We start from the raw sequence: 140,347 nt of genomic DNA, 5'->3' as shown, positions 1-140,347 counted from the left end.
CCGGAGAAGGGGCCTGAGGCCGAGCACCAGCAGGCTCTGAATGCCAAGCCGGGACTCGGGACTCACCCGACAGGCAATAGGGAGCTATCGAAGGCTTCTGAGCAAGGGAGCCACCCACCTGAGCCGTGTCTCTAGCACAGACGTTAGGATGGTTCATAAAAAGGGAAAGTTGGAAATGTCCAAATAAATAAAAGCAAAAATAAAAACCAACAGAAACCATGTGTCGTCTGTCATCTCGGTAAAGAGAATATTCCAGCCTCAGGCAAATGAACTTACGTGATTACAGACCCTGAAAGGCATGACTGGGACCTGGGACATTGGGGCCAGGTGCTGTGGGACCTCCCACCACTGACAAATCCACCTCCCATAGGTGGCCCCCCCAAAAAAGTCAGCTCCCGTGGGGGAGGGCGTCAGACCCCATGCACCTGACATTCTGGCGAATAACAAAGCCTAATTAGCATGGCTTTTAAGCATCCATTACATTAATTTTGCGCAAAAAATCTAATGAAGCTTTATTGGAATTTCTTTCAGCAAAATTAGCCATGCGGGTTTCTTACACATGTTCCCATCAGGAGCCGTGAGCCGCGGAGGTCGCCGGAGAGTTAGAACGGGCCCTCGTGGTCTGCAGTCCAAGCCGTTCCTCCGCTCCCAAGCCCCCAGATGTGTACGTCTGTCTTTAGCGGAGCTCCCAACCCCCACACAAAACGGTTCCCATCAAAGACCATCGTGATGGTGGGAGATTCGAGCCCTAAGACGTGAGCGGGTGCCTCTCTGATTCAAACACATCCCATCCCGCCCCAAAGGCTGCGATTCTGGGACCCTGAAGGATCTCAGGATACCAGGGCCGGATCCCCAGACAGAAAGGCATTCGCTGTAAGATGCTTGGAACCAAGGCCTTTCTGCTGGCTATGTTACAGCCAGGAGCGGCCACGAACCCAGTTACGGCCTAAACAGACAGGCAGAGGCCTCAGGGGAGGGCATTCTTTCTCGAATAAAAAGGAAGAGCTAACTAGAAAAATACCCTCTGCCCATTTATCATTCATCCTTCCCTCTTCTTCCCACCTGGAACGTGGATGTAAGGTATAGAGCAGCAGCAGCCATATTCTGCTGTGAGGATGCTTTAAAACCCCAGCTTTTTGACTGGGGTGGGGAGATAAGGGGGATGACAAAATAGAAAACAGGAAGAGCCTGGGCCACTGATGCATCGCAGGGATGAACATGGTGCCAGTCCTCAGAGGTCTGTACCTGAGCTTCTTATTTCTTGAAATAAGCTCTTTATTTGCATAAGTTTCTGTTAGTCAACTTCGCTGCCACTGGCAGCCAAAAACATTCCCAACTGATAGAGTTCAATCCTGGTCCCATATTCCGTGTGACTTTGGGTAGGCCTCTGTCTCTCTGAGTATCAGTTTCGTCGCATAAAAAGGAAGGATGGAACAAAACACATTTAAAAAAATAGTTTGAGTCAACACACCCTAACGATCCACCCCTCCCCAGGGAAATTGGGTTCCAGGAGAAGTCCATAAAGCTAACCCAAGGGGAGGTGTTCAAGACAGCACAGGTGTCCTGGAGTCCCAGCTGCCGGCGGTTTCCCCAGCCCACTCCGGGGAAGCCACGAGGACGCCCCCGGGAACCCCGGAGCTCCAGAGCGCGCGTCACACAACCGCCAGCCTTCACAACCGCCGAGGCTTCTCCGGCTCTGCTGCCATGCGGTGCTGCCTCCGGAAAGCACCGGAAGAAGGCTCTGGAGCCCGGCAGCCAGCGCGACCGGAGTACCCTAGAGCAGCGCTTCTAGAAGTGCCCCAGTGTGCGCACACTCTCCCGGGGACCCCGGCGAGCGCACATGCGGACTCAGTGGGTGTGATTTCTCACAAGCTCCCAGCGATGCCCATGCCTCTGAGTCGTGAACCTCGTCTCCATCAGCACCATCACCACGTCCGGCCAGGCCGCTGGAGTGCCCTGTCGCACGTCACCACAGAGGCAAACAGCCGGCCCCAGCAAGGAGAGCACAGTCTCAGAGCCAGGCGGGCTCCGCCACTTCTCTGTGGGATTGGGGGCAGCTCGCCCAGCCTCTCTGAGCTGAGCAGGAGGGCCACGCTGCACAGCTCTGGGTCTACCGTGGACGCCACCAGGCCGAGCCACACGGTAAAGACAAGCAGGGGCTGGACCTAAGGGACGGCCGTCTGGACCAACTCGGTCATCTTTCTGGAGCAAGGCAACCGGGCAAGACAGGGTCAGGGCTGATGGGAGTAGGGGGAGGGGGCAGGAAGCAGGTGGTGGGAGAGGGAGGGAGAAATTGGGGTGGGTGTGTCAGAGCATTTCACTATTAAAAGGAAAGTGCCAATTATATGCAAATGACATCTCTCTCTAACAATAACGTGATTGGATAAAAAGGCCTCTTCCCTGACCTTAACTTCCCACTTCCCACCATCCTCTCAAGGCCTGTCATCAACACAGGAAGGAAATCGCCACAGAAACGTCACGACCTTCTCATCCAACCTCTACCCCCACTTTGCACGTGGGGAAACGGAGACCCAGAGGGGGTTAAGCAACTTGCTCACGACCACACAGCTAGTCGGGAGCTCGCTGGGCCGTGCCCCAGGTCTCCTGCCTGTGACCCTGTCTGAGACGGTGACAGGGAGACCGGGGAAGTGCCAGCAGCGCTGAGAAGGAGCCAGGCTGCACGAGGCCAGAGAGCACGACAACTGTCACTGCGCCAGCCAAGACAAAGGCCTTTGTCAGGCCAAGCGGCTGAGGCAGGAAGCAAAGTGCCAGGCGGGGCTCTTGCTCCCCAATTAGTGTCAGCGCCTCTCTTACTTACCCCAGCCCCCCAGCAGGTGGCAAATCTGGCTGCCTTGGGGGCCCCCCGCCCCTCACCAGCTCCTTGAGGTTCTCGGCAAGGCGGACAGCTGCAGAGCTTGGGGGTGAGGGGTGGGGCCCCGCCTGCCTGTGTAGCACGTAGGAAAAGCACCCAGACATAGGCGCCCCCCAAGCCCGGCTTCCAAAGAGGTCACACCTCTGCCGGACACTGGCTGTGCGGCTTGAGGGAAGCGCCTCCCCTCTCTGGTCTGCAGGCTCCTTGGCTGTAAACGGGAGACAGGGATTCCACCACGCCAGCACCATTCAACCCCAGACGGAGGAGTGACGTGCCCGGCACAGACAGGCCCTGGACGCGTGTGACTTCCTGCCCCGGTCCCTGCCATCGGGTGGCCCAGACGCACCCCCTGCCCCGAAGTGAATAATCCAGAAACCCCTTTCCCCTCGGGTACCTGGGATATGTTCTTGGCACTAACAGATTTTTTTTAAAAATTGGGATTAAGCTTGACTCAAGCCAAAATCAAAATGGGTTTGCCTCTCCGAGCTCACGGTGGAGGACGGTTTGGGGGGGGGAAGGGCCCAAGACGAGGACTTGGAGGGCCCCTCTCCACGCGAGTGTCTCCGGGCGGCCAAGCCCACCCACCCCGGGAACAAGGACCTTGTCACCACGTCACCGCCCCCTGGTGGACGGTGTCTCTCCCAGGGGTGTCCTAGCCGGGGGGAGTTGCCCAGCCAAACTGGCCAGGGGTGGGCTGGCGTCATTTGCCCCGTGGGGCGACATGGCGGGGGTCAAAGACTCAGGAAGGCCACCCTACAGGACAGCAGAAGCTGAGGACACGTTGGCCACAGACCACAGGGCTGGCTGGGGACCCAGGCCGGGGAGAAGCAGTGCCCTCGGTTCTACCGTGGGGACCGGGGCTGCCCACAGCCAGGCGGGAGCGGCAGCCGCCAGCCCACGGAGTAGTTCCCTGCCTGCTGGCCTCCTCCTGGCCTGGCCCATTTCCGAGTCCAGCAGGCTAGGAGCTCACCCCCCCTTTTCACAGAAGCCTCGCAGATTTCAGCCAATATTCAGGGTCTTCCGAGGCCCCCAGGTCCTCTCTGGCGAGGTCGTTCTGCACTGGCTGCTCTGGTGCTTCTCCACCGAGTGTGTCTTCGGTGGTTTGGTCCACCTCCTGCTCTTCTCTTGTACGGATACACTCCCTGCCTGGCGCCGGGTCTGGCTGGCCCATGCGGACGGCACTCTCGCTCCGTACCACCCGGCACCTACCCTGCCTCTCCCAGGGGGGTGGGGTGCCAGAGCCACGGTGGCCCAGGGCCCATCCAGAATAACAAGTCAAAGCACCTCCCGGGGGTGCCCCACAGTGAGACCAGAAAGGAGTCTGCCTCGGACTCTCGGCCTCGTGTTGCTGCCAACTTGCTGTGTGACCCTGGGTTCTCCGTGTCCCTCTCTGAGTCTTATCTGTCAAACGCAGTGGTTGCATGAGATGTCCCCAAGGTCCCTTCTGCTTCTGCCACCCTGAGTCCCTCACCACCAAGCTCTCGGCCCTCACCTCTCACCACAAAGACAAGCTGAGAAGACTGGCTGGTCCTGGGCCCTGGGCTCTGGCCGCATGGACACCTGGGGGTAGGTGGTGAGAGGGACGTGAGCAGACCAAACACAGAACCCAGCCACCCAGGGAAGCCACTGTGTGGCCATGGGAGCAGAAAAGGGAGGCCCTGAAGTCAGCTGGAGATTAGGAGCTGAGAGCTAGTTTAAAGGAAGGAATAGTGCTTATTGGAGTGATTATGCAAATTAGTTGCTGCAAAGACTTCTGGAAAGAATGGATTATCTGACTGTGCGAAGAAACGGGACTAAGCATGAGAAGAGGGAAGACTCCACCTTCTGCCATTCGCATCCATCCTTCAGAAACCGGACCCCGGGCCTTCCCAGCCCGGCAGAGCGGGACAAGCTCCTCCCCCGTCACAGAGAGGCTGGCCAGCGGCGGCTGGTGGCCTGGAACACCGCTCGGAGTCGCACAGCAAGTTGGAGGCAGAGCCCACCGGCACCTGCCTTGTCCTGGTGACCCAGGGAGTCCCCTCCCTCCTTCTCCGGGGAGAGCCACCTCCGCTCGCCAGCCTGGCATCCCCAGTCCTGCGACAGGAGCTGCCGCCGGCTCTCCCTGCAGGCTCTCCCTGCGGAGCACGGCCCCCAAGGCGGCCCCCAGGGGTGCTGTCTCCTGGGTCGGGCCCTGGTGCAGTCCCTCCCGTGATGTGTGACCAAGGGGACGTGGCCACACTGCCACTTCCACCTTGTTCTCTCTTACATGCTCGGGGCACAGCCGGCCACCATGCTGTGAGGACACCCATGAAGCTCAGTGGAGAGGCGCCGGGGGTGGGGAGCTGAGGCCTCCTGACCACCCAGCACGGGCCAGGCCTGCAAATGAGCCCTGCGGGGGGGCGGGGGGCACCTTCTGGAGGACTCTCCAGCCCCGACCCAGCCCTCAGTGACCTCGGCCTGGGCCGGCATCTTGGACCCCAACTTCAGGACAAACCTGGGACCAGCGGATCCCTCCCAGCTGGCTGTTCCCGGATGTCTAACCCGGAGACGCCGCGAGAGATGATAGCTGTTCGGTGCTGTTTTAAGCCGACGCATTTGGGGTGACTTGTTACGCATCCGTAGGTAGCTGACAGAAGGACCCCGGCAAAGCAGCGAGGTGTCTCCACACCAAGGCCTGGCTCTCTGCTTCTGGGCCCCCATGACCTGAGGGGGCTCAGGGGGCTGGGACGGAGGCCGGGCTCTTGGGGTTGGTTTCCGGTAAAGAGACGGCAGTTCTTGTGGCCATGGGGCCATCTATGTCCCTCCAGCACCTCCTCAGCCACTCCTAGGGGCCCGTGGCCTGAAGATCCAGTCCACGTGTCCCAGCAAGGCACGTGGGCCCTGGCTCGTGGTCTCATCCCTCCCCCACCAAGCATTTCAGCCTCAACACCCACGCCTGGCCCCGCCCACCAGCCCCACCGTCCTCTCACATGGGGCCTGTCACTGTTCCCGGCACGGCACACCTTCACAAAAGCTGTCCCCTCAGCCAGGAATACCCTCCTCCCTTCCGTCACCTGGCCAGCTTGAGCCCTCAGGCCCTCCTGGAAGCGTCCAAGGGCCACAGGCAAACAGCGCGGCCCCGGGCCCGGCACCCACGGGACGTTGAATGGATGAGTGAACAAACATGGCTTTGAGAAACTCACTGTTGCTCCCTGGGGCTCAGTTACTCAGCTCCAAAACAGAAATCACGGCCACCACCACCACCATGGTCAGCCTCCTCCTCCTCCTCCTCCCTTCTCCCGCTTACGTCACAGCCTGTGCTGGCGACCTGGGGGTCAAAGGCGGCGAGAGGGCGCACCTGACCTCTGCTGGGACCCGACATCCGCCGCCACCCCGTGTGGCTGCGCTGTGCCCTGGCCCGGGGTTGCGGGGAGCTTCCCAGGACCTTCTGGCAGAATACCGTCCCCTCCCTGCTCCCTGCCTCCTGCAGCAATCCTGCCCCGTGCCGCCACCCTCAGCTTCCCTGGGAGCGCGAAGAGGCCCCTCCAGCCACGATCTTCTCCCTCCCTTTCTTTTTCACCCCTCTTTCCAACCAGCAAACTTGAGAAATGGTAGAAGTTCTTCCTATTATTCAAATAGCATGGAAATTACCTACTTGGAATGCCTGTTTGACACGGAGCCCTTAATTAGCCACGGGCTCCCATTTCTCTGGGCTCTGCGGCTCCCGCACTTCCTCGCCCCTCCCCCTCCCTCCATTAGCATCCTAATCAGGGACTCCCGGGTGCGGTGGTGGTGGTGGTGGTGGTGGTGGTGGTGGTGCGTAGGCAAGAGAGAGAGAAGGGTGGTTTCTGGAAAGAGTCCATCCCTGGCAAAAGCACAGGAGCCTGGGTTCTGGTCTCTGTGGCAGTCACCAGGGACTTGAGATCTCTGTGGGGTCACAGACAAGTTGGGGGCAGAGCGAGACCCCCAAAATTGGGGCTTTGGCCCCAATCCAGATCTCAGTCCTCGGTTCCACAGAGTGTCGTCGGCCCACTCCGCAGCCACCGCTCCCAGACCTGCCTCGCCTCGGCCCCTGTTCCGTGCAGCCCTCCCCACTCCTGGAGACTGGCCCCACTGTCCCCTTCCCGACTGCCTGAGGTCCAGGGAGGTGGCGGGGGGGGGGGGGTGCGGCCCCTGGTCGTGGGGCCGGTGCCCAGCCTGGCCTCGTAGGTCAGCACCGTGGGTTGGGTGGGAGGCGACCAGGGGTGCCAGATGCCCCAGGCCTGCGGGAGCGGGAGCCGCTGTCCCGGCTCTCCAGGAACCGGCCGGCCGCTGGTTGAGAAAGCCGACCGTCACACGGGGTGCCGCCAGGAGTCAGCAAGGAGGCATCGACGCTGGGCAGGCCATTCGACCCCTTGGGCGTGTCCATCAGGGCAACACTGGCGGCCACCACAGGCGCGCCCTGAGGTCTCGTGCAGGGCTGTATCTCGCTCTCGGAACGGCCACGGGGAGAGAGGGGAACGCAGGGGGCTCTGGGTGTGGTTTGCGGGCCCTGGCGAGAAGGCTCTGCCACGTTCAACAGCAGCGACAAGGCCGCCCTGGGCATGGACCCTCGGTCGGCAGCGGGGGAAGAGCAGGTGGGAAAGACGCATCTGGGCCGTAGCCCCCCCGCACCCCGGGGCCGGAACACGTTCCCCAGCCCACGTTCCGTCGGTGAGAAACAGGCTGAGCTGCGCAGCCCCGCGGGGGCAGCCGCTCCCCCAGGCACTGTGGGCGAGGAGGCCCGCCACCCCCTCGCCCAGCTCAGAGAGGGCTGGGGTGGAGCGACGGGGGCCCCATGGAGGAGTGCTGGTGTAAGGACCTCTGACCCCTTGTGACAAAGCCACGGTGCTCTGAAGGCCCTTGGAGGAGCTCAAGTGCTCCCGTCTGCCCCCCTCGGAGGGAACACCCGGGAGACGGGGCTCTGGTCCTGCTCCCGCCTCCACTTGGACGTGAGCCCCGGGTCCCAGGGAGCAGGGACCAGACGACCTTCACGGTCCCGTCCCACCTGACTGTTCAGCGTGCAGGCGGCAGGCACACGGCCTCTCGGGCGCATCGGCACCCTCGTCTCCTTCCCTTTGGCACCCAGCCTTCCTGCTCACAAACCCCAGCGGTGCGCTCTGGGGGACCGAGGCGGAGGGTCACCTCTGGGGGGGACGAGCTGGCTGGGCCGGCCTTCGGTGGCCAGCTCCGCGTCCTCTGCCCGCTCCACGGGAGCCCTGGGGTTCCTGCTGCCCCCCGAGACGAGCCTCGGCACCTCGTACAGACCAGGGCAGCTCATGAGAACCTGACACCGAGTCCCTTCCTGTTGAGTCACCCAGAGTCGGTTTCCACGGCGGCACACAGGCACCCGGGCGGACACTCACGCGTGCCCTGACACACGAGCCCCGCTCCTTAGGCTGGCCCACTTGCCCTGTCGCCCGCCCTCGGGCTTTTCTGTCCCGCCCCTTTTCAGGGTCCGTGATTGACATCTCTTCCCTCTCTTCCTTCTTTTAAGGACGGGAAAGAAGAGGCAGCGATTCCGGGAGGAACAAAACGGTTGCGTGTGACTATTTAAGGATAGCCTTAAAGAGATCGCCCCTCCTGGAAGGAGAGCACCACCAGCCGCACGCACCGCATGGCTTTGAACTAGGCCATGCTCACTTGCCAGCCTTGGCCGAGCACCTGCTGGGCGCCCCTGGGCTCTGCGTGGGCCCGGGGACCCACGTGAGTACGGAGGTGCCTTTCCCGGAGCAGCCCGCAGCCCAGCCCCGCCCCGCAGATGAAAATCCGAGTTGCTCACCAGCCTAGCGTCCTCATGGTTTATGAGGTTTTGCATTATGTGAATTCGACACTGCGATACTAAGATATTAATAAAGTCTCACTTTATATGCAAGATTTGAAGTCCTGTGCATCCCACACGTCCTCTTTAAGCGTGAAGGATGTCGAAGCCGGCAGCCCCGGTGAGTTGTAGGCGTGCTGCGTCCGCGTGGGTGCCGCCCAGCCGCGCCACACTCTGTGTAGGTGATACACAGAGACACCTACCAGCCTTTGTCGGGTTTGTGTTGCGTTATGCACGTTTCCGAATTATACACGGCCTGCCGGAGTGTGCGTGTCACACGTGAGGTGGCAGGTCTGGCGTTGAGAGTCCTGGCTGTGGGATCGGAGGGCAGGGGTTTTAGTCCTGACCCCGCCACCGCCGTGTGACCTCGGACGGGGCCCTGAGCCGCTCGTGCCTCAGTTTCCTCGCACGTACAGTCGAGGTAACACAGCGCCTACCTCTCGTTTCTCTCCCTCTCTTTCTCCCTCCCCTTTCTTCTCTCTAAAAATAAATAGGTTCACTCTTTTTTTTAAAAAAAAAAGCAACTGTAAAATATGGAAATGCCTGTGGTTTCTGTCGGTGGCAAAGCCGAAGGGCTGCTCGTTCTACGAGGGTGTTTCCCACGTTCACAGACAGGCAATGCTCCACTGCAGCAGTCAAAGGTCAGTGAAACTACAGCTGGCACTTTCTCACGTCCAAGTTCACGGACTCCCCAGGATCCTCTCCGCGTCGTCCTGGAAGCTGAGGGGGGGCCAGGAGCCTCAGAGCCGGCTCGGTCAGCATGCAGGGCCTCGGGCAGGAACCCCAGCTTGCAGGGCCTCGGCTCCCGCGCGGCTGTGGGGGTCCAGTGAGGGGACGCCTGCCACGGTCGGGGTGGCACCCGGCACAGGGTAGACGGTCAGCACGGGGGTCGGCCGTGTCCGTCCTCACGGTCAGCTCCCAGAGACGGTGGGGGAGGAACTCCCAGGGGGTGATGGGGACCCGGGCATCACGGGCTCACTGGAGTCACGTCCAGAAGCCCCATTAGCAGAGTGGCCTCCGTTCCGAGGTTCGCTCGACTGTAACCGCCCCTCCTGGGTCCTCCCTGCTGCCCCTGCTCTGCCTGCTGCCGTGCATCCCAGCCGCGCTGAAGAGCAGCCGTTGGGGCGGCAGGACGATGCGTGCTCACCGGCCCTCGTAACCAGAATGAACGGAGCCAGGCCTCGGAGGCTGGCCAGGACCCGGCCCTCGGACCCCGAACTGCATGGCCCCGGGGAGCTCTGGGTCCCCACCTGCCCTCCCAAGCGTCCCCTGAGGGCCAGGCCACAAGAGGGGGTCGGGACAGATGTGCTGAAGCAGGAGGCCCTGGGAACCCCTGGCTGGGGCCACCCTGCCTGCCAAGTCACTGTGTGACTTGGCGCCTGACATGTCTCTGGGCCGCACTGTTATTATCTACAGAATGAGGGCGGGGGGGCCGAGGTGCTCACTAGGCCCTTCCAGCTCCTGCCCACCCTGCTGTGCTCTGACGAGTCTCCTCTGGCGGGTTCCCCTCGGAGGGCCCAGGCAGCCCTGCCCCCGCTCCCCGGGGGCATCAGAGGGGGTACAGAAGGGCGCTCCCCGAACACTCCATCTGGAAGCTCACACTTCCACGCAGCTAGACGAAGCCCTGTGACTAACTCCGGCCAACAGGCTGTGGGCAGAGTGACGCGGGTGACTCCCAGGGCAGAGCACAGAAGAGCCACAGCCTGTGACCACCCGGCCGTGTCTCCCTGGGTGGGGACTGAGAACCCCACCTCGTAGCGGGGAGACGGCGGAACCGACACAGACGGGAGCGGCCCAGGCGGCCAGACTGCCCCCTGGAGGCCACGGCCCGTGGGCCTTGCAGGGGCGAGAGGTGAACCTCGGTTGTCCTGGGCCATTAAGATTTTCAGGCTACGGCTACCACCGCATAACCTGGCCTCTCCTGCCTCGTGTAGTTATTTCCCCAAAAGCATTCAAATGAAGCAATCACAGATGGGTTTTTTAAAAAAGGATGTAGGAGGTAGCTGCTTCATAGCAGTAAATAAGAAAAGAGTTAAAGAGGTGTCCTAGACGGCTCAACGAGGCGAGTGGTCTTCCCAAAGCCCCCCCCCCCCCCCCGCCCCGGCACTCCCACGACCCCTCACCACGGGTTAACGCCACAGATCCCCGTAGGCGGTCCCAGCAGCAGGAACCAGGGTGGGGAGTGAGTGACCAGCCATTCCCGGTGCCCAGAGGGGCGTTCCCGCTTGGAAAGCTACGAAGAAGAAGCTGGGGACTCTGTCTGGGGATGGGAGAGCCACGCCCCAAACTTCAGAAATGAGGGGGCGGGGTTTTGGCGTGCGAGTCCGGATCTGGGGCCCGCCTGTCAGGAGGATACTGAAGGAGAACCAAGAACTTCGGGGTCCGCCTCCTTCCCGGCAGCAGGTCTGCACCCCGAGGTTTCCCCTTCCCTTCTGGGGGGCACTGCAGGCGGCGAGAAAGGTGTCACACGGACACCTGGGCACCATGCTTTCTCTCGACGGGGCCCAGGGGCCCCACAGAACTCCTGATGCATTTAAGGCACACGCACACACACACACACACACACACACACACGATCACAGACCCCGTGCGTTAGGAAACAGCTCTGTGTTGTCCCAACCCTCAGCCACAGCCCCCAGCGTCGACCTGAGTCTGCAGCAGCCGCGAACTCCAGAGCCACAGGAATCTTGAAGCCACAAAAAGCAGTCCTGGGGCGGGGGCAGGGAGGGTTGAGCCAGAGAGTGGGGTCACCCGTCTGCTGGGCCGGCCACCAAGGCCTGACCCACCAGGGCAGCCAGTGGCTGCCGACCCTCAGGACGCAGATGAGCAGGTCGCCAGCCTCCACCTCCCGGTGCCTGAGCTTCCCGCCCCCACGGCAGAGTGCGCCAGCCGGCTCTCCCCACGCCGCGAGTAAGCGAATAAATAAACAGCGCGACTCTGTGTTTGAAGGACAAATGGCACGTTCCCTCCCGGGGCCTCTCCCAACCCTCCGTACATCACCTCCATGCAGCCAGGCTGTCGGCCTGCCACTCTGCGCTCTGCTGGGCTGTGACAAACACAGAACCGCCTTTCCTGCACCCTCTGGCCGGCAGTCGGTGTGGGGGGCGGGAAAACCCATCCAAGCCTTTCCAGGATTCATGTTTGATGCTGCTCTCCCTTGTCAGGGGCGAGAACCAGCAGATGCTCCTGAAGGTGACCCTGCACAAGAGCAGGTGTGTCGCCGCACGGCACCCTCTGTGTCAGCTCAGCAGGACGCGGTTTGCACTGACACCTGGGCGTGCACCCTGGCAGACACCCCTCTGACCACCTCCTTTTGACCTCCCTCTACCTTACGTTGCTTGGGATCCACCTCAACCCTTCCTCCAGGAAGTCTTCCCAGATTGCACTCACCTGTTTCCCAGCCCTTCAACTCAAGCTCCGGCCTTTTCTCAGGCACCAATGCATTTAGCTCCTTCCATAACTGTCTGCTTCTCTGCATGCCATGAGCACTGGCCCAGGAACCCCCGGACTGCTGGTTGCCTGCCTCCCCCATCAGACCAGGAGCTTCCCACCCACACCTCCGCCATACCCTCCCCCCCTGCCCCCCCGCACTGCAGGACGCCCCTCCCCCACCAGCCCAGGCACTCCTGGAAACAGAACTCTTTAGCTGGTCTATCCACCCTGCTCTGGAGAGCAGGGGAAGCCATGTGACTCAACCCTCTGGACTTCTAAAAGCAAGGGCTCTGAACAAGGCGGACATCATGAAGTCTGCAAGTACACACAAGAAGTTTATATGTACTTGTGGTTTTCCACAAGGAGAGTCTCGAGCTTTCGAGTGATCCTCAAATGCATCTGTTTAGAGGCAGAGCGAGACCTTTGAAAGTGCCGAGCAAGCACTGAGAAGATTACGGCAGGGCCCTCCCCACACCCATCACACGCGATTCAGAATAGAAACGGCACTGAACTCCAAAACACAAAGCTGCCGTGACGCCGGAGCTCATCGGAGCTAAACGTCTGGTTTTTTGCTGATGTCCTCAGTGCCAGCTAAGTCTCTTTATAGGGTACCCCCTGCACGGAGCCTGCAGCGGAGGAGAGGCTAATGCTGCTGGGTCCCAGGGTGCAGAAGGAGAAATAAAGCACAGCACGCCCCTGCAGGGAGGGAGGCGGCGGGGGGGGGGGGACCAGGCTAGGTCTATGCCTTGGAAACCCCTGCTTCTCCTGCCACCTGAGCAGGGGCAGAGGAGGTGGGGCCACTGGTCACGGTTTCTGAACTGGAATGAGATGCAGGACGAGACCCTGTGACATCAGCCAGGCCCCGCTGGACTTGGGATCTGCTGAACCCCCCTCCCCATACTCCTGCCCTTCCCTCCCCTGCCCTTGCTGAACCTACAAAGCACCTGATGTGCTCAGGTTAGGGAAGGACTTGGGACTCCCAAGAAATCCTCTATGCTCTTTGAAAAGCCATCAGGCCCTGGCTGGTGTGGCTCAGTGGATTGAGTGCCAGCCTGCGAACCAAAGGGTCACCGATTTGAGTCCCAGTCAGGGCACATGCCTGGGTCAGGTCCCTGGTGGGGGGCCATGTGAGAGGCAACCACACATGGATGCTTCTCTCCCCCTCTTCCTCTCTCCCTTCCCCTCTCTCTCCCTCCCCTCCCCTCTCTCTGAAAATAAGTGAATAAATTTTTTTTTTAAAGAAAAGCCACCAGGCCCGAATCCGGGGGCCCCCGTAGAACCCAAACCCACTTCATTCCACAGCCCCCTCCCCGACCAGACCCTAGATCCTAGGCACAACCCTGGACACCAAAACCCCTGAAACCAGGGGCTCAGGGTTAGGGCTGCGGGCCCACCTCCCAGCGCCCCCAGGAGACGCACACCGGACACTAGACAGAGACGCAGCGGGGGCTGCGGACTGGGAGCCGGGAAAACCAGCCCCAGGTCCCAGCTCAGCCGCCTCCCAACTATGTGACCCCGGGCAGGTCACTGCCTCTCGGGCCCCCACTCTTTCCATCTATGAAGGGAGGGGCTTGGCTCCGTGACCCCGTGCGAGCACCTTGTTTGGGGTCTATGCCACAGAGAGGAACGGGGCTGCTAGGACTCGCCCCAGAGCGCCTTCTCCAGCACAGGACAATCGTCTGCTCTGCCCGAGGCCCCAGATGGGAGCCCACACACCCTCCCCACCCTGGGCATTCGCCGCGGGGAGGAACCTTTGATTCCGTGGGAGAATGAGCAAGGAGACAGCAGCCAGGCCCCTGAAGGGAGCGCAGGCCGAGAGCAGGAGCAAAGGGGGCTGAACCCAGGCACCCGGGTCTGGCTGCGGGCGGGGCATCTGGGGAAGCCTCGCTGGACAGGCGTGGGCGGGCCTGAGGGCCTGGCAGTCACGATCCCCTCTGGGCCGTCTGTGGAGAAGGAGGGGAAGTGCCAAAGACTGGACAGGATGTGGGGGGAACACTAAGGTCTGCTGAGATGTTGCTGGGCACAGAAATAACCACGCTCAATTCCCCAAGGCCGTATCTATGCAACACGTACTGTTTTATCCCCATTTCACAGATGAGAAAACTGAGGCTCAGAGAGGCCAGATGACCTGCCCAAGGTCACACTGCAGAAAAATGGTGGGGCCGAAGGGCCAAGACTCAAATTCCAAAGCACAGATTCTTTCCATGGGATTATTCCACTGACAGGGGACCCCCGGCACCAGGGCCAAAACCCCAGAAACAGCCTGTCTGGGAACCCCCTTCATGGCACTGGAGGAGCAGCCACTGCCCATGGAGCACTGAGACAGGTCCCGTCACACGCCACCCCCACCCCCCCCTCCCGGGAGGCGCTCAGAGCCCAGCCACCCCCTCCTCCCCTCCTCTGCACCGGGTACCTGGGAGGCCGGCAGTCGGACACCCCTCTGCTCCTTGCTAAGCTCAGGCACCTCTGGGTGAGGCAGCGGCATCTCTTGGCTACCCAGCTCTGCCCTGCCGTGCTGTGCCCGAGCCTGCTGGGCTCCCGGCCCCCAGATGCCTGATTCACGCCCACCCTGGGTAATGGAGTGTGCGGCCTGACTGCACCCCCTGATGATAGCCCTCGGCCGCCAGGAGACAGGTGCAGAGGCGGAGGGGAGTGCCGGGAGCTGGAGCGGGAGGAAGGGCCGAGGGCTCCCTCCCACGCCCATGCTTGCGGGGGGGGTGGCTGGAGGGAGAGGGGGGCTGGAGGGTTAAGGGTCAGGGGAACAGGGGAATGCTGGGGTGGGGAGGGGCACCTAGCCTCCTGAGACCACAGAGTCGGGCACTTGGAAGGAGCGCTCTGGCCACCAGATCCTGCAGAGAGAAAATTCTTAAATAGCTGTAGCCAGCTAAGGACCGCTGGAAGGAAACAGGGTTTCTCAGAGCAGAGGCCAGCCCGGTGGAGGAGATGCCGCGGAAGGGCCAGGGGCCCGGAAGGCTGGACCGCTGGGCCTCACCACCGCCTTGCTGCGCGACCCCGGTAAGCCATGGACCCTCTCTGGATGTCAGTGTCCTCGTCTACAGATTGGGATTTGGGTCTGGACTCATTCAAGCCATGAGTGGTGCACGCTGACTGGGAGCCAGGCCCTGCGTTAGGTCCTGGGCATGGAGCGCCGGCGAGACCAGCGGATGACTGAGGAAGACACAGGTTCTGCTCTCGGGGAGCTTGTAGTCCAGCAGGGAAGTTAGGACTTGTGACAATACCAACAAGCAATAGTTACAAAGCGCCGACTGTTTACCAGGCAAAACCCTATGAGATAGATACTAGTATTGTCGCCAGTTCATGGATAGACCGAGACTCAGAGAGACTCTGCAACGTGCCCAAGGCCGCACAGTGAGTGTGCAGGAGCAGAGCCAGGGTAACAGCCCAGACCCCACAGGGGGGCTTGCAAGGGAGGGGGGTCCTGCTGCAGGAGGCGGCTTCTGGCCTGAGCCTCTGAAACACAGGGCAATTCGGACTTGCAAGCATTTAGGGAAGGGGAAATGAGAAATCCCAATAACCGAGAATTCCAGTAGCGCTCGACCCCCACTCTCTGCCCAAACACCCCCACGGCCCCCCCGGGAGCCACGGAGCCCAGGCCGGCCCCTGAACAGTAGCACGGATACAGGTGTGGGAAGGACGAGTGGCAAAGTCTATATTTCGCGTGAAAAGGCAGGTTGCAAAATATATGTATGGCATGATGCCATTTTTGTAGAGAAGTGGGGAAATATCTTTATATATAAATCTGGAGCGCTACACATCCAAAGAAGGAGGCAAGAGGTGAGAAGAATAAACATATTTCCCAAGCCAAGTCCTGGCTGAGCTTCTAGAAGCTCAGAGGGAAATCCCAGGGGGCAGCAGAGCAGCTGCCAACAGACCAGGCCGGAGCGCATCCTGCATGCGTGGGGGAGGGAGTGGCAAGCTCCACGCTGGCCCCCCCTCCACCGCACCCTGAGAGTTAAAACCCCAGTGGCAGCCCAGGCACACGCAGAACAGCGTGTGGCCATAAACCTGCAACACTGGGGGATATTTATTGACACGGGGAAATGCTCGCTTACATTTCAGGTGCAAAGGCAGGTTGCAGAATAATGGGTATGGTACGGTGCCATTTTTGTAGGGTGGGGGGGCACCTGTATATAAGTCTGGGAGGATATACACCCACAATTCCAACGGTGGGACGTCTGTAGGGAGGAGGGTGTCGATGAATTTTTGTTTTGAATCCTTGCCCAAGGCTGTGTTTCTATGACTTAACAGCCAGTGGAAGGAGGGAGGGAGAGAGAGAAAATTCAATGTGAGTGAGAAACATCGGTCAGGTGCCTCCCGTATGTGCCCTGACTGGGGATTGAACCCACAACCTTTTGGTGTACGTGCTGATGCTCCAACCAATGGAGCCATCCAGCCGGGGCTGCGGATGACTTTTATATTCTTTATACGTATCCATATTTTCTAATTCTTCCGCAGTAACAGGCATTATCTGTGCTGTTTTTTAAAGGTTATTTTTTTTAAATAAAGCAATAAATCAAGGATTTTGGCAGAATGGTGTGGACAGGAGAAGAGACGGGCCAGCCACCCACCGTCTGTCTGTCTGTACAGGGCGCAGAGAGGGCGGCGGTTGGGAGGGCTCAGCCCGGACGGGGAGGGAGAGGATGGGGGAGCTCCGACGGGACGGGGGGGAGGGGGGGGAGCGCAAGGAGAGGGGGATTCCCTGGCAGGACCAAGGACCTGTCGTGAAGACGAGCTGGTGAGGTCCTGTGCCCTCCGTCTTCTGTGCCCCCGCCCCCCGCCTCCTCCTCGGTGTCCAGAGGTCTTACCAGCCCCGAGCAGGGAGGGGTCCAGCCTGGAAGCCCACGGCTGCCTAACAGAGGGCGGAAGGGAAGGGCTTTGGGGGGGTGGGGGACACTGAGCATGGATGTTTTGGGAGGAAGGCGGGCCTGAGAGACAGAAGTGGTCCCGACACAGAGCAGGGGCCCAGGGTGATGATGAGAGGGCAGCCTGGGGGCGGGGGGGCTCCTCCAGGTGCCCACCAGATGCTGCACCCCAGTCGCAGCTCCAGAGCTTGCTGCGGTGGGGAGCCCCTGGTCGGAGGGGAAGACGGGAAATCTGGGCCGCCTCAAGCCGGGAGGACGTGGGAGGCGCACTGGGTTTTCCTGCCGGCCCGCCGGTTCCCCCGCGGCCTTCCAGCGCACAGCCAGGACTCCCCTGCCGGGACAGCCAGCAGAACCTCTGGCTGCCTTGAAAGGCGGCGAGGCTGCTGTCCTGGAGGTATTCCAGCAGAAGCCAGGCCACCACCCTGGCCTGCTCTCCAGGGTTACGCGCCAGAAAGAGACCCAGACCAAGAAGGTCCCTCCCATCCCTGGGATCCTGAGTCCATGGAAGCAGGGTCTTTGGGGCTGTGGCTGGGAAGAAGGTGCCTAGCTTAAAAAGAAACGGGTGAAGGCGTTCGCCACACCTTTCCCCCCCACCCGTCCTCCCGGACTAGTGTCTGAAGGACACTTTGTCTGCAGGTGCGCCCAGCAGGGACGCCAGGCTCTGGGAAAGGTCCCCTTCCCCGCGCTGCGCCCCCTGCCGCGGCGGAAGCGGGTGCCCAGCCCCCGGCCGCGCTGGGCGTGCCCCTTGGGCGGAGGGCCCGGGGGAGGAGGCGCAGGGGGCAGCGGACGACGTGCGCGAGCCCGCGGGAGCCCCGCCCACTGAAATCGCGGGGCCCCGCCTGTGAGTCTCTCCAGGAGCTCAGCGAGGTGACAGCGCGGGGGTTCCGTGAGCATTGGGCGGTGCATGGAATTAGCGGGAACATTGCTGCTGTTCGGGGTTCAGGGGAGTCAACGGAGATCAAGCTCCAGAAGCCACGGAAACAGGGGTGTGCGGGGCAAAGGGAACCACCGCGGCTACCTGCAGCCACGTGACTGTCCCTGTTCGCCTCTGAGACGTGCAGAGCGGTAACTCTCGTGTTGGTTGTGAAGCAGCGAGGATGGACAGGGAAGCGGACGTCGGCTTGCTCGAAGAAAGAAGTCCCCGCTGGGCTGGTGGGGCTGCCCAACAGTGGGACCCATCATCGCTCTGGGAGGCCACCAGCTCCCAGTCCTGAAATCCTGAAATATCCCAGCAGAGAGGGGCCATGGGGTGGGGGGGGAGAGCTGGCTGGGTCCCTTTGTTTGCTGTTCAGATCCACCTGCCACCCTCACCCTGCTCTCGCCCTGGGGAGGCTGGGCAGCATGGACCGACACGGGCCTCAACTCTCCCCCGCCCGCTGGCTGGGTTGGCCAATCAGAGCCCCAGCAGGACACAGGAGAGAGCAGAGTCCCTATCTCCCAGGGCCACCCTGGGCCTCAGGACATGAGGACGGAAGGTCACAGCCTCCCTGGGAGCAGCCTGCACCACCGACTCCTGGTTCCCCCCCCCACCCTCCCCCTCGCAGCCAGAGGAGGGGCTTAGCCTGGGAACAGCTATTACCAACCCTGAGGTTCCACACCCCTCCCTGTGGTTTCCCTACCTTTCCCGCACCTTTGTAAATTGTTCCTTTATTAAAACCCTCCTGGAATTATCCTAATGTGCGTGTGCCATCTGTTTCCTGCTGGGGCCCTGGCTGATGCACGGGGCTTCCTAATCAGACAAAAAATTAAACTGTATGGCCCCTCTCTCTACATCGTACAATTAATTCGGCAGCTCCACGACATGTGAGCCAGACTCCACGGGTCTCTGGCTCTGTTTCATTGCAGCACTACCCTTCACGTTATCAGCCGCGTTAGAGGTGGCTGTGGCTCACAGCTTCCAAACCCACGGCTGCCCGTGTGCACGTGCCTACAGACGGGGAAACTGAGGCCTCCCAGAACCTTGCTCGAGGTCCCAGCCAAACCCAGGAGGCCAGCAACCCCAGGACCCCACCGCAGGGCGCCTCCCCTGAGCAGGGCATTCCAGCCGGCCCCCCCACAGCCGAGACAGCTGCCCCTTCTCCCCGTCTCCTTCCCCCACCCCGTTCCCTGGTGGGGGAGGCCCCTGGGGAAAATGATGAGGTTTTTATAGCATTTTGTGGTAAGCACTTAATAACTCTCCAGGCTATAGATCTAGCTTTGCTTGGGCTGGGGATAATTCACAGTAAAATATGACTTTTCATTTATCACACTGACATGTAATAAATACTTCCCAGGGAAGCCTGGGCACAGAGGGGGGTGAGTAACCATCAGACGAGGCTCCGTGACTGGGTACTGGGGTTTGGGTCCGCGGCAGGTGACCTCGGGGGGCCGGGCAAACCTGAGTCTGGGGGTGTCCAGAACCCCGGGGCCAGGGGTGCTCACAGTGTCATGGGAAACTTCTTAGGGATGACCAGCCCGTGGGGCACCTGGCTGTCCCACCAGCCTCCCCGGCATTTCTGGGAAATCGGGAACCTGCCTCCCACAGCCAACATCCCCCTGGGCCCAAACGTCCCAGCAGATGTCCTCTTCCTGCACCCTCACTTCTCGCTCGCTCGGACCTGTCTTAGAGAGCTTCCTACCCTCATGCCTCCCTCCCCGCCACCTCCTTCCCATCACCACTGACCCTGAGCCCATAACTGGACATGTGGGTGGTTTTCTGGTCCTTTCACAGTTCGATCACGGGCACAGCTCCCATTCATCCTGTGTCTCATCCTGTGAGTCAGCAGCACTGCTCATGGAGTGCCCCAGACCCCCGTGGCATTACCCCTCCCCCGGCTCACTGGGGCCGGTGAGGGGCAGACCCCCAGAGGGCCGAGCGGTTTGCCCGAGATCGCACGGCGATTACACGGTGGCATCCGACTCCAACCCGGGTCTGGCTGTCCGTAAGTCCCGTGGCCTCCGTGGCCGTGTGTCTTAGGCTGGGCCCCCCCAGACGCAGACCCCGAGACCAGGATCGGCGTGCACGATGTCTGTTCAGGACGTGAGCCCAGGAAGCGTCAGCAGGAGAACGGGAAAGGTGCAACGCCAGTACAGGATGTGTTACGAAAGTCCCCCACGGAGGACAACCTAGGGACTCTGGGGACGATGGTACAGAGCACACTTCAGGGCCCTGGCTGGTGTGGCCCAGTGGGCGGAGTGCTGGCCTGTGAACCCAGGTCAGGTCAGTTCAGTTCCCGGTCAGAGCACGGGCCTGGGTCGGTTGCAGGCCAGGCCCCCGACTGGGGGCGTGCGAGAGGCAGCCGACTGATGTTTCTCTCTTGCACTGATGTTTGTCACCCTCCCTTTCTCCCTCCCTTTCCCTGTCTCTGAAAATAAATCAATAAATAATCTTTAAAGAAAAACAGTGAGGGAACTGAGGTTTACAACCACCAGTCCTGTCAGTCACTACAGGAGGTCGTCCCTTCTCCCTGCTGAGACGCCTGGGTGGGCTCCGGCAGCCAGGGGCAGTGTTGGGACCGAGTCTGCCAGGGTCGCCAGGGGCAGCTGGCAGCCCCTGGGTCCCTGTGCGTGGAAAGGATGAGTGGGGGGATGGGGGGCATGGGCGGAGCACCGACACTGTCTGCCTGCCTGCTTCCACCCCCGCCTGACCCCCTGTCACCCCTGGCCTGGACAAAGGCAGCAGTCACCTAACTGGCCTCCCTCTGTTGGTCTGGCCTCGTCTGACAGACCCCCCCCCCAGCTGCAGTGGCCACATGCATCCAGAAGTCCCCCAGGCCGGGAGAGGAGCAGGAGTGGCGGAGGTGTCCGCGACGGCCGGGAAGCTGCGAGGTGCGCGTACACCGCCCCTCGGGGCCTCTAGGGGGAGCTCCTCCCTCCTCTTAGAGCTCCGACTCCACGACCAGCGACCCGCCCGGTGGCCACCTGCAGAGACAAGGGACCCAGACGCAGCCGGCCGCCAGCTGACTCTGGCAGGGCTGCGTCCACGCGGAGGGCCGGGGCCCTGGGAGGCCGTGTAAGCCGTTTCCAGCTGCAGCGCTGACACTCCCGCCGATGCCCCGCGGTGTGACGGGAAAGGGCCCTGGGGCCCACACGTGCTTCAGTTCAGTTCACGGCCTCGCTCGGCCACCTGCCACTGTGCGACCCCGTGCAGGCGACCCTTCGTGACACTTCTGCTAAACCTCAGGGTGTTTTTTTAATCTGTAGAGCGGACGAAATACTCCACGCCACACAAAGTGGCAGGAAGAGGGTAGGGGAGTCTCCAGCCTGGTGAGCAACATGTAGTGAGCACCCATGTCCCTCCTCGCTGCTGTCTGGCCTGGAGCGTCGATGGCGAATTCCTGCCATTTTGACCCAAAGACCCCAGGAGCCCACACGAGAAGAAATCTCAGAAATCCTGGGAGAGACGGCTGAGCGTCCTGCTCCCCGGAAAACTCCTGAGACAAGGGATCCCTGCCCACTCCCCTGCCGCTCTCTCCGCTCCCCGCCCTGCCTGGCCGCCAGGTCCGCGACGGGGCCAGAAGAATCCCCACGCCGCCGTTATTTTTACCTCTGTGAATTCTGGAACGCTCTCGGGCCCTGAGTGGCCCTCACGGCCGCAGTGTTCGTACGGAACACGGTGTCTGGGGACCCATTTTCCGGATGAGAAGGCGGAGGCCCGCAGGGATGGCAACGCTCCACAAGCCGCTCAGCGGGTTCACGAGAGAACGGGGACCTGGGCCGTGGGGCTGCTCCCCCTGCCCTTGGCCCAGGGGCTCCCCTGCCCCTAGCGCAGCCTTTACCCCCCAAAGTGAACAGGGACTTGGGCTCCAGGAGCATGCGATGCCTCCCAAACCCTGCTCCCCGCGTCCAATTCTAAGCAGAGAGCAAAAAACAATTTGTGGCATTTCTCGCCTGTCGAAGTGGATTTCTTGCTTACAGAGGAGGTGTGCGTCTCTGAATAATTAAGGGGGACCCTCAGCTCCCGGGGCCCAAGACTCTGAAAGGCCCAGCAAAGCTGAGGCAGGAATTTTCCATCAGCTGCTGAGCCAGAGAGAGTTCGAGAAGTTGTCCTCCTACCCGAGGACCAGCCAGACCTGGGCTCCACCCGGGACACGGAGCCGGGCCGTCAGGGCCCTCGGGGCTGGTCTGGGCCCAGCGCCTCGTTTCCAGGCCAGAGAACTGGGGGCCGGGGAGGGGGCTCGCCCAGGGTCGCCTGGAGCCCGAAGCCCTGGGACCGTGGCGACGGTCCCAGACAGGAGGCCGAGCAGCAGGATTTGGATTCCGCTCTGCTTTCCAGCTGTGCGACCCTGGGCAAGTCACTCCATCTCTCTGCGCCTCAGTTTTTCTCTTTGTCAAGTGAGAATAACACCCTCCGCAGGCTGGTGACCCCGTTCTACAGATGGGGGAGGGAAGGAGGGGACGAAAATGAGAACCACTGGTGGGTTATAAACAGACAGGCGGAGGTGGGCTTCAGAAGCCTGTCCCCCACCCCCCTCCGGGTTCCAGCGTGCACTCTCTTCTCCCCCCCCCCTCCTCTGCTGCCACAGGACACAGCCCAGAAGCAGCAGGAGAGCAAGGTCGAATTGGAACCGAAGTGCCACCTTCAGGGGAGTGACAGCACCCGCCAGAGAGGCAGCTGGTGACGCAAAGAGGCAGAGGCAAAGGTCAGCAGGCGGCAGGCTCGTCACCTCTCCAGACGCAGAGGGTCGCTGACACTTGGTGGCCGCTCCCCGTGCGCCAGCGCCATGCCAACGCCTCACTCCCTCTGCCGCACTCCGTGCTTGTGCAGAAACTGAGGCTCAGGGAGGCCTGCTCGAGTCGCACACTGCTCGCAAGCGCTGGGGCCAGGGCTCAGACGACAGCCAGCGGCTGGCCTCCGAGCCTGCGCGCTTCCGCCCTCAGCATTTCTGCCTCCTTAGAGCGTCCGAAGAGGCGTCTTCCGAGCCCCAGGGACTCTGTGCGGCTCAAAGACGGCAGAGGAGCCGGGGTGGGCACCCGCGGCCGTGATCCATGGCGATGGGGAAACACCCCTCTTGCCCTCGCCCCTTGCCCGGACATGGAGAAGCGCCAGGGAAGAAGAGGAAGAAGAAGTTGAATAACTCTTCCGTGTTAGCCCCCCCCAGCCCGCCCGTGCCACTGCATAGATCACCACGGCCAGGGACTGAAGGAGGAGGACACCCGTTTGCCACACCCCTGCGCATAGGAAATGCCCCCCCACCGGAAGCCCAGTGAGTTGGCACCTTCCACACACATGCATGGTCCCGCTACCCTGCCCCCTGCTCTGGGAACAAAGCCCCCGCTCCAAGGGCTTCCCCGCACCCCAAGGTCACTGAAGGACCCCAGGAAGTGGTCCTGAGAGAGGAATTTCAGTGCCCGAGGCAGGACTCCTGCCAGGAACTCGGGTCACAGCAGCCCCCTCCCCAGAGGCAAACAGAGCAGCTTCCCACAGCCTCTGTCTGGCCCTCAAGCCCACCCCGGAGCTGGGCGTGCCCCAAATGGGTGTCCTGCACCCAGAGGACCCACCTCTATGTCAGAAGAGCCACGTGGGAATGAACTTTAACGACATTCTCATCCTCCAACCCCACGGACGCACAGAGAAGAGAGGAAGGCCTGTCCCTTGTCACAAAGTTCACCCAGACAAAGTTCAGATGAAAACTGCATCTCCTGGCTCCTGGTCCAGTGCTCTCCAACCAACCATCCCTCCAGGCCGAGCTATCTCACTGTCCCCTGAACCCCGCCCCCGCAGCATAATGCCCCACTCCTGGATCTGGACGCTGAGGGGCTACAGGGCCAGCTCCTGCCAATAGCTCCTCCCCACCGGGGCCAGTGGGCAAGGGTAGAGAGGGGCAGCCTGGGACAGCGGAATGAACCCAGAGCCTGGGCACCCGACAGACCCCGCACCTTGCTCCCCGGCCCAGCTGGGCCGCACGTCAGTTATCTGTCGCTGCACAGCAATGCCCGAAAGCCAGCAGCTCCGAACAACACGTATTTACGATCTCGCAGCTCCTGGGGGCCAGGCCCGTGGGCGCAGCCCAGCTGGGTCCTCTGCAAGCCGTGGTCCCCCACGAGGCCGCCGCCGAGGTGTCAGCCCGGGGTCCGCCGTCTCATCTGATGCTCCGACTGGGGGAGAATCTACTTCCGAGCTCACGCACGCGTGCGGCTGCTGGCAGGACTCCGGCTCCCACCGGCTGTGACGGTGAAGAGCCTCCACGCCTCACTCCGTGGGCCCCTTCCGCACGGCTGCCCGCAGCATCCACGGGCGCAAGCCGAGAGCACGGCGAGGCGCGGCTAGCGGGGAGGAAGCCACGAGCTCTGGAAACATAACCCCACCAGTGACACTCTATCACCTGGGCCATGCTCGGCTGGTTAGAATCCAGTCACCGAGTCCAGCCCGCAGGGAAGGGGAGAGGACTCCACGGGCCGTGTGGTAAGTCTGCCGACCACAGACAGTGCACACTGTGTTTCCTTGACCACGCTCCTCACCCTCTCCAAGTATCAGTTTCCTCCTCTGTACCGCAGGGCCGGCGACACCACACTCAGCACCGAGCATGGAGAAGGCACTCAGGAAAGGACGGTTATCATTCCTCTGCGAGCTCTCAGGAGACCGGGAGGCCAGGAGACAGGTGCCGGGCTGCTGAGTAGCCAGGCCAACACGGGAGATGGGGGGACCAAGACACAGTGTGGGGATGAAGGACAAGGTCCATGGGCCTCCGCAGTCTAGGGGGAGAAAAGATTAGCTCGTGAAGTGGAGGGAATTCTTTACTGAGTTGGATTCCAGAGGAGGAGTAACAGGGAGAGTTTGGGGCCAGGGATAACCAGGGAACCTGCTGAGAATGGACCGGGGATGCAAGAGTGAGCCGCACCGAGCTCCCCGCCACCATGCAGCCCCGGGAGGAAGGCCAGGCCTCTCCGCTCAGAGGAGGGGCGTGGGCTCTGTGGAGCTGGTCTCCTCCGAGCGGGTCTGACGGGAACAAGCGCTGGCCCGCTGACTGGCCGCGTTTGCGAGTCGGGGCAGCGGGCCTGACCGCCAGCACGTGCCTGATGGAAGGGGGGCCCTGGGGAGGGGAGGGCGTTCTCGAGGAGCTCTGGTTCACCCGGCTGGAACGACTGTCCGGCTAACACCAGATGTCGGAGGCTGGAAGTCAGAGGGCAGGAAAAGAATAGAACCCCAGGGTTTCCAAGGAACAGTGGCTCAGACTCTAGGGAGTGTCCAACCTGCAGCCTGTGGGCTGCAGGCGACCCAGGATGGCTGTGAATGCAGCCCCGCACAGAACCGTAAATCTACTTGAAACATAATGAGATCTTTTTGTGATTACATGCTGCAATGTATTTTTTTTTAAGATATTATTTTTAGAGAGAGGAGAAAGGAAGGAGAAAGAGAGGGAGAGAAACATCAATGTGTGGTTTGCCTATTGCCCACCCCCCTACTGGGGACCTGGCCCGCAACCCAGGCGTGTGTCCTGGCTGGGAATTGAACTGGCAACCCTTTGCTTCACAGGCCCATGCTCAGTCCACTGAGCTACACCAGCCAGGGTGGTGCAGTGTATTTAATAGGTGACCCAAGACAACTCTTCTTCGTGTGGTTTGGCCTGGAGATGCCAAAAGTTTGGACACCCCCCGAGGAGGAACGCAGGCAGGTGTCAGAGAGCCACGAGCCCTCTGAATCACACACGAACTGTATGTGTGGCTGTGCATTTCGTGGAAGGAGAGAAATCTGTCCGCCGCCCCAGACAGATTAGGATCGCAGGTCCAGCCCAGTTCTCCCCTTTCACAGATGAGGAGACTGAGACCAAGGGGGCAGCAGGGGCTGCCCCAGACGGTACAGCCACCCAGCAGGGGAGCTGGAATGAGGACCCAGGCCAGCCCGCTCGCCACCTTTCTCGGGCAGACTCGAAACCCACCCCTCGCCCACGAAGCCTGGGTGCTGCGTGCACCCTAATAAAGCAGTGACGACTCTGAACGGTGTTTAATTACTCTGCGGGAGAATCACGTTAATGGGCTGCGTAAAACAAAGAGCTTTCATAAAATCTCACGAGCTCTGGGGGCCCCAAGCCCCTCCCTGAGCTCCCTTTGTTACTCCTCCTGATCTCGTGAAGATACAGCATTTGTCACTGTTCCATCAGGAGCCACGGTGCCCCGCATTATTTATGAGCTTGCTATTTATCGAAAATTGTGTTTCTGAGGAGGAAGAAGGGGAGGGATGAAGTTTATCACAGAGAAGACCTGGCAAGAATTGGTGACATTCCAAAGTTCCCAAACCCCTGCTCCTATGGAGATGGAATGAGTTCCGTCCCCGGTGTCCAAGTCCTGACCCAGCGTGGGGCTGCCCCAGGGCTCCTGGGAGCCTTGACTGGCCTCCGGAAACTGACCTGTGTCTGTCTTCTTTAAAACAATATGTTTTGTTTTGTTTTGTTTTAAATAAGAGTGCTCTTTTTTAAAAGATTTTATTTATTTATTTTTAGAGAGGGAAGGGAGGGAGAAAGAGAGAGAGAGAGAAACATCAGTGTGCGGTTGCTGGGGGCCGTGGCCTGCAACCCAGGCATGTGCCCTGACTGGGAATCGAACCTGCGATGCTTTGGTTTGCAGCCTGCGCTCAATCCACTGAGTTACGCCAGCCAGGGCTAAAAATATGGGGTTTTTTATTCGAAGGAATACAAGCACAAGGTGGAATGCAGTATCCTGCTGCACCGCTCCCGACTCCCAGTCCCGTCCCCCCAGGCAGCCCTGTCTAACTTCTTAAAACGTCTCTCCGTATGTTTACCCCCATTTTTCTAAATAACATGTTTCTGCTGATATTTCTTGTTTCATCAGTTTTAGACACAATCTATTGACTTCCTACTGTGACAGATGAGAATGCATCGCCCTCACACCACCTGCACCCCTTCCTGCCGTGTTGCTATTTTTAGTTCTTGCATCGGTTACCTCTGGGGTCTCCCACCCTCCCAAGCTGCGCTTTGGAGAAAGCGGACATTGATGCTCCTTCTTTCTCTTTCCCTCACTTCTCACCTCCTAACTTCCGCCATCCGTGCTTTTATGTCGGTAAAGCTGATAACATTCACACTTATTCTGCAACCACCAAGGGCCTTTCAGATTGAATCTAAGAACTGAAAATCACTGAAAAGCATTTACATTGTTGTGCCTCGGTGAAGACTCTCCACCACTATGATTACAGCTAAGTTTCAAGTCGCCTTTCTTTAGTCTTTTGTCTTAGTCGCCTTTGTTACATTCCCAGTTCTTTCTCTTTCAAAGTCTTTGTAAAGCACATCTCGCCCAGCCTCCCTTTCCGTGGGGACCAGCACGCAGCCCTCGCCTGCTGGGGCCTCCGTGCTCTCGGTCCAGCCTGAGCAGCTGCTCCCCAGGCCAGTGTGTGGCTCTCGCCCTGGAACTCAGCGCGGCCCTTCTGAGTACATTCCTGGCCTTCCCCTTTCCCAGTTTACTCTCTCACACATTGTAACTAATCCCCAGGTGGCTTCCTTAAAAAGGATTTCCAGGAGGTAAATGTTCTGAGTCCTTGCAACTTGAATGACAGTTTGGCTGGATATAGAAATTCTAGATGGAAAATCCTTTTGGAGTTCTGAAGGTATCCTATGTGTCTGGTAAGAGCCGGCTGCCAGTGGGATTCTTGTTGCTTTGGAAGGGGCCCGACCTCCCTCTTGAAACCTTTAGCATACTCTTTTCTCGAGTTGCTCTTCCGACTCGCGATGGTGTATACAATTGGTGTGGCCTCTTTTTCATTTATTGTTCTGGGCACTGAATGGGCCCCTCCTTGTTTTGTTTATGTTGGAACTTACCTGTCAGTTTGTAACTTCCATGTTGTAAGCTACACAGATCCTCTCACTATAGGCTACGTTTGCCTTTTTCGAGTTTCCTATAAATGAGCTTTTACAGTATGTACCTTCTGTGTCTGGCTTCCTTTGCTTAGGATGGTGTCTCTGACCGTCACTGATGGTATTTCACGTAGACGTTGCTGGTTCTTTTTCACTCCTTAGTAACATTCCACTGTGCACCTGTACCACAATTTATACGAAAAGTGATGGGCATGTGGAATAGTCCCAGTTCTGAACTACTATGAACGATGCTTCTGTGACACTCGTGTATATGTCTTTCGGTGGAAACGAGTACTCACGGTCCTTCGGGCTACATTTGGGGATAGAATCGCTGGCCCACCGGGGAGACGTGTATTTAGCATCTGTGGATTCTGGCAAAGAGCTTCCCAAAGTGGCTGCGCAAATGTCAACGAGCAGCGGCAACATCTAGGGGTCCAGTCGCTCCACGTGCTCACCTGACCCCTTATCTCGGGCATTCAAATAGGGGTGCAGTGGGACTTCACCGTGGTTTTAATTAGCATTTCCCTGATGGCTAATAGTAATGACCACCTTCAAATGTGTTTACTGACCATTTGTACTTTTTCACTGACTTACTTTATTGACTTATTTTGTACCTCTTTTGCTCATTCTTAAAAGCAAAAGTTTCTTACTTTATGGATCTGTAGGATTGCTACACGCATTCTAGATGTACCTTCTCAGCTGGTATATGTATTACAAACACTTCTCTACGTCTCCGACTTGTCTTCCCACTCTCTGAATACTTCTGAAGAGGAGTTTTTAACTTAAACTTAGCAATGCTTTCTTTTATACTTACTCATTTTTGTGTTCTATTTAAGAAGTCTCTGCCCATCAGAAGGACATGAAGCTATACTTTGAGGAAATTTTTCCTTGAAATTTTATTGTTCCACTTTCCACATGGAGATCTACAGTACATCTTAAATTATTTTTTGCGTACAGGATGTGATCACTCCTCTCTCATACAGCTGTCCAATTGCCTAGCATGAGTAGGCCCTTCCATTGGGTAGCTTCTGGGCTGAGGAAATTATCTTGCTTTGTTTCTCGATCATCTTCCCCCCTCTGTTTTCTCTGTCCTGAAATTTCAGACGTTAGACTTCCTGGAATGCTTCTCTGGCTGTCTTGTTTTTCTCTCTCATTTTTCTTGCCCGTTTCCTTTTTCGCTTTAACTCTCTGGGAATTTTCCTTCACTTCGCTTTCCAATCCTTGTATTGGATTTTATTTCAACAATAATCTTTTTTATTTCCAGGTATTCTAGGTGGCTTCCCCATCATTCTTCCTCCCCAGCTCTGCCCGCTTCTGGTTGTTAAGCCGCACCTGCCCTTTTATGAGGGTCGTTCCCGCTCCCCACAGAGCCTTCCACGCTGAGATGGGCAGATGAATCACCTGGCGTCCGTTGGAGTTCCAGAAACAGACCTGTATCTTCGAAGAGTCCATCTTTTTTTTTCCTCCATGATTCCTGCTTTTCCCATCTTCTTTCTCCTCGTTCTCTTTCTCGTTACCTGTGGTCTGATTCTCTGGGGAGACAAGCTCCGAAACAGAAGCTTCCGCTCTGGAAACGTATAGGGGCTCCCCCAGGTCAACCCTGAGAAGAGGGTGCAGGAAGGAGAATGGGGCAGAGGGAGGAGGTGAATTGTGTTGCAACTGCAACCAAGACTTCACCTGGTCCCAGAGACAGCTCTGGAGCTGGAATGGCCCCCCGGTCACTGATGTTGAGTGGGCTGCCCCGCTCTGCGGAAGGGGCTCCCTCCCCACGGCGAGCCGTCATTGGATGCAGGGGGATCTGGGAGGAGGCGAGGCGGTGGGTGAGGCAGCTCCTTGGTAGCTGGAGCAATCCCGGAGGACGACTCAGCTGAGAGTCCTGCGCTGGGGGGACAGATGACTCAGCACAGAAGGGGAATCTTGGTGGCACAGCACATGCCGCAGAATCCACTGTACTCAATCTCCCAGTCTCTCAGTCTCTCTCTCTCTCTCTCTCCATACACAGACACACGCCCCCAGCGAAACAAGGACCCTGAAACCCCCCCTCTGTCCCAGCAGACTTCACTACGGAGAAGTCAAGGATCCCACGGAGCGCTGCTCCCCCTGAGCCCCGCCAGCCCCTCCGGCCGCACCCACACCCACCATTCAGAACTGAAGAATGGGAGGAGGGCGAACGACAGGGCTCTGTCTGTCCTCTACCAGAGGTCGGCGGTAGAACTAAAACCACTAAAACTGGCGCTACTGCTCCAACGTCTCCCACCACAACCCCCAGCTTAGCTCTGTCTCCCCCACCCCCCACCCCGCTCCTGGGAGCGAAATCATGTAAACATATCCTTCCAAGTAGCTACCCTGCACTACAAGGACAAACTGGGAGGGGAGACTTAGGCCATAGGGAAGGATTCCAATGGAAAATGCTCGGGGGGGGGGGGCATTAATAAAAACAATAATCCATCTCCTCACTGAGCAATCCCAGAACCAAGAGGAGAACTTGCTGAGTCCCCATCTGAGTGAGGGGAGGGGACAGTGAAGCAGTGACCGTTTGACGGACGGGCTGGGAAGGAACCACAAATGCCCCTTTGAGTTTCTCCAGAGAAACGTAAAGGCCTGTGGTTTTAACAGACCCAGTGACGGAGCCGAGACCCCACGTTGGCCAGGGTTCCCTCCCGCCCGAGTCTCCCGCCTGGGGCTGCAAGGAGCCCTTCCCGCCGGCGGGGCCATCCCTCCAGAGCCCCCGGCTCAGGGCGGCCTCACCGCGCCTCTCGGGTTCGCCAGGAAAGGACTGGGACGGGCACTCCCATGGCTGCCACCGGTTCTGCGTCGGGAACCGCGCTGGCTATTAGGTCCCTTCTCACCTACGCCCTCCAGTGGCCCCGCGACAATGTTAATAACAACATAATTATCACGTGCCGGGCACTCGTTATGTACTGGATGTCCTGCTTTAGCTTCCTGACCCGCGCAACAAAGCTAGGAGGTAGACCATTAGCAGCCGCACTCCTATTCGGTAACGGCTTTCTCGGGATGTATTATAATTCACAGGCTACACGATTCACCCATCGCAGGGCACGACCTCGGGGTTTTCGGTGTACTCTCAGACCTGCACAACCATCGTCACAATCACCTTCAGAATATGGTGTCACCCCTCAAAAAACCACACGCCTACCCCCCTAGCCGCCCCCTCCCCCTGGCCCCAGACAACCACTTGTCCCTCCTTCTGTGTTCACGGCTTCGCCTCTCCAGACGGTTCCTCCAGAGGGAGTCACACAATACGTGGTCTGTCGGGGCTGGCTGCTTTAACTTAGTGTTTCCGAGGCTGACCCACGTTGTAACGTGTACCAATGCTTCACTTTTTACGGCAGAATGCTTCTTTGCGTGGATGCACCGTGTTCTGTTCATCCGTCCGCCAGCTGATGGCCACTGAGGGTGCGTCTGCCGTCCGGCCCTCTCGAGCACGTGTGGGCGTATGGATGTCCGCTTCTCTCGTGCAGGGACACACGAGTGGAATTACAGAATCATGCGGTAACGCGTGTTTAACTTTTTTTTTTTTTAAGAAGTGCCAAACCGTCTTCCAAAGCGGCTGCACCGTGTTACATCCTCACCGTCGGTGCGTGAGGGTTTCAGCTGGTCCACACCCTCACCAACACTTGTCGTTATTTGTCCTTTTTTGATTGTCGGCGTCCCACTCTGGTGCAGTGGTGTCGTGCGGCGGTTTTAATGCGCGTTTCTCTAGCAGCTGGTGACGCTGAGCATCTCTCCGTGTGTTCACTAGCCATGGGTACCTCTACCTTGGAGAAATGTTTATGCAGATCCTTTGCCCATTTTTAATTGGGTTATTTGTCTTTTTGTTATTGGGTTGGAAGAGTTCTGTATATACTCTACATACCGTTATCTTTATCAGTGACATGATTTGACAATATGTTCTCCCACTCCATAGGCTGTCTTTTATTCTCTTGACAGTCCTCTGAGGCACGAAGGTTTTTCATTCCGAGCCCTGAAAGTGTGGCTCAGTCGGTCGGATGTCATCCTGCAAAGCGATGGGTCGCAGGGTGGATCCCAGGTCCAGGCACTCGCCCAGGCGGCAGGTTCTGCCCCTGGACCGGGCGGACGGGGTGCTTACGAGAGGAAAGCAACGGGTGTTTCTCTCTGGCTTTGATGTTTCTGCCTCTCTCCCCCCGCCACCCCCTCTCCTCTCTCTAAAAATAGATAAATAAAATCTTTTTTAAAAGGTGTTTCACTTCGATGAAGTCCAGTTTATTATGTTCGTGGCTGTTGCCTGGAATAAGCCCAGTGTACCCACGAGAGAAGAGGCAGGTTTTCAGCAACTCGCCCGAGGACACGCGGGAGTACCTGACGGAGCAGAGACTCAGCCCCAGGCCCACAGACCCCGAGGCTTCCTCCTACTGCCTGTCACAGAGAGCGGAGACACCCGTGTCTCCTGCAGCCCTGCCCTGGGAGGGGGCAGGCTCCCAGCCCCAGGAGAAAGCCCGCTCCTGCCCCCCCATCTGTCTGTGGGAAGTGGGGGCGGCCACAGCGCCAGGCCCGGCCTCAGATGCAGACACCCGAACCACCGCTCCGCAGGGCGGCCCCAGAGGGCCACCAGCAGCAGAGCAGAAACCCTCCTCCCTGGGAAGTCCCTGCACAGCGGGGCCCGCAGAGAAGGAACCCCTCGGTGTCGGGCCACCCACTCACCAGAGACGGGGAGCCTTAACGGATTCTTGCAAAGTCCTTCACGCTCCACTTTAATATCTCCCATTCATCACTTCATTTTTCTCTAATAAAATAGTCATTCCTTCCACAAATATGTATCAGGCACCTACGCAATAAAAATCTCTGAGCTGAGAAACGGGAAGATGAAGTGCTCTCTCTCTTTGGAGCATCCCGGGAAGGGGCCGGAACTGCTGCTTCTGGTCTGAAGATGAGGAGATCGAGGTGCCGCTTCACAGCGCGGCCAGGGTGACCAGCTCAGGCAGCGGTCACCTCGCAGGGCCCACATCCGGGCCCCCTGTCCGGGCTCTGTCTGTACACAATGGGCATCAGCTGACGGGGTCACACTCAAGGCTGTCCTTGAGTTTCCCAGGTAAGGATGGGGCTCCCTTGTTAGAGGCATAGCACCCAAGCCCTGGCTGGCGTAGCTCAGTGCATTGAGTGCGGGCTGCGAACCAAAGTGTCGCAGGTTCGAATCCCAGTCAGGGCACATGCCTGGGTTGCAGGCCACGGCCCCCAGCAATCGCACATTGATGTTTCTCTCTCTCTCTTTCTCCCTCCCTTCCCTCTCTAAAAATAAATAAATAAAATCTTAAAAAGAAAAAAAGAAATAGCACCCAAGCCCAAGACCACCAAGGCGGCCGCCGCTGGGCCTCACAGCAACTGCTCTCCCGCCGGTTCTGCCGCGACCACACGGTGGCGTCGCAGCATCAGAAGGGGCCAGGCGACCCTGTCGCCTGCCTAGGAAGACAGGGTCTGGGCCCACCTTTTGATTCTTATTATTTTACCACTAGCTTTCCAGTCAAACCCCTCATTCGTGCAAAAGCCCATCGTCCAGCCTCGAGCACATTCTTCTTGTCTTTGAATTTTATCTTTTTAATTAAAAAAAAAAGAAGAAGAAGAAGAAGAGGCTCCCACAAGGCAGCACACGTCAGGTCGCCGCCAAAGACCTGCCCTCGCCCTGCCCCTGCCGCCGGCCCAGCGGGGACCTGACCGTGTGTCCACGTCCCCTCCCCCCCGCTGGGCCCAGGTTCGTTCTCGCAGAGAAAGGGTTTGGGCCCCACTCTCTGGACAGCCCCCGTGGTGGGGACAGGGTGCTGAGGGAAGGGTGGCCCAGGTGCTGCAGGAGCCCAGGGGACCCCACAGGGCAGGCTGCCTGCAGCCCAGAGCGCGAGAAGGCTCCCGCCAGGTGTCAGCGGGATGGGCTCCTCCCTGGCCCGGGCCCAGCCCTCGCAGCCCCATCGAGGGCCCCAGCGGGCAGGGCCGAAGCAGCCGCTGCTCCCGGGGCTCCCTGGAGCAAACCTGGGTGGGAGCGCCCTGGGGGTCTTGTTGTGACGAGAAGAACAGGAGTGCCCATGGATGGTGGGTCGGGGGAGGCGCTCCAGGTTCAGCTCGGGTCTCAGCACAGTGAAGGCAATACCCCCTGAACTCCCCTCCCCCGGGCTCTCCTGGGGCCTGGCTCCCATCTAACGACCCCCTTTCCCTCCTCTCTGTTTCTTTTCCTTCTTTCCCGTGCCTCCCTCGTTCCTGGGAGTCTCAAGGAATCCCCCAGACGTACTCACCCTTTCCTACGTGATTCCATTGCGTAGCCCCGCCTCCCAGTCCTGCCTTCATGCCAGTCTCCTGGGATGTTCAACAGGTAGCATGGAAGGGAGGAAGAGCGGAGGGAAGGGGAGGGGAGGGAAGGGAAGGGGAGGGGAGGGGAGGGGAGGGGAGGGGAGGGGAGGGCAGGGAAGGGAAGGGAAGGGAAGGGAGAGTGCAGAGAAAAAGATCAAATGGCCGAATCACGACGGGGATGCCCTGTATTTATCTGATTCCACTCCTATGGCCTCCAAAGCATCGTTTGGGGATTTCGCCATTTCCCCTCTCTTCCATGGAGATCCCTTACCTCCGTCTTACACCCGAAAACACGGGGGCTCAAGGAAAAAAAGAAAAGAAAAGGAAAGGAAAGGAAAGGAAAGGAAAGGAAAGGAAAGGAAAGGAAAGGAAAGAAAAGAAAAGAAAAAAGAAAGCTTTCCCAAGTGGATTTAGAGGCAGCGGCAAGACGTTGGGATCTCGGGCGTCCTCGCTGCCTGGCTGCACGGAGACGCCCCTGGGTGTGACGCACCAATGGGCAGGTCCCCTCCCCCGGGCAGCCACTGAGTGAGAGGAGGCGAACGGGTGCTCCCCGACAGATTGGAGGTGCGGTGCGTCGGCCGGAGCGGGAGCCCCTCCAGCGTCGTTTCCTACCCCTGCCCCACCCCAGCTGTAGGTCAGGGTCGCTGGGCCCCAGGAGCTGCAGTTTCTGGGGGGCTACAGCCCCGCTGCCCTTGGGCTGTGCCAGTCCACCTCCCTCCTCCCCCTCCCAGCCCTGGCTTTGGAGCTGAAGAACTGGGGCCCGGCAACCGCTCTGCCCCTACCTGCTACGGAGCCTAGGCCAAGGCCCTTGACCTCTCCGGCCTCGGTTTCCCTGCCTGTCAAACATGAAAGCTAGACCTAACGATTTCTGAGGGATCCTTCCAGCAGGTAGACCTCCAGGCGCTGAGGCTCATCAGGTAGGAGACACGGGTGGGCAGCCCCACAGGGGGCCTCCCACTGTCTCTCCTAGGTTCCCTGACCAGGTCAGACGCTGGCCTCCTCCAACCTACCAACTGAAAAAGCTGGGGCCCCTCAGGGTGCCTGCTCCCCATCCCAGCCTCCCTTGCTGTCCTAGGGCTCTCTGCACCTCAGCTCCCGCTCTGGGGCCAGCCCTGGACTGCTCACAGCTCGGAGCAGGGACAGGAGTGGTCAGGAGCGCTTGCCGGCACCTCTTCTGCCCCGGACACAGAGCCGCCGGCCTCTGCATGCACTCCTAGCTTGGGGTCCTCACAGCAGGGCGTAACCATCCCCTGAGACATCTAAGGCCCCGAGAGACAATGAGCGACTCGCTCAGCACGCACAGACCTGGGTGGGAGGGCCGGGGTTCCAGCCGGGGCCAGTGCGTGCTGCCCTTGCACCGTCAGGGGAGTGGCTTGCAGAGAGAGCTCCCTCCCGCTCTCCCCCGCCCCCCAGCCACAGAATAGCCCCACCCGTGTTCTAAGAGGGAGAGAACACAGTGCTCTGAGAAGCCGGTTTCGGGGATCCCATGGGAATCAGCCAGAGAGAAAGGGAGAAACACAGACTCTGGAGCACAGGCGGCAAACACCGGGCCCGCGGGCCGAACCCGGCCCTCCACCTTGTTGTATCCGGCCCGGCACCTTGTTTCTGCCTGGCGCTGCCCCTTGCCCCTCGTTAAGGACCAGTTACATGTACACAGTCCTAGAGTTACACTCGGCCCTTTGAAGGCACCCGCGAGGCTGATGTGGCCCCCGGTGACAAGGAGTGTGACTCCCCTGCCCCACAGGCTCCAGCCTGGAGAATGACTCCTGCCCCGGCCCCTCGGGCCCTCGGCCCCTCGCCGCTGGGGCGGGCTTCAGCAAGTTGCGCCCTCACTTTCCTTGTCTGGAATGGAAGGGCACCCACACCCTCCTCCCAGGGTCGTTATAAGGACTGGACCCGACAGCGGACGTGAAAATGCCTGGGGCAGAACGTGTGTGGGACGACAACGCGCACCCTCCTGCGCTTCCCTGCCCCACCCCCACCCCCACCCCCACCCCGCTCCCCTGAGGCTCCGTTCCTGGCTCTGTTGGACTGGCACCCCTGAGAGATGGGCGTGGGCACGCTCACCTGAGCAGGCTGTGCCCAGCACTAAGACACTCTCAGGAAGCTGGGTCTCCTCCTCCGCCCCGGCCCACGGGGGAGGCACAGCACGGACAGCGGCCGTGAGGGCCAGACAGGCCACGGCAGGCCACAGCAGGCCACAGCAGGCCACCACAGGCCACGGCAGGCTCCGCCGTCTTCCCCCGGCCCGGCGCCTGCCATCCTCACACATTCCGCTCAGCCTGAAAGTTGGCACGCGTGCTCCACAAGCCAGATGTCCGAGCTTTGTTGAGAGTGGCTTAAATGAAGCCTTTAAAACAATAATTCGCGGCCATCAAAGAGACGTCTCTCTCCTGGCTCCCTCTGTCTGACACATGAGAGATTTTTTAAGAGGAAAGGAGGAGAGAAACAACGCCTCCAATGCAGGCACATTGCTAAAAGCACATGGACTTTTGCCACCACGCTCTGGCCTTTCTGATACCTCCAGCAAATGGGGAAAGAACCCTTGGGGACGAGCCAGCTCTCCCCGGCCCTTGGCACGCAGCTGCCGCTCCAGAGGGCGGCCAGGGGCGCCGGCACGGGTGGGGGCCATCTGTCAAACTCGCGAAGGCAGGTTTTAAAGAGACATACACTTGGACGACACTGGCACGTTGGGGAATTGGCCCCCTTCCCCGCGCCCCCCCGAGCTCTGTTCTCCTCCCGATGGAGACTTTGTCGAAAGTGTGCCAGAGAGACGGATGCATCTTCCCTTCCAGTCCCTGCGTGACAGCACGGACAGGGTGGCCTGACGCTGGCCCCTCGCAGTCTCGAGGTGGTCCCTCCCAGGGAAGGTGACGTTAAAGGGAACACGCACACAGGAGGCAAAGCCACTCGGAAGGTTGTCGTGGACACGGCCTCACGACCTCTCCAACAGCCAGTTACAGCATGTCACTGGGCATAAACGACTACCACTGCGAGCTGGAGACCAGATCCCTCGAGACCCCGCCGGGCCCGGTGTGGCTGTGAGGCGGACCCTGCCTCGTGCGCGCCCTCAGAGGAACCACGTGCTCAAAAAGGGGACAGGACTTTCGGTGACAGCCCAGTGGCTCCTACCAGACCTGTCCTCCACAGGGAACAGCTAGGAACTCTGGGTGGGATATTTTAACACTGCCCAGGGGCACTGGTCACACAAGAATCAGGCAGAAATTAGAGGGCGATTTCCACTTGCAAAAACTACAGCGGATATATTTGATGTTTTTAAAGCATTTCTCCTGAAGGCAGACCACGGTGTCTTACAGGATAGCAGAATTTAAAGGGAACCCAAAACCTTGGTGTCTCAAAGAATCGGAGAAAACGTGGGTGAACGCAGCGGCTGGAAAGTGACGGCGGAAACCCCAGAGGGGAGCAAGTCGCAGAGGCTGACCCCAACTCTGTGTGTGAGCTCCGCCCAACCCTCTGGCCGACCCTGCCACCCCCGTGCATGCTCGGGGAGGACCCAAACAGCCCAGCTAGGGCTAAAGAGCTGAGCTGAGACTTCAGCGGCTGCCCGGCAGAGGGGCCACGGAGCTGGAAGTTCGATCTCAGCCAAATGAAAAACTGAAAGTTCAACACTCTTTAAAGGAATACAACAGAATCCAGAGTCTCTCCCAAACATCCACAACATCCAGGATGCAATGCAGAATTACTAGGCACGTGAAGAAACAGGAAAGGGAGAAATCAACGGAGACCGGTGGTGAGGTGACACTGTGGCCCTGATGGCCCGGAATGGGAAATCACTGCTCCGGCGGTGGGGGGGGGGGGCTCTGCCTCTGAGACCAGACAGGCTGGGGCCTGTGTCCCCGACCCCCCACTCCCGGCGTGTCGCCTCGAGCAGGTCCTGTACCTCTCCGAGCCTCGGTCTTCTCAGCCGCCCGAAGGGAGCAACACCATGTGCCCCACATTGTTGCTGTGGAGCCGAAGGGAATGGCAAAGATGCATGTGCCAGGAACAGCGTTCGGTGTGCAGCACGAGCTTATGATGGCCGGGCGACTCTAACTGACGATCCCCAAGGCAGCAGCACGCCTCTGGGCCCGCCTCTGGGCCCCGCCTCCGGAGCCTTTAACCCCCTTCACATCTGCCCCCTTTCAGCTCCTGAAATGGGAGTGTCCTGCCTTGCGTGGCCCGAGTTCTGGGGAAACCTTCCCGAACCTTCGAAGGGACAACCCGCCCACCTGGGCCATTAGGAGGCACACGTCCAGCCGCAGCTTCGGGAGGGCCTGGGATGAGGTTAAGAAAAAGCAGCAAGGCCCCCCTCTTACCCCACCTAGAAGTCAGTTTATTTATTTTTTTAAAGATTTTATTTATTTATTTTTAGAGAGGGAAGGGAGGGAGAAAGAGAGAGAGAGAGAGAAACATCAATGTGCGGTTGCTGGAGGTCATGGCCTGCAACCCAGGCATGTGCCCTGACTGGGAATCGAACTTGCGATGCTTTGGTTCTCAGCCCGTGCTCAATCCACTGAGCTACGCCAGAAGTCAGTTTATTAAGTGGATATCTGGGCAGTGTCCTGCCCCCTCGAGTCCTGGTCTCCAGAAGCCCGTCTTCAGCTAGAGACATGTTGATCAGAAACTGAGGTCCCGAGATCGTCACAGCGCCAGGCGTTGTCCAGGACAGACAGGGGCCGAGACCTGACCGTCTGACGTCTTCACGTCAGACGTGAGAAACATACAGCCCGGGAAGGAGGAGTGATCAGGGTGGATTACCATGGAAAATCAATACAAGGATTTACCGCCTGGACGCAACGCGTCAGAGGATATCAAGTGCGTATGAGAGAGGCAGAGGGAAGGGAAGGCCACTCCCACTTTCCAGGTGAAGACACTGAGCCCCAGGAGGCACTCTGACTGGTTCCCTGGTGCCCCTGGGGCCCACCCCGGTCTCTCCTTCCCTGACACTCAGACGCAGCCATCTGTGCTGGACCACGCGCCCGTGAACACACCTCCTGGGTCTATCCCGGCAGACGAACCTGGACAGAAGGTGGGACCACCCCGGAGAAACCATGCTGGGGAAGGGGCCGGGCCCAGCCGGCCCTGGGGAGCCCCGGAGCAAAGCCAGTCAGACTCCCACCCACCTCTGCAGGGACGCACACATTTCCGGGGCCTTGACCTTAGGGGTGGCCTTTGGGGTGTCCCTCTGGGCCTCTAGGGTTGGCTTTAGGTGGAGTATCTCACCACCCTACAATGGATGGTTCCCCCAGAAAACCTTTGGAAAAGGCTCAGAAAGAAGTCTCTTAGACAACTTAGGGTCTGTGTGTGTGTGTGTGTCGTGTGTGTGTGTGTGTGTGTGTCTGGCTCTCTCTGGAAGGCCAACCAAGTTTCTCGATTCTGGTCTCATGCCCCGCCCCCCAAACTGGAGAATGTGCCCCACCCCCTCTGCCCTCACCTCCCTTCTCCTCGGTACCCAGCCAAGGCCCGGACCACAGGGAGACCAAAATAGGACTGTGGACCCGCCCCCTCCCCGATTCCTTAGGGGTCCCTTCCCCTCACTGGACTCCCCTCGCCCCATTCGTCCAGGACACAGAACACTTCCCACAAGGCTAGTGGTCTGGGCGACAAGGCCCAGGGCCCTACACTGTCTCCAGCCCCGCCCTCACCTCTGCCTGCCCCAGCCCCTCAGACCCCCCCCCCAACCCGGCCTTCCCCTGCCCCTCCACGCTGCTCCTCTGAACTGCTCGTAAATTGTTATGTTTGACTCATTTTTCTTCATAAATCCAGAGCTTCCGGCCTCCTGTTTGATTCGGGTTCCTAAATTATCCATGACATTTTCGGTGGCCTGGAAACAGCCAAGCAGAGGTCCCCCTCAGCCCCTAACAGAAGCCACGGGAGGCCAGGACCAGCGGTGGTGGAGGCCCCGGAGAGGGGCGGGGGAGGGGTCCGGCCTCTGGAAAGGGGAGGGACTGCAGGGACACGGCAGGAAGCGCACAGAAAGGAGGGCCAGCAGCTGGAGAGGTCTGGAGACCCCCCTCTGCCAGCACCGGAGGGGGTGGGACCAGAGAGGGAAAGTGGCCCCGCAGAGGTCACCCAGCCCGTCCTTGAAACCATGACGAGTTCTCCGGCGCGTCTTCGAATCCAGGGTCGTCCACCCACAGAGCATCGAGGCGGGAAGGAAACTTCAGATTCGCCTGATTTTTGTCCGAGTTTTTTTGTTGTTGTTTCTGTCGTGGTCAAGTACACATTTAAAAGTCTGCCATTCCAACCCTTTCTACGTGTCCCTGCAGCTCAGAGGCACAAAGCGCAGTAGCAGCGCCGCACGGCCATTGGCTCCGCCCATCTCCAGAGCCCCGCCCCCGACGCAGCGCACTGACCCCCCGCCCCCCCCACCCCCCGCCCCCCCCACCCCCGCCCCTCATGCGCAGAGGGACCGAGGTCCCGGCCGGGGCTGCAGGCACGTCTGGAGCACAGGCCGGGTTAGAATCTGTCCAGCCCTGTGTGCCCGTGGGGCAGAGGCGGAGCGTGTGCTCCGGAAGGGAAAGGGCCCCTCCCACAGTCCGTCTGCGCCCCACGGGCCCCCCCACCTGACAGGCAGCCCCTCGTCCCGAGCACTTGTTCATCCCTTTCCTCTGTGAGCTGGAGATGCAGCCCCCAGCTATCCCAGGGCGGGGGGGCGCGGGGCCGGGGCCGGGGGGAGCCTCGGCCCCAGCGGGTTTACGGAAGCCATCCATCCCCAGCTGCGAGTTGAAACACATCTATATAATCAGCTCCCTTTGGCCCTGCTGCTCTAACCATTTCTTGTGAAACCTCATTGAGGCCTTGATTCTTCTTTATTTTTTTTTTAATCAAAAACATCAATCGACACCACCCCTCCTCCCTCCCGTGAGGGGAGGATGGTGCTCCGTTTAGACCAGGGCTTTGGTGTGACACGGGCTGGATCAGACCCGCGGAGGGGGAAGTGATAAAACACACTCCCCGACACACACGTGCACACGGACACATACACACACGGGAGCATTTAATCACCGTGGGAAATCATTTCCTGACAGTAAATGCCACTCTCCTCTCTCTCTCTCTGTCTGCCCCAGCCAGACGGCTTTTGCCAGACTGCTTGTCCCCATAATAAGCCCTTAGCCTCCACCTGAATAACCCACACACGGGGAGGGCTGGGTCTGCTGGGGACCCAGGGAAAGCACCCGGACAGACAGGGGGAGGGGTGTCGGCCTTCCAGGGATGGGACAGGAGAGTCGCTCTGAGAAGGCAGCATTCGAGCTGACAGCTGAGAGTTTTAAAAGACCCCGTCACGGGGGATGGGGAGCGGGGAGCTCTCCCAGCAGAGGGATCCGCATGTGCAAAGGTCCTGAGGGTAGGTCTCAGGTGTGCCCCAGCCTGTGTCTCCCTGCCCACCACCACGCCTTATCCCCGAGGGGGCCGACAGCCCTTCACCACAGACCAGGAGTCACCCATAGCCACCCTGTGGGGTGGACCAGGAAACGCTATCCTAAGAGACGAGGAAAATGCGGCTCAGAGGCATTGGGTGACATAGTCTGGGACAAGCTGGACACCGCTCAAGAGCAGGTAACTTTCGCCAGCCCCTGGAGGCCCCAGAGAAGCCAGGCTCTTGGGGGCAGGAAGGAAGCCCCCCAGAAAACAGCCTGGCGAGAAAGGAACAGGCCCCAGAACCAGCCCTTTCCAGCTTTCCTTGGGGGCCGGCTCCCCTCACCTCGCTCAGCCTTGCTCTGCTCACCTGTACAACGAGGTGAGTAATTCCCCCTACTGATAAGGTTGCTCTGTAATCACTTGGAACACTGCCCAGCACCCAGTAAGCATTTAAAAAAAAAAAAAAACATAAAGGTTATTATTATGCAGGTTCAGGCGTGAGACGAGATCGGGTTTTTTTAATTTGTCTTTAAAATGAAATACATGCCCTCCTCGCCCATGTGCGCAGTTTTCATACAAACCAAACGCTGTCTCTGTCCCACTCCCCTCCCCCCCCACACACACCCTCTGTGAAGGCCCAAGACTCCTGGCCATTGCCCCCGTGGGGAGAACGCCACGGCTCTCCACACCGGAAGGGGCCACACAAATGGTCTCTGTTGATGACCACGCTCTTTAAGCACCACACTCATTATCTGGCCGCTCCTGGGCCCTGCTGGTTCCTCTCCTGCTCCCCTTCAGCCGTAAGCAGCCATAGAGCTGCGTCCTGAGTCATGAACAGCCTTTCATGTCGTAATCAAATAAAACTTACAGCAAAGCTAATCAGCCCCACGTGGGTGCTATGTGTTATGATTATTCTGCTACTTAGAGATAAACTCTTAATGGTAAGTAACAGCTCCGATAGGGAGTGGTTATGGTTTTCTCCTTTGTCAGTTTTGGATCTTTAAACAGCGGTGGCGCCACACGGAGTCCGTACCACAGGCACGGACACTGAAGCGCACGCTCAGGAGACGCCAAGGCCCCTGCACCCACCAGCCCGGGCTCCCCGCTGTCCACCCACCCACCCAGATACACAGGCCAGGGCTCCCGGGGCTGCAAGCGTCTCTCCCGTCCCTCCTTCCGTAAGGCTGTCCGGAATGTCAGCCCGTCCGTCCATCTCAGCGCAGGTGGTGGAAAGCACACGGGTTCTGAGTCAGAATGTAGTGGGTTCAAGTCCTGGCTCTGCTGTTCAGTAGCCACATGATCTGGAACGAGTCGCCTACATCCTCAGGACCTTGATCTCCCCGTCTGTGCAAGGGGCCCCTGTAAGGACAGATGCACGGGATGTGTTCTAGCGGAGTTGCACGTTGTGCAGACTAGGGCATCGGACTACTCGTACTCCTGTCCCTGCCGAGCTCCTTGTAACTGTGCAGCCTTGACCTCCCTGAGCTTCAGCCTCCCCATCTGTAAAATGGAAATAGAACCAGTCCCCCCGGCTGGCATAGCTCAGTGGATTGAGCACGGGCTGTGAACCAAAGTGTCGCAGGTTCGATTCCCAGTCAGGGCACATGCCTGGGTTGCAGGCCACGGCCCCCAGCAACTGCACATTGATGTTTCTCTCTCTCTCTCTCTTTCTCCCTCCCTTCCCTCTCTAAAAATAAATAAATAAAATCTTTAAAAAAAAAAGAACCAGTCACTATCCCCGAGGGCTGTGGTGCAGTTCGACACGGAAGTGACATGTAACGCGCTGCGAAGAGTGCCTGGCACGCAGAGCACACACAAGAGAGGTTCGCCCGCTGGGGTTGTGCGTTCTGTCCCTTGTCCAGGGCTCGGCCCATCCTAGGTACTCCTCCCAAATGTGTGGGTGCCAGAAGGGACAACCCAGGGGGCCTGGGTGACAGTATCCCCGACCCCCCCCCCCATGCCCGCACGGCCGGGAGGTGGCAACGCTGACCATGGGCTTCCTCTGGGGCAAGGTGAGGCAGGACCTCGGAACAGGGAGACGTCGGGGAGGGACCCCGACGGTGGGAAGACCAGAACTCGGGCAGGGCCAGCTGCAGATCTCAGGGCTGAGACGTGATGGACCCCAAACGTGGGCCCTCACCCCTGGCAACTCTGAGACGAGGTGCCCAGCCACCCCAACTTTGAAATGCGCCCCACGTGCCTACGAAAGGAGAGGAAGACCAGGAAGGCACCGGGTACCAGAGCATGAGGAATGGGGACAGGGAATAACCTCGTTCTGGCCTGCCTGGACTGCCACGTCTCCCGCAGGGACAGTTCCCATCATCTGGACGCTGGAAGGCCGGCTGACCCTTCCCCACCGGGGACCGTGCCCCCAGACAGCGGGGGGGGCCACGCGGGCATGCCTGGGCTGAAGCACCGAGGAGCCCAGCAGGGGAGCGGGAGGAAGACGGCCAAGGAGCACATGCATCAGCATCCTGGGAGTCCGGGCCCTCTCCGGCACTGCCGAACAACTCCCAGGCCATCCGCCCCGGTCCCGCCTCTCCCGCTGACAAACCCCTCTGCTCCCCCATCCAGAAAACACTGAACTAGCCCTCCCTTCGCCCGCCCGTGGGTGTGCGCGGCACGAACGACGCCCGAGTGCCGCTGGCTCCAAGCCCCCGATCTGCCAGCTCAGAGACGGCAACCCTTTGCAAACGCTCTCCCAGGGGGCATCTCACCCCTGAACGGGTCTCGGTTTCCACTCACAATTGCTCTCTGCAAATTGGCTGTAATGAACCCCTTCACTAAATGAGGTAGGTTGGGGTTTTTTTTTTATCTTATTATCACGTTTACCAAATATACTTGAGCACCCACTGTATAGCAGGCACTGTACCAAGAACTTGGCATTCTCATGCAGGGCAGGGAGAGTTCCCTAAATCTGACTTATGAGCAGGAGCCGGCAGGGGCGTCCCACCCCAGTGCTGCTTGGGCCCCCAAAGGGTGAGAGAGTAAGTGAAATGACTGTCTACACACACACACACACACACACACACACACACACAGTTTTCTTTTATTTCTGGGGACACTCAGTCTACCGGTGTCCCTGGGTTCGGATGGGTTTGGCGACCAGCCACACGCCTGCTCCCAGAGCCCCCTCCTCTCCTGTCCTCAGGCGTGCTGCGGGCAGCAGGCCTCATGGCCAGGCCACGCCAGCCCCCCACAGTGAATCCTCGGGGCTCCAGCTGTCTCCCCCCCCCAGCCTCCTGTCTTCCACCGGCCCAGCAGACCCCGCTCTGAATATGCCACCCCAGGCGTGGAGGGAGTTCAGGGTTTGGCTTCCCCGCCAACTACATCTTCCTCTCCCATGAACCAGTGAATGCAAACGGATGCTTGAAGGCAGAGGGGCGTGATAGTGCAGACCAGCTAGCTCAGAGCCTCCTCGGGCCTGGAGGCCGCAGTCTCGCTCTCCGGTCAGGACCAGCAGCCCCCGGGGGGCCTCTCCCAGCACTGCGCCTTCTGTGAGAAAGGGACCAGCCTCGGATGGGAGCCAACCTCAAAAGCCCTGGTGGGATGATGTCACAGGTCCCCTCCGGACTGGACCTGCCCCTCTCCGTGCCTGGCCACATGGGAGACCTGTGGGCAGGTGCCTGAGATGCAGGTGTCCCTGGCATGGGCACCTTAGCCTGGCCCTTCCGGCTAGAACCCCAGGTGAGCGGGAAGTGCACTGGAGAGCTCTGAGGGTGTGTATGGGGGCGTGTTACAGGGATCCACAGGCCACGCGCGGACACACGCCCCAGACTTGGTCATCCACCCGGGCCTCTGCACCGCGTAGGGGCTCCAGCTGTAACCTGGGCCCGGGCTCCGGTGGGTGGTCTCTGCGGCCTCCGGCCTCCTTCTTGAGGCCGAGTCCCATTCTCGGCCCCCAGTCTGATACCTGTGACCAAACCCTGGGGCGTGAGAGCTCGCCTCGATAGCTAACCAACGGCAATAAAATCAGTAATAATGGCTAATATTTATTAAGCACTCTGAGCCAAACAGTTACATGTAATTCATTTCATCCGCAAACAGCCTTGTGAGGGAAGTACTATTATTATTAACCCCATCTTGCATATTTTAAAATGGAAGCTCGTACTCCAGAGGCTGCTGGCCTTATCTCGTAACCCGCCTGCCAGCTAACAGACCTCTCCGAGGCCGATCCGCACCTGACATTTTTCCTAGACATGCTGGCGTGACTCTGGGCAGTAGGCAGTATGGCCCCCATCTTGCAGATTCCAAGACTGAGGCCCAGAGACTCGATGGACACGCTCAGGTCCCCCCAGCTGGGAAGTGGCCAAACCAGAAAGTGTACGGCACCCCGCCCTCGTGCTTTCTGCCACCCGGAACCCCCTCTTAGACAAGCACCGAGCACCCGCAATTGACAGGCAGGCACCCACACCCCCCCTCCCCGGTAAACTTCCTCTCCCCGCCACAGTCCTGGTCCCGCGGGGTGGGGGGGAGGTGGGAATTCTCCGAACGGCTGTTCCCATCTCCCCTCCGCCCTCTTGCTTCCTGGGAAGTCTCGGTGAAGAAAGACACGCAGAGATGGAGGCCTCTTGTGAGACAGATTAAAAGGCCCTCCAAGCCCCACGAGTGGGCCCTTCACTCCCTGGAACGCCGGGCTCCCAGCCGCACGCCCGCGGGTGCTCCTCGGCCACACGGGGTGGTGCGTGCCCGCCAGCATCCCGCCCCCCCTCCTCCCCAGGGCGGGGTGCACCCCGCAACCCGTCTTGCTCTCCTCCTCTCCCCTGGCTTCCCCCTCCTGCTCCTGTTTCGTCGAAATAAACCTCCTCCCGGCAGACACAAGAGGTGCCCCTCAAGCCTCCCAGCCCTGTTCCCGGTCTTGTCGGACCCGGCCTCCCACCGCATCTTGAAAGAAGAGGGGCATCGCCTGAACGTCCCCACCCAACCCTGGCTGTGTCCCTTTGCAGCACGTGGACCCTCTCTGAATGTTCTGGAACAGAGGGGGGAGCTGCTGACACTGTGCACCCCTCCAGCCCAGTGCCAGCTCTGCCTGGGGCCGGGCACCGTGTGGGTCCTCAGAGCTCCCCGAGCTCTCGGGGGCCGTGCATGAAGCCAGCATTCAACGGGGCGTTTCACACCCATTACCCTATTCACGCCTCCCAATAGCAGTGTCCCATGGACACCGTTAGCCCCATTTTCAGACGGGGACATGGGAGACCAGAGGAGTTCATGAAGCTGACCAGGGTGACACAGCTGCTCAGTGGCAGAGCCGGCACTCCAATGCGGCCCATCCGGCTCTGGAGTGCGGGCTCTGGTCCACGCCATCGTACCCCTCGGGCGTCCACACCTCCTCCCTACAGTGCCCCCCACCCCCTTGCTGTTGGGGTCTGAGTCCCTGTGTGAGCCCACCGCTGAAAGGACCAGAGGCTCGGCGGAGACGGACAGCACGGCCCCCTGCCCCCGCGTGCGTGTATCCAAACCACCGGGGGACACCATCAAAGGCAGAACATCCCGGTCAATTACGGAGTCGATTCTCCGGCTCCGGGAGATAAGCCTCACCTGTTCGATGGAAGCCTCACCCCGGGCACCCAGCCACCTGCAAATGATAATTAAAAGGAAGCCCAGGGCCTCCGAGGCAGCTGAAACTCGCACACAGGTTGGGCTGCAGGTGCCCCTGTATCCTGCCCTCCCCCTGCTCCAGCCACCTGGGCCCCAGTCCTCCCAGTCCTCCCAGTCCTCTTCGGGGACAGGGAGCCTCCCACCAGCCTCTTTTATTTCACCACGCCCACAGGCCCTGCCGGTGTCACCCCGGGGAACCTGGGGGGGAGGGTAGGAGCCATCCTCCCTGGCTGCGGGGGGTGGACTCGGGGCCCGGCTTGCTGGTGGTCCCAGGCTGCAGCACAGCAGTGAGGTGCTCGGGGCCACACGCACACTGAGAGGATCTTCAGAGTCGCTTTTGAACGGAGGTGGTGTGATCTTAAGTCGCCTCATCTTCCGAACCTCCGTGCGCCCCCCTGTACAACGGGTGGGACTTCTGCCGGGCCCATTGCAGAGGCTGCTTTGGGAACCCAAGCAGCCCCTTGAGGGGAGGCTTTGGGAGGAGCCCCGGGTGGGGTGGGTGCACGGGACTGTGACGGTGATGACAATGGCACGCACCGTTGCAGAGCGCTCACCGCGGCAGGCACTGGGCTAAGGCGTGGTGCGTGCTCACTCACCGTATCTCCGGGACGGCCCCCGGAAGGGGGGGCCCTCGTGACCCCACCGGCCAGATGAGCAGAGGGAGGCGCAGGGAGTTCAAGGAGGTGCCCGGGGGACGCCGGGCTAGTGTGTGGCCGTGGCAGGCCTGGGGAGCAGGGCCGGGCAGCACTAGGCTCCGCTCTGGCCAGAGGGCGAGCTGCCCCCACAGCCTGAGGGCACTGCAGGAGACCAGGAGATGGCCGGGGGGAGCTGCCCCAAGCACTTTCCTCGCCCCGCACTGAATTCAGCCGCCGCAGGGGACAGGCACCCCCAGCCCCGGGGGGCACGTGGGGAGATGGAGGACCAGAAAGCCCAAGGTCTCCAGGCCGTAGGGATCTGAGCCGTGTCTCCTCACCCCCCTCTCCCTATTACTGCCACCCCGCCCCGGCCTGTCTTCCTGAGCCCAAAGCCCCTGCCCCCTCTGCTTTTCTGGACACCCTGGCGGGTGGGCAGCGAGGTGACCAGAGGCTGGACGTAGGTCGCTCTCTGCCTTACACTTCCTGCCACGGGGCTCCCACCTGCCTAGCTCCCCCCCTCTTCCCCCCATTGCCTCGTCCAAACTGCCCATCCAGGGCGCCCGTCAGGGCCCTGCAGAGGGGGCCCAGCATGGCCGCAGTCCTGCACTGGGGAGCTCTGGACTGTGGGTGGGGACCATTCCTCTGGACCACCCTGAGGTGGCCTTTGGATGTCCCCACCCACATACCCAGCTGCACCCCTCAGGCCACCCTCAAGCCACCGCCTTCCCCCCTCTCCCCTTCCACGGGGCCCAGGGGAAAGGAGGGGGGGACTGAGCTCTTCGGCCTCCTCCTCCCCGAGCTCCCGCCCAGCCTGGAGCGCCGGGGCTCCTTGGGGCTTTGCAGAGGGTGCGTGGGGCAAGGCTGCCCCCAACAGGCAGTCAGGAGAGGAGGTCACTTTGCTCAAAACTCCTGAAATCTCTGTAAGCTCAGAGGGGTTGGGGATGTTTAGGGGGGTCAGAGTCTCTTTGCTGGGGGTGGGGGTGGGGATCTACGTCCAGCATATGGATGTGGAACCAGGAGGCGGAGATGACCTGAGTCAGAACCGCCCCCCCCCCCGCCCCAAGCACAGGATCAGAGGGGATGCACCCCCAACGCCCCCCCCGCCCCCACCCTCGGCCCTTCCACTGCCCCTCCTGCCGGCTCTGGGCCTGAAAACCTGTCTTCTGTGCACCCTCCCTCGATCCCTAACGGTCTGGAAGTGCTTCCTGGGGTCCAGCCAGAGTTCCTCCTGCTGCCACTAGAGCCCAGCTCCAAGGGCTCCAGCCCCGGTCTGCCCGGGGCAGGGAAGACGAGCGAGTGGCCACGGCGCTGCGTTCTCGGGGCTGCCTGGAGGGGAGATGCGGGCAACGGGAGTCAGCAGGGCTGGGGTTGGGGGCAGCCCCTCACCCCCGGGAAGCCTTCAGGCTGAGAGCAACAAAGCCGAGAGCAGAGCGTCTCCTAAAGACAAACGTCTCTGCTGCCTTCAGCCCAGAGCCCCATTTCCTTAAAGACATCCTCCTCCCCGCTCTTTCACCTCATCGGAACCTGTCTGCAGCAAGGGGGCACGTGCCCTTGCCGGCGGAAACGCCGCTAACCGGCACGTCAAAGCCCCGCTGGCCAGGCCGGGGCCTCCAGGAGGGAGCTTCCGCTCGGCCTGGCCCGAGAGGGGGGAACCCCAGCCCTGCCCCCCCTCCCTCCCTGAGCCACAGCCTCTTCCTCTGTTGAGGAGGGAGAGTCCTTCTTGCCTCGTTTGGCAACTGGAAGGATTTGAATGGGATGTCACTTCCGAAGGCTCTGGCACAAAGCAAGGCATGTGCTCACTGCTCCAAACGCATGCACACGTCAGTCCTTCAGGGCGTGGCCTTGAACGGGTCCTGAGCCGTCTCCGCCGAATTACCAACCGTGCTTGGAAAACCGCTTACCGCTCATGCGCCTCGGTCCTTGTCCGTGGGGCGGGGGGCGGCCCTCCCACACCCAGGCAAGGCAGCACGGGTGAGAGCTCCCAGTCTGCACCGAGTCGGAATGACGGGTCACCAGATGCCACCAGCCGATCATTGTCCGGAGTAGGAACCCTGACATTTCGGGGGGAATTCTGAAGGCAGGTGGGGGCCATCCTCGTGGCCCCTGCCACTGTGAGCCCCCCCCCCCAAGAGCCACACCCCTCCTGTTTCAGGGCCCTGGGTTCCAGGGCCGGGTCAGAGCCCTTGACCCCTCACCCGAAGCGGAAGCAAGGAGATGTGCCCACGGGTCGGTGGTGCCCCCAGTGGTGCCCCCAGTGGTGCCCCCAGTGTCTTGTGGACACGTCAGCTCCCGGGCTGCATCTCAGCCCCCTCACCTCAGCGCCCGGCCTGCTCCAAGCTCCAGCCCTGAGCCCCCGAGCATCAGCCACACTCCACATCCGTCCGCTCGAGCCAGGGACAACCAGGAGGAGAGGAGGGGTGGGCTTCTGCCTCTGTCAGGGGCTCTGTCCTGGGAACCCACCAGAGCTGCCTGACCTTGGTTCGGGGAGTCCATCTGAGCCTGCTGCCCCCTCATCTACGGGAATTGGGTCATGGCCGGGGACTCGGATCCCTTCCGAAGGGACAGCCAGTGGGGCACTGATTCAGCAGGACCACTGGCCGGTGAGGACGATGAGGCCCATAGAAAGTGGGGGTGGGTCACCGAGTGAGTCATCAGGGACCCATGTGAACACAGACCTCAGGTCTGCCGAGCCCCCCCAGCCGGGGCACTGGCCCTGCCCCTCCTTCCCGCAGTGGCTGGGAACGGCTTCGCCGGGTAGGGACCCTCTCTCCACAGAACGTTACTCGGCGCTCAGGTGCACAGCCGGACTCCCCGGCTTCTTCTCGGCTGGGCCCTCAGACACGCCCGCCGAAGCCCTCTGAAGCTGTTCATTTCTGTGAACCAAGGGCGTAGAGGGGCGCTTCGCCGGGCGGCCGTGAGGGTCCGGCGGGGGGGCTGATGGGAACTGGGTAGGTGGAAGAACCCAGCACGTACTGGCTCCAGAGGGGGGTGCAGCACGGGGAAGCAGGGGCCGTGCCACCCCTCTGTGAACGATCATCTTATGTTCACACATATACACACGTGTGTGCACACACACGCACACGCACCCCACATGCACAAACATGCCCACGCAAACATACACACACGACGCATACTGCAAAGACTGATAACGGAGAAGAAAGTCAGAACCTCAAGCCAACAACCTGGAACCCCGTGCCACCCCTGCAGGCACTTGATTCTGAGGGCGCTGGGTCGGGGGAGACAGAGGAGGGGGAGGGGGAGGGGGGGCAGGAGGACGGGACCCTGGGCGGGGCAGAAATCCACTGAAAAGCTAACTGTGAAAAAGACCCTGCTCTTCCGCAGCGGTCCTGCTCACCCCTCCTGACCAGCCTCTGCCGGTCACCTAGCAACGAGCATCTCGCCAGGACCCTTCCTAGGTTGCCGACAGCCTTCTCCTCGGCAGCGCCCCCAGTAACTCCGTCACCTTCCTCCTGGCGCGAGCTGCCCCCACCCAGACACCGCACCTCACACGCCCTCCGGACCCACCTCTGGGCCAGGAGAACACGGAAAGCATTGCCGGGGCCTTGAAGACAAGGTGCTCCACATGGACAGGGGAGACAGCCAGGCTGTGCTGGGTAGGCGCAGGGCCTAAAGGGGGCCCACGGCCCTGCCCGGAGAAGGGGGAAGAAGGGACGGAGGCTACTCTGAGCCCCCCGAGATCGCTTTCCAGAAGCTGTAAAAACCCACAAACCCCGTGAGGCTAGGATTACGACCCTCACTTCCCACAAAGCGGCCTAGGCCCGGTGGCCCACGGGCAGAGAGCAGATGTGTGGCAGCCCTGGGGTCCAAACCCAGATCTGTCGGACCCCGAGACGCTGGGACCTCAGGGCTGGTGCCGGCGGTCTGCGAGACACGGCCCGCTCGGAGACAGGCCTTTGCAGGGTGCACAGCACCCGCAGTGCCGCTGCCGCGCGAGAGCGCCTGCCGGAACCAGGGCGTGAACCCGCCGGTGGGCCCTTGCCGTCCTTCCCCCTCCAGGGGCCGCGGCCTCTGCTTCCCCGCTACCCTGGGCTCCGGGCCGCCACAGTGAGTCAGCAGGCCCCTCCCAAGTTTCCTCTGGGTTCTAGGGTCTCTGCAAGGCAACGTGCATCCACCACTGAGGCCTCTCCCCCAAGCCCTCTTTGCAGCCCTGAGCTGCCCCTGTGAGCCCAGGGCTCTCCGTTACCGATCCAATGTCGCCTGGAGCGGTAAGCTCGGCACACGGCTGGCCGCGTGGCTGGCAGCGCCCCGGAGAAGCAGCGATGGGAACAGAATATCAGCTGAGTTCCCGTCCAGCTAGCACCCCCAGGTGCGGGGCCTGGGGTGGGCTGGCAGCAGGGGGAGTCCCTGCCCAGGACGGCCAAGGCCCAGGCTGTCCGGGGTGTGCTGCTCTCCCGAACCCGCCGCCCTCACGGCTCTTCCTGCATTCGCCCAGAGCCCACTGCTCCCCAGCCCCGGCCACCTGGCTTGCCGCCCCAGCCACGCCACCCGCTGGCCTGCAGGCCGTCCTTGTCCCCCACCGCTGTCACCCCTGCTCCTCCTCGCTCCCTGTAATTCAGCGGCTCTCCCTGTGGGCTGTACATGAGAGTAACCAGAGGGAGGTTCTGATTCACCGAGTCTGGGAAGGACCTGGGCATCTGCATTTTTAAAGGCTCCCCAGGGGTTCCTGCCGTGCCGACTTCAGGACCACTGGCAGAGCTGCTGCTTCTCGCCACACCTGGGCTAGGAAGGCAGCTCCCCGGGGAAGCCTCCCCCAACTGCCCCTCTGTGCCCCGTCTGCGCCGGGTGCCCCTCCTCTGAACTCAAGCTCCCCTGGGGCCTCTGACCACCCAAAGCCTTAGTACGGAAGACTATGATGGCCTCTATTACAGGTCTGTTTGTGCGAAGCCTACAATCCTCTCTAGGGCCGGGACCGGGTCTTATTTGTTTCTCCCTCCCCACCACCCGGCACAGGACCTGCCGTGAGGAAGAGGCTGCAGCAGTGTTTGATGAGTGAATGAATGAGTGAGTGAAGAAGCCCAGGTGCTAATGCTGCCCACGGATGTCCCTTCCTCCTCGTCCTCAGACAGGCCTCCCAGGCTGCTGAACTGCCCCACGTCCCCTCTGCCTAGTCACCCGGCCTTTGTGCAGCGCCCTGCGCCAGGGGCACCCACCGCCCCGGCCTGGCAAAGCTCTCGGACCTTTCCAGCTACTCCAGAAATCTCTACCGCTCCAGGAAGCTCCCACAACCAACCAGGTGGACCCCAACAATTCCCCCTGACTTAGAACACCCTGGTCACCTTCCCACCGCTTTCTCCAACACCAGGTCGTCGAGGGTCAGCACTGGACTAACCACGCAGATGACCACTTGGGGCCCAATTCAGAACTGAGAGACAAGAGACTTGAGTTTCTGCTACCAATCTCCCGCGTGACCCTGGGCTGGTCGCTCCATCTCTCTGCATTCCGGGTTCCCCATCCATAAAATGAAGGGAATAATAGAGCTGCTGTGAGAATTAAATGAGTTAATAGACCTAAGACCTTGAAGCAGCCCTGGGCGCACAGTAAGGGCCATTATGGGAAGTGTTTCTTAGCTACCAGAGGAGGGAAGACGAACCACCGAGCTTCAGGACTTGAAAGCCTGATGCATTTACTTGATGCATCATCCGGCCTACGCCGCCACCCGTGGGCGAGGCCGCCAGCCAGGGACCAGGACCGACTTCGGCCAGCTGGCCCCTGGGCCAAGCCGGGTGGTGTTCTGTGGACACGGCAGTGCTGTGCCCGGTCCCCCGCCCAGCCACACCCAGGGCTGGGGGACGGCCCCAGAGTGCCGACCCGCCCCACCAGCGCCGGGACGGGAGCCTTTCTCAGGACGTCACGGCCACCACGGCGGCGCCCTTGTTGCTCCTCCTGCTCCCTTTCCAGCCCCCACTCCCACTCACGGAGGCCCAGGGCCCCTCCCTCCAAGCCCCCTCCTCTCCCCTTAAACAGACGGGAGCATCAAAGCGAGAAAAACATTGAAATTGCCCAACACAATTTCTCTCCAGAGATGACAAATGCGCTGCAATTTGCTTTTCCAAACGGGAGCTGCAGCTCCTGAGCCCAGGCAGGTTCCCCACCCCACCCCCACCCCCACCCTCTCCTCCAGCGTGCAGCAGCACCCCCTCCCTCCACCCCTGCAGAGAGCGGGGCACCCCCCATCTCTACTCTAGGGGCAGGGGCCTTGCAGCGGGGAAGGGTCGGAGCAAGGGCAGGAGACAGGAAAGAGACCCAGGCGGCCAGTCCCTGGGGGTTCGCTCGGCTGCACCTCTCCGGCCGAGGTCGGATAGAGCACCCCGCCGTGAGTCCCGAGCCAGGCGGAAGGGCAGGCTCTGCTTCTAGCAGACACCAACAAAAGGGACAGCGCCCACAGGGCACCACCCGCGGGGCCACTTTATTTACGAAATCTCACTTACTCCTCCCCCTCCCACCCTGAGAGCGGGGTCTGGCAGGGAAGGGCACACCCGAAACGGGCCCTGCTTAGAAGACGTGATTTGGAGCCTCTGGTCTCCTGGACCCCCCACCCCCCACCCGGAGACCCTGGGCGCCGCGTCAGACCTCAGACTTTCCTCCTCAAACTGGTTTGAGTCAATGTCTCTCAGTATATACTTTCAAGCACGTGCCCCTGTTTAAGCCACGTTAAAATCTCAGACCCTTCCTGTGACCTGCCTTCTGGAGCACATAAAGGGTGTCCTTGTTTGTTTTCCGCAGCAGACCTCTGCGCTCCAACGAGGAGCCTCATTTCCTGTCCACGCGCTCGCCCCTCCCCGCGCGGAAGACCCCGGCGCGCACCCGCGCACCCGCGCACCCGCGGGAGGACAGGCCTCCGCCGCCGCCCGGGCCGCTGCGCTGGGTGGGGCGGTGTCCGTCCGTCCGTCTCCGGTGCTGCCACTGCTCCCACCCCATGACAGGCCGCAGAGCCTGTGTTCGGGGAGGGGGGCCCCTCTGCAGCTGGGGCCCACGGAAGTCACTTCTCTCCAAACCTCGGTCAGGCCCGTGGGAGCCGCAGCAGTCCCTAGGGGGGTGTGAGGGTTGGACCAGTGCACGCCACCCCCCCCCCGCCCCCGGGAGTAAAGCCCCGCCTGGCCCGTGGTGAGAGCTCAGGAAACACCCACTGTCGTTGGGTTCTGTGGGTGCTCGATCAGCGATTCCTAGTTCGCCTGCCCCCGGGGGAAATCCCTGGGGCGGGTGCCTGTCCCGCCGAGAGGTCCTGGCACGGGATTCCGTGGACCTGGGCCCGCACCAAAGCCTCCCAACGCTCAGGATGACCCAGGGTCACTGAGGGTCCTGGGACCCCGAAGACCACGAACCAACCACTTAAGTCTCTGCTCAGTCTGGGTTTGATTCAAACAGGAAGGACTTCCACGTTTCGTAGTTGAGAAATAGCCATCTGGGAAATATTTAAGTTATATCTTCACCTCACTCCACACACCGAAATGAATTCCAGCCGGATCTCGGGTTTAAACATAAACGATGAAAGCTTACAGGTACTAAGAAAAAAAGTACTCATCTTTAAGTAGGAAGATACCTTTCCAAGGAGGACACAAAACCCAGACACCATAAAAGGTGGTTACATTCAACCACATAAAATTGTTTATTTTGCATGAAAAAAATTATAAATAAATTAAAAGGCAAGTGATGTGGTCAAGAACAATGTACTTCAGTACATATTTCAGGAACAGGCCTACTTTCTCTTTTTTTTAAGATTTTTAATTAATTTATTTATTTTTAGAGAGGGAGGGGAGGGAGAAAGAGAGAGAGAGAGAAACATCAATGTGCGGTTACTGGGGGTCATGGCCTGCAACCCAGGCATGTGCCCTGACTGGGAATCGAACCTGCGATGCTTTGGTTCGCAGCCTGCGCTCAATCCACTGAGCTATGCCAGCCAGGGCCCCTACTTTCCTAAAGAACTGGAGGTAAGGAGCGGAGCCCACACTCGGGCCCTCGCCTGCGCGGCAGCTGTGTTTCCCTGTACAAACCACAGCGCCGCATCCCGGCGGGCCGGCGTCTGCTTCTCACGTGTATCTGTCCGTGTAACAGCCCCGGAGGCGAAACCCCTCTGACCGCCAGGACGACGTTGGGGATTGGAGCCTAGGAGGTCGTGCGACCCACCCGGCCCACAGGGAGGCACGCCTTTCTGTCCTCGCCCCCATTCTCAGAGAGGGAAGCCAGCTCCGAGTGGCACCCACGGCAAGGGCAGCGCCAGGGCGTCGTGCCTCCTTCCCACCGCATCTTCCCACGGCCCCTTAGCGCCTAAGAAGCCCAGGCCAAGGCTGCGGGGGCAGGGAGGGGGACGTCCCCTGGCATGCGTGTACGGTGACAAGAGGCCCCGGGGTAGAGCCAGGGGGTTCCATTCAAGGCCGCTGTCCCCATCCGCTCACTCAGGGACAAGGAGGCAGGCCAGCGTGGGCTGCCAGCCGCCGCGGCTCCCTCCCTCCCTCCCCGGTGAAGGAGGTCAACGCGGGGGGGGTGCGGAGGGAGAGCGCCGCTTCCCGAACCCTTGTAGTCCCTTTAGCACAAGACAAATTGTTGCCTCTGATTCAATTTCTTCCTCCCTCGCTGCCTCCCCGCGCGGCTTCCTGAAACAATAAGAAAACACATTTCTCATCGCTGCATCGAATCCTTCAGGCGGGGAGCAGAAGCGCCACATCTCGTTCCGCGCGTGAAACGCGGCGGGGCGGGCGGGGGAAGGCCAGGGAGGGGCCGGGGGAGGGCGAGGGGAGTCCAGGAAGGGGGGGTCAGACGGCTGGACGTGGAATTGGGGGGGGGAGGGGGTTGCGGCAGGGCCCAGCTCGCTGCTCTGCTGTGCTGCGCCCTCCGCGAGCTCCTCCGTCTCTCCCGCAGCCAGTACCTGCCGAGGCAGGCCCTGCCGGGTGCCAGGCAGGCAGACAGACAAGACAGAGACACCGTCTGGCATTCACCGCGCCAGGGGCTCGCTAACAGCGTTCGGAGAACCCTGCCAGGGGATGTCGTGGGCCCTCAGGAAGCAGGGACCCGGGGAAACGTCACTCTGGCTGCGGGAGGTTTTGCAGTAGAGGAGACATTTGACCTGCCTCTCGGAAATTCTCCAGGCAGGTGACAGGAGGAGGAGAAACGCCCTTTTAATAATGATGTTAATGATAATTCTAATGCAGCATCCTAATGCTGCAGTGGTCTTTATGGAAAGGTGTACAGACAGCGCTTTGGCCAGGGGCCGTTGCCGCCATCGTGTTACCTAAGCCCGTGCCCTCCCGCGCCCTCCATGGGTCTGCTTCAGCGCGCCCATTCTGCAGGTGAGGGAACAGAGGCCGGGGTGGGGGTGGGGCGGGGGACACGGCTCGCTTGGGTCCCCACAGCCAGACGATGGCGGAGCTGGAATTCCAGCCCAGCTGTCTGACTCTAAAACCCATGCCCTTAGACGGCCCTAGGGATGCCGGTTCCTTCCCAGAGACGGTGGCCTGGTCCCACGGCGAGGAGAAGGCAGGCTGTGGACAAATGCCCACGACCCCCTAAAGCCAGAGAGCTGCGACCCCAGCAGACCCAGGCCGATCCAAGCGCGTTGCCAGGCCGGTGCTGAGGGGGCCCCGTCCTCGGGGAGTCGCCCTCACTCAGCCGGGCGGACACAGGACTCGGTAGACGGGTCGTTCTTTTACGAAGACCGAGTCTTTCGGCCTAGATCTGCTCTTACCCTGTAATTAAGGACATAGACAGATACATAGATACATAGATAGATCTATCAGTAATCAGCTGCTGTTTTTAAAATGAATTGAAAGAAAAATAACAAGGGCGTAACTTTTTGTAGCGCTCGCCAACGCACCAGGTGCTATGCTGCACTCTGTCTCATGGGCCCCTTCTGACAACCGTGTCAAGGGAAACGCTGCCATCCCCATCACACAGAGGGGCAGACTGAGGCTTGGAGAGGTGAAGCCACTTGCCCAAGGTCTCTGACCTGATTCGAGCCGTTGCTCATTCTTTTGTCCCGTAAATGTCTGGAGGAGGGGCAACCAGAGGTCAGCAGGACCTGGGAAGCTGGGGGTCCCCCTGGGGTCCCCTCCCGGATGCCCCAGGAGTCTGGTAGAGAATCGCTTCATGTCCATTTTACGATGATCCGTGTCAATAGTAATAACAACACCGACTTATCAGAGCGTGACCACGAAGTTAAACCAAAGTACCGGAGAGAACCAGGATTCTGAAGGAAGTCGTTTTAATGGCTAGGACGTGTGACTCTGAGAAACAGAAAGAATATAAACAGAAGGACAGCATCTCCTCGAGGTCCAAGGTTTTCAGAGCCTGGAGACAGGAGGACATTTCAGTATCTCGAGAGGCCAGAAAACGCCAAGCCCCACCGTGAGCTGTGGGGGCCCGGGAGGAGGCCCCCCATCTCCGCGGCGGACTGAAGAACAAAGCCATGAGGGGCCTCAGCTTCCGGAGCGCAGACTTGGTGACCCCCCCTCCTCCTCCTTTCATTTACGGGGCCCCTGACCGAGCACCCAGACACGGAGCTTAGCCGGCTCCGGCTCTGTCAACACCATGGAGCAGAATGCAGTCAGCACTGTGGCCCGTGACACTGGGCATTGTGCAGCCTGGGCCGTCTGTCTGAGAAGGTGACCCTCAAAACCACTTGGGACGGTGCACTTGTCTCCTTCGTTGGGGAAGACCTTTCATCCTCGAGTGCAGAAATGCCTGAGAAACTCAAACCCGAAGGGTGAAGGAATTTAGATGTTAAAGGGTCTGTGCACACGGGCACCTCGGGTATTTGTGCTGTTTGAGAATCTGGCCTATCTGAGCACGCCTTCCACTTGCCTTTAGTTCTAATCTAAAATTTAATAATTGAGCTAGATTTGTGATTTTAAGCTAAAAAAATCATATTACATTCATACATAGGATTAGGACATTTAAGATAAGATTCTCTTGGATTTGTAAGAATTACTTAATTACTTGGGAAGGTTTATCCGTTAGAAATGAAGCACAGTACTCAGAACTGAAATAAAATGCGTTAAATTTATCAAACGACATTTACATAGTTGAAGGCATCTGATTAACTTTGTAAATGGAACAAACATCATCAAAAAAAAAAATCCCTTAAAAGACTGCTCAATTTTGGTAGACTTATACAAAAAAAAAATTATAAGATAAATCTTAAAACTTAAGAACTAGATTTTCCTCAAGTAAACATTCCTTTCGAAACCGAAGTACCGTCTGAATATTTTTTGTGTGCATATGTATAAACCATCTGGACACACAGCACCTGCTACGTCCTCAAAGCCATGCTTCGCGTGAATGGTCTCACTTGGTCCCCACAACTCCGCGAAGCACTATATTATCTTCGCCGCTGGGCACGCGGTGCGGAAGACAGGGCTCCGAACTGGGCAGCGGGGGCTTCAGAGCTCTCTCTCTGAACCCCTGTGCCACGAGCTCCCACCCAGGGAGAGAGCACTCCCTGTCAGGGCTGACTTGGGCACCCCACTGCGACCGCCCGGTGGCCGCCCCTTCTTCCTGTGTCCCTCCGTGTTGGAGCCTCAGTCCCCTGCCCTCCTCTCCAGACTCGCGTCTGTTGCTGTGCTGCTACTCACTGTGTGTTCCAGGGCCTGGCGGCACGGGTGTCACCTGGGAGCTCGTCGGAAATGCAGAGTCACAGGCCTCGCCTCAGCCTCTGTAAGTCAAAACCTGCATTCGCAGAACGCACAGGGGATGCGGCTGCCCGCTAGAGTTTGAGAAGCCCCTCTCGGCGGCGTTGCTTTGAACCAGGCTCACTCTACCTGGAAAACAAGTTGCTGCCCCACCGTCCCCCTCCCCAGGAGACCCCAGACTCCGGGGGGGGGGGCAAGCGGAGGGTTAGTAAGAGAGGTGCAGAACCACCTGGCCCACGGGGGAAGAGAGGGGGGCTCTTCCCCAGTTCAAAGTTCTTCTGCCACCAGCTGCTGAGCGAAGTAAGTTTGGCTGAACGGCCCAAGGCCACGCTAATCTTTAATTATGCCATTAATGTCTGCCTTCCCCCCGGTAGCCATTATGCAGGCAGTTACTATGGGGCCCTGGCTTTAAACAGCTTGCAGATTTCCTGACAGTATTAATGGAAGTTTTGCAAATTGATTTGGGGAGATTAGGGAGAGAGAGAGGCTGGCGTGACTTGACGTGAAGCCCATTCTAAGTGGCTCCGATCTCCCTGTCCTTGATCCCTGCCCAGGGCGAGAGAGAAAAGAGTGACAGTCGGGGGGGCCTGGATTCCAGGCCTGGCGGCTCTCCTGCAGTGAGTGGGCTGGTGACCTCTGACCCGTGGCTTCCTGTCTGGGGCTCTTCTTTACCACGAGCAGGCCGGGCTGGTCCGGAATCACTGGCTGGTTCCCCCGGCTGGAATCGCCCTGATTTCTGAGCCTCGGCAGCTGGCGTAATGGCTTGCCTTGGAGGGGACACGCTTCCCTCCTTCCTTGGTTCCCTCGCCCAGTCACTCACTCACCTCTTCCCTGCATGCACGGAACTGAGGACCTACGGGAGGCTTTGCAGCAGGCGGTGGGGACGGACTCGAATAGCTGCTGCTGGCCGGCCCACAGTCGCCCTCGAGAAAATCCAAGGTGTGCAGCGCTCACTGCGGGGCCGGGGAAGCCTGTTCCCAGGTCCGGAGCACACTGGCCCGCCTCCTGCACCCCCTCTGCCCCCGGAGCCAGAGCTCGGGGACTCAGAAGAGGCAGCGAGAGCCGGCACGGAGGGAGAACTGGCCTGAGTGCCGGATGCAGCCCCGGCTCTGGTTGCCGTGCGACCGCGGGCAAACCGCCTCCTGTTTCCAGCCTCCGGTCTCCTGCCCTGGAGACCGGGGGAGTGGGGGTGATATTGGCCATCGTGCGCTCGCAAGGAGGTAGCTGAACGTCGTTAGTGAACCCGGGGGCCTTTTTCCATACTGATGGGCGAGGAGAGGTGCCATTTTCTCGGTTGCCATGGAGCCGCCTGCCCATCTCCAAGAAACCCAGCCTGGGGCAGAGGGTCCAGGGTGCCGGGCCTTGGCTGGAATCGCCACCACCCCGGCTCCACCTCGTAAGTGGCAACAACCACAGAACTTTTAAAATGCTCCCAGGGATGTGGGCAGGGCAGGGACAGACGCAGAGCCACTCCCTGCAGGGGGGCCTCCAGCAGTGGCCCCGTCGGATCCCCAAGTGCATAGTCTCATCTCGAAGACATCCCATTGCATTGTTGAAAGCAAGGACCCATCCTGACTCCAGTGTGCCAAGGAGGGGAAGTTACTGACTTGGGGGAGTGACCCCGCCCACACCAAGGCCTTCTGGTTTAGGAGGGAAGGTGGGCCTCCTGGCTGCCCCCAGGCCCAAGGCCTATTCCTCTATGCTGGGCCTCCCCTGCACCTCAGCCCCTGCCCCTCTGCCCCTGCACCTCTGTCCCTACACTTCTGCCCCTGCGCCTCTGCCCCTGTGCCTCTCCCCCTGCACCCCTGCCCCTGTGCCTCTCCCCCTGCACCCCTGCCCCTGCACCTCAGCCCCTGCGCCTCTGCCCCTGCCCCTCTGCCCCTGCCCCTCTGCCCCTGCACCTCTCCCCCCGCACCTCTGCCCCTGCACCTCTCCCCCTGCGCCTCTGCCCCTGCGCCTCTGCCCCTGCACCTCTCCCCCTGCACCTCTGCCCCTGCACCTCTCCCCCTGCACCTCTGCCCCTGCACCTCTCCCCCTGCACCTCTGCCCCTGCACCTCTCCCCCTGCGCCTCTCCCCCTGCGCCTCTGCCCCTGTGCCTCTGCCTCTGCACCCCTGCCCCTCTGCCCCTGCGCCTCGCCCCCTGTGCCTCTGCCCCTCTGCCCCTGCGCCTCTCCCCCTGTGCCTCTGCCCCCTCTGCCCCTGCACCTCTCCCCCTGTGCCTCTGCCCCTGCCCCTCTGCCCCTGAGCCTCTGCCCCTGTGCCTCTGCCCCTGCCCCTCTGCCCTCGCGCCTCTCACCGCCAGCGCCTGTACTTGCTCCTCTCTCACCCTGTGCACCACAGCCTCCGTGCCCTCACGCTCTCTGACAAGCTGGCCACAGCAGTCCTCCTGGGTTCTGCCCTAGAGCACCGTCCCTGATTCCAGAGCCTCCTCGGCCACCTATAGCCCCTCCCACCTCGCTGCACCCTGCAGCAGGAAGGGTTTATGGGTCTGGGTTTTATTCTAAAAATAAGTTTTCAATTAAAGTTGAGAGGTATGAAAGAATGCTACCTCGGGCAAGCAGCCCCTGTCTGAAGCTTCCTCTCAAACAGATGGTTTGTAGCATTTTTAATTAATGAGAGAGGTGCAGATGGGGGCCCTTCGCCTGCAGCGAAACGCAGAGGCTGGGGAGGGGCGGGCAGGGCGGGCCGGACCCGAGCAGGCCCAGGGCCGGGAGATGCTGGCCGCGTGAGCCGGAGAAGGGAGCCTGTGCCCTGTCTCCCCCGCAGCCAGGCCGGCGGGGAGCCCCGGGCCAGCCCTGAGCACGAGGCAGCTTGTGCACCGGGTTCCGAGCCCTGCGGCCAGCACGCGGGGGAGGGAGTCCACTAGGGCGAGCCTGTCTGCACAGATCAGATGGGCCCGAGGGCCTCCGCAGCCCTTGCTTTAGGACATTTGATGCCTCTCACATCCAAAGGCCCCCTTCCCCCAGATCTCCACCTTGAGCAAGTCTTTCAATGTCTCCGAGCCTTAGCATTCTCGTGGGGAAGATAAGGACGGAAGAGCCATAAACCTGCAGGCTTGGGAGGACCATAAAGCCCCTGTAATTCAACCGCCAGGGCTTGAACACCCACCGAACCTCTCCTGCCAAGAGGCGGTCTGCCCTCCAAGGCCAGGGGCCTCGCTCCCTCTCAGAGTCACACGGCGGCCAGCTTTACCCGCCATCAGCTCCACCAGAGTTCAAGTGGACTCTGTCTCCCTGAACTAAGTGTGATCGCTAAAAAATGAAGGAGACAATGTACATGAAGTTGCTTTGTAAACCAATGGTAACTATCTTCTTTTTTTTTTTTACTTTTTTTAAGATTTTATTTATTTATTTTTAGAGAGGGAAGGGAGGGAGAAAGAGAGAGAGAGAGAAACATCAATGTGCGGTTGCTGGGGGCTGTGGCCTGCAACCCAGGCATGTGCCCTGACTGGGAATCGAACCTGCAACACTTTGGTTCGCAGCCTGCGCTCAATCCACTGAGCTGCGCCAGCCAGGGCTTGTAACTATCTTCTTTAATCACGTGAGCAGATGACCAAGGGCCAGGAGAGGGAGACGTGGGGATCAGCCCAGGGAAGGTCCCAGAACGGCCTTGCTGTCGGAGCCCACCAGGGGATGGCCAGCCTCCCCTCCCCTGTCCTTCCCCAGCCCCCCCTCACCGCCAGGCTCAACAAGGGAAGAATGTCAGAGCAAGCGTCCCAAGGCCGGCACTAACCAGGATTCACTCAACCAACTACAGTCCCTGGAGCCCCTATTCCAGACATGTCTAGACGTAAAGGACGTACTATCCCTGCCCCCAGTCTATTAACCACTGAGACTCAAGGGGTTAAGTAACCTCACTAGGAAGTGACAAATACAAGATTCAAATACAAGGTTTGCCTGACTCCAAAGTCCATGCTTTTTCTTTTTAAAGATGTATTTGTTTATTTTTAGAGAGGTGGGAAGAGAGGGAGAAAAAGAGGAAGAGAAAGATCGATGTGTGAGAGAAATATTGGTTGCCTCGCACATGCTCCCAACGGGGGACCTGGCCCGCAACCCAGGCCTGTGCCCTGACTGGGAATCGAACTGGCGACCTCTCAGACCACGGGCCAGCAGCGCTGAGTCCCTGAGCCACACACAGGCAGGTTCCCACACGTTTTCATTCATCCAAAAAGTGCTTGCGGGCACTATGACATGACAGGCACTGAATCAAGTACTCAAACACGGGGAAGTTGCCCTGAACAGTGTTGCTCAGCCGGTGGGACACCAGTCTGCAAAGGAAAAGGTTGCCAGTTCGATTCCCGGTCAGGGCACATGCCTGGGTGGTGGTGGGGTTGGGCCCCTGGTCAGGGTGTGCACAACCGATGTTTCTTTCTCACGTCCATGTTTCTCTCCCCGGCTTTCTCCCCTCCCGCCCCTCTCTCTAAAAGTAAATAAAATCTTAACAAAAAAACATGGAAAAGTCACTAGCCTTGGAAGGATCCCTTGGTTATTGCCCCTGTCACCTACACCCCATGCTCAGCCCCATCCAGAACATTCATTTACTCCCGATTACAGCCTGCGAGAGAGCAGGCGGGAGGCGGGGGGAGGGACACTTCGGAGCTCCCGCCCTGTGCGTGGTGTTGTCTTGCATCGCGAGACTGAGCCCTCCCACCTCCTCGGCGGGGTAATGTGGCTGAGACGGCTTTGCCTAGCGAGCGCCGTGATTTCCTACCTCTGCAGCACGAGAACCCTGATTTAATCTCGAGGGGCAAGGTACCTAGCGAAAGACTAGGTTTTAAATCCTCTACTGCAATTAGCCGCAGCCATAAGACGAAGCTGTTATTTAACAAAATGTAGAGGAAGCCGCAGCGTGGGACTTCAGGAAAAGCTGCAAAAAAGGAAAAGCGATCCCTGAAGTGGGCCCATCGGGCCCTTTCCCTTGCTTGGAGCTCGGATAGAACGGCTGAAGTTTAAACAGACATCCTGGATCATGAAGGCAACTCAGAGGATGGAAAACCATGTGTTCAGAATAGCAGGGGGGAAAAATTAGGCTCCTGGGTCCCAGGTGATACCAAGGAAGGCCCTGGTTTCCCTGCCTCTGCCCAGGAGCAAGAAATAAACTTCCGTATTGCTTATTATTCCTGATCTCAGCCGCCAGCAGTCAGATGTGTGTGTGTTAACAGATACAGTAGTTGTTACCATCATCTCCATTAGGGCACTGAGGCTGACAGGTTGCCAAAACTGTTACAGGGTGCAGCCAAGAGGGAGGCCCCAAATAGGGATTTGGAATGGGGTCCAGAACTCAGGGTGTTCAGGAAATATTAGGATGTCCTCACCACCCCTCCCCGCCCCACAGGTGTGGGTTGGGGGAAGGGACACACGGAGCAGGGCCATTGAGAGCTGTTTCACATAGCAACAGCTTTGCAGCTAATCTGTGGGGTCATTTAACACATCTGTAACCTTTAACTGGTTATGTAGATATGGTAAATAGCTGTGGCCCTGCTCTGGGTCAGGGGGATGGAAGTAACTTCCCCACCAAGATGTAACTGGGGGGCAGGTCCCCCGAGTTACAGCGCCTGCGTGGGAGTTTGGAGAAGATTGGCTCCATGACATGGGGCTACGCCTGCCCAGACTCACGATGGCAGCCCAGTAAAGCTGGAAGGATAGGAGAGCACTGGCAAGTGTAGCCAATTGTGGGAGGAGTTGGAAATGGGGCTGCAGAGGAAGACTGGCGCAGGGATTTAAACCCAGACTCAGCAACCATTGGAGAGAGGACCACACGGCTGGGGCAGTGGAGAGAGAACCATTCAGCTTTGCCAGAGTGGGGACTCCCATGGCCATTGTGCAGGGAGAACCACGCAGGTTTTGCCAGAGTGGGGACTCCCATGGCCATTGTGCTGAGAGGATCACTCGGCTGTGGCAATAGAAAGGAGAGCCACGCGGCTATGGACATGTAAGAGAGAACCACGTGGCTTTGCCAGAGTGGGGACCCCCGCAGCTTTGGAAGGGGGAACCACCACCCGGCTTTAGCAGAGATCCCGGCGACACAGCTGATGGTGCCGGGAACCGAGGGAGGCCTACCAGCTGAGACGGATTACTGGGAAGAACCGGGGGCTGCCTGAGCCACGGACTTCTATTTCTTCCCCTGAGATACGGTACCCCAGACTGGGCAAAGCGGGGAAGGAAGGACTGTGTGTGTTTGTGGGTGTTTCAAAGGACTTTGGGATTTTGATGAAGACATTTGGTCACTACTTTAAGTCTATACAGAATTAAACAAACATTTCCTTTCCTTTTCACGAATCTCTGGCATTGAGAGACGTCTTTCCTCTGGCGGCGGACATAACGAACCTGAGGGGGTTCCTTTCAGTAATAGTATATATTGCCTTTGGCGCCCCCCCTTGTTGTTCTGTAACAAAACCCCACGGCTCAGTAAGGGAAAGAAACAGGATTTGAACTTGAATCTCATTCCAAAATTCCTGTTCCTCCCATCCCTTGGAAGAGCCTCTCTCGCTCCCAGTAATTCACGAGAAGGGAGAGGCATTACAGTCGAGTACAAACGACGACACGACCTTCATCTCCTTCTCATCTTAGAGACGCACGTCAGAGCAGACTGTCTTCCTCCCCACCTGTGCACCCTGGCAGGTAAATTAACCCCATAGCCGGCAGCAGATTCGTGTCTAATCTACCGCTTAACATCTCCGTCCAAGCCCCACAGCGCCAGGCTTTTCAGGGTTCACAGAAGAAGGTCGCTGAAACTCGTTCTCATGCAGACTTCACAGTGCGCTCTTCTCTAGGGAAAACTTGTGTTTATTCACTCCTTGGAGTTTTCTAGATGCCAGACAGTGGTGTTTGCAAATAAAGTCTTACAGTGCTTCTTCCTTTCCAACATGGATACCTCTCATTTCATTTTCTCGTTGTAGCACTAGCCAAAACCTCTTGTACTCTATGTTGAGTCAAAAAGGTGAGTCAACACGCTTGCTTTGTTCCTGATCCCACATGGAACACGCTCAGGCTTCCACCACCAGGTATGATGTTGTCTCCTGTGGGCTTTTTGTCGATGCCTTTTATCACGCTTAGGATGCTTCCTTCTACTCCAGGTTTATTGAACTGCATCACACATTTTGTAAATGATTTTTGTGTATATATTGAGATGATTGTGTGGTTTTCATCCTTTATTATACTAATATGGTATATTATATTGGTTTTGGGGGGGTTTAATTATATTTTGTTATGCTATAACAGTTGTCCCAATTTCTCCCCCTTTGCACCCCGCCACCCAGCACCCACCCCCACTCCCTCGGGCAATCCTCACACCATTGTCCATGTCCATGGCTCATGTGTGTAAGTTCTTTGGCTGCTCCATTTCCTGTACTGTGTACTTCGTACAGGAACTACCTGTATTTGTAACTACCTATTCATGCCCCTCAATCCCCTCTCCTCTTCACCCATTCTCCCACACCTCCTTCCCACCTGGCAATGATCAAAACACTCTCCGTATCCATGATTATCTCTGTTCTTCTTGTTTGCTTAGCTCATTTTTTTAGATTCAATTGTTGATAGATACGTATTTTTGCCCTTTTATTGTTCATAGTTTTCATCTTCTTTTTCTTACATAAGTCATTTTAATATTTCCACTACTACTACTTTGGTGGTGATGAACTCCTTTAGTTTTTTCTTGTCTGGGAAGCTCTTTACCTGCCCTTCAATTTTGAATATCTTTGCTGGGCAGAGCAATCGGGTATAGGTCCCTAGCCTGCAACGTTTCTTTTAAGAAATCAGCTGACAGTCTTATGAGAACTCTTTCTCTTGTTGCTTTTAAGATTCTATTTTTAACCCCTGGCATTTTAATTATAATATGTCTTGGAGTGGGCCTCTTTGCATCCACCTTGCTTGGGACTCTGTGATTCCCGGACTTGCATGTCTGTTCCCTTCACCAAATTAGGGAAGTTTTCTTTCATTATTTTTTCAAATAGATTTCTAATTTCTTGCTCTTTCTCTTCTCCTTCTGACACCCCTATGATGCAAATGTTGGATTGCTTGGAGATGTCCCAGAACCTGCTTATACTACCCTTGTTTATTTGGGTGCATTTTCCTTCTTGTTCGAATCGGGTCTTGGGGGGTGTTTTTTGCTTCCTTATGTTCCAAAAATCATTGATTTGATTCTTGGCTTCATCCACTCTACTGTTGTTTCCCTGTAAGTTGTTCTTTATTTCAATTAGTGTAACCTTCATTTCTGACTGGATCTTTTTTATGCTGTTGAGGTCTCACTATGTTCCTTGAACATCCAGAGTTCAGTGTTTTGAACTCTGAATCCGACAGATTGCTTATCTCCATTTTGTTTAGTTCTTTTTCTGGAGTTTTGATCTGTTCTTTCATTTGGGCCATGTTTCCTTGTCTCCTCACTTTGGCAGCATCCCTGTGACTGTTTCTGTGTATTGGGTAGAACTGCTATGACTCGCTGTCTTGGTAGTATGGCCTAATGTCATAGGTGTCCCGTAGGGTCCAACGGCACAGCCTCCCCTATCACCCAAGCTGGGTATTCGAGGTGTGCCCTTTGTGTGGGCTGAGTACACCCTCCTCTTATAGCTGAGCCTTCATTGCTATTTGCAGGCCAATGGGCGGGATTTGCCCAGTCCAATTAGCTGCAAGTCCTGGCTGTGACCACCATCAAGTTCTACTCTCCGTGGAGGATCAGCCTTGCAGGGGCAGGGTGGCCATGCTCCGACTTGGTCTATAGCTGTCCACTGGGTGTGCAGGCTCTGGGGTTTCCCAGTTGGTGCAGGCTAAGGTCAACCCTAACCTGTGTTCATCCCAGGGATACTCTGCATAAGCTATGAAGCCATCTGAGACGGCTGCTCCTAGTGCTGGGCTTGGAGATGCCCAGGTGAAGCCAAGCTGTGACTCCAGGCTGGCTGCTGCTAGTGCCAGACCTGGAGGCTCACTGAGACTGGCTGTTGCTTGTCTGAGAGGATTTAGGAAGGTGTGCAGCATGAGCCAAGACTTTTCTTCATATAGAAAAGTCTCTTCAACAGGTCGGGTGGGATGGAGCCTCAGGGGACCTCCAGGGCGGGGCAAACTGTGTTGACCAGGTTGATGGAGTCTCAGCTATGGCAGCTCCCCACAGGCTCTGTTGGGGGGAGGGTTCAGAAAAGGAACAATAGCCCCCACCCGCCTTTCTGCCTGGGAGAAAGCTGTTCCCCAGCTTCCCGCCTTGATGCCAGACACTTCAGTCCCCCCCTGTGGGCCACTAGTGCTTTCCAATCTGCTACCCCGGTGATGGGGTTCATAGACAGTGAGTCTGAGCAAGTCTGTGTGTGGGCTCTTTAAGGGGAACTGCTTTTGGCTCCAGAAGTGTCTTCCACTGACTGAGTCCCCACTGGGTTTTGCAGTCAGAAGCTATGGGGACTTACCTTCCTGGCACTAGAGCCCTGGGCCAGGTGGCCGGGGGTGGGGCTGGGACTCCTCACTCCCAAGATACCCCTCCCGAATGTGTATCCACCACATGCCGATGTGTGAGCGGCCCATTTCACGTCTCCGCCCCTCCTAAAATTGGGATGGATGTGGTTTCTTTAATTCTGTGGTTGTCAGACTTCCATTCAACTTGATTTCTGACCATTTTGAGTGATAACTGTTTTATATTTTAGTTGTAATTTTACTGTGGCCATGTAAGGACATGAGCCGTGTTTACCTCTGCCGCCATCTTAACCAGAAGTGCCTAATTGATTTCTGGATGTCAAAACAACCTTTCGTTCTTGAAATTAATCCTACATGGTCATAGTGTATAACATAGTATATAACATGGTATATAACTTTTTCATGTGATGTTGGATCCAGCTTATTAATATTTTATTGAGGATTTCTGCTTAAATATTGCTCTGTTGTTTCCTTGCGATGTCAAGAATATTGTACTGGAGATCCCCAAGACCGCCCCCGGTTTCAATGATTCACTAGAAGTCTCAAGACTCAGCACACAGTCACACTCATGATGATAATTTACTACAGAGAGACGATACAAAGTCAAGTCGGCAACGGGAAAGGGGCATGGGATTGAGTCCAGAGGAAACGTGAGTGCCGCTTCCCTGGGGCCCTCGCTCAGTGGAGTCAGAGGATGCTCTTAACTTTCCAGGAACAAACTGTGACAACATGTGTGAAACGTGACCACCCAGGGGAGCCCATCAGAGACCCAGTGCCCGGGGTTTTTCCTGAGAGGCAGATCACACAGGCGCCCTGTGCCTGACACACCCCCAAACCCCAGATTTCCAAAAGGGAAGTAAACATTTAGCATAAACCCTATTGTCGACAGCTGAGCTCAGGCACGGTGAGCCACTTGGATCGGTTAAGGTGCTGGGAACACTCCGGAACACTCCTGAACTCCACGTCACCAGAACCCAGCAAGGACCAACCTTGCCAGCAGGCCTTTCAAAGGATAGGAGTCAGGGCATCTACCTTAACTCTTCCCGGAACACGTGCATTTAAAACAAAATCCCAGGAAGTAATGCTTCATACAGAAAAACTAAATGCTAATGTTGGAGTTTAGCCTCAGGAGGGAGGGAGGTCTGAATGTCAGGATATTCTTAGTGCCCGAACCCACGCTCCTTCGGCTCACTCGGGTGTCTGCGCAAGGTCAAGCCTGAATCTCTCGAGTTGTTAAACGCGAGTGACAGGGAGTGACAGGAAAGGCCTTTCAGTCCATGCCATGCAGTGCTTAGGTAGGAATATTTTCCCTACACTGTAGGGAAAATGGCTTTTACAAGCCTTGTGATTGTGCAGCAATGCCAGCTGCTCCGCTCCCCACCCGAAGTGCACGAGTTCCATCCGTCACGGTCTGGGGTAGCCGCTGCGGGTCTGTCAAAGGGGGGGGGGCGGGGACAGGAAGGCACACACTCACCTGGCACGCTCTCCGCACACACTCACCTGGCACGCTCTCCGGCACCCGAGTGGCCTCCGGGCAGCACAATCCCGGCCCCACCGTCAGAGTGCTGTGGGCACTTCTTTAGCTCCCCAGCTAGAGCCAGAAGCTTGCAGGGTTACCGTCCCTGGTTGATTTTACTCAGCTTACGTCACAGACTGCCCCCCTAACCTCTAGTGCATACTACTGATGGTAATAAGAATGTTGATAGCTTAAATGCTTGTTAAGCACAAAGCATGGACTAAGCACCGTGTAAAGCAATTCCACATACTAACTTATCCTCCCGTCCGTCTGGTGCGCTGGTCCCAGGCCGCACACCGGACGGACGGCAGAGGTGGGGTACGATCCCGTGCACGAGGGCTCCAGAGCCGGCACCCTCGGTGGCCGGGCGACTGCGCTCCCCAGAGACAGCTCCGTGGCGGAAGGAAGGGGTTTCCCCTCCCTCCGGAGAGCCCATCACACTCTCTGACCTGCGCTGGTGTCGGGGTAGGACAGGATACTTCTTGAGGCTGACGTTTAGCGAGGACAAAGAACCAGGTAATATACGTACAAGTAACACACAAGTGGGCACACTTCTGGACAACAAAGTTCCTGTCGGTGGTACTGGCTTCCAGAGGACATCTCACAACGCGGGGGCACTCCTGGCGGTCACAGGAGCGTGGGCGCGCTGGCCTTCAGTGCAGGGCGCCAGCAATGTTCAATATCCGCAGTGGGCGGAACAGTCTACAGTGAATGAGCCTCACTTCTCATTCACTGGGGGGGTGGGGGTCCCCAGCACCCCCACTGACGAGCACTGCGCCATGAACTGGCCCTTGTGCTACGCTCCAGGGCTCCGGAAGCGAGAGGCAACAGGAGAGATCGCCTTGGGCTCACTGCTTTTGCAGCCTTGCCTTACACATCTCGAGATTTTGGAAGCACCTGCCAGGCGAGCATATGGCCCGAACCTGCTCCTCAGCCCCGACGTCCAGATCGATCTCCAAGGCACGGACGGGAGCCAGACCCGGGCCCACGGGCTAATTGTCCAACAAGACACTCGGCTGCATCCTGGCCCCAGCGACGAGCAGGCCGAGGGCAGTGCCAGCGGATTCTTGGACTAAGCAGTTGGGAAATGCCGAGAGAGGCTCAGGAGGAGAGAGACCGCGGCCATCGCTCACTGTCACTGTCATCAGCTCAGCTCGGTCCTGTGGCGTCGAGGACTCCGCAGAGCCGAGAGGACGGCAGGTCAGGTCGTGGGCAACCCGCTCTCGCCATCTGTGGTCCCCGGGAACGTATCTGCGCCCTGGCGCTTCCCTGCTCTCTGTCCTCAAACGCACGTCCCTCCGTGGAGGCCCCCACTCAGGTCCCCAGATCCCCTTTCTAGAGAAAGGCTGGTCTTTATGAAATCACAGAGGAGCAGTGTCGTGAAGAGACAACAATCAAGGTTATGCTGCAAGGCAACCTTTATCAATACGTAGCTCAACACGTTTGTTTTACACCAAAGCAGTAAACCAGCGGTCTTCCGAACGCTGAAACCCCGACCCTCCGGCCTCTCCTCCCTGTGCCTCGACACCCGGGAAAAGTGCGACTGAAGATTAAGCCTACCGTATTTTGCCATGTGTAATGTGCACCCACATTTCTGGCCCAAACTTTCAGGGGAAAAAATCTTTTCATGTTAATTTTTTAATTCAATTTTTTATCTATTTCTATTTAGATACTTGGTTTGTGTATTATAAAGGAATTTTAGCATTTATTTTTGAACGTATATGGTATGATGAATTTTCTGTGATAATTACCAAACACAGGAACAGATACAAAAGGTATTTCGGGTACTGCCCATGTATAATGTGCATCCTTCTTTTCCCCTCAAAGATTGGGGCAAAAAAGTGCACGTCATACACGGCAAAATACGGTAATTCCTGAGACACTCGACTTCCTCCTTGATAAGCTTAAAGACCACGATGTAAAATAGGATAAGGAAAGCAAGACCATTTCTGGAGCCAGTGGTGATGTCCTTAATGATTGCATCCCTGTTCCCCTAGATCTCCTTGACGATTATATAGGCAGCTGTAAAGGAAGAGTGAGTGAATGGGTGGTTACAAGGCCTTAATGCTCAGAGACATTAAAGTGAATTATGTTCGAGAGCCAAAACCCTGAGCGGGTAGTGGCACTGTGGGAGGCTGGGAGGGCAGTAATGTATGACTACCAGACAAGCTCAAAACATAAAACAATCGTGATGGCGCCAATAAAACGATCTCAAAGAAACAGTTATTGTTATGGAAAGGACTATTTTAAAAAGGCAGGTGAGAAACAGACTATTAGGAGAACAGCAGATGGAGGATAATGATTCTTGGCTCATGATACTTTAACCAAAACTGAGAGGTTTATGAAACAAATCTAGGACATAGGGTTGTTTTTTTTTTAAGGGAGCTGTCATGAAGTTTTTACATACTTAAAAGTTGGCTATTATCTAAAAGAGAAAAAAATTATTTACATTAAAGATGGGTCTGGCCCTGGCCAGGGTGGCTCAGTTGTTTGGAGCGTCATCCCATAACCAAAAGGTTGCAGGTTTGATTCCCAGTCAGGGCACATACCTAGGTTGTGGGTTCGATCCCCCGTCCAATCATGTTCAATACCCGATCTGGGGGCACACGGGAGGCAACCAATTGATGTCTCTCTCTCTCATATCAATGTTTCTCTCTCTCCCTTTCTCTCTCTTTCAAAGAACAAGGAAAAAAAATGTCCTTGGATGAAGATAAAAAAAATAGATAGGTCCGGCAGTTACAGCACATGGCAGACTAAGATGACATGGACAGCCCTCCACCTCTACCGCAGTTCACAAACACAGAAAAATGCCAGATAACCCTGACTGGTGTGGCTCAGTGGATTGATCACCGGACTGCAAAGCAAAGGGTCACCAGTTCGATTCCCAGTCAGGGCACATGCCTGGGTTGCAGGCCAGGTCCCCAACGGGGTGGGGGTGGGGGACCACGGGAGAAGCAACCACACATTGATGTTTCCCTTCCTCTCTTTCTCCATCTCTAAAAATAAATAAGTAATCTTTTAAAAAATAAAAAAAAAATAAAATGCTTTAAAAAAAGAAAAATGCCACATAAAATGCAGCCCATTTGAAACTACATGGCTCATTATGAGATACTACTTCACACTCATTTGAATAGCTATTATCAAAAAAATAAATAAATAAAAAACAGGAAATTAGTGCTGGTAAGGATGCGGAGAAATTAGAACCTTTATGCACTACCAATAGGTATGCAAACTGAATGGCGGTTTCTTTAAAAATTAGAAGAGCACCATACGATCCAACAATTCCCATTCTGGGTACATACTAAAAAAAAAAAGGAAAAGCAGGGACACGAACAGACATTCATGTACACACGTTCACAGCAGCATCACTCACGGCTGCCGAACAGCAGAAGCCACCCAAGTGCCCACCGACAGATGGACAGACGGACACAATGTGGGTCTCACACCAACGATGGAAGATTACCCAGTCTCCAAGAAGGAAGGACATTCAAGCACTCGCCACAACACGGATGAACCCTGAAGTCGTCATGCTAAGTAAAACAAGCCGATCACAGGAGGACAAATATGACATGACTCTACTCAGCGGTCAAACTCACAGAAGGGAGAACGTCAGTCGACAGAAAATGCGGGGAGAGCCGAAGGGGGCGTTCCTGTCCAGTAAGTGCACGTTTCAGTTTTGAAAGAAAAAAGCGCCTGAGACGGAGGTGGTGATGGTTGCCCAGCAGTGCGCATGCACTTACAGCCACTGAGCTGTACACTTCGGAGGCTTGAAAAGATAAATTTTGCTACATATATTTTACACAATTTAAATAAACTAATAAACAGCAAAAAGACAAAAACTTACGTGGCTGAACTTAAAAGAGAGAAAGGAAGGTTTTCCTTCAGAGGAAAATGAAACAGAACGATCAAGGGAACACGGGAAACCAGACACACGACCCCGTCTGCTGCCAGCTGTTCCCGCCCGCACAGACACAGCCACACTGGAAGGAAGGAGGGGACACCGGGCCCGGAGTGACGCGGGAGCCGTGGGAAAGCCGCCGCTACTCGAGGCTGCACGAGCCGCGCCCACCCGCGAAGCGCAGCAGCGAGGCCCCTCGCTCTGCTCAGGGCTCCCACGGGAACGGACACCCAGAGGCTGCGTCACGCGCAGACGCAGATAAATGATGTGCGCTCCCTGAGTTTTTAAAGAGGTGACCATGGGTCCCATGTTCTATAAATCACGGATGACGGTGCAAATTGGTATGCACCGCCCCATCCCCCCCACGCAGAGGCATTTGGCAACACTGCTGTCAAAATGGCAAAGGACATACAACAGCAGAAGACAAGAGAACAGCATCTTCGACGCGCTACGAGAAAGCAACGCTCCCCGCCCGGTGAGCCGACCACTGGGCAGGGCGCGGGGAAGACGCTTCTTGGAGGGAAGCGGACCTGAGACGACGACAGATGAGGCCTGAAGACACACTTGGGAGAGGAAAGAAACGCGAACCCATTTAGAAGAAGACAGCCGCAAGGAAGAATGATTAACAAATGGATACACATATGGAAATCGTAAACAGAAACTAGCTCTATAGATAGAACAATAATAATTATTATTACAACTAATTTAGGGGACATAAAAAATAAAATGAAACCAAAATGTTGAAGGAAATGTAAAACAAAAGGGAATGATTATATTTAAACTGTTTTAAAGACAGTTGTTAGGGAGGAGCAGAGAGTAATGAACTATATTAAGTATGCAAGTTAAAATTTTTAAAGTAGTAATAAGAGATATACCATGTCCAAACTAGCAGAGAAAAAAGGGGTAATGAACAAAATTTTAAAATTGGATCAAACCAATGGAAAGTAATAAAAGGAGAAAAAGCATAAAAAAGAGGAATAAACAGAAAGTATCCAAATTATACAGTAGAAGTAAATTCGCTGTATCAGGAATCATTAAAAATTAACTAAACTTACCAGTTAAAAAGATGTTTGACTAGATTTTTAAAAATAATAAAAATCTAGCTATAGACTGTTTTTAAAGACATATGTAACACCTAAAATCAAACATAAAAGATGCAAAACGATACACTAAAACATTTCATCCTCTCCCAACCCCCACCCCATCAGCCCCGCCCTACCTAAAAGAGCCAGGACCACTGGAGTATTAGCAAACTTTGACTTTAAGGGAGAAGCAGCATTTTATAGAGGGCTTCTAGAAAAATATAAATTATCAAGACAGACTCAAAAAGGAAAACTCAAGACCTAAGCAGTGAAGAACATTGAATCAGCACCTATCAAAACTCTATCCCTCCCATTTAAAAAATGACTAGGCCAAGACAAAGCTGACAAGCAAGATACAACCCTCCCTCTTACAGACTCGGACGGTGGCAAAGAAAAGGAAAAAAGGACCCCTCCCCCCAACTCATTCTGGGAAGCTAGGATGTCACTGACATCAGAACTATCCAAGGACAATAGAACAAGTAAAACTGTAAGGCCCATCCCACTTACAAACACATGCAAAACACTAAATAAATATTGGCATCAAGTCCAGCAACGTAGTGAATATAAAAAGTTAATATGATATTTTATCAAACTGAAAATGTCACTGATTATAAGATACACCATTAGTTTATACACGGACAAAGAAAAATGTTGTCACTTCAACCGTAACATAATGCTTTCTTACCACTCATACATTTTATTTTATAGTTACTGGAGAAGTTTTTTAGACTGGCTCACACACAGATTGTTAATCAACTATCACTCTCATGCATTCATAACAAGGAAAATACAAACAAAACAAGTAAGATCTTTACTTTTATAGTTCCAACTCTTCTTAATCACTTTTCAACTCGGAGTTTTTGATACTCCTTCTTGCCATCAAGAAGCGGTAATGTGCCCTGGCTGACATAGTTCAGTGGATTGAGCGTGGGCTGCAAACCAGGCATCGCAGGTTCAAGTCCCATCGCAGGTACATGCCTCGGTTGCAGGCCATGACCCCCAGCAACCGCACATTGATGTTTCTCTCTCTCTCTCTCTCCCTTCCCCCGCCTAAAAAATAAATAAATAAAATCTTAAAAAAAAAAGAAGTGGTAGTGTTAACGGTTCATGGAAGAGTCTTGACCATTCTCTCTGTTATTTCCCTCTAAACCACTGACACATATTCTGAAAGTTTTGATGCTGAAATTGTCTTCAACTTACCAGAAGATAGCAATAAGAAGTTTTCAGGCAACTACCAAGATTCATAACCCTTCCTCAAATGGTTACAGACCAAAACATAAGGGATTACAAGTGGCCAAGTCGGAACAAAAGCAATTAGAAGGTGCCATTGACTCTAAACCACACTCCAAGTACAGGCAGACCACGTGAAAAACCTGCGCCTCAAAGTCAAATACAGCACACACAATCCAATAGGGTTCATCTCAGGAAGGCGAGAATACTTTGACATTAGAAAATAGGAAAGTAGGTTATCACATTAGCAGGCTAAAGAAAAAAACCTCAACATATGAAGAAAAGCATTTGATAAAATTCTACAATCATAACTTTTTAAAAAAACTCTTAGCAAAACAGAAGTAGGAGTAAACAACTGTATGTAGCTAGCTATCTGCCAACATTTCACAGGCACAAGACAAAACAGTAAAATACTAGAAACATCCCCTTGAAAGGCAAGAACAGGATAAAAGCGACTGCCATTTATACAAAAAGTCGTAGCCAACTCAGTAAAATAGGAAAACAATAGAAATAGTACAAGAAAAAAGAACTGAACTATGTATCAACCCAAGTATTCTAAAATAATCTATACACAAAATATTACACTCTAAGAGAGTTCGGCAAGGCTGTGTAATAAAAAAAAAAAGTCAATATATAAAACTCCACTAGAGTGTCTATGGTACAGCAACAAATAATTGGAAAATTCAGTTTTGCCCTGGCTGGTATGGGTCAGTGGGTTGAGCACCAGCCTGAGATCCAAAGGGTTGCCAGTTCGATGCCCAGTCAGGGCACATGCCTGGGTCGCTGGCTACGGCCCCAGTAAGATGCGCACAAGAGGCAACCACACACTGATGTTTCCTCTCCCTCTCTTTCTCCCTCCCTTCCCCTTTGTCTAAAATAAATAAATAAAATCTTTAAAAATATAAAAATAAAAAAGTTTTATTAAAAATTCTATTCATAATAGCTTCTAAATCAAGATACACAGAAATAAATCTAACCAAAGATAAAATGCATATTTACAGGAAATGTTTAACACTTTAGGAAAATAAAACATTTACTAATAAAAAGAAATTGAGGTACTTAGTAAGACATAAATGAAGTGATATAAGATATTTATGAGTGGGAGGAATAAACATATATAAATAAGAATATATATAGTCATTTCTACCTAAAATAATTTATAAAATCACTGCAATTCTTAACAAAATACAGAGCTCAACAAGCGGATCCTAAAATTTAAATGAAAAAGAGATACAATGAGATCCAGGGGCAGCCAAAACGATTGTAAAGTCAATGAAAACAGGGTTGGGGGAACCACATATCAAGACATTTTATATCGCCCTGGCTGGTGTGGCTCAGTGGACTGAGTGCTGGCCGGCAAACCAAAGGGTCACCAGTTCGATTCCCAGTCAGGGCACATGCCTGGCTTGCAGGACAAGTCCCCATTTGGGGGCAGGGCGTGCAAATGACAACTACGCATTGATGTTTCTCTCCCCCTCTCTTCCCCTCTGTCTAAAAATAATCTACCAAACCAACAGAACAATACCCAAACCAGAAACGAACACAGATAAAGAAAATGGGATCAATCCAGTGGAATGCAGCAGAGTTCGGTATACGACAGAGGTGGTAGCACAAACGGTGGGTATGAGAACACTTGGTTAGCGTATGAGGAAAAAGTTCGATCCACGACACACATCGTACACAAAAAAAGCTGAAGGAGTTCATCACCACCAGACCGATGATATTCCAAGAAATGTTAAAGGGTCTTCTTCAAGAAAAAAAAAATCAAAAGTATGAATAATACGATGGCAACAAATACACATCTGTCAGCGTTACTCTAGACGATGACGTCCTGCCGTCCGCAACAGCACGGGCGGGCGTGAGGGCACCGCGCTGACCAAAATCGGCCAGACGGAGGGGCCGGACGCCCTGTGCGTCCCTCCCACGCGGACCCCAGAAAACCGAACAGACACCAGAGCAGGAACAGACGCACACGGAGCAGCTGGGGAGGTGGGTGAAGAAGGTGAGGGATTAAGAGGTACAAACTGGTAGTTACAAAATAGTTACGGGGCTGTAAAGTACAGCATGGGTGATACAGTCAATAATATGGTATAAATAAAGTGAGGCAAAATTAGTAACCAGAAGACCCATTGATGGATAAATATAGTACAGAAATACACTGGCACACTCGAAGGGAATGAACGGTAAGTCTCAAAACTCTATGTTAAGACGGAAATAAAAGCAGCGAAAGTATATACTTTTTATACATTTTAAAAACCCAAAAAGAATCCTTTTTGTGTTTTTACAGGCATATGCATACGTACTAAAAAAAAGTCTTTAAGTACATGGGGACGACACACAGGCAGTCTTCGTCTAAGGGGAGGAAGCGTGGGGAGAGAACATGAGGGGCCTGGCTGGGGGCGGGGGGCAATATAACAACATCTGTCCTCTTTAGTCTCTTTGAAGAAAATCGGAAGCAATGTGACAATGTTACCATTTGTCTACACTAGGTGCAGGACACAAAGGTGTTTATTATCTTTGTCCTTTCAGTGCACTGAAAATGTTTCATAAGATAAACACTGCACACAGAAAAGGTCTGGCAGTGCGCAGGGTACGCCTGTTTTCAAATGAGGATAGAGGCTAGAAAAGGAACTGTTTGCTTACAATGGAAAATACTGCCCTGGCTGGCGTAGCTCAGTGGATTGAGTGTGGGCTGCGAACCAACGCATTGCAGGTTCGATTCCTCAGCCAGGGCACATGCCTGGGTTGCAGGCCACAGCCCCCAGCAACCGCACATTGATGTCTCTCTCTCTCTCTCTTTCTCCCTCCCTTCCCTCTCTAAAAATCAATAAATAAAATCTTTAAAAAAAAAAAGAAAGAAAATACTGAAAATAGAATTAGTTAAAAACATTGCAAAGTAGTCATATAATGAAATGTCATGTAACCACAAAAAAAAGTTAAAGCTCAGAAACAGGGTTATTAACCCGAAAAGATGCTGACAACACACTATGTGGGGGGAGGAAAGGCTGTAAGATAAGAGCTTTTCAACGGAAGCATTGAACGGTTAAACAGATCTCTCCTGTCTGCGCTGAGCAGGCCCAGGTGCCACTGATGCCCCTGCCCCATTTTAGTCTCTCCTCAGTCTGCACCCATGAAAGGAGTTAACTATGAGCAGCCTAATAACAGTAAAAAGCACAATAGATGAATTCTAGTGTTTTGAGTGAGAAAGACATTGTTGCAATATTGACATTGGAACTGCTGCATTTGAAGCCGAAGACAATCACTTCCCAGTGTTGGCGCCAACGAGGCCCCCCTTTCCGGGCGAGAACTGGCTGTGGAGCCAGCCAATGAGAAAGCTGGCAGAGCTGGCAGCGTAGCATGAGCTGCCAATCACATGCACCAAAGCGCCAGGCGAACAATAATAAACTGTGCGTAAAATAAACTGTCAGGTGCCCATGAAACCCGGAGGTGTGCTCGCAAAGGGATGTCGTATTTATAGAAGGAGAGAACGGCAGCAGGAAGTTGCTGAAGGAATTCTGAGGGGATAAAGCGTTTGCCCTGTTACATTTATACCCTCTGATAAATTAGAAATTGACCTGGGTCCTCTAAAACTGTGCTCCACTATTTTGTTCATTCAAGTTGTCCAAAGCGCCTAAGAAGAATAATACCATGTTCTATGTAAACTTCAACAGCATCCTAAAGAAAAACTGTCTCTTCCACTCACAACGCTTTTGACCCTAAACGTGTGGGGGTCTTCCCACACGAACTGGCTGTCCAGCTCTCCAGGTATGAACTGGTGTCCCCCAGTTCAGTTGTGACACTGATGACCTGGAGTTAGTGCGGACCCCACGGGTCAAGGGCTCGGTCCCACAAGACTGCCACCCACTTCAAACGACACTTCAAAGCCCCCACGTTACTCCTACTTCTATGCAACTTGGCTGCAAATCAGGCTCCCGTGACCCCTTCCCTCCAGTCTGATAACTTGCTATAACAGCTCGTAGGACTCAGGGCACCACTAAACTTGCATTCACCAGTTTGTTGTAACGGGCATCATCCAGGATACAGATGAAAAGCCAGATGAAGAGGCACCTAAGACGAGGCCCAGAAGGGCCCTGGCGCAGGAGCTTCTGTCCCCAGGGAGGCTGGAGCACGCCACCCTCCTGGCCCGTGGATGTGTCACCAACCTGGAAGCTCTCTGAACACCCCCCCAGTTTAGGGGTTTTTATGGAGGTGCCCTCCTGCAGGCGTGGCTGATTAGACGGTCAGTCTCCAGTCCCTCTCCCCTCCCCGGAGGAAGGCTGACACTTCTAACCCTCTAGTCGTAACTGGGTTCCGCCGGCAACCAGCCCCCGTCCTGAAGCCTTATAGGGGTCCACCGAAAGTCACCGCATTAGCATGCAAAAAGACGCTCTTATTAATTCCAGAGATTCCAGGCTCTGAGAAGCTCTTATGTCAGGAATTGAGAACTAAGACCAAGTATTACAATAAAAAAGGTGGTGACGACACCTATCAACCCCAGTTGTAACAGGGAGAGGCTGCTCCCCTCTGATGGCCTGCGGCTTAATAGTTCCTGTTATGGAGATGCTCATTAACTGGAGAAATTCCGCTTGAGGCGTGAGCAGCACCCTAGCCCCCCACGAAGTCCGAAGTCATGACTGGTTTTTAAAGATTCGCAGGAGTCCCCATAACTGGACTCGGGTCAGCGGGGGTCAGCAGGCCAACGGAACGAAGGGAGGGAGTGCGACACGTCCTACTCTCCCTGGGACCCCTTCCGATGCCTGCCTGTCTACAGCGGCGCCCACTCCTTGCCTGCCCCTCCTCCCTCCCCTTGACAATGAAGGATGCCCGACTCCGTCCTCCGGAGGTGGATCTGAGAATCCGTTCTCCCATCTCCTTGAGCTAGGCCTTCTTGACCAGGAAACCTTCCCCTACTCCAGAGCTCTGGTCTATCGGTCAACCCGTGCCTTGCTGGCCCCCCTCTCGGAGCGTCGGGCACACGCACTATACACCTTACCACGTCGTGCTGCGACACGCACAGTCAGGGGTGGGAGTGAGAGCCCCCAGGGGAAGTATTTTCAGTATCGTTCCTTGACTGTGAAAGTACTTCTTGTGGCCCTGACCGGGGTGGCTCAGCTGGTGGGGTGTCGCCCCGAAAAGCAGAAGGGCGCTGGTTCGATGACCAGACGGGGCACGAGCCTGGGCTGCGGGCCGGCCCCCGCCGGGGCCTGTGCCAGCAGACCCACGTGGTCCCTCTCCTGCTCCCCCCCTCCCCCCTCTCTAAAAATAAACAGGTGCAATCTTTTTTAAAAATTCTTGTGTTCTTTACACCTTCATGAAATATTCTTGAGACTACCAAGACCAACGAACATAAACTGCATTTATTGTTAACAATGAGGAATGGCTCGGGCTGCATAGAGGTAGTGGGGCGTCGGGCGTGCTCACTCTCCGCCTCGGGCGCGGCGGTGCTGCACTCCATCACCCCTTGAGCGAGGACATGCCGGCCCGCATGATCTCATCGACCAGGAGAATGTTCGCGGCAATCACTGTGCTGAGGAGGAAGGCGACAGGTGCGCAAGCCTGCCCACTGGCTCTTAGCCGTTCCCCACAGCCGTGTCCGGCCTCCACGGGAGCCCTGTTCTCCCGTGATGCCGTGAGGTTTTACGAGACGCGTGTTGTCAGGACAAACAGCACCTCTGCATCATCATTTCTTCTGCTGATAAAGTGGAGGCCTGACTGTGCTTTCCAGCAACACTGACCGCACTTTTCGCACATCGTTTGATTTCTCACACTATGCACACGGACTGTTTCAGTGAAGCCCTTTCTTTCCCTTCCCCCTCAAATAAACAGTACGAGTGGCATCTCCCACAGCTTACACTCCCGGAACTAAATCGCTAAAGGGACTGTAAAATGACAGAAGCCGGTCTTAATAACTCCATACCACGCCTTGTCATACATTTAACCATTTTTCCACTGTAGGGTGGCAAAAACAAAGAAAAAAATGTAATGCATCAATGATGTCCCCCAAAAGTCCTTCCCTTGTATTAATACAAACTTACCAGGAGTGAAGAAGTTGTTTTTTCACACAATAATTATCCCAGACTCCTGCATCTGCTGCTACCATTGGCTCACCTACAAAGTAAAAAACGAAACTACTTTAATACCACGTGTTGACACATTGTTCATATTTGTCGTATATTCTTACAATAGCTAATACACCACCCAAACCACCACCGTCACGGTCACCGCCGGCCTCCGCCCCGTCAAACCCAGCGGGCGCTTCTCAGGCCTCCTCGGTCCGCAGCACCGCACACAACCGGTCTGGCCCCCTGGCTGCTCCTCCTTCCCGTCTCGGGCAGCAGGCTCGCCTGGCTCCTTTCCCGCCTGCTCTGCTGGCTCCTCCTCCTGCTCCCCGGGGCTCCTCCTGCCGGGCATCCTCCTGCTCCCCGGGGCTCCTCCTGCCGGGCAGCCTCCTCCTGCTCCCCGGGCTCCTCCTGCTCCCGGGGCTCCTCCTGCTCCCCGGGCTCCTCCTGCCGGGCATCCTCCTCCTGCTCCCCGGGCTCCTCCTGCCGGGCATCCTCCTCCTGCTCCCCGGGCTCCTCCTGCCGGGCATCCTCCTCCTGCTCCCCGGGCTCCTCCTGCCGGGCATCCTCCTCCTGCTCCCCGGGCTCCTCCTGCCGGAGCACCCAGAGGCTCAGTCCTGGACCCTCCCCTCCCCACTCCGTCCAGGTGATCTCGGCCAGTCTCTGGAGCTAAACCATCTGCACCCTGATGGCTCTCAGGCTTTTATCTCCAACCCAGAGCTCTTCCCCGAGCTCCAGACCCCGACGTCCAACTGTCCGTTTTACTGGGAAGTCTGCAGATACTTCGCACGTGATCTGCCAAAGCTCAGCGCTGATCACCGCCCCCCACTAAACCCTGCTCGCCCACAGTCTTCTCCGACGGCAACTCTAACCTTGCAGTTGCTCAGTTAACTCCTCTGCACAGAGGAGCCGGCGATCCTTTTAAGCATAATTAGTCCACACCACCCCTCTGCTCAAAACTGCTCCCTCTTCTACTGCAGGAGAGCCAAAGCCCTCAGACGGGCCCGCCCGCCCGCCTGTACAGTCTGACCCCCTGCGACCTCCCTCACCTCCCTCCTCCTGCTCAGAACTACCAGACAGTGCCTTGCCTCTTCCACTGGGTCGTCCCCCTCCCCGGCATCTTCCCGCAAGTGCCCCGCACGGCTGACTCCCCCCTCCCTTCTTCGGCAGGCGTGCTCGCAGTCCCCACTCCCAGCGGCCCCCCCCCTGACTATCCCCTTTAACCTGGAACCTCCCCCCGCCGCCCCGTGAGCCAGCATTCGCAATCGCCCTCATTTTATCTTGCAGAGAATGTATTACTTTCAAAAATGCTAACAACTTATTTATGCAGGTTATTTTCTTATTGTCTGTCCTCCCCACTGCAACATAAGCTCACGAGGACAGTGATTTTTGTTGTTTTGTTCTGTGTGAATCCCAAGAGTCCAGCAACAAGCACTCAATGCCTACTTCTTAAATGAATGAATACTTGAAATAAGTGCAAAAGTAAACTAAAAGGCACCCACATTTTAAATATTAAAATCCAAAATTCCCACCCACTTACTGTAAGTTCCGGGTCACTATACTATACCCTTTTTCTTTATTAAACAGCTAATTTGTCTTCATTCTCTTACCTGTATTCAAGTCGATGCCAATGGGTTGTTTCGATTCTAAATGCTCAGACTGAATTTTTACTAGTGTTTCCTGCAAGTCATAACCAGAATTTTGAGCAAGAACCTTCAAAAATGAAAAGAATAAAATATATATATGTAGAATACCTTCGCATACATTTGAATATCAAATATAAAAAGGCACTGCTCTCTAGTCTTGTGAAAACACATTCATTACATACTAATCATCTCCTTTTGAAGAATTTCATTCTGAATCTAAAATTATTATTTTCTATCTCTAGCATTTTTATATTTACTTAAATACTTTCCCCATGCGTATCACATAAATCCTGAGGAGGGCATTAGAGTTCTCCCACATCCACCCCATTACATTAATTTCCTTCCTTGCAAAAGGTTTTAAAAACAAAAAGCATGCGAGGAAGTAGGATGCTATTCTTGTTTCTTCTAGGCCCTCCAGCCGCACATCTTCCCATTTTTTTTCTGGGCACTTGCAAGGAAAAAGAATATTTGCAGCATCTTTGTGCCCTTCATTAACGTGAGGAGAGTCATGACCTGTGACAACAGGGACGGAGATACCTGCTGGCCAAACCGGGTTTCACCTGCTCTCCAAACGGGTTTCACCTGCTCTCCAAACTGGGTTCAACCTGCTCTCCAAACCGGGTTTACCCTGCTCTCCAAACCGGGTTTATCCTGCTCACCAAACCGGGTTTATCCTGCTCACCAAACCGGGTTTCACCTGCTCACCAAACCGGGTTTCACCTGCTCACCAAACCGGGTTTACCCTCCTCTCCAAACCGGGTTTATCCTGCTCTCCTAACCGGGTTTCACCTGCTCACCAAACCGGGTTTACCCTGCTCTCCAAACCAGGTTTATCCTGCTCTCCTAACCGGGTTTCACCTGCTCTCCAAACCAGGTTCAACCTGCTCTCCAAACGGGTTTCACCTGTCTCCAAACCGGGTTTATTTGCAGGTGGTCCCAAACCAACTGCTGAGGAGTGGGAAGGTCTGACCAGTGCACGCCAGGTTTACCAGTGTGTGTCAGTTCTAAGATCATTACTTATCGACTCTGCTGCTTTGAGGAAAGAAAAAATAGATTTCGGAATCACAAAGCTACAAATCATGAATAATTTTAAAGCAATGATCAAAGAGACTTTGCTGGCATTACTAGTAATGCTTTAATTCATAGTAACTAGCATATCTGAAACAGTTTTTCTGCATTCCTAAGTGGTTCACAACCAGACTAAAGCAAAGGAACAGAAATGGTAGTTCTCTGTCTTCCTTCTGATGCATGAAAAAAATCTGGTTTCTCTTCTAGGAATTACAATGACAATGAAATGCAAGCTAGTATTTGGGAGTGTTAAACAGCCTGAAGTTCTCACTTTGCACAATTTAAAGGATATCAGCAACAAAATAACGGTCTACATCAAAATCTAATTAAATCTTAAATCCTGAAACTTTTCATTATAATTAATCAATCAAGAAGCATGTTTAAAGACACCTTTTGGAGTTACTTCACCTTTGGAATTCAGAGAATAAAGCAAGGGGGTAATGTGGCTATTTCATCAAACTCCTACAAGGATTCTGAGCTGTTATTCCACAAGTTTCCCTGCTTTAGCTGTAAAATGTCTTAGACAAAACTACATGAGGAAATGCAAATAAAAACCGCCTTCTACGCTGTTAACTATCAGACAATATGAGCAATTTATCACTAAACACCTTACATCTAAGCAGCAGTTCCGGGGCCATCCGGATGGCTGTACCTTAGGGATAATGAGCAGGGCGTCAGCAAACGCCTGGACCCCGAGGCGAGCTCTCCCTTTCACGCTGTGCTTGTGCACACTGAGGGCTTCGGCTATTGCCACTTCAGCTGCGCCCGCGCCTGGCACCACACAGCCTGTTGGAGGGGGAAAATGATGGGCAAAACAGGACACAGAAAAAACAGAGAAAAATGCAACTAGCTATTCAAGTGTGTTTTATTATCTTGCAACTAGCTATTCAAGTGTGTTTTATTATCTTGTCTACATCTAAAATATATTTAAATATATACAGAAGTAAAATAAGTTGCATAGCTCAGTGATTATTCAGATGTCTTATGAACATCCTGAAGTTATACAGCATTAAATAATTGAGCACGGTACAGACTGGCTACGAATAGCTTATTTCATTGTTTATCCCCTGGCAAATAAAAGTAGACATTTCTTCTACCTTCACCATACTCCTTTATGACTACATTTAAAATGCAGTTATTTATAACTTCCAGTGGCAAGTAACTAAATGTAATATCTAATTTGGAAATTTGAGGGGGCAAGATAATTAGGCCACAGTTTTCAGTAGGCAATTTGTTTTGGGTAGGCAATTCTTTGGACTCAATGAAGTATTTGTTCTCTGTACTGCAGCAGAACTCAAGCTGCTCTGTGGGTCAGGGGGAGGGAAAAACTAGCTGTTCTTATTATTCTAAGGCAAAAGCTCTAGTTAAACACATTTTCATATCAGGATATGACATTTATACCTGTTTGTATGATTTTATGAAGTTCCCGACTCTTTACAAAAACTTGCTTTGGAATCCCCCATCTTCAAAACAAAACCACACACACACAAATCTCCCCTTTACCGCACACCATGTTTTCATTACTATCCCCTTTCTCTGCTCAAAAGAGTTGTCTGAGCAACGGCAACTACAGCCTCACCTCCCACCGACACTTTTTAAAAGTTCCTCATTAAGTATTAAATACACACACAAAAATATTTACATGCATAAGGTATAAAGGATAAATGTACAAATGCATGTACCCATCTACCCACCACCCAGCCTCAGCAATAGAACATTACCCCTTAGTTTGAAAACTTTCCGGGCCCCACTCTCCTGTGAAAATGCAACATGTCAGAATCTGTGGGGTGCCACTGAGGCAGCGCCCGAAGAGAAACTGTTATCCCTGGACATCTATGTTAGAAAATAAGAAGGGTCTCAAACCAAGGGCCTCAGCTTCTACCTTGTTAAACTAGAAAAAGAAGGGCAAATTAAACCTAATATATAGAAAACAATAAAGATCAGAGTGGAAATCAATGAAATAAAAATGACCAATGTCAGAAATGAAAACAGTAATTTCATTACAGATTCTACAGATATTGTAAGAATAAGAAGGGAATAGTATGGGCAACTTTATGCCATGAAACCTGAAAACCTAGCTCAGGGATTGGCAAAGTTTCTCTATGTTAACAACTAACAACTGGAAATTGAAATTTTATAAATACTATGTGCAATAGAACAGAAAATCATGACATACGCTCAATCTCGGGGGGAAAGATGTGCAAGACTCATATACTAAAACTTGTAAAATGCTACTGAAATAGATTCAAGAAGGCCCAAATAAATACAGATATCCCACAACTGAGTATTGTTAAGATATCAGTTATTCCCAAACTGATCTACAGGTTCAGTGAAAACCCAATCAAAACCCTAGCAGTCTTTTTGGTAGAAACTGGCAGGCTGATTCTAACATTCCTATGCAAATGCAAAAGATTTAAAATAACCAAAATAACTTGAAAAAAAATAAAATTGAAGGGTTAACATTACTGACTTCAAAACTTAAAAAGTTACAGTAATAAGACGGTATGATGTTAACACTGAGAAAGACAAACAGATCAATGGAACAGTAAAGAACTCAGAAAAAAACCCACACAAATATGGACACTTGATTTTCAACAAAGGTGCAAAGGCAGCTCAGTGGGTAAAAGGACAATCCTTTTAATGAATGGAGCCCTGGCTGGTGTGGCTCAGTGGACTGAGTGCCAAACCAAAAGCTCACCCGTTCAATTCCCAGTCAGGGCACATGCCTGGGTTGTGGACCAGGTCCCCACTAGGGGGCGCGCAAGAGGCAACCACACACTGATGTTTCTTTCCCTCTTTCTTCCTTCCCTCTCTCTAAAAATAAATAACATCTTTAAAAAATATTTATTAAAAACTAAGTGCTTGAAGGCATTTTTTAAAATTAGCCGATTTATTTTTTTGTGTAAATTCTAATAAGGTAAACTACCAAAGGCTACATGCCTAAATCATGTATGTTGATCTTGCTGTAAAAATGCTGCTAGCTTTTTTAAAATTACTACCCAAAAAAGGCAGTGACCCTTAGAGAGAGCCCGTATTTTTTTCAACATAGGAACTGATGTGTTTTCTCCTTTTCAGTAATGAAACCTACATAACCAATTATATCCTTTTATATTCTAGCAGCTTAAATATTTATAGTGACTATTACAGTTGCTATACAGTATTTACATTCTTTTTTCCTAGGTTCTTATTTTCCATTTCAGCTTTCATTTTACCATTATTTCACATCTATCTTTGTACTTATCAGATAAATCTGGCCCACTGTTTATAAAGTTAATTGCTCTATTTTTTGAGATATAATTCATCTGCAATAAAATTCGGCCTTTTATAAGTTATAGTTCACAGTACTTTTTAGAATATTCCCATGGCTGTGCAACATCACCCTTCTCTAATTCCAAACCATTAAAAAAAAAAGACCCTGTACCCGGGAGCAGTCGCTCCCCACTTCCCTCTTCGCCAGCCCCTGGCGACCACCAGTCTATGTTTTGTCTACGTGGCTTTGCCTCTCCTGGGTATTTCATAGAAACGAAATCACATAACATACAGCCTTTTGTGTCTAGACTCTTAGCATAATGTTTTCAAAGTCATTGTGCTGGACCAGGTGTCAGCATTCACGCCTTTCTGTGGTTGAATGCTACTCCCTCGGGCGGACATACCCCCTTTTGCTCGTCCGTTCACCAGCTGATGGATGTTTGGGTGGATCCCACTGTCAGGGCACGATGCATAGCGCTACTGTGAATGTTAGCGTACAGGCGCTTTGTGTGGACATACGTTTTCAGCTCTTGTGTGCACCTGGGAGGTGGTTTGCTGGGTCATACAGTGAATCTACGTCTAATGTGAACACTTCACCTGAAATGTCATATGGTTTGCTTGGGTGTGATATCGTTATGGAACAGAATGACATGCTTAGGAGTTTCTAATAAAACGAGGGTGACACTTGTGCCAGACCCTGTACGCCAGGGCTCCGACACTTGCACTGCCCTGCCCTCTGACGACAGCCATCCTGACACGCGGCAGCGTCTCTCACGGTTCCGACTTTCATTCCCTGGTGACGGGTGATTCTGAGCGTCTTCTCGTGCGTATTATTCTACTTCAAACACGTGTGCTTTATTGAATTACCTACCCTAACTCCTTTCAGGAGGGAGCAGTTTATAAATGATCAATAAATAATAAATGCTAATATCCTTCCCCAATCTTTTTTTAGTTCTTTCGATTACAGTTTACATGCAGTATTTTTGTGTATTAGCATAGTGGTTAGACAACCATATACTTTACACTGCAACTGAGGTAATGGACTAAGTTTTAAGCAGTAAAAGCTTTTTCATGGTTTTAAAAATGAAAATTAATACTACAGCATTAAATTGAGTGCTTTTTCACTTTATAAACAGAAGATAATTAAAAAAAGCAGCATACTATTAAGAGTATCCCAAAGGGAAAAATCTTCACAATCCAAACTATAAAGTGTCCACGGTGAAATGAGAGAATAGTTATCATTAATACCTTTGGAAATAGTATATGTACCATGAGGGATGTATTACCATTTTAAAAATACGAAAGTTCATGTCCATCACAAAAAGGAACTTACCGTCCTCGATGGCGTTTTTCACGGCACGGAGCCCATCCCTCACGGCGTCTTTGATTTGCGTCAGAGTGTGCTTATTTGGCCCCTTAACCAACAAGGTGACCGAGCGAGGGTTCACACACTCCTCAATAAAAGTGAACTTTTCTTCACCCTGAAGGATAATGCAAGAATATGTTACTTTAACACGTCATGTCGTTATGCAGCCAAGTACCTTTAGTTTATAATATTAGAATCCAATCTTCACGTGAATTTTTCTTGTCAAGCGTAACTAAATACGTGTTAAAGGCAGTTAAGGTATATTTGAACTCTTAACAAACACTTGAGTAAATAAACTGTAAAATCTATCCTGTGGATTACTCAGACCTCAAAATGTACAGCCTAAATCAAAACGTTTAGTAGTTTTTGAAAATGTTTTACTGCTCACTCCATAACCGCCGCCCCCAGGAATACTCACTAGCACACGTTCATGCACAAGACCGGCATGGCCCAAGCAGTCTACGCTGAGGTCTTCAAGGGAGTTCACAGCCACTCCGCCGCAAGCGAGAGAGAGTCTGAAATTGCATGCACGTCAGCATAGCCTTGGTTATGAAGAACGTAAAGACGAATCTCTTATAGGTGGAAAGATACCTAACTTGGAAGCCTACATTGTCCCTGGATTATATTGCTTTTAAAATCCGTTTTAAGAAGATGAGAATCTTCCTTGTATTTCAAGAAAGGTCTGGGGTAGGTTAATCTTGATGTCTAACAGTTTCACTATTTACTGAAATTAGAAACAAAATGTGCAATTGGTATGCTACTATTTTGCTCAACAGTGTTTCCGTCTGAGCTAAAAGGAACACGCGTGGGATCACTTCCAGTGACTCTGTTAGTGAACTCCGGGCACGCAACCCCCTGCAAGCTCACCTCTCCATGTTCCTTCGCTTGGCTCTGCGAAGAGCCACTATGCCGTGCTGTGCGAGCGTGTCTAGGGAGAACGGGTCAATCCCCTGTAATCAAATTAACGCAAACGTTACAAGCATGTTGTAAGCCAGTAGTTCTAAGACTTTCTGATCTCAGCACTGTTTCACACGCTTAAAAATTAAAGAACCCAAAGAGCTTTTGTTTATATGAGCTATATCTACAATATTTATCATATTATAAATTAAAATGGAAGAATTTTTAAAATATTGATTAACCCATTTAATACAAGAAGAAACCCATTTATGTTAACATAAATAACATTTTTAAATGAAAATTTGCAATAGTTTCCTAAACAAAAACGACAGTGGGAGTAGTGGCACTGCTTTACATTTTTTTAAAATCTTTTTAATATCTGTCTTAAGAGAAGACAGCTTGTATGTCCTATCTGCTTCTGCATTCAATTTGGGAAAATATGTCGTTTTGGCTGAAGTATAAAAAGAAAACCTGGCCTCGCAGAAACATGTACGGAAAAGAGAGGGATATTTTAAAAGCCTTTTCAGATAAATGTGGCTACTCTTCTTCCGCAGGAAAACTCAACAAGTGGTCAGTTTCCGTGTGGAACGTGGAACCACATCAGTGACCTTTCCACACTCTCTCGCGTTCAAATCCATTTGTCCGTCTCGCACTTCGAATTATTTACTTGTGCGTATTTTGTAAAATCGTGCATTTTGAAGGCATTTAGAAAACAATGGTTCACTAAGTTAGGCAGGGCTTCCAATGTTGACACATTTCATGGTTATACAATATCAAAAATATCACCTTTGCTACTATCGTCACTAATAACATCAGAAAAGTCTTTGAAATATTGGAAAGCTGTCGAACTCACAGTGGCAGATACAAGTTTTCCAAAATCCTAATTTCTGTTCGAAGGCCTAAATGCTATCATTGGCAACGAGCGCCGTCAGCTGTTTCCCGTGAAGTGACAAGACTATGCACTCATCTTTGAGAAAAGCCTACCGCGTGCCCGCGTCTAAATACAGTTTGTCTGTCAGTCACTCTCTCAAGTAAAAACGGCACTGCTTGAAAAAAGCAGCCAGTCTAGCTTAAAACTCAATTACACAAGAGCTTCCTTCAGGACATACTTTGATACGCTGAACGCGTTTTGTACATACTTTATATTTTGTCATACGGAATTATTTAAGGGCCAAAATTTAATAAAGTTAGTTAGGTTTTACCACTTCATTAATACATTCCTCAATGAACCTGCCTTCCCCCTTTAACGGCCGGTGCGTGGCGGTGAGACAATAAGGAGCATGAAGACCACCGGTGCGGTTCGCTGCCACAGCTTTCGCTTGTGCCCAGGCCCCAGCCAGTCTGCCTGCCATCGCTTTTGCGTTGTCAGTGCAAATGGCAACACAATGTAAAAAGCGTTATTATTAATACTGTGAAATAGTTCTGATCTCACAAACTTCCTGGAATGGTCTTAAGGACTCCTGGGGGCCCATAGACCACACTTCGAAAAACAGTGAAGAGCACTGGCTGCTGTGGCTCAGTGGATTGAGTGCTGACCTGCGAACCAAAAGGTCGCTGGTTCAACTCCCAGTCAGGGCCCGTGCCTGGGTTGCGGGCCAGGTCCCCAGTAGGGGGTGCACCAGAGGCAACCACACATTGATGCTTCTCTTCTTCCCTTTCCCTCCGTCTAAAAATAAATATTTTTTTAAAAGAAAAACAATGAAAAAATATTTACAAATAGTTAAAATCTAAACTTTTCTTCTTACCTTTTGATTAACGACAACAAATCCTCTGTTGGACTGAGTACAAACTTTGTCTTTCAGGTCTATTATTTTTTGTACTTTATCATCAATAAATTTTCTTTCAGCTCTTACCAATGTCTCTTTTTCTTCTGCAGTCTTGTAAAAGAAGCCAGAGCTTACCTCTCTGAAAGAATAATAAAAACAAGCTATTAAGGTAGTGAGAGGAGGTAGAGAAGAAAAGGTAGATCTTTACACTAAACATTTGGGAGTCAAGGAAAATTTCAAAACACTTTTAGAAAAAAACAATTTCAAAAGTTATAAAGAGCAACCCTGGCAGGTGTGGCTCAGTGGATTGAATGCTGGCCTGCCAACCAAAGGGTCACCGGTTCAGTTCCCAGTCAGGGCACATGCCTGGGTTGCAGGCCAGGTCTCCAGCAGGGGGCATGTGAGAGGCAGCCACACTGTGATGCTTCTCACCCTCTTTCTCTCTCCTTTCCCCTCTATAAAAATAAATACAATCTAAAAAAAAAAAAACCTATAAAGAGTAAATGGCATACATACGTTTTTTCATATTCTAGTGACACATTGCAAGTAAGGATAAATGCATCTTCTACTCGCTTCTTCATTTCTGGATGACGGGCACCATGATCCAAAACTAATCCTCTTATCAACCTATTAAAAATATTTAATGTTTCTTTCTTTGAATAGACACTCTAAAATTTGGTATAAAATTAGAATTACACTCTGTACAGTTGTAACAGAACTGCCAGGGCACACACTGTTTCCTTGCACCGACTGTAACCCTAACACATAATTAGTAAAATTAGAAATGATAACCTACTGTAACACACTGTGACTGTTAAGTCTCAGTGAAATCAACCCAGAATTATCCTCTGAATTATGTGCTCAAACAAATGCCACAGCTGATCAAGCAACAAAAGATGGGCACACAATGAGTTTCTCAGGCACATTTGTTCAAAATAATTACATGAAACGACTAAAATGTTAACCTAAATGTCCACAGTGCAGCATTGTTCAGCAAATAACGGCCCGGCTCTTTCACAGTCATGAACACTATGTGGTAACAGAAAAATATTTATAGGGGTCGCTGACAAGCACTCAACGACAAATTGCATATAAAACACGGTAATAACTGATCTTTTTTTAAAAAGACAAGCACCTTGCCCTGTTCAGGTGGCTGCACTGGCTGGAGCGCTGTCCTGTGCCCCGAAAGGCCGTGGGTTCAAACCCCGGTCGGGGCACACACAGCAGGCAGCCGACCCGTGTTTCTCTCTCACTTCAGTGTGCCAGTGTGTCTGTCTGTCTGTCTGTCTGTCTCTGTCTGTCTCTCTCTCATTTCCTCTCTCCAAAATCAATAAACAGATCCTCAGGTGATGATTTTTTAAAAAAAAAATAGCACCTTGGCATCGAAAAACTATGAGAGGAAAGTAAAAGAGTGGGACTATGCTTGAGTGGGTAGGGATATAAAAGTATGGATAATGTGAGAAAACTGTACTTGAACAATGATTAAAATAAAATAAAATATATATATATGGATAATGTTGGGGGGGTCTTTTTTTCCTCTTTTCCAAATGTTCCTTCAAGACTAAATATCTTTATAACTCTTTAAAAATGCATTTATGCCCAAGTAGGGAATGTCATTTCTACTTATGACTCTTTTATAACCAATATTTGTTATGCATTAAGGAAATAATTTTCAAACAGTTCAATATAATTATAAGGAAGTTTTCAAAGTTTCAATCTAACTGGGTTACTCTGAACTCCTAACTTAACATGACGATGTTTTATTTAGGAAGAAACACACAAACTGCATGTTCCATGTTCTTCCCTCTTCGAGTCTCCTTTACCCTTCCCCCTCCTCACTCTCAGCAAATGACCTGGTTTCTTTAAGAAAAAACGAAATGCTGGGCCATCACCACCTCTAGGAATCCACCTGCACTTGGACCCGAGCACCCCACAATTAAAACGGAACTGTCCGTGCCCCCTCTAGGGTTAGCCCCTCCTCCTGTCTACCGCACCCCGTCCCCCTCTCCGCTCCGCGCTGCCCCCTGTTCCCCCACATCAAGCCGCTCCGCCCACGGGAGCCTTCTCATCAGGACACACGTTGGCCGTAATAATTCCCACCTTTAAAACAGAGGGTTCTTTCTGTTCAGCCCCGTCCTCACACTCCCTTCTAGCCCCGCCCCCAGCTCTCTGCCCCCTTTACGGGTGCACTCCCCCGAGTTGTCTGCGTCTGCACCCTCACTTCTTCCCAGACCGCCCCCTCTTGAGCCCGCCTCCAATCTGACGTTCACACCCACCCCCTTCACTGAAGCAACTCTCATTCAAGCTACCAAAAAGCCCACGAATGTTTTCCAAATCTAACAGTTAATCTCAGTTCACAACAACTTGCTCAAAATTTCAGCAGCACGCACCATAGCTGGTTCTTCTCTCCCTGCTGAAATACCTCCCTCTCTCAGCGTCTGCGACAGCCCTCCCTCGGCTCTCCCTCCAGCACGCTGACCGCCCCTCCTCGGCCCCCTTTGCTGACCGCTCCTTATCCTCCCAGGTCCAGACCGCGGAGTTCCCGAAGCTCCCAGTCCTTCACGTCCCTTTTCCCTCTGTCCGTATTTACTTCCCGGACGACCTCGTCACCGCTCGTAGCTTTACGTCGTCCACTCACCGACTGACTTCCAAATGTGTGCTCCGGTCCAGACCACTGCTCTGAACCCCAGGCACCTCTCTCCAACTCTCTGCCCAGCCTCTGCACATAGATCCCTAACGGGCATCCTGTCTGCCTCGGGGCCTTCGCGACTGTGGCTCCCTCTGCCTGGAAGGCTCTCCTTCCAGGTGCTCGCAGGGCTAGACTAGCTCCTTGTTTCTCCGGAGACGTCCCCAGTTCTCTAGCTCGGTCCCACGTCCCTTTACACCACGCACACGCTCACATGCACTGTCACTCTAGTCCCTGCATAGCATTTACTGTCACCAGTCTGTTTACTGTCTCCAACTAGAAACGTCAGCTTCTTGGAGAAGTTCTGTTGTGTGGACTTCCCACTCCTGGCACCGGAAACAGTGACTGGCTCTGGTAAGCATCCAGTTAACATACGTTAATGAATAGCTAATGAAATTAACGAAAGAACATCTGAAGATAACCAAATACTCTCGAGCCTACGAATTGCCCAAGTTCACGGCATTCACTTTGTGTCTGTTTCTGACTTGTGCTTCATCTCCATGATCTCCACCATGAAGAGGTCGATAGGGTAGCCGGGTCTTCTAACGGCCAAGACGGAGTCCACCACGGCCTGCAAGAGACGTGGATGGGAACAGTGACTATTTGGGCTCCTGAAAAAAGCCACTGGCCCAAGTGATCTGTCACCAGACTAAGCAGAGAAAGAGCCTGCGGCTCCAAAACACAGGGCCAGGCCAAAAAGTGCCAGTTGGTCTCGGAGGCCCGTAATTACAGCCTAAGGGAAACTTCAGAGATCTTTCGGTCCAAACCCTTCCTGTACAGATAAGAAAATACAAGACTTTAAGAAGTCACGGTCTTACGACAAGGTCTCGACGGCAGCAGCAGGACCAGGCCTAGAACCCAGGCCTCCGGGACCGCCAGGCCACTGCTCTTGCCACTGCATCAGCACCGCCCGAACTCCCCCGCCGACGGGCGCCGTCGGAGAAGGGAAGGGGATGCCGCAGAAGGGCGCGGCTCACATCTGCCGGCTGCAGCGGTGTGAGAGCTTTAAGTCTTGTGTTTTATCAGGAAAACGTCCCATGCCGTACCATTATATATACATGTACGGCTTAACGTGGGAACAATGCTTTCCCCCAGAAATCGCAAAGTGAGAACTGACACCCCAGAGAGATGTGCCCCCTTACTCTGCCAGGTGTCCCCAGGGACGAGCAGTTGGAGAAGCAGAGCACAGCACGCCCTGTTACTTGTAGCTCAGAAGGGCATATAAAAACGACGACAGAAATTAAGTGCGATAGCACAACCATCCTAAAACGTAAATAAAGCAAGAAAAGTACCTTAGAAAAGTTTGCCTACTTGAGCAGAGCATTCGGTGTTGGAGCCCACCAGGGGATACTGACAGAAAGACCGGATCGCGGGAGTTTCGGCCACTCCACAGGAGAGCCGGGGCTCTGACCACAGAGCACGCGGGTTCTCAGCCACTGGATATATGTGTTCCCAAAGCGGCAAGTACAGCAGAGTCTTTAGTTGGACTCTGCTCGCTCAGTAAGAACGTCTCTGATTTTAATCTGCTTTCCCAACCAGGTTTTCCTGTCGGTGAGGAGAACGGCCCAGAAACAACTCAGGCGTTCCAATCCATGCGGCATCTGCATTTCTCAAGGTAAACTAGCATGCTGGCATCCTGACTTACATGTCAATGTCTCGTGAGTTTGGTGATGAACTCGTCACTCCTGATCCATTAACATACTCACGTCTCAGAAACCGCAAAGTGAAGCAGCGATGACATCACCCAACGACAGCTCCCTGATAGAGGCTCCCCAAAACACCCGATCTGGTCCCTCCGGCACACGCATGCCGCGTGCAGAAGTAACACAACAGGCCGTGCACTGCCCAGACGTGAGGCCTGTGAGAGCCGCCGCGCTTCACCGAAGCGGGCCCCTGGCCGCACGGCCCGCTGCCGACACGGCTCCCCCACATGGCGCCTCACCCGGCGGCGCACACGGACCTCCGGGTTGAAGAGACCAGCACGTCACCCCCAGGTGACCGTCTGGGACGAAACTGTGCCTACTGTCCTGACCAACCGGATCCAGTCAGTAAGCAAGCCTAGAAACATGTGTTCGTCTTACATATTTCATGATTTATTTTACATTCCAAACAACCACACGCAATAGTTGATTATCTTATAGGGAAAAAAATCATGTGTCAGGCTAGACTCTTTCTAAATACGTAAATGTAATAACAGACCTCTGTTAACACATCAGCCAGTTTAGCGTGAACTTTAGTTTGTAGAGATGTTCGAGCCACATCTAAGAGGAAGTCTCTTTTCATCTCCTTTTTCATTTTAATTTCTTCCAAAACTTCAAGTGCTTTTTTCTTTGCAGCTTCAAATCCTTCAGCGATTATTCTAGGGTGCAGGCCCTATTAAAACAACATAAAACTATAAATTATAAAGTGAGTCACGCAAAGTAAAAGTAACCATCCTCTCCTATTAGTAGGTATGTCTTAAAAAAGTATTATTTCAGTGTATGAATATAATTTATAAGTGTATGATGTACGTAATTTATAAAGTGTATGCATATAATTTATAAAAGTGATTTTTCATTCTTCACATTCAAAACAATCTCAAACTTGCAGAAAAATTCTAAGTCTACTACAAAACAACGACGTAAGTTCTTTTCATGTCTGCAAACTAGGACACTGCTGCCGTGCGGTGCCCTGCGGAACGGGCACCGAAGTCCTCTTCCTGCAGAGGAGGCGAGTCCCCACTGACGTGGAGAAAACCGGCGGGCAGGCATCGCCTTCGCTCGGTGTCCACAGTTAACACCGCAGCGACGGGACAGACAGGCGTGTGCCTGGTGACACAACCCACTAGGAACACTGCGGCAGCGCTTCCATGGCACTCCTGCCGGAAGTGTGTCACAGTGTATCACTGGAGTCTAGTCTGAGGAAACAAACAGATCCAATTGGAGGGACTTTCTACAAAGTAGTGGGCCCGTGCTCTAAAGATAACACTGTCCTGGAACACGAACAATGGCTCGGCTTCGAGGAGACCAGAGACAGGACAGCGGAATGTGACGCTCGGACCTGGGTTTCCTCCTGCTGTGAAGGGCGCTATTGGGACAGATGATGAAATCTGAGTAAGATCTGCATCGGTGTGTCAGTGTTAATATCAGTTTCCTGGCTGTGACCACTATACTGAATTATATAAGAGAATTCCCTGGTTTTAAGAAATATACACTTAAATATTCAGATTGTCGTATCTCCAACTTATTCTTTAAAAAAAAAAAAGATTTATTTATTGCCCTGACTGGTGTGGGTCAGTGGGTTGAGCTCTGGCCTGTGAGCCAAAGGGTTGCTGGTTCAATTCCCAGTCAGGGCACATGCCTGGGTTATAGGCGAGGCCCCCGGTGGGGTGGCGTGTGAGCAGCAACCAAACACTGATGATTCTCTCCCTTTTTCTTTCTCCCTTCCCCTCTCTCGATAAATAAGTAAAAATCTTTTAAAAGATTTTACTTTATGAGACAGAAAGAGAGCATGCAACTGATTTGCTGTTCCACTTCTTATTAATATATTCATTGGCTGATTTGTGTATGTACCCTGACTGGATTTGAACCCACAACCTTGGCATATTGGGACGATGCTTTAACCAACTGAACTACCCAGCCAGGGCGTCTGCAACTTATTTTTACACCATTCATTAAAAAACATGTACATTACAACAAGTATAAACACACATATATACGTCTATTTATCTGAGGAAAATGTTATTCTTTGGAATATTCCTGTAACTTTTCCATAGGTCTGACATTATGACAAAATATTTTTTTAAAGAGACAGAATTGTTTATTCTGAAAAGTAATGCACAAACTTACTGAAGCTGGAACTAGGTCTAATTTATTACCTCCATCCCTCTGCATTAGTCTTGTAACAGTTTCGGAAAGCTGACATCTACTGAGCGCTTGGGTCAGGCACTATCCTAAAGAGCTGCACATGTGTTATTGAAGTTAGTCCTCTCAGCACGATGAAGTGGGAGCTGTGGTCATTACTCCTGTTTCACAGACGAGGAGACTGAGGCTCACAGGGATACTGTAATTTGCCTGCGACCAGCGAGCAGTTAAGAAGGGGAGCCAGGATTTGAACCCACAGGCCTGACTCCAGAGCCTGCTGTTTACCCACCGTCAAAACGTTCCCCGGTCTAGGACCTTCGACTCTTCGCCCGGACTACTCTGGAAACCTCCAGTCTCGACTCCCTTAAAACTGTCCCCCAGATATTTTTATAAAGATTTTATTTATTTATTTTTAGAAAGGAAGGGAGGAAGAAAGAGGGGGAGAAAAACATCAGTGTGTGGTTGCCTCTCACATGGCCCCCTACTGGGGACCTGGCCCGCAACCCAGGCATGTGCCCTGACCGGGAATCGAACCAATGACCCTTTGCTTCGCAGGCTGGCACTCAACCCACTGAGCCACACCAGCCGGGGCTCACCCAGTAGTATGTTAATATGAATAGCATTCTTCTTGGTCGGTGTGCGAAGTGCCTTCCATGACCTGGCCCCGGCCTGCTCCTCCAGCCTACGCACTGCTGTCCACGCCACCCTAACCTCCGCCGACACCAGCTTCCGGCAGCCGCACACACGGCTGCTGCTGCTCCCCTTCTCCGCGCCTCTGCTCACGGTGCTCCTCCCGCCTGGAGCGCCCCTCTCCGCACCCCGCGCTCTTTCGCCCGGCTCCCTCTTTCCCATCCGGAACACTGAGCCCAGGCCTCATCTCCTCCAGAAAGTGCTTCCTGACCCCCTCGGGCTGGGTGAGGACACCCCTCCCTCGGGGTTCACGTCACACCCCACGTCTGGCTCTGCCACACGGTTTCACAAGGATGTCGTGTCTGCTGGCATCTCCCCCTCCCCGAACTTCTCTCTTCCAAACTCGACCTGAATTTTGTTTAGGTCTGCCTCTCCCTCCAGTGTTTGAGAGGAAGCCGACCCCATCCCTAACTCAAGGGGGGCTCCCGACTGGAGTAAGTCAGTTCCCCAAAGACTGTCACTGGTCTGGGACGACGTAAGGCCAGAGTCGGCCCAATCACGTGAGGTAAGGGCTTGTGCTCCGCAGCTGGGTGGACGGCACTCTCCGCCCCGTCTCCTGCTGGGCGTCACTAAGGGGAGAAGGCGGTCCTGACCTCCTCTGGCAGTCTTGCCGTCGGGATGAAAGTGAGCCTTAGGCTGAAACTGCAGTATAAGCAGCAGAGCTAAAAGACAGAGGGGACCTGCGCTCTTGATCACCGACTGCACTTTTCATCAACCAGCCCTGGAAGCCCGCCTTCTCTCTCTCCACTCTGCTAAGGCAGATAACTTCCTTATTGTTTAAGTGACTCTTAGTCAAGTTTCTACTGCTAACAGGCAAAAGCATCCTTACTGAAATAAGTTGAAGGTACTAAATTAATAGACAATTCCCGATACTAAATGAAACACAAAGAAGTAAGAATTTTAGGATTGGACCAGGCTATGCTTTGCTGAAATGCTCCTTGAAAGAGAAGACAATTCGAATACTTAGAGAAGACAGATAAGAAAGGCCAAGACAAGAACACAGACCGAACAAAGGCACGGAGGTAGAACTATCTGTAACGACTCCAGAGGCTAGAGAACGGAGGAGTCTGGCTACGGCGGACAGTCTGTAAGGGAAATAAAACTAGAAAGGCAGGTAAATTCTCAATGTGGGAAGCCTTCAGTAGTTTTCCTCCAAAAGCAAAAACTCTTTAATAAACGGTGCTGGGAAAACTGGAAAGCCACAGGCAAAAGACAAACCAGACTGCTGCTACTTGACGCCATGCACAGAAATTAACTCAAAATGGATTAAACACTTCAATGTAAGATTTGAAACAATAAAACATATAGAAGAAAACACAGGCACTAAACTTACTGACCTTTGACTCAGAGAGGCTTTTTTGAACCTGACCCCAAAGGCAGGGGAAGTAAAAGCAAAAAAACATAAATGGGACTACATCAAACTAAAAAGCTTCTGCTCAGGAAACGAAACTCCCAACAGAACAAAAAGGCAAGCAACGGAATGGGAGAAGATGTTTGCAAACAAACCTTCGATATAGGGCAAGCAAAATATATAAAATGTATTTTATTTTATATTAGCAAATATAAAATAAATGAGCAAAATAGATTTTGGGGCTTTGCCCAAAATATATAAAGAACTCATACAACTCAACAACAAAACGACAAACAATCCAAATAAAAACGGGTGAAGGACCTGAACACTTTTCCCAAGAACACGTGAAAATGGCCAACAGATACACGACAAGATGCTCAGCTTTGCTGGCTGTAAGGAAATGCACATGGAAACTGCAGTGAGATGCCCCCCCCCGGCCCCCCCCGGCCCCCCCCCGCCCCCCCCAGAACGGCCGTTATCACCGAATTGGGCAGGAAGCAGCGTGCCCCAGAAGATGGGCAGGAAAAGACCTGGCGGGAACGGAAACTGGTGCGGACGCTATGGAGAACAATACGGAGGCTCCTCAAACAATTAAGAATAGGTTTCCCATCTGACCCAGCAATCCCCCTTCTGGGGGGCCTACCCAGGACATCTGAAAAACATTTACTCTTAAAGATACAGGCACCCCCACGTTCCCTGCAGCATTAATCCCAGCAGCCCAGACCCGCACACAACCCCATGGGGGCTGGATGGAGAGGGCGTGAGAGACACACACAAGGGACACCACTCGGCCGTAAGAAAGGACGCGATACTGCCATTTGCAGCAACGTGATGGATCTTGAGAGCATCTTACTAAGCAAAACAAGTCAGGTGGAAAAGGACAAGGACCATATGATTTCACTCATATGTGGGGTATAAAACAGAAAGCAACAAACAAACGAAGCAAAACAAAAATCTCACAGACGTAGACAGCAGTACGGCGGCCGCCAGAGGCGAAGGGGGTGGGGAGAGGATGGGCAGGGTAACGGGGGCCGACCACGCGGTGACAGGAGGAGACTAGACTTGGGGTGGTGAGCACACAGCGCAACAGGTGTGCGGTGGATTATAGAACTGTACGCTTGAAACGTACAATGTCACCTCGGCAAAAGTAAGTTTTTCCCAGCTATTTTTTTAACTTTTTAAAAAATATTTTATTTATTTATTTTTAGCGAGGGAAGGGAGGGAGAAAGAAAGAGAGAGAGAGAGAAACATCAATGTGCGGTTCCTGGGGGCTGTGGCCTGCAACTCAAGCATGTGCCCTGACTGGGAATCGAACCTGTGATGCTTTGGTTTGCAGCCCGCGCTCAATCCACTAAACTATGCCAGCTAGGCCAGTTATTTTTTAAAATCATAATTTGGTTTCAACTTTATCAGTAATGGCTCACATTTTACTTTTTAAATATCTTAAATTTTTTATTTTAAAACAGGTATATAATTCCAATAAGAGACATTGGTTTGGCTAAAACAGTTCATTATTATTTTCATTTATAATGTGAAAAAGTACTTGCAGATTAACCTTTGCCCTCCAAAACTAAACCATTTTACTAGTGTAAAAAAGTCAACGGTCCACTCAAAATAAAGTACCACATAGATGCAAATTCTACGTTATTCTAGTACCTCGGAGATGTACAGATCGGCCTGTTTCAGCAACTCCCCGATGATCAGGACGTTGGAAGTGGTGCCGTCTCCTGTGACGTCGTCCTGGGCCGTGGCAGCTTTCGCGATCAGCGAAGCTGTCGGGTGTTGGATTTGCTGGGGAAAGCAAGCAACGGATTTAAAACAGAGAAGAAAATGCAGACATAGTCCACCAAAAACAAGGTAACCTAAACACCAATAGCAAAATTAACAAATTGAATAAGCTTCCCTCTACAAGTTCACAAGTGTTGTATTATCAACGCTTAATAAATGTCAACGCCAGAAGTTAACAGTTGAGAACTAATGAGATCTGAACATTCTATAAAAGAGTCTTTGCTCAAGAATGCAATGACATTTCCAGAATTAGATTAAATCCTTCAGTCTTGAAGAGGAATATATTTACTAAAATTGCAAAGGACTTTTTTCCTTTTCCATGATTATGAGGAAAAATCATAATTATGATTATTTTTAAAAAATGCCCCTGGCTGGTGTAGCTCAGTGGATTGAGTGCGGGCTGCGAACCAAAGCATCACAGGTTCGATTCCCAGTCAGGGCACATACCTAGGTTGCAGGCCACAGCCCCCAGCAACTACACATTGAAGTTTCTCTCTCTCTCTCTCTTTCTCCCTCCTTTCCCTCTCTAAAATAAATAAATAAAATCTTTAAGAAAATACAACTAGTTTGGAAGTATCCCTAAGCTATTACTTGAAGTATACAAAGACACGAAAACAGCCAAAAAAAAAACAAACATATTTTTTGACATTTAATCCTACAAGTGTATCTCCCGGTTGCAATAGTCAGTTGACAGCCTTGGTTTACAGACGCACGAGTTGTGTTATGTCCTCAGTTAAGTCGCAGTAAGGCGCGTGGAAGCCAGCAGCATGGGCTCACCATCTCGTGCAGCAGCACGTTGCCGTCTTTGGTGAGTTTGATGTCGCCCGCACCGGAAACGAGCCTGTTCAGGAAACACAGGCGTTATAAACCTCACACGGCAAGCGCCAAGCGAGACACGCCCGGTGCTTGCCACTCCGTTCTCCTCCATACAGAGAATCGGGCCTGGAAAATGTCCCCCCAGACCCGGGGAGGCCCCCCCACGCAGCACCACCCTCTGCGGCCCACGGAACCACTTTCCCCAGACGCTGCCGCGGCGATTTCACTCCAGGCGGAGCGTGTGCACGTTTAAGACCCAGAGTCGTCGGTGAGTGATGAGAGCAGTTGGCTCAAGGAGAGTACCTGGAAGTCTACAAGCCACAGGCGGGTGAATTTCCCGCAGGTTTTTTACTTTGAGGAAACGTTACCATTCATTCACCCACGTTAGCTTCTTTCTCCGCCCCTCATATTCATTAGAGCGTCAGATTCTGTCAGCTGGACAACCTAAACGCCTCCCCAAACCACCCCCTCCTCTCCATCCGCACCGCCATCATCGCCATCTGCGGTCTGGACTGGTGAGCGCCCCCAGAGCTCTGAATGGGAATCTACCCTTCGTCTGTCTTTCTAAAAGGCAGACTGGCTCAGTCAGTTCCCCGATGAAAAACCCTCCAACGGTTTCCATGTCCTCCACCCATCTCAAGGCTAAATCCAAACTGTTTAGCAGTGACATAGCTGACCTTTCCCAGTGTGGCTTACGTCTATTTTAAATGCCCCATCTACCAAAGGAAATCTCGTGGCTCCCTTAATACATAACGTTTGTTTTCATTTGTTGGGTTTACACCAATTGGCTTTCTTGTTCTTGAAACTGCTGTGTCTACAAGACCTTGTTCACTTGTTCAGCTAGTGAGCTCTAACTCACCTTTCAAGACTATGATAAAAAATCAACTGTTATTTGTCTTTTCCCCCTCCCATCAATAATTAGTCCCTTTCCTCGGTATAATCATGTTATGTGATTAAAAGTATAATGCAAGCCACATACCTTAAAATACATACGACATGTTATATAGTACATACACGTATGTCACGTTCATTTCTACCAAAGCTGAACTTTTATCTCGGTCGTCTCTGCGTTCTCTGTACCCCAGCTAGCTCCTAACAAGCACCTGTGTCCCTGTTAACGTATTTCTCTCGGTCCTGAGACTGTATCCCTCCTCTCACACCTCTTTGCGCTCACTAGTCTCTTTCCCTCACTCTCTCCTAAAGGAAAGCATGGCGCTAAATAAATACACGCTGAAAGGCTGAACAGACAGGAGAAACCTTGGGCACACGGCGCCCAAGTAACGCGCTAAAGACTGACAGCTAGAGCGGGAGCTTGGATCCGAACCCACGCCGGCCAGGCCCCAAAGCCCGTGCCCTCTCTGCTGCACCGCACCCCCAAACAAGGCCGACACAAAGGGCAGATGGGCAGACAGTCTTCAAGGGCAGGGGAGTTAGCAGGCTTCCGTTTCATGTGAAATATTACATGCACTTTATAACTGCACATAAGCCTTAGCGAAAAGTTGGTCGGGTGGGTGGGTGGGGCCTGTTCCTCGGGGACGCTTCTCTCCTCCTCCTCCACCCGGCTGCAGATGACCGCAGGGCAGGGGTGAAAAGGAGGGAAATCGCCCACAAGTGTGTTCACACGTGTCTTGGCGGAACGTTTGCCGGTCCCGACACCCGACCAACCGCCGGCGCCCTAACCGCCGCCTCACATTTTAATGGTGCCCTTGGGACCCAAGTTGGTCCGCAGCACATCCTGCAGCCCTCGGGCGGCGCAGATATTGACCGCCAAGGCCGCCTGGGCCCGCGCCACCTCGGCCTTGGCGTTTACTGCCTTGATCGCGGCCATCGCGGGACGGTTGGAGAACCACCTGACCGGCAAAAACAACCTCGGTCGCGACTCCCAGGTAAAACCCGGCGCCAACGTCCACGCTCTGGAGCCCCAGCCAATCCTCGCCCGGTCAGGAAGTGACGCCATCAGGCGTCGCCGCGCCGGAAGCCAGGAACGCCTCGGGGCGGGTCGCGAAGATGGCGTCCTCCGCCTCGGCTCGGCCTGCGGCCGGGAAGCGGGTGGTGAGTCAAGACGAGCTGCGGCGGCTGATGAAGGAGAAGCAGCGCCTGAGCACCAACAGGAAACGCATAGAGTCTCCATTCGCCAAGTACAACCGTTTGGGGCAGCTGAGCTGCGCCCTGTGCAACACCCCGGTGAAGAGCGAGCTCCTGTGGCAGACTCACGTCCTGGGAAAGCTGCACCGAGAGAAAGTGGCCGAGCTGAAAGGCGCGAAGGAGCCCAGCCAGGGGCCGTCCACCAGCGCGGCGCCTCAGCCCGCCAAGAGGAAGGCGCCCGACGCAGACAGCCAGGAGGCTAAAAGGGCGAAGGCCTTGCAGGTGGCCCAGGCACAGCCCTCCACGTCCGCGTCGCTCACCAACGCTGACCACGCAGGAAAGGAGCCCGCCAGAGCGACCCTCGGTAAGACTTCGGGACTTGGTTTACTCCCCGATTATGAAGATGAGGAGGAGGAGGAGGGAGGAGGAGGACAAGAGGGGGACGCCAGCAAGCAGCCGCCCGACGTGCAGGGCAAGGAACACTCACTTTCCTCGTCGCGGGAGGCAACAGGTAGCATGCTGCCGAGCGACTTCTCCAATACAGACCCCCCCAAGGCTCCTCTGGTCCCGCACTCGGGGTCCATTGAGAAAGCAGAAATACATGAAAAAGTGGTGGAAAGGAAAGAGAACACTGCGGAAGCGTTACCAGAAGGCTTTTTTGACGACCCTGAGATAGACGCGAGGGTACGAAAGGTGGACGCCCCAAAGGACCAGATGGACAAAGAGTGGGACGAGTTTCAGAAAGCCATGCGGCAGGTGAACACCATTTCCGAAGCGATAGTGGCCGAGGAGGACGAGGAGGGGCGGCTGGACCGACAGATTGGGGAGATCGACGAGCAGATCGAGTGCTACCGTCGGGTGGAAAAGCTGCGGAACCGCCAGGACGAACTGAAAAACAAGCTTAAAGAGGTCCTGGCGATAAAGGAGCTGCAGAAGAAGGAGGAGGAGAACGCCGACAGCGACGACGAGGGAGAGCTGCAGGATCTGCTCTCTCAGGACTGGAGGGTGAAAGGGGCCTTGTTGTAGGTTTGCGAGGACCCGGTGTTCGACACCCTCGGCGACTGTGGGAAAAGTGCTGCCGCTTCCTCCGCCGTCGGTTAGTCCATAGCCGGACTGGGTGGTTGTGGCACAGATGTGAGCCTGTGAAAATAGCACTTTGGAAAAGGGGTTTAAAGTATTTTTGAGGTAGAGTTGTTTTGGAGTTTTTTAAGCATTGTATTAAAATGCCAACTTTTTCACGTATTTATGGATTGAAATATATAATTGGGGGTTGGAAAAAATCTAAGTTGTGAATATTGTTCATAAATACATATTTACTTAGTAATTCCATTTTTGAAATTTATAAATTAGTAGAAGACCAACAGGCAGGCTTTTAGGTGAATACCAAGTGTATTGGGGTATATGTGCCTTTTTCTTTTCTGACCCCCTGATCAAACTGGAGGGTGCGGGAGCTTTGGGTGTTTTCAAGAACACTACTCAGATTCACACGTCATTCAGAGTTCATCAGCTCTCCGTATCGTTTCTTTCAAAAACGCTGTAGGACAGCACGGTGAAAAACATACGGAGCGTTACCAGCCTCCTCCCAGTGTGTCTCTTAAATAAACCAAGGATTCTTGGATGTAGGGGCACATGAAGATCACCCACAAAGCTTGGGAATGAACTCTGAAGCTTTTTTAAAAATTCAGGTGCCCAAGCCCTACTATTCAACCCAGCAAATCCGGAGTGGGAGCCAGGCATCTGCATTAACTTCGAAAGCTTCTCGGTTTAGTCTAATCACACCGAAGTTGGAGAGCCACTGCCCAAAATCCAGAACCCATTTATTTTTTCAAGCTTTTTATTTTGTAAATAATACACTCCACAGGTCACTGTTACTGTAGAAAAGAAATACTACCTTTTATTTACATTCCGTCCAGTCTTAAAGTTTATGGCAAATTAGGGTTTCAGGTTACTGGTTTGTGTATTGTAGGAAGAATGTACAGTAAGGCCTCACTTAAGGTCATTGGTAAGTTCTTGGATGTGCAGTGAAATTACTTATATTGAAATCAGTTATCATAGGTAATTGGTATCAATGAGTTAAATTCCTGTGGCATTTCACCAACGTTATAACCAAAGGATACTGAACAAACAAAACGTTTCTCAAGGACCTGTTATGTAAATTTTCTCCTTGAGTAACAACTGGCTTGTGCTACTGTTGGTTTAAATCATTACTTCTCTCTTTGGAGACAGAGGTATTCAAACAGGAAAAAGGAATTAGCAGTGCTCGGGACATAGAAATGCACACGGCATAGTCAAGAGTGAGTGGTGATGGCAATAACCAGGCTTTGTACGGTTCGCACAGTGTAGGTGAGGCGGGATGCTAAGTGATTTTCATAGACTCAGTCTCGCTTCCCTAAAGCTCAGGTTTTATGGAGGAGAGTACCAAGAGATTAGGTTTGAAAAAGCCTTGAACACCAGATGGAAATTCTTCTTGTAGGCAATGTGGGAAAAGAAGCTTTTGAGCAAAAAAAAAAAAATTGTATCTGCTACAAGAAAATTATAGAAGACAACTTTAGTTGCAGTATATACTATATTATTACATACAGTATGGGCTGCTATATAGTCTATAGAACAGAATGAACGTGGGGAGGATGGGGGGAGGAAGCTCGCAGACTACTTGGAAACTAGGGTTTAAAAACAGGGTAACCAAGACTTGGATTAGGTATGGATTGAGAGAAAAGGAGTAGAACTGAAAGAATTTCACAGGAAAAAAAGTAACATTTTAGTGACTAGAAGTGGAAGAGAAACAGGAGAGGTAAAGATGGAATTGAAGGGTTTTTTAGTGTGGGTGCCTAAAAGAAATCGTCTAATACTTACTGAGAATATTGTCTTGCCTTTTGCAAAAAGTCTTTGCTTCCTTGTGCTGTCAGCTGATGGGTGACAGCAGCTTCGGTCCGACAGCGCACAGCGGGCATGCCTGCCTGAACTGTACGGAAGGAACCACACCCGAGAGTTTTCCATCATTCACTGCTTTATTATTTCAGCAGATGGAAAGCACAAAGATGGGCTTGAATGGCGGGTCCAGTTCTGGGCTGACTTAAGAGGCTAGGCTAATGATCCAGGGGAGCACTGTCCATTTAAAAATACACTGCAAGCCGCAGACAGGTTTTAAAACTTTCTGGTAGCCACATGAAAAGTAAAAAGAAATATGGAATTATGTGTAATGAATTTAACCCATTATATCCAAAATATTGTTTCAATATGTAACCAATATTTAGATATTAGTGAAATATTTTACATGTGGGGGGGTTCTACATTTTCGTTAAAAGATTTTATTTATTTTTTTTAGAGAGGAAAGGGAGGGAGAGAGAGAGAGAGAGACATCAATGTGCAGTTGCTGGGGGCCGTGGCCTGCAACCCAGGCATGTGCCCTGACTGGGAATTGAACCTGCGACACTTTGGTTCGCAGCCCGTGCTCAATCCACTGAGCTACACCAGCCAGGGCCGGGTTCTACATTTTTGAAATCTGGGTGTATCTACCAGCACGTCTCAGTTTAGATTGGCCACCTTTCAAGTTCTCAGTAGCTGTTTGTGACTGATGGCTACTATGAGGAGTGCAGATTTAAAGAGAAAGGTACACAAGAGGAAAAATAAAACATGCTCAGAAGGCAGTGGGCAGCACAATTTAACTGGAGCACTGTTCACCCCTGACAGCAGGGTGGGGGCAGGGGGCAGTGGGCACTGGAAAGGCAACTTATGAACCACATAGCGGACCCTGACTGCCAAGCTCTGAAGGGCTGGAACTTTCTCAACGATTGCATAGCCTTGAGGTTGTTGAGCCCTCATGTGTAACAGTTGAAGAGCTTAAGTACTGCCACGTGTGTTACTACACACATTAAACCCTACTGAGCTTTTAGGAAATCCAAAAAGGTCTCAAAACCCGCTCCCAGCCCTGACCTCCCAGTGCCTCAGTGGTGGGGCGTCGTCCTGCAAATCGAAAGGTCGCAAGTCTGATTCCCTTCCCCATTGGGGGTGTACGGGAAGCAACCGATCAATGTTTCTCACCCTCTCTCTCCCCCACCCTTCCCCGCTCTCTAAAAAAAATAAATGAAATCTTAAAAAAAAAATCTCCCAATGCTCTGTATCCCAGAGCACGAGCCATGGGGCCCTGACCAAATCAGGTGCATCCTCGTTAGGTCAGAGATCCGAGTAAGCAGCCGCAGGAGCTGGCGGGAGCCTTCCTGCCCACCACAGGTTGGAGAGCTCCTCGGTACCTCTCTGAGCTGGCCATGCAGGTTGTGCCTTAAACTGAAAACCAACATTCTCAAGTGCTACAAATTAGGCCCAAGGATTTCTCCAGCCTCTTGTTCTCTTTTTAGAAAACCCCGTGATTCAGGCAACAATCTATTAAAATTCTTGTGAATGCTACAAAGGTAATTCTCTCACCCACTTACCAACTCCACACAGTCCCTCTAACTTGGAGAAGAAAAATGCTGACTTCCTAATTAGCCTTCAAATGTAACTTTGCGCAGGGCCTTACAATCTAGAAAACGCTTTCACATATATTTCATTTAATGATGGAAGTAATGACTACTTTTTACTCCCAAGGAACAAAATAAGACTGTGGAGTTAAAATTGCAGGAAAAAGAATATACTTTAGACCTAAAGCCTTTAACAGTAACAACCACTGGATTAATGTGGAGTACTGAAAAGAACAAGGGAACTGGCGAGAGAAAAGATGACCCAGGTTCAAGTTCCCACTCTCCTCTTTTCAATGGCTAGCGGCCCCTGGGCACATCACCGCTGGGAGCCTTAGTTTGCTGCACTGTGAAACCTGTTACCTCACCGGGCGTGGTGAGTCACGTGACGTGGGAAAGGGGTTTAGAAAACTAAGTGTGTGGCACCCTGGCCAGGTGGCTCGGCTGGAACGTCATCCCGTGCAGGTTCGATCCCACTCGGGGCAACTTCTCTCCCGCTCCTCCCTCCCTCCCTTCCCTGTCTCCCTCTCAAATCAATAAACACATCCTCGGTGAGGACTTAAAAAACAATCAAACAATTCATGGCACCACACAGCAAAGAGGGAAGGCCACACGTCAGCAGGAGCTCGTGGGCAGTCCTGACGGCCCACAGGCACCTTAAATGGGGAAACGGAGGGAGAACGTGAGTCGAAGGCAGAGATTCCAGTCGGCGAGTGCACCCGGCCTCCCGGCCGCTCTCCGGCCCCCTTTCCTGCCATCGCCATCTCACTTGGCTCGTTCTGCCTGTCACTTGGCAGTCAGAGCCATTTCGGCGTCTCGCTCCAGCCATCCTTCTCTGAAAGCACTCCCAGCCTCCGAGGAGGAGAGCGGTTCCATCTGGCTGCCCCTCCACTTTCCTAACGGCGCTTGGCAGCTACCAGCGCACTGGGGAGCCAGGGGTCACCTCTAGGGGGTTCACAGGACCGCGCTGACCGGGTGGTCAGCGGCAGTGGTGGTGGTTACTGCTTCTGTGTGTGTGTGTGTGTGTGTGTGTGTGTGTGCGCGCGCGCACGCGCACGCGGTACCTGTTTGCCGGCCTGCCAAGCACGCTTGGGAGTGAGTACCAAGCTGGGCTGTCAGGCTATGAATGATGGCTACCATTTACTGAATTCGGACAAGTGCCTGGCAGAATGCCAAGGCTTGACGAGCATGTCTCCTCCTCAGAGCAACGCCATAAAGTGCAGCTCCACTGTCCAATGAGGGCGCATGCCCGGAAGTGAGGGGGCCTGCTCAAGGCAACAATCCCCGAGTCCCTCCTCCTATCACCCCGCACCATCGTGATTTGACATACCTTGTATTTTCAAGTCTCCACACCCCCAGATGAATAAAACAATTATCACCTCCATTGTGGACATCTCGTCCAAGCTCACCCCACAAGTTCATTGCTAAAGCAGCACTAGGATGGAACTCGAGTCCCAGTCCAATATTCTACTACAATGTGGAAAATGGGAGAGGGTTCCCCAAAACAGCAAGAATTAAGAGCAGAGACGTTTACTGTCAAGTTGACGGGTGCTGTCCAGAGACTTCGGCTGGGTTGGGAAGCCGTGTTTCTTGAGGGTTCTCAGACTCTCCGCACTGCCCTGCTTTCCCCGTTCCACCGGCAACCAATTTAACTCCTTAGCAGGCTCCGATGGAAGCGAGAATAATGACCTCAATCCCCAGACCTTCCAACTGGGACACACCAGTTACACTGTGCCCTGTGGGCCGCCACTTCCTCACTGCGTGGCCCTGGGTAAGTTCCTCCACCCGCAGTTCCGCAGCCACAGAACAGGAGGGGCAATTGTTTCTACGGGTATTGCTGAGAGGACTGAGTGAGTTGCACGCAAGGGAGTCCTTTTAGTACAGGTACTCAAGCAACACTAGTTGAACAAATGCGTAAGATGCGGCCCTACCTTCAAGACAACTCCAGTCTGGCGGTGTGTAAACAGTGTAAGAAACTGGGCAGGACTCAGCACTGACTATTACGAGGCGGAGCTGATCATGTGGAGGATCTGACCTTCCCCTCTCACTGGCCATGTGGTATCTACCCACCCAGTCGATTCTCTGAGCCTCACTTTCGTCCTCTCAGGGCATGAGGCTATCCGGGGACACTCCTTTAGAAGCCCCCACCTGTGTGTAACTGTGACATTGTGAAGTATAATAAAAAATACCTGTGTCCCTGGCTGGCGTAGCTCAGTGGATGGAGCGCGGGCTGCGAACCAAAGTGTTGCAGGTTCGATTCCCAGTCAGGGCACATGCCTGGGTTACAGCCCCCAGCAACCACACATTGATGTTTCTCTCTCTCTTTCTTTCTCCCTCCCTTCCCTCTCTAAAAAATAAACGAATAAAATCTTTAAAAAAATTTCCTGCATCTATTTGGGCCTTCCTCTGGTTTCTGTCACAGCGCTCCTAACACTCTTGGAATTTCCCTAAATGATTAGAGTGGTGAGAGGGATAAAGGTGTCATTTGTTATTCAAAACAGGCCCCTTTTATCCGCACCCGAGTTTATGTTAACGAGGTGACACCCGGAAGTGTGGGTGCTGGCTGCCTGGGGAACCCGGAAGTGTGGGTGCTGGCTGCCTGGGGAACCCGCTGCAGGATTACAGTGCTAGAACTTTCAGCCCCCACTCCCACCCGCCCTCCATCCTCCCGCAGGGAGGGAGGTGGAGCCTGGGTTCGATCACCAGTGGCTAACGGTTTAAACAATCATGTGATGATTAACCTAGGTGACGGGGCCTCCATAAAGACCCAAAAGGATGGGGCTCAGGAGCCTCTGGGTGAGTGAACACGTGGAGGTGCCCTGCACCCCTTCCCACATACCCTGCCACGTGCGCCCCTTCCATCGGCCTGCTCCTGAGTTACCTCCTTTTATAACAAACCGGCAATCCACTAAGCAAACTGTTTTCCTGAGTTCTGTGAGCTTCTCCAGCAAATCAATGGAACCAGAGAAGGGGGCGGTGGGAACGGCCAGTCAGAAGCTCAGGTCACGTCCTGGGCTTGATTATCACCTGAAGTGGTGGGAGGGGCAGTTGTGCAACGGAGCCCTCACCCTACGCCGTAGGACACTGACTCCAGGTGGACTGCGTCAGGACTGAATTAGACTGCAGGGCGCCCGGCTTGTCGTGGAATTGCTTGGTGTAGGGAACCCCCAGGTCTGGTGTCAGAAGTGCAGCAGGAGTCAGAGCAGGGGAGCACACTGGGTGGAATGGAAACGCCAACAAGGGAGTTTCTCCTTCCCAGTGGCCGCGCCTGGAGCCGAAGGCAGGCGAGGGACAGCACCCCGGACTCCCCGGCTGGGAGCTCCCAGAGAGGGGGAGAAGGGTCAGGGCTTCCGTGGTGTACAGGAAAGGGCATGAGGAACCAGACAGCAAGGACGTGTTCAGCCTGGTCTCCGACCTCCGCCACCGCATCAGAGCTGGAAAACCAACATCCACCAGCCCCCAGTCCAGGGGAACAGACAGAACTGAGTTGGCTTTCCAAACAGGCTCATCTCTTTGTAAAACTCATTATTAGCCCTTTGAAAACCATTAACTGGCCTCCTGAAACAACATGACCAGCAGGCCTTCACGCCAGAAAACCCACCCTAGAACTTCAGGAAGGATGGCAGCCGCTCGGAGTCCCCCTCACTCCGTATCTGTGACTCCAACCCTGCCCTCCAGGCCCACCCCTGCGTCACGTCACGGATCGGCCACTCCTGAAGGAACACCTGACTCCGCCCCTCTGCTCTGTCCTACTGCAGACTGGCAGCTGCAGCGCCAAGACGTTGGAAGGAGAGGCCAAGAAGCCCCTCTGGTTGAGAACCAGCCTCCACAGCCGGTAGTAAGAATGCCACGGGCTGATCTCAGTGATTACATCTTGCTACAGCTGTTCCCTTTTAAATATTTATCCTGGCAGACACCACCGCTGGTTTGTTTTTTTTTACAACTTAGTCTAATCGGGTGATTATTAAGCAAATCAAATCATAAAATCCGCTCTCAGTGCTGAGATTTACATGATTCTCAGACCAGAGCTCATTAGAACAAGAATCCACGGAGTGCAAACCGGCCCCGCATGGCCTCTCTGAAGGTGTGGGGTCTTTCCTGCCCACAGCTGCCAAGCCAGCACAGTGAGCAGCAGAAAAACCAACAGAATCTGCCCCGGCCGGCGCGGCTCAGTGCGTGGAACCCCGCCCTCCAAACCAAAAGACCACTGGTCTTTTGCCCTCCCCTGCATCTTTACAGAAGCCACCTCACTCGCTCCCAATTTCTCCACACAGCGGCCAGAGGGAGAGCAATCCTGTCAAAACCAGTCCGATCACGCTACTTCTCTGTTCAGTACAATCCACAAACCTGCCATAAAAGCCAACACCTTCACGGTGGTTTGTAAGATCCTGCAAGACCTGTCTTGGGATACCCTGCTGACCTCACCTCCGCCTTTTCTCAGACTCAACTCCTGCTACTCTGGCCACACCCTTGCTATCCCCCAACCCAACAGACACATCCTGGCCTTTCCCTGCTGTGCCCTGTACCCAGAACTCCACGCGGTTCTCTCCTTCACTCCTTGCAGTCTCTACTCCATCGTCACTTGGTTGGTGAGGCCTTCCTGGCCCCCAGGTTCGCAACTGCAGCCCTGTCCTGCCCTGCCTGGGACCGCCCATCCGCCTCTACTTTCTCTTCCTCCAGAGCACCCACCTCATCTCGCACACCGTGCACTTTACCGACTGTTCACTGCGTCATCTCCCACACCAACCTGTTACGTTCACGAGGGCAGGGATTTCTGCGTTTTGCCTCACTGCTGTCCTCCAGCTCCTGTTAGGGTGCCTCACACAGAGCAGGCACTCAATAAATAATGGACTGATCGATGAGCAACTGAATGATTCAACTCTGCAGTGGTATGAACGTGCCAGGCTGGGGAGCAGAGGGAATGTACATTTACTGAAATACCCCAGAGTGCCAAGCAGTTTGCAAGGTAACATAAGTCATCTCATTTCATTGTCGCACACAGTCCTGGGAGGTATTCTGATCCCCACTTCGCCATGAAAAGTGAGACCCGGAGAAGCCAGGAAAACAGATGACGGTTACACAGCCAGCGGTGGACTGTAACGGAAACCTAAGTCTGTGTGGTTCCCACCACACAGTAGCTCGTTCTCCTTGGTGGCAGTTCCCCCTTCTCTAAGGAAATGCAACTGCCAGCTACTTCCGTTTTGCCTCAGAGGCTTGAGTAAAAGCGATCAATCATTTGGGTTCCTGGGAGATCTAATCAAGCAAAACAAACATTCGTCTTTTGGCACGTTTGTGTCAAACACAGTCAGAGGTGCGATGGATGGGACGAACACTCGTCTGAGGGAGCTTAGCACTTTCAGAGCTTCGTTCACTCATTCCATTCACTCGTGGGTTTCATCCATTGATTCGTGAATATGGGCTGGGCGCCTACGACGTGCCCAGTACCGACCTAGGCACCGAGGGTAAGAAGGCGCTTAAGACGCAGATGTCACTTTTTACAAACAGGTTGGATGTCTAGGGCGACGCTGCCCCACAGAAGCATAATGTAAACTAAGTATACCATTTTGTACGTTCTAGTCACCACATTTTCAAAGAGATAAAAATAAAATTGAAATAAATTCTAATATTTTTATTTAACCCAACACAAAATAATCACTTCAACACGTAATCAACATAAATAAGTTATTTATGTTATAAATATTTGATGTTATATCATTTGATTTGATACATAAGTATAAATATTTATGCTATAAATATTTGTTATAAACATTTAATGAGATATTTCAGTGTTTTGTTTGGTAACACATCTTTGAAATCTGCGTGGACTTCACACTTCCGGCGACTCCATTCAGAGGAACCACGTGTCAAGAGCTCAAGAGCCACAGGTGGCTGGTGGTGACAGCACCGGACAGCGCAGGGCCAGGGGGAAGATGTGGTCGTGGGGACTTCCCAAACACCACGGTAAACGCAGTGACAGACACTTGTTCGGGACCACTCACTGCCAGCCAGGACCTGAGCCTCCAGTGACCTTCCAGTCCCAACACCTCGTTTATTCTGTGACACGTTAGAGCTCTACCCCACTCCAGACCATGGAATCATGGGTGGGGGGCGGGCAAATAAAATATCCAAACAAAACTCACCCTTTCCCCTCAGGTGCCTCCTCCTCTCATTTCCTGCTTCGGCGGACGGCACCATCATCTACCTGTTCACTATCCTACCTGTTCAAGTTATCCTCATGTCACCCAAGTCAGCACTGTGTCTGGAAGATAATTTCAAACCTAAATGTTCACAAAACACCTTTCTCTCTGCCCCAACTAAATGAGCTTGCTCAGGCCGCCACCATCTGTCACAAGAACCTTTGTTCCCCGAGCTCCATGGAGATAGAACTGGAATACTTCACTGCCTAAGTTTAAGGTGTGCAAGCATAAAGGTCTGACTCACACAATTGTGAAATAATCACTGCAATGAGTTTAATTAGCATCCATCATCTTAATTCAGCACAGTAAACGCAGCGGCAGAGACTCAGCATCATTCAACTGCCAGAATTGGCACTTGGGCCTCCAGACATAATACAAAGAAAAAAATGTTTCTCCTGAAAATGATGGACTGCTTCACGAATTTGCACGCCTTTTCCTTGCACAGGGGCGACCTAATCTTCTGTGTATGGCTCCAATGTGTACACGCTGCCAAAGCCAGGGTCGAGAACTGTTCAGTGAGTTCCTTGACCTCAGTTCTCCCTCCCCTGCCCGGTTTCAACAGGAGTTGCTGCTTCATGAGGCTCTCCCAGCTCCCCAGGCCCAGGTCTTTCTCAACTGACACAGGGCTGGTTCAGGATCTCAACTTGGCTTACCTCTCTAACAAAACAATGCCCAGTCGCCTGCCCTTCCTGGATCCTGAACAAGTTCACTTACCTCCCCTGGGCCTGCCGCTCTTTTGTAAAAACCGCCATCCTAATCTCTCAAAAAGTCGACCCGAGGTTTAAAGGAGATTAAGACACTTGAAACGACACACGATCGGGATTACTCTCCCCATCACTCCTTTACATTTTCGATCTAGCTAGTGCCTCTTTTCAATTCAGTATTATTTGTAGAATACTTCCTAGGCGCTAGGCACTGCAAGCAGGCACTGCTAGGCGTGCCAACAGGACAGAGAGCAGACAGAAAAGCAGACTGAATGACGTGATTGTTGCCTTCCTCGAGCTGATCACTATGCAGTTTCCCAACCAGTATCTTGCAGGATACTTGATAACCTCTCACATTATCAGCAAACAAGACTCCTCAGAAGTTCAGGCCGGGCTACGCCCCAGGGTGCCACCACACCCCGTAACTTCTGCTTTCCCCGGCCCAGTCAAGGTTTGGGAACCACTCCCCCGTCCCCCGCACCCGCAACACAAAGCCCAAGCCCTCACTGTTCTGTACCTTACCGTCGCCCACGTGGCTGGCTGGGGGGCGGGGACGCGCGGCGCGGCTCGGGCCAGGACCTGTGCGCCTGCGCGCTGAGGCCGGCTCAAGGACCCGGATTTAAAGAGACAGAGTACAACGGTGGTGCCTGATCTCGGCCTGTGGGCGCCGGGTCGGAGGCCTGCGGGGTGCGCCGGCGCCGGGAAGGCAGGTGAGAAGCGGCGCGGTGGGCCCAGGCCGTGGGGAGGGAGGCGGCCCGGGGCCCGGGGCTTAGCGCGGCCCGGGAGCCAGCCCCCTCGGCTCCTCCCCCGCCCTCCCGCGGAGCCCCGGGGCACACCCTCCGTGACGTGGCGCCCCCCCGGGAGCCCGTGGGGGTTGGCTCCCGGCTCCCTCGGACCCCCACGGGTCCACGCCAAGGAGGATCCCCCGCGGGGGCCGTTCTGGCCCCGGCCCGGTCGGCGCACTGGACCCTTTCTCTTCCCGTCGCGTCCCTTTCCCCAGCCCTGGGCTGAGTCCTCAGTCCCAGGGACTCGCTTCGCCGCCCCCCGGCGCCCCGGGGGTGCGCCCCCAGCTAGCAGCCCCTGCCCACTGCCCACTGCCCCGAAAGCACCGCGGGAAGGCCCTCCAGGAAAAGCGTCTGCAGGGCTTCCCCTCCCCGGCCCGGTGCAGCTCACTGAGCCGAGGCGGCCCGGGCTGCGCTCAGACCTCAACGGTTTCCGTCTCGACTGCCTTTGCCGAAAAGCCGAGCAGCCGCCGTGGGGGACCGTGGGACCCACGGGTTTCCTCAAAGGAGCCTTGTGCGTCCTCGTGGCCCGGGCCAGCGGGGAAGGGCGCTGCGAGGGGCCCTGAGGTCGGCCCCCTTCCCTGTGAGCGTGGGGGCCGCGTCATACAAGTCGCTGACACCCCGTGTGTTCTGAGCTGCTCGTGTGGGCGCGCCGTACTTGCATATACTTCAGCTCTGCGGTTCCTAAGTTCATGGGACTTACAGAGCCCTTTGTGACATTTCGTGGAACTCAGACCGCTCCAGGAAAAGTACACGTATGAATACGCACATTCTGTGTACATTTCCAGGGCGTTCAGAGCCACACACACAGAGCACACCAGCCCATCCGTGGACTCACTTTAATTCCCCAACCGTTCCGTGCGGTGGGTGTTATTTTCCCTGGTTTAGAGATAAAGACACCGAGACTCAGGGATTTCTCACGGACAGCATAGTCCCTAAACTGTACAGCCACTCTTCCACTCCCGTCCCTGACTCCCGTCCACCTGCGTGCATCCCTCCGCGACGGGTTGCATTAGGTGGAGTGAAGTCTGCTTTTCATTGTATGTAACCCAACAGCAGTTTCACACGAAGCGGCGCTCAGGCCAAAATAATTTCCGGGATACTGAAAGTCAGAGCAGCGAGAATAATTCAGAAAATTACCCCTGTTGCCCCTGGGGCTGATTCATCGGTTGCTTTGGTCCTTGCATTCCCTGAGTCAAGCTGCTGAAGCTTGAACAGGCTGAGTGCACAGGGCAGCTTCTGGTGTGTGCCCAGCTCTGTTCCAGAGGCTTCCCTCTGAGGTCGACAAGCCCTTGGGTTCTGTGCAGTCGGTAGCCTCATGTTACAGTTGAGGAAATTGAGGAATGGAGAGGTTACGTAGCCTACCAAGGTCACCCTGCTAATGAGCTGGGGTATGAACCCAAGCAGTCAGCTTCTCCAGATTATTTGGGATAAATCAAAAGTCACATCTCTCAAAATAGGGCTTCTGATTAAGTCACAGATCTGTAGAGAGGCTTAATTAGTTTCCGAGGATGGCATATATGTATTCTTCACATTAAAAACTTCATGTCATTTTTCTTTTTTTTTTTTTTAAGATTTTGTTCATTTTTAGACGGTAAGGGAGAAAAACATCAATGTGGTTGCCTCTTACACGCCCCCTACTGGGGGCCTGGCCTACACCCCAGGCATGTACCCTAACTGGGAATAGAACCAGCAACCCTCTAATTTGCAGGCTGGCACTCAATCCACTGAGCCACAGCATGGGCAGTGTCATTTTTCTCGGCAATTAAAAAGAACTTGAGGTCTCATAATACCTAAGGGTCATCATTCATTTTGAGTATCAGGTATTGCCGCTGACCTGAGAAAAGCCTTTATGTTATTCAGACTCTCTTTTCTTTTTTTTTTTTTTTTTAAAGATTTATTTATTTATTTTTAGAGAGGGAAGGGAGGGAGAAAGAGAGAGAGAAACATCAATGTGCGGTTGCTGGGGGTCATGGCCTGCAACCCAGGCATGTGCCCTGACTGGGAATCAAACCTGCAACATTTTGGTTCGCAGCCCGCGCTCAATCCACTGAGCTACGTCAGCCAGGGCTTATTTGGACTCTCTCGATTGTGCTTTACTAACTACATGTGTCTACATTAGATCACTGAACACCCTTTTGCAAACTGAAGTTTCCTCTGTTGGAACTCTTCATCTGCAGGCATTAAATGTCACCACTTTAGGAAGCGTTTGGTGGGGTAGCATGGACTGTGGAGGACCTTGGCCTTGGGGACACTGGAAGCCCAGCCCCTTCTTTGCCTCTCACCTTCTCTGCCTCTCACCCGTTTGTGCAGTCGCATGACTTTGACGTTCAAGATCCTCTTCCGGGCGACCTTCCGTGCGCTCTGCCGTAAAGAACCGTGCCTGTTCCGGAAGCGTCTCTGGCCGGACGTAAAGCAGTTCAGCCAGTGGCCAGAGACAGATCGGCTTCATGGGCGCCGCCTCCTGCAGAAGAGAGAGCCCGTTCTGTCCTTCCAAAACGGCCGTCTGAGACCGCACGCCACCCGCCTCGTCTCCTCGCCAGGGTCGCATGCGGGACTCTGCGGCGAGCCCTGCGAGATGGCCGAGCAGCGGTTCTGCGTGGACTATGCCAAGCGCAGCACGGCTGGCTGCAAGAAATGCAAGGAGAAGATCGTGAAGGGCGTGTGCCGCATCGGCAAAGTGGTGCCCAACCCCTTCTCCGAGTCCGGGGGGGAGATGAAGGAGTGGTACCACGTAAAATGCATGTTTGAGAAGCTGGAGCGGGCCCGGGCCACCACGAAGAAGATCGAGGACCTCACGGAGCTGGAAGGCTGGGAGGAGCTGGAAGACGGCGAGAAGGAGCAGATAAGCCAGCACATTGCAGGTGGGGCAAAGAACGCGGCTCTCTCGTCTTCCTGGTGCTGGGGAAAAGGCGATAAGGGGAGTAGGCTGCAGTGCTTCTCCTTTCTTTTTTAATTCACAAATCTAAATTTATTATTTATTTATTTTTTATTTTTTTAATATATTTTATTGATTCTGCTATTACAGCTGTCCCATTTCCCCCTTCACTCCTCTCCACCCTGCACACCCTCTCCCACCCACATTACCCCCTTTAGTTCATGACCATGTGTCATACTTATAAGTTCTTTAGCTTCTGCATTTCCCATACTGTTCTTACCCTCCCCCTGTCTATTTTCTACCTACAATCTATGCTACTTATTCTCTGTACCTTTTCCCCCTCTCTCCTCCTCCCACTCCCCTGTTGCTAACCCTCCATGTGATCTCCATTTCTGTGGTTCTGTTCCTGTTCTAGTTGTTTGCTTAGTTTCTTTTGGTTTTGCTTTAGGTGTGGTTGTTAATAATTGTGAGTTTGCTGTCCTTTTACTATACGTTTTTTTTTTATCTTTTCTTAGATAAGTCCCTTTAACATTTCATAAAATAAGGTCTTGGTGATGATGAACTCCTTTAACTTGACCTTATCTGGGAAGCACTGTATCTGCCCTTCCATTCTAAATGAAAGCTTTGCTGGATAGAGCAATCTGGGCTGTAGGTCCTTGCCTTTCATGACTTGGAATACTTCTTTCCAGCCCCTTCTTGCCTGTGAGGTCTCTTGAGAAATCAGCTGACAGTCTGATGGGAACTCCTTTGTAGGTTACTGTCCCCTTATCTCTTGCTGCTTCTAGGATTCTCTCCTTCATTTTTATCTTGGCTAATGTGTTTATGATGTGCCTTGGTGTGTTCCTCCTTGGGTCCAACTTCTTTGGGACACTCTGAGCTTCCTGGACTTCCTGGAAGTCTATTTCCTTTGCCAGAATGGGGAAGTTCTCCTTTACTGTTTGTTCAAATAAGTTTTCCACTTGTTGCTCTTCCTCTTCTCCTCCTGGTACCCCTATAATTCGGATGTTGGAACGTTTAAAGATGTCCTGGAGGTTCCTAAGCTTCTCCTCGTTTTTTTGAATTCTTATTTCTCCATTCTTTCCTGTTTGGTTGTTTCTTTCTTCCTTCTGGTCCACTCTATTGTTTTGAGTCCCAGTTTCCTTCCCATCACTATTGGTTCCCCGTGCATTTTCCTTCATTTCTTTTATCATAACCTGCATTTGTCCATCTAATTTTCAACCAAAATCAACCAATTCTGTGAGCTTCCTGATCACCAGTGTTTTGAACTGAGCATCTGATAGGTTGGCTATCTCTCAGTTGCTTAAAAGGATGAGTCCTGGGGCATTGATTTGTTCTTCTGTTTGAGACATGTCTTTTTTTTTTTTTTTTCCTGGTCTGGTCGCTCCTGTTCCGGTAAGGGGCGGAGCCTTAGGTGGTCACCAGGGCTGGGCACCGCAGTCGCTAGATTGTGACGTTGTATGTGGGGGTGGGGTCGAGAGGGAACTCTCGACCCCAATGGCGGTACCTCCGTTCTCCTGGGACCTCAGTCCCTTCCCTGGGATCCTGGGTTGTGCGCTCTGCCCTGCTCTATAATCGCAGCCTCACTGGGTCTGCCAGCTGCCGCTTGCGTACTCAGGGTCCACCCGCTGCGATCTTGCGCACCCCAGATGCCTTATGCGCCCAATTCTCCCTGTTCTCCTTGCCACGACCCTCGCCCGGCTGCTCCTCTCCGCCCCTCCTACCAGTCTGGATAAACGGGTCTATTTCAACTTCTTGGCTGTCCGACTTCTATTCAGATAAATTTTCTGTCAGTTCTGGATGTTATTCTGCCTCTAAATTGTTGTTGTTCCAGTCTTGGTTGTTCGTGGGGGTACGGTGTGTCCCCCTATTATTTGGAAATAATTCTAAACGCACAAAAGAGTAGCAAGAATAACAGTAGGACAAAGAACACTTACACCCCTTTTACCCAGATACACCTTCTGCTAACACTCTGCTGGCCTTGCTTCACTGTGTGTGGCTACGTACGCCGTTGCTCCTCCCACACGCAGCCTCGTCCTGAACCGCTGCCGGGGCTGTGTACACGTGGCGCTGTGCCCGTGTGTGCTTCCGTGTGTGTATTTTAAGAGCAGGAATGGTCTCTTACATGACCATATGACAACTAACAACTTCAGTAAATTTACTCTCGACACAAATACTTCACCATCTGTGCCCCAGTTTTTTCAGTTGATAAAATGTATCTTTTACAGCATTTCCCCCCTCCAGGACAGAATTCCTACATGAAGGTCAGGGGTTTCACTTAGGAGTCATATCTCCTTGGCCTCTGGCACATCTCCGTGGTCTTTCTTTTTTTAACCTTGCCATCTTTGAAGAACAGTATATTTATTGATAGGTACATTTTATCTATCCATTTGTTATCTGTTTCATCTCACAGATTACTTCTTTTTCCTGGTGGCTTATGACTGTACTGTACGTGATTGATTTGGTTCTTGAATGCTCTGCACTTGGCCAGTCGGGAGACCCTCTGAGCTGGTTTTATGTGCTGAATACCCTCAACTTTTTAAAGCGTTTTAAAGCCCTGCTCCCTCACTCTCTGGCGTAACAGCGTGCCCCTGGGCTTGCCTTCCATGTACCCCCCTGCCCTGGACTCAGCTGTTTCTCTGAGAAGCCCTGGGCCCTGCCAGTGAGGAAGGGCCTGAGAGACCAAAGTCTGAACGCTCCGTGTCCTTGTTGCCGTGAGCTGTCGCTGCTCTTAAGCCCTTTCAGCAGACCGGGACTAGGACACATATGCATGTGTGTACACAGAACACGCATACATACATACACAGATACATAGAGCACAGGCACACGTGCGTGCATATTCACACGTATGCCTACTCGGGAAATCTTACACTGGTGCTTCCAGACCCCACTGGTCTTGTATGACTGTAGTGTCTGCATTATGAGTCATGGCTTCAGTTAAGTGCAGCTTTCCTAATGGTGGCTCTAAGGATGCACATCTGTCCTTGTTTCTCGAGAGGAAAAGACGTCCAGGCGAGAGAACTGCTTCCCACGTATTCCTTTCTCGAGCCCTCCGTCCTGCCGGCCCTGCCCGAGCCGCGGGCCTCGGTCTTGTTACTTCCTAACCCGCCTCACCCAGCGGAGGGGATCCGGGGCCGAGGTCGACTGTCACGTGGCGGCTGGAGGCCTTCCTGTCTGTGCCAAACCACGTGCTCCGTCCCCCGTTTTCATTTCATTTCCTCTGCACCTGTGAGCGGGGGCTAGTTCCCCAGCGTCGGGTTCCCGAGTTCTGTCTATTGAGGTGTGATTTCTGGTTTCCCCCAAACAACCGGGAGGCTTTTTATGTCGGCTAAGAGGTAGAGAGTGTTGATGAAAATGGAAGTTACTAATAAAGGGGAGCTGGGTCCTTTGTCCCCAGAACACTCTGCTTCCCAATCCCAGGTTACCGGGCCCCCCTCCACTGCGCCGGCAGCCGGGCTCCAGGTCACTCGTGCCGGCCCTGGCTCGCCAGGCCCGGCTGTCGGGGCTGTCGGGGCTGCCGGGGCTGCCGGGGCGGCGGCTGGGCCCTTCCGAGGCCTTCTCCGAGCTCCCCCGCTGAAGCGCGCCCTCCTTTCTCTGGGGCCCACAGATCTGTCTTCCAAGGCGGGAGGCACGCCCAAGAAGAAAGCCGTGGTGCAGGCGAGGCTCACGGCCACCGGCCAGGTGACGTCTCCGGGGAAAGGGCCTTCGGTGGTCCCCGGCACCCACCCCCGGAAGTTTTCTGGCTTTGCAGGTAAGACAGGGCAGGGCGGCTCCAGCGGTTACGGTCCTTCTCACCTGGCCTCCTGTCTGGGGCTGTGGACGGGGGTGAGAGGCCTGTGCCGTCTCGTCTCATTAATAATTTGCTTCCATCTGCACAGAGAGTGGTAGTGGCTAATTCTCAGTGCTCCACCTGTATAGCATTTTTATTTCATATACTTTTTAAAAAAATCCTCACTCGAGGAAAGGTTTTCATTGATTTTAGGGGCGGGGGACGGAGAGAGACCACCATCAAACAGTGGCCTCCTGCACACAGCCCAATGGGGAATCGAACCCACGGCCTTTAGGTGTACAGGACAGCACTCCAACCAGCTGAGCCACCCAGCTAGGGCTCTTTGTATACTTTATTCTCTGTTGTAGCAAAAAGATGTTTGGTTTGTCCAGACTTTTCCCTTTGAAGTAGTTACACTGGTGGGTCAGACAGGTTATTATAACCTGTCCTTTACTTCCTTGGGGGTTTTTTTGATAATGAAAGAATTTTGAGAAACTGCATCCCTGAACGTGCCCGGGCCGGAGATGGAAGAGGCAGATGTCACACGCGCCTCACGTGACAGAGGGCAGCGGGCTGGGTCGGGGCTGTCACAGCCGCGACAGCCGCGGTTTTGTCTGCGCGGCTGCAGTGAGCCTCGGAAGTACTTTCATTGGGTCTGTTTTATGAATGAGAAAGCGGACGTTCAGGTTCATTGTGGAGTCAGCACGCACACCGGGGTCTGTTTGACTCCAGCACCTGTGCCCCTTCCCCGCCCCCTGTCGTGTCTTCACGTGGCAGCGTGCTGCGACCGGCTCAGGTAAAGAACACGAAGGCGAAACGCACGGCCCCGGAACTCGTTTAGGGTGGTAGCTGCGTGGGTGCGAAAGCAGCCTAGACTTGCGGTCAGAAGGCTCGGGCCCTGGTGCCAGCCCCGGGGCCTGGCCCGTGCTCTGGGGAGCGAGGCGCTGCCCCTCCGAGCCTCAGCGGCCTCAGATGTGACCCCACAGTGTCCACCCAGGGCTGCAGGAGAGGCGGCGGTCAGAGTGGCGTCTGACTAGTTGGGGTGTTATTCATCTACAAGTCTGAGGTTTGGTTGTGTGTGTGTGTGTTTAACGGTAGGTGAGAGCCAGAAATAGAGGGGAGTCCAGGTGACAGTCAGGACAGCGTGTTTCCGGAGGACCCGGGGAGGGAACTGGGGAGACGTTGAGGGAAGCAGATGCTCTGGCTCTCGCAGCCTGCCGACCATCAGTGCTCTGGAGACGCCGGCCCCAGAAACCCCCCCCTTAGCATTTATAATTTACAAAGCCCGGACGAGAAGCAGCTTACCTCAGCAGCCTGCGCGCTAATGGCTCTGCTGCAAGCTCGTGGAGAGAAATCTGCTCTGTAAACTGACACAGGGTCATCGGGAGGGGGTCACTCAAGACTTGTGCAGGTATTTGGGGGTGGCTGGAGAAGAACCCCACTTGCTGACAACCCCTAAAGCAGAAAAGAAGGTGGCGATGGAGGTGGGTGGGAGCGGCCCCGGGCTGGGGGTGGCTCTCTCCCAGGCCTCGGTCTCAGCATCAGAGCGAAGACCCCCAGGCTTCTCCCAGCTCCGCCTCCGTGACAGCAGTGGCTTCACACTAGGACGGACCTGCCCTTTGATTCCTCCCCCTCCCTCGTCCCAGCTCCTGTGGGCCGCCGGCTTCACAGCTGTGCTGAGATGCCCTCACCGACTGGGCACCAAGGGGCCCTTGTCCACCCGTAAAGCACTCGGACAGAGACCCCCATCACCTGGGCCTGTGCTCGGGCGAGAAGCCACTGCTCGCTTACCGCTGACACCGTGAGGTGTCGGGGGGGTCGCACTTCTTCACCTGTGAGACGTGTGCGGCATCCACCCCGAAGGGCTGTTTGGGGGTCCGGTGGGGCTGCGTCCAGAGCCCCGGCCAGGCGCCTGCTGGCCTCCCTTCCTTCTCAGGAAGGCGAAGCGAGTCCCCTCTGCCAGCTCTCCCTCCCTGCCTCCTCTCCCCAACAGCCAGACCCAACAACTCCGGGGAGGCCTGCCCAAGCCCCACGCCGAAGAGAAGTCTCTCCTCGAGCAAGTGCGACCCCAAGCACAGGGACTGTCTGCTGCGCGAGTTTCGGAAGCTGTGCGCCATGGTGGCCGAGAATCCCAGCTACAACACGAAGACCCAGATCATCCAGGACTTCCTCCGGAAAGGCTCCTCGGGAGGTGGGTGCTGGAGCGCCCCGGGGACGGGTCCCCTGTGCAGAGCGGGAGCCAGAGCCGGACTCCTGGGCCTGTGAACTGCAGTTGCTCAGGGCCCTGTGCTTAGCTTAGTACTCTGCTGTTGCTGGACCAAAACTTAGTAATTTTGAAAAGAGTCTCGCATCTTTGTTTTGTGCTGGGCCCCAGGCACATGGGCACCTGTCTTCCTCTGCCCCTGGAGGCCGGGAGAGTCTGTCCCACTGACCAGGACGGAGATTCACTCTCCCACACGTGTGACTGGGTTGAGTGGGTCACAGGCACAGCGTGGAGTCGGCTCTTCCAACTCTGCGTCCTCCCCCTACCTGACAAGTCGCCGCCGGGCATCCGTGGTGTGCTGGCCGGCAGTGGCACTGAAGTGCGGGTTGTGGCCCTGCCCCTCGGGGGCTCATCCAGGGGCTGAACCGGGGTGGAGAGCGGGGGCAGACACATACACCACGACCACCAAACTGACCTCTGCTACAGCAGCGGCGGCACAGGCCGCGGTGGAAACCTCTCTTTCGGTTCCTGGAGTTCACATACTTCCCTGTGTAAGCTCCATGTCTCAAGAAGGGTTCCCTTCTCTTGTCTCCAGATGGTTTCCATGGTGACGTGTACCTCACGGTGAAGCTGCTGCTGCCCGGTGTTGTTAAGAGTGTTTACAACCTGAACGATAAGCAGATTGTGAAGCTTTTCAGCCGCATCTTTAACTGCAACCCGGACGACATGGCGCGAGACCTGGAGCAGGTCAGCGGGAGGGGGGACCGGGCCCCCGCAGGCTCCGCTCCCCGGCTGGGGCGCCTGCTGTTTTGGGGAAGTGAAACCAAGCGGAGAGAGCCTCCGCTGTGAGAGGCCGCGGGTGAGGCCGCAGCTGCTACTTTCACAAGGTTCCCAGGACCGCAGCCCCGTCACTGCTGAGCCACGAAAGCCTCGCTCTCGAGGGTCGGGGTTCGAGACATCCTGCCCTCGCTCCTGGGGCTCGTTCTGGACCTTTTTTCTTTTTATTGCTCTTTTCCTCCTACAAGTCGGCCCTACCATTCGGCTTTGGTTTGCTCACGACGGCAGCCTTGGCAGCGTGGAAAGTCTCTGTTTGAGCACCTGCCCCATCCGATGGTCGTGTTCGCCTCTTGGCTCAGATTCTAGCAGGAGTCAAGTCGGCCCCGCCCTGGACTAGTCCTCGAGTCGCTTTCCAGCCGAGTCGCTTTCCAGCCGGGGCAGGTGGCCACGCCCTTGTCTTCCGGTGGATGGAGCCTCCCTTGTCCAGACCCCGCGGGTGGGGCAGACTCCCTTGAGGAGTGAGGTCGGCGTGCCTGACCTGGGGCAGGAGCCAGGGCTGAAATCCCCGATTCGAGCCCTGGGGGCCGGGGGTGCGCTGGGCCGTTTGGGGGTTGCAGCAGCGGCGTGTTGGTTCCCGGAGACAGGGAGACGTGTCGGAGACCGTCCGGGTCTTCTTCGAGCAGAGCGCCTCGTTCCCGCCCGCCGCCAAGAGCCTGCTCACCATCCAGGAGGTGGACGAGTTCCTGCTGCGGCTCTCCAGGCTCAGCAAGGAGGATGAGCAGCAGCAGGCCCTGCAGGACATCGCCTCCAGGTCCGGCGGGGTGGGAGGGGGTGCTGCCCGGCTGGGGGGTGGGGGTGGGGGCGGGGAAGGGCCTGGAGGGGTGGAGTCACTGGGAAAGGAAGGTTCGGGGCTTCGGAGCTCTTCAGAGACCGAGCTGAACGTGCCCCGCCCCTAGGTGCACAGCCAACGACCTCAAATGCATCATCAGGTTGATCAAGCACGACCTGAAGATGAACTCAGGTGCCAAACACGTGTAAGTGCCAGCTCCTCTCCCCTCTGTGCGGACAGCCTGCCCTCCCAGGCGACGGGGCCGCAGGCAGTGGTCCCCGTTCCCGTGCTCCTGTCTCCGCTGGCAGGTTAGACGCCCTCGACCCCAATGCCTATGAAGCCTTCAAAGCCTCGCGCAACCTGCAGGACGTGGTGGAGCGGGTCCTCCACAACGAGCAGGAGGTGGAGAAGGAGCCGGGCCGCAGGCGGACGCTCAGCGTGCAGGCCTCCCTGATGACCCCGGTGCAGCCCATGCTGGTAAAGGCGCGGCGAGGGCGTGGGTGCCGACAGCCCCTGCCGGTTCGCTGCAGGGGTCTGGGGAAGCAGGAGCGGGCAGGCAGAGAGCGCTCCTCGGTGGGGAGTAAGGCAGGAGGAGTAAGGCAGCGTGACCTGGTGGAAGTACCTGAGCTCTAGGCCCAGCTCTGCAGCCAACCAGCTGCCGCATTTTGGACGCGTCCCCTCGCCTCCCTGGGTGTTCGGTTTTCGTGTGTGAGTGACGCATGAAACCCTCCCCTGGAGACAGGGGGCGTGCGAGTGACTCCCGAGCTTCTGTGGCCCGTCCCAAGGTGGCCCTGAGAGTCGGTGGCGGAGCCAGGCCTCCTGGGACAGCCCGGTGGGGCACCCTTTTCCTCCGGCAGGAGGAAGCTTGAGGAGGGCGGACCAGCGCCGCCAGACCGTGCCGGGCCTCTGGTGCGGGCTCGCCCTCCCGGTGTGCTGCACACTGACTCGGGGGGGCCCCGGGGTGGTCCCAGTGGGGTGCCGTGCTTTCGATGACACTGTCGTGTCGTGACACGGAAGCCCTGGGCTAGGGTCCTGCCTTCGGGGTGGGGCAGTGTGCTCCCCCTCCCAGGAGGGTGGGGCAGCCCGCCCCAAAGTGGCGAGATGTCCCCCCCTAGGACGGGACCCCGGGCACCCGGGGGAGTGGCCGTTCTCACATTTGTAAGCCTTCCCTCAGCAGTCTGTCCTGCAAACTGTCTGTCATTTAAATCGTGCCATGGGCTGCGTAGCTTAGTGGTTAACCACACGACCTTTGGAGTTGCTCCTAGATTCAGACCTCACTCCTGCCCTTTCCTGGCTGTGGAATCCTAACTGAGCACGTGACTTCCTTGAACGTCAGCTTGTGCATTCCTAAACCGACAGCGGTGACTAGCACCTGTCGCGTGATCTGCCGTGCTCTCGGCTGGAATGAAGCTGCGTGTACGATCTGACACGCACCGGCGCCCCCAGGGGGCGGCCGCGGTGGCCCAGGTCCGGCCCACACGGGTGTCCGATGGGCACTGCTGGGTCATGTTCCCGATCGCTGCCACCCTGCCAGCCTCAGTGTCCCCTGCACTCTTGAGTCTTAACCTCTGTGTACCTGCTGTGCTCACGTAACCAACACGTTTAATAGTAAGCCAGAGGCCCTGCACGATCCTAAATTACTGGGGAAAAATGGAAACGCTCTTTCAGTGGAATTCGATCAGCTCCACAAGGAGCCGAGTTCATACCCTTCAGAACGCGCGCTCCCGTGTCGGCCCCAGACACGACACCGCCCGGCCCTTTCCATCCCCACGAGGTCCGCTGCGTCCTGCCAGAGGCCGTGCCCATGCCCCGGGCCGGCCCGCCGAGCCAGCCGTAGAGCTCCGGGCCCTTCCCTCCCCACCCCCCAAGGCCGAGGCCTGCAAGTCCATCGAGTACGCGATGAAGAAGTGTCCTAACGGCATGTTCTCGGAAATCAAGTACGACGGGGAGCGCGTGCAGGTGCACAAGAGCGGGGACCACTTCAGCTACTTCAGCCGCAGCCTCAAGCCCGTCCTGCCCCACAAGGTAGGGCCCCGCCCTCCGCCGGGACCGCCTTTCCCTTCTGCCCACACGGACCCCGGGGCCGTCCAGCTCCGGTGGGCACCAGGCGTGCGTCCACTCATGTGTCTGTGGTCCCTCGTAACAGTGCCGGCTGGCTCGGGAGGCCCAGAGGACAGGGCCGCCTCCCTGCCCGCGGGGACATGGGGACGGGGAGCCTGCCTGGCGCCGCCCGCAGTAGTGCTTGTCGTCTGCATTCCCATCCCCCCTGTGTGCCCCCCCCCCCCAGGCTCACTGGGGCTCACGTCCAGCGGGGCCGTTGGGTTGTCATTCATGGATTTGTTCTGCAAACACTCACCAAGTGCTTAGTCTGTGCTAGGCGCTGTTCTAGGTGGTGGACGAGTAGTAGAAAAAAAAAAAACAAAAAACACAACAACAAAGTCCCGGCCCTTGGTCAGCTTCCGTTCCAAGGCAAACAAAGCCCCTCAGGGGACCGCCGGGGCGCAGGCCCCTGCCCCTCACTGGGGTGTTGAGAACCCCCCTCGCCAGCCCTCCCCAGCTCTCAGGGCGTCAGGGAGAGGCATCGTCATGGATGAAAACTCTGGCTCCAGCAGCTTGTGAGTGTGTGGGCTTCCTGTCCTCGCTACCCCTTCTTTCCCAGCTCGGCGCCCGTGGGGCGCAGAGGCCGCGGTGTGCGGCTCACATCTTGCCTCGGCCTGGCCGTCCCGCGGGGTCACGGAGCGGCCCGGCTGTTCGCCTCCAGTGCCCCGCAGGGCAGCTCAGCGGTGGCCGCCCGTGCAGCTGCAGTGCAGGCTCACTACTGGCTCCGGGGTGCACGGCACAGCTGCTGAGGGCCCTGGCCGGTGAGGCTCGGTTGGGCGTCGTCCCCACGAAGCGAAAAGCCGCTGGTTCGATCCCCAGTCAGGGCACGTGCCTGGGTTGAGGGTCCCGTCCTGGTCAGGGCGTGTACGGGAAGCAACTGACTGATGCTTCTTTCCCACATGGATGTGTCTCTCCCCCCCTTTCTCCCTCCCTTCCACTCTCTCTAAAAAAAAATAAAGCCTTTTTTTAAAAAGCACCCACTGAGGAACCAGCCGCTCCTGCTGAGGTGGTTCAGCGGGCCCTGCTGGCGCCCAGGACGAGGCCAGGGCACAGAACCGGAGCCTCCCCGCCCCCTCAGCAGAGCTGCTGTCCTTCCTTGTTTGTCCTGTGGCCCTGGCCCCTCGGGGGACGGAGACAGAGTGGGGTGAGGGGCAGGTCACTCCCGTCCCAGCTCTGAGGGTCACGGGCGTCGGCGGCCGGAGTGCCCCGCCCAGGGCAGACCACAGTCGTGCTTTCTGGACGCCGTGGCTGGCATCGCTCAGCGGGGCCGCCGTGGACGGCCGTGGGACGTCCCCTGTCTGGGACCGTCAGAGACCGGGGCTCTGCCTTGACCGGGAAAACCCGGTTCCAAAACCCTTTCTTGCTCATTTCGAAGATGGCTGTGGGTTCAGAACCCCCGCCCAGAGGAGACTCTTCTCACGGCCCCTTGCTGCTGCCAAGGGGGCTCGTTTCTTCCTTCCCCTCCCGTCTGGTTTCCCGCAGACCTCTGCCTGCCTTTCCTCCCTCCCTCCCGGGGGGCCTGCCCCCACGGGTCTCTGTTTCTCCCTGTTCCTCCGAACCCTCCCCCGCAGCCCACCGAGAGGGACTCGGCACGGGCCAGCCGCCCCCTGGGCTCGGACGGAGGGTCTGCAACACGCCCCGTCCCCTCGTCCAGGCGGTGGCTGGCAGGGCCGAGGTCGGTTTGCACGGTAGCTGGGCTTCCACGTGTTCCACGTGTCGTGTGTCCCTTCCGGGGCCTGGGTGTGCCCTCTGTGGCCCGGCCTCCGCTCCCCGCTGCCCGTGTGTCCCCCACCCACGTGCCCCGTCCGCCTGCAGGTGGCCCACTTCAAGGACTACATCCCCCGGGCTTTCCCGGGGGGCCACAGCATGATCCTGGACTCGGAGGTGCTCCTGATCGACAACCAGACGGGCAGGCCGCTGCCCTTCGGGACGCTGGGCGTGCACAAGGTAGCGGCCGGGCAGGTGTGCGAGGACGGGTGCGCACGCGCGCCTGTGTGTGTGCTGTCGGTCCCGGGAGGGGGGAGCTGCTCATTCTTCACTTCGAAGTGTTTGGGAGTCGACCCAGAGTGCGTGTGTGTGTGTGTGTGTGTGTGTGTGCGCGCATCAGAAGGAGCTGGGCCTGGGACGTGGCTGCGGTTGGGCTGGGTTCCGTCCGGGGCCGTCTGCCGAGCGCCCTGTCGGACCGGGGGCCTCCGAGGGCTCCGGAGGGCGCTGCCGCCACCCGCTTCCCACGCCCTCTTCTTCTTTCCCCTCCCGGACCCACCCACGTGTCCTTCTCCCGGACAGAAAGCCGCCTTCCAGGACGCCAACGTCTGCCTGTTCGTCTTCGACTGTATCTACTTCAACGAGGTCAGCTTGATGGACAGGTGAGGAGTCTGTCTCCGGTTCCCGGGTGGGCAGGTGGGGGGTTCGGATGGGAGAGGTGGGTGGGGACATCCCCCCCCCCACACCACCACCACCACGTTTCCCTGCTGCAGCAGAAGGGACAGCTGACCGGAAGCAGACCGTGGGCCCAGTAGGTGTCAGCACCCATGGGGACGTGAGGCAGGCAGGCGGCTTCCAGCTCAGAGCTGACAGCAGGACGCGCTGGCTGTCGGGGGACGGGGGGAGGGCCATCCTAGGGAGAGCCCGCCGCCTTGGCTTGGCCTGGCCCCCTCCAAACTCTTAGGCCCAAAGACGGGTGCTGGCCCCTGCCACTCTAGGACAGTGTGTCCCTGCCACCGCCCCTCCCACACGGGCCCGACCCTTGAGTGTGGAAGGGAAAGGAAGTGGAAAGGAGAAGGAATGTGGGGGTAGGAGCTGGGGTTTGGGTGTTAGGTCCTGGGGCCCGCCGGCCCGCTGACCCGAGAACCAGTGGGCGGGCCTGGGAGGGGGCCGGGGGCCGGGCACGAAAAGCAAGAGTCGGAGCCGCTTTTCAGGTGGGACCCGGGTTCATGGTCCATGTGGGCTAGAGAACAGGTGTCCCACGACTGGATACAAGGACGGGGAGGAGCCACCAGGACCGAGTGGCTCTGTGCCACAGCCACAGGCGGCTGTCTGGGTCCGCATGGGGCCCTGGTAGCCCTCGGCGGGCGGGACCGGCCGACTCGGGCCCTGCGCCGCGGCGGACGCCCTCGTGAAGCAGCGTGTCGCTGTGTCCCTTCCCTCCTCGGGGGCCCTTAGCGGGGGCGGGGCCCTGGCCTGGCCTGGCCTCAGCACGCGTGTCCCCTTCCGCAGGCCTCTGTGCGAGCGGCGGAAGTTCCTTCACGACAACATGGTGGAAATCCCCAACCGGATCATGTTCTCGGAAATGAAGCGCGTGTCCGTGAGTGCAGACCGCCCCGTCAGGGCTCCCCTGTCCTCTTCTGGGGGCCACCGACGTGCACGTGGGGGCTGCCGGCCTCCGCCTCTGAGGGCTCCTGTGTCTCCCAGCGCAGCGGCTCGGGTGGGGTGGGGGGGCTCCCCGCTTCTCCAGCCCTTGGTTCTCTGTGTGCAGTTGGGGTGCTCCCAGTGGGCATTTCAGGGGTGTGCAGGGTGGGGGGGCTGCCCTGCAGCACCCTTTCACGCCCCACAGCCCCTCCCTTCTCCCCGTCTCCCCTGTGCTCCCCCAGAAAGCGTCGGACCTGGTCGACATGATCAACCGCGTGATCCGGGAGGGGCTGGAGGGGCTGGTGCTGAAGGACGTGAAGGTGAGGCGCCCGCTTCCTCTGCTTGCTCCGCGGCCTGAGCCTGCCCGCCAGGCCGTCCCAGCCCCGGCCAGCAGATGGCAGTGGCGGCCCTAGGTGTCCGGGATGGGTGCTGGGGGCGGGCGGGGGGTCGGGGGGGGGGGGCATCTTTCCAGCGTTTGGACAGCTCTGTGCTGGACCCAGAGAGGGGGCTGGAGCATGTCTCCTGCAGTGCCGGGAGCCTGCGGGCTCTTGCCGAGAGCGCCCGGGCGCTGTGGCAGAGCCGGCGTGCTGCGTGAGGAAGTCACTCCCGGCTCGTGGGGTGTTCATTCTGGCCCGTGGTCCCTCTCCCCCTTCCCTGCAGGGCACCTATGAGCCTGGAAAGCGGCACTGGCTGAAAGTGAAGAAAGACTATTTGAACGAGGGGGCCATGGCTGACACAGCTGACCTGGTGGTCCTTGGGGCCTTCTACGGGCAGGGGAGCAAAGGTCAGGGTGGCCCCTGGGCCCTGGGATGCTACTTCTCTGAAGGGTGCCCCTGAAGGTACAGGCTGGCCTTTTTACTGGCTGCATCTGCCAGCAAGGCCACTCGAGACTCCCAGGGTTCTGGGGCCAGGGCCCCTGACGCGGCCCAGGTGTAGTCAGGCAGTCGGCGACACCCAAGAGCCCAAGACGCGGGCAGGGAGAGGTCGGACGAGGGTGCCCGTGCTCACCCGAGGCAGCGGAACTCCCTGCCAGCTGGTCAGGGCCTGGCGGCCTGCTCCTCCGGGGAAACCCCAGCGTCCTGATGGGGTGGGGCGGGGGGGAAGCTGGGGTCTGAGGGACTCGCCCTGTCAGGCAACCCGCTGTGTGCCAGGGCCCGGCCGGTCACGTGTGCTTGTTATCCCCGACTGGCTGACAGGGAAACGAGGAGCCCCTTGCAGAAGGGGCTCGGGAAGGTCAGACCTACACGGCCAGTATGAGGGAGTCCAGGCGGTGAGCTGTGGCCCACGGATGCCGCAGGCCGCCCCTCTCTCGCTGGGCGGGTGGGGCTGGCAGAGGGGGCTCCCCCGACCTGCACCTTAGCGTACACACCCTCCCCCCAGGTGGCATGATGTCCATCTTCCTCATGGGCTGCTACGACCCGAGCAGCCAGAAGTGGTGCACGGTCACCAAGTGCTCGGGGGGCCACGACGACGCGACGCTGGCCCGCCTGCAGAAGGAGCTGGACATGGTGAAGATCAGCAAGGTGAGGAGGAGACCTCGGCGCCCACGGGGGTCGACCGTCGGCCTCCACGGGGAGGAGACTGCTGCTTGGCCGTGGGGCGGCGTTGGGCCTGCACGGTCTCTGGGTGCCCGCCCTGTGGGAGCTGGGCCCAGCGACCCCTCCCCCCACAGTCCTGTGCCTAAGGGGGGGGTCTGAGTCTGGCCTGGGTGCGGGGACAGCTCAGGATGGCCTCCTTTCTCCTCCAGGACCCCAGCAAGATCCCCAGCTGGCTGAAGGTCAACAAGATCTACTACCCTGACTTCATCGTCCCAGACCCAAAGGTACCACCCCGGTGGCCTGCAGTCCTTCTGCCTGAGAAGTCTCTGGGGCCACAGAGCTGCTGTCTCAGCCTCATGGACTCTCCACCCCGAGACGGGGGTCTGGGCTGTTCCCCCTCGGGGGGGCCGGTCAGCACGGAGGCGTCATCTCCAGTGGGCAGAGGGAGCGACCACTGGCCCCCAGTCACAGAGGGTCTGCTGGGGAAGTGACCTGGGGCCCGCTCCCTCCTTGCAGTGGGAGAAACTGAGGCCCACAGGAGACAGCGCTGCCCTAAGCTCACGCAGCATCAGCAGCCACAGTGAGGCCGGTGCCGACTCGGTCCCACTGTTCATAGTGCTTCTGGCCGCTCCGGCGGTGGTCACTTCCTAACTGGGAGGTGACCTGGCTTGCCCCCACAGAAAGCCGCCGTGTGGGAGATCACAGGGGCCGAGTTCTCCAAGTCCGAGGCGCACACGGCCGATGGCATCTCCATCCGCTTCCCTCGCTGCACCCGAATCCGGGACGATAAGGACTGGAAATCTGCCACTAACCTCCCCCAACTCAAGGTGCCAGCTGCCTGTCTCCTCGACCCCACTGTCCCAGCTGTCCACGGGTCCTGTATTCTCCATCCCCCATTCCACTGAGACAGGGTGGGGGGGGGACAGGGAGGGAGACTGGACTGCCGCCGGCCGGCCGGGAGCAGCCGCCGAGGGCTGGGCCCCGGGCACCGCCTATGCCATTGCCCGAGGAAACGGCGCCAAGGAAGCCGGCCTCTTCCTTCGTCTTCCGTCCCTTTTTGCTCCCCAGCCACATGTGCGCAAAACAGAGTGCACAGACCGCCTCTGAGGCCAGGGGCTGGGAGGGTACGACCCCACCTGCCGTTCCCCGCCCCCGCCCCCGCAGGAGCTGTACCAGCTGTCCAAGGAGAGGGCGGACTTCACCGTGGTGGCCGCGGACGAGGGGAGCTCCCCCGCGGGGGGCAGCAGCGGGGAGAACGAGGGGGCCTCGGGGCCGTCCCAGAAGGCCAGAGCCTCCCCGGAGCAGCCCCCCACCAGTGCCAAGAAGGCCCGGGGGAAGCTGCGTCACTCTGGCAGCGGAGGCGGTAAGGAGAGGGGGCGCTGGGGTGGCGGGCGCGGTGTGGGGGGAGGCTCCCGCTCCAGCACGCAGCCGACAGTGACCACGTTCCGGCTGTGTGTCCAGCCGCGGGCCAGAAGCCGTTCTGTTGGACACCCTCCCCGCGCTCAGTAGACCTGATGCCAGGGCCCAGGACAGCCCATCGGGCCCGGGGATCAGCTGCCTCTGAGCACTGCTCCTCCCCGCGCACACTGCAGGGCGAGGCCTGGCCCTCTGCTGCCCCACCCCCGGGGCCAGTGTCGGCTCCCCGCCCCCTCGGTTCTCATCCCGACCTCTCCCTGCAGGCCACACGCCGATTGCAGAGCCTTCCCCTGTGAGAGGGGCGGAGAGGCCGGGCGTGAAGACTCCTGTGAAGGTGGGGGAGAAGCGCAAGGCCTCTGACGAGACCCCGTGCCCGGCAAAAGTGAGGAGGGTAAGGATGGGCGTGCCCCCGGGGGCGGCTCGGCCTCATGTTTCCGACACTCTGCACTTGAACACCGAGAGCTGGGCGAGGGTGTTTGGGGGGCCAAGGGCCACGCCCCCGCCGTCCTGCAGCTGTTGTCCCCCCCCCATGCCCTCTGGTTGCCTTGCAGAGGCGGAGGGCCAGCGAGCAGACTGGACGGAGAGCCGAGTCTGCAGGCAGGAGGTAGCCAGCCAGCCTAGCGGGGAGAGGCTGCAGGGGCCCGCCAAACTGCCGGCCCCCAGGCACAGTTCACATTAAAGGGGAGAAGGCCCGGTCTGGTGTGGGTGTGTGGCAGCGAGTTCCTGCTCGGGGCGGGGCGGGGCCGCCGGCCAGGACGGGGAGGGTGCCGACTGGCTTGGTGACTGTCTGTCCCCTCACCTGAGAAGCCCTTTCCCTCCTGGACTCCCTTGTCAGTCTTTGACTAAAGCCACTAGTCCTGGGGGAGCTGGCGGCCAAGAGCAGACAGACAAGTAAACACCAGGTCACTAGGGAGTGTGGTCAGGCCACCCCACACCCTTGCCAGCCCAGAGTAAGCAGAGGCCTTGCAGCTCAGGCCCTGACTGCCCCGCCGTCCCAGCTGACCTGTAGAACTTTCACTGTCTCTCCCTGCCTGGAGCCCTCGGGTCCCTCCACAGTAACAGGCTGCGCCCCTGACCCCCCACTCTGTGTGCAAGTGGCTGCCTGACTGAGCAGCATCCCTGCCTGCCAGCCCCCGACTGGTTCTTGGAGAGACCCTCTCCCCTTGCCCGGGCCCCCAGGGCTGGGACCATCCCCTCTCCCTCTCCTCCGGGCAGGGATCCGAGTGTGGGTCCTGCACACTCTGAAGGAGCTGGAGGATTGGGGGCGGGAGGGGCGCATGATTAAGCCTGTGCCTTCTCTCCAGTAAACTCCGCTCATGTCCCGACTGCCAGCCGGACCCCGTGTGTCCGGCAGTTGTCCCAGCCCTGCTCTCTGGCCTGTGCTCGTCAGCCGGGAGACCGCCCCCTGCCCCCAGACTGAGTCGGCCCCACTCCTGACCCCACCCTGACCCTGTGCTTCGCAGGTGCTGCTGGACATCTTCACCGGGGTGCGGCTCTACCTGCCGCCCTCCACACCCGACTTCAGCCGTCTCAGACGCTACTTTGTGGCATTTGATGGGGACCTGGTACAGGAATTTGACGTGGCCTCGGCCACACACGTGCTGGGCAGCGGGGACAAGAACCCTGAGGCCCAGCAGGTCTCCCCAGAGTGGATTTGGGCTTGTATCCGGAAACGGAGACTGGTCGCTCCCTGCTAGGGCCGCTGTCTCCCCTCCCCCACCGCGGGCTGGGCTGCGTCTATGGTCTATGGCTGGGGCAGAGGACCGGGTGGGGACGGAATCTCTCCTCCAAGCGGTGTCTTCCAAACCCCCCGCCACGCACGGTCTCTCCCCGCCAGGGCCCGGTGCTCTGTTCCGCCAGAGAAGCCCTCTCTCCTGCTGCTTGTATGGATCTTTTGGATCTGGGTGCTGGTTTGTCATCATCTGTTTTCTTTAAAAAGAAGCTTTTATTCCTTTTCTAAATAAAATACCTGCAATTACCTTTGTCCCATCCCCCCCACCCCCAATAATGATTAAGGAGCCACCCCCCTCCCCTGCAATGACTAAGGAGCCGGGCGAGGGCTGCGGTGTACTGAGGATCTGTCCCCAGAGCCAGGCCCCGCGATGGCCGGCCCGCCCGCCCTGCTCGCCTGCCCCCCGACGTGCAGGCCCGTGTTAAAGCCGGACTTCGGAGCCGGCCCTCAGAACGCTGCTGGTGTTTGGCAAACCTGTGCTCGGCCCAGCCCTTCTCGCGGGAGTGGAGCTGCACGTGAGAACACAGGATGCGCTGTACGATGCCGCCACCCGTGCTGCCCTGTGCCCGGGGCGGGTCTGCTCGGAGGGGGGCAGGCCCGGTCGGCTGGACAAGTGGGGCCCGTGGCTGTCGGGGCCATGCGAGGCTCCCCAGAGGATCCGCCTCCCCAGAACCCTGGAAATAAGACTGCGGACAAATGTAGTCTGCTTACAAAGAGAGCCGCCTTCCTTTGCCACCCAAGGCTGATTTACTTGAATAAAAAGAGAACAATGTAGTGCAGACGAGTGCTGTTCGGTAGAACTTTGTGCGTCAAGGGAAGTAGCCGGTACGCCTCCTGGCACAAGCTGGCCGCGCCGGGCTGCTGAGCATCTGGAACGGGGCTCACGGCCGAGCTGTCGTGCGCGACCAGGCCACCGCACCGCGTGGGGCACGCAGAGACGGGGCGGTGCGAAGCCAGTCCTGAGACTTGAACGGCTCGACCTTACACGAGTCACCAGCTAGGCCTCTGTGCCTCCGAAGGGGATGGGGACGGGGACGGACCGCGCCTGAATTTCAGGGTGGCTGTGAAGCTTAAATGGGCTCACGGGAGGTCCTGCCCAGCACCTGGCGCTGCCCAGCAGAGCCGGGAAGTCCAGTGGCGGCGCGTTCGGACGCTGCCCCGGGGAGAGGCCTGGCCTCTCCCCACGACTCCTGTCGGGCCAGTCCCCCGGCCTCCGGCGGCTGTGCCGGCTCACGCCGGCCGGACACGGGCTCTCCAGGAGGCGGCCTTGTCAGACGCTGGCTCCCACGTCCTCAGGCCTGCTGGCTCCTGGAGGTCAGTTCTGTTTTCTTAACGCACTGGCAGGCTGGGAGTCAGGTGAAGGCGACTCGGCGTCTGGGCCTCCAGGACCGAGGACCACCGCCTCCCTCCCTCCCGCCAGCCCTCCCCTGGCGTGCTCAACCCAGGCAGTCGGCTCCGCCAGGAAGCTGCTTCCGGCGAACTGGAGGCCAGCTTCAGCCTGCCTGACCTGGGCTTCCACCTGCAGGTTCCAATGTGTGGGGAGGGAGGGGGAAGGGGGAGGTGCAGGGGGAGGAGCTGCCCCGTGCCTAGCTCAGAACACTGGGTGGTTCTGAATGGGCACCGTTCAGTCTGGCTCCAGTACCGAGAACAATACACCTTTTCTATCCCGTTGTCAACGGAGACGAGAGCTGCCCCACTGAGCACTGACCTACATAAGGTTCCTCCCCTTCTCCAGCCTCCCCAGGGCACGCAACCAGACAGAACGGCAGGACACGGCTCCCCCTCGATGCTCTGCCAAAGGACACCGATGCTGTGTCCTGCCCCCCACGGACCCCGCCCCACATCCCCTCACGGGGCATGCCCACTCCAGGAGCA

At 55.4% G+C, this 140,347-nt stretch overlaps 3 protein-coding genes across 10 annotated transcripts; 2 read left to right on the top strand and 1 right to left on the bottom strand.

The window, feature by feature from the left end:
• Window positions 1-81,775: 81,775 nt before the first annotated feature.
• On the bottom strand, window positions 81,776-117,753 carry CCT6B (chaperonin containing TCP1 subunit 6B). 7 transcript variants are annotated; one of them, XM_045835667.1, is made up of 14 exons: window positions 117,626-117,753; window positions 103,625-103,688; window positions 102,716-102,850; window positions 97,376-97,549; window positions 95,644-95,747; window positions 93,007-93,117; window positions 92,470-92,629; window positions 90,695-90,777; window positions 90,246-90,342; window positions 89,795-89,942; window positions 85,826-85,998; window positions 84,109-84,178; window positions 82,475-82,547; window positions 81,776-81,966 (listed from the first exon to the last, which is right to left on the bottom strand). In XM_045835667.1, the coding sequence occupies exons 2-14, from the start codon at window positions 103,625-103,627 to the stop codon at window positions 81,894-81,896; spliced, it is 1,404 nt and encodes a 467-aa protein (XP_045691623.1). In that variant the 5' UTR covers window positions 103,628-103,688; window positions 117,626-117,753; the 3' UTR covers window positions 81,776-81,893. The 7 variants fall into 7 exon arrangements, with proteins under 7 accessions (XP_045691623.1, XP_045691622.1, XP_045691616.1 ...); XM_045835666.1 differs by lacking the exon at window positions 117,626-117,753 and adding an exon at window positions 114,729-114,831; XM_045835660.1 differs by lacking the exon at window positions 117,626-117,753 and adding an exon at window positions 105,355-105,525.
• On the top strand, window positions 105,637-106,990 carry ZNF830 (zinc finger protein 830). The gene has a single exon (XM_045835686.1). It carries the CDS (start codon window positions 105,671-105,673, stop codon window positions 106,772-106,774), a length of 1,104 nt encoding a protein of 367 aa, XP_045691642.1. The 5' UTR covers window positions 105,637-105,670; the 3' UTR covers window positions 106,775-106,990.
• LIG3 (DNA ligase 3) lies at window positions 117,675-138,762 on the top strand. 2 transcript variants are annotated; one of them, XM_045835659.1, is made up of 20 exons: window positions 117,675-117,813; window positions 120,199-120,749; window positions 124,368-124,511; window positions 126,523-126,720; window positions 127,328-127,479; window positions 128,193-128,320; window positions 128,466-128,543; window positions 128,647-128,815; window positions 130,208-130,363; window positions 132,254-132,385; window positions 132,725-132,804; window positions 133,655-133,742; window positions 134,029-134,106; window positions 134,447-134,570; window positions 135,167-135,309; window positions 135,534-135,608; window positions 136,005-136,151; window positions 136,489-136,687; window positions 137,004-137,131; window positions 138,204-138,762. In XM_045835659.1, the coding sequence occupies exons 2-20, from the start codon at window positions 120,203-120,205 to the stop codon at window positions 138,435-138,437; spliced, it is 3,000 nt and encodes a 999-aa protein (XP_045691615.1). In that variant the 5' UTR covers window positions 117,675-117,813; window positions 120,199-120,202; the 3' UTR covers window positions 138,438-138,762. The 2 variants fall into 2 exon arrangements, with proteins under 2 accessions (XP_045691615.1, XP_045691614.1); XM_045835658.1 differs by having other exon boundaries at window positions 128,154-128,320; window positions 138,204-138,758.
• Window positions 138,763-140,347: the final 1,585 nt, after the last annotated feature.

The sequence above is a fragment of the Phyllostomus hastatus genome, unplaced genomic scaffold, assembly GCF_019186645.2.
Source record: "Phyllostomus hastatus isolate PE091 unplaced genomic scaffold, TTU_PhHast_1.1 phas_contig_210, whole genome shotgun sequence".
Classification (NCBI taxonomy): Eukaryota; Metazoa; Chordata; class Mammalia; order Chiroptera; family Phyllostomidae; genus Phyllostomus; species Phyllostomus hastatus.
Note: the sequence above shows the minus strand (reverse complement) of the source record. Positions and strands in the feature narration are given on the sequence as shown.

Coding starts and splice junctions, on each gene's coding strand:
- CCT6B (XM_045835660.1), bottom strand. CDS start 105,491: ATGGCCGCGATCAAGGCAGTAAACGCCAAGGCCGAGGTGGCGCGGGCC. Junction 95,748..97,375: donor TGGCTGATGTGTTAACAGAG/GTCTGTTATTAC, acceptor CGTCTCTTGCAG/GCCGTGGTGGACTCCGTCTT. Junction 90,778..92,469: donor TTGTTGTCGTTAATCAAAAG/GTAAGAAGAAAA, acceptor ATTTGATTACAG/GGGATTGACCCGTTCTCCCT.
- ZNF830 (XM_045835686.1), top strand. CDS start 105,671: ATGGCGTCCTCCGCCTCGGCTCGGCCTGCGGCCGGGAAGCGGGTGGTG.
- LIG3 (XM_045835658.1), top strand. CDS start 120,203: ATGACTTTGACGTTCAAGATCCTCTTCCGGGCGACCTTCCGTGCGCTC. Junction 124,512..126,522: donor GAAGTTTTCTGGCTTTGCAG/GTAAGACAGGGC, acceptor TCTCCCCAACAG/CCAGACCCAACAACTCCGGG. Junction 130,364..132,253: donor AGCCCGTCCTGCCCCACAAG/GTAGGGCCCCGC, acceptor GTCCGCCTGCAG/GTGGCCCACTTCAAGGACTA.